This window comes from Sitophilus oryzae, unplaced genomic scaffold, assembly GCF_002938485.1.
Source record: "Sitophilus oryzae breed Bouriz unplaced genomic scaffold, Soryzae_2.0 scaffold_1441_pilon_pilon, whole genome shotgun sequence".
NCBI classification, from domain to species: Eukaryota; Metazoa; Arthropoda; class Insecta; order Coleoptera; family Curculionidae; genus Sitophilus; species Sitophilus oryzae.
Genome location: NW_022146106.1, coordinates 1366811 through 1507499, shown reverse-complemented (window position 1 = coordinate 1507499; position 140689 = coordinate 1366811). Strand labels below are relative to the sequence as shown.

At 33.5% G+C, this 140689-nt stretch overlaps 5 protein-coding genes across 8 annotated transcripts; 4 read left to right on the top strand and 1 right to left on the bottom strand.

Moving 5' to 3' along the window:
- The first annotated feature begins 1341 nt into the window (after positions 1-1341).
- Positions 1342-1698, top strand: LOC115876991. Its single transcript, XM_030893047.1, has one exon. It carries the CDS (start codon positions 1342-1344, stop codon positions 1696-1698), a length of 357 nt encoding a protein of 118 aa, XP_030748907.1.
- Positions 1699-44072: 42374 nt separating this feature from the next.
- LOC115876983 (sorbitol dehydrogenase-like) lies at positions 44073-68658 on the top strand. The gene is given in 8 exon segments (XM_030893041.1): positions 44073-44177; positions 44684-44743; positions 58097-58243; positions 58246-58255; positions 61843-62027; positions 62168-62346; positions 68111-68232; positions 68290-68658. Coding segments are annotated over 8 exon segments (966 nt in total). The 5' UTR covers positions 44073-44086; the 3' UTR covers positions 68462-68658.
- A 2079-nt stretch (positions 68659-70737) lies between these two features.
- On the top strand, positions 70738-91739 carry LOC115876981 (acetylcholine receptor subunit beta-like 2). 2 transcript variants are annotated; one of them, XM_030893039.1, is made up of 11 exons: positions 70738-70834; positions 73620-73816; positions 73984-74093; positions 77215-77395; positions 80529-80685; positions 87427-87554; positions 87610-87785; positions 87868-88023; positions 89815-89930; positions 89982-90097; positions 91368-91739. In XM_030893039.1, the coding sequence occupies exons 1-11, from the start codon at positions 70783-70785 to the stop codon at positions 91587-91589; spliced, it is 1611 nt and encodes a 536-aa protein (XP_030748899.1). In that variant the 5' UTR covers positions 70738-70782; the 3' UTR covers positions 91590-91739. The 2 variants fall into 2 exon arrangements, with proteins under 2 accessions (XP_030748899.1, XP_030748898.1); XM_030893038.1 differs by having other exon boundaries at positions 89815-90097.
- Positions 91740-99268: 7529 nt separating this feature from the next.
- On the top strand, positions 99269-108056 carry LOC115876978 (zinc finger protein OZF-like). Its single transcript, XM_030893032.1, has 6 exons — positions 99269-99545; positions 99613-99954; positions 100041-100350; positions 100441-100740; positions 103668-103945; positions 106729-108056. The coding sequence occupies exons 1-6, from the start codon at positions 99417-99419 to the stop codon at positions 106918-106920; spliced, it is 1551 nt and encodes a 516-aa protein (XP_030748892.1). The 5' UTR covers positions 99269-99416; the 3' UTR covers positions 106921-108056.
- LOC115876979 (pantothenate kinase 1) lies at positions 107836-140083 on the bottom strand. Of its 3 annotated transcripts, XM_030893033.1 has the most exons (8): positions 139781-140083; positions 139240-139396; positions 138297-138475; positions 121273-121446; positions 117821-118065; positions 111809-111985; positions 110293-110428; positions 107836-108194 (listed from the first exon to the last, which is right to left on the bottom strand). In XM_030893033.1, exons 2-8 carry the CDS (start codon positions 139388-139390, stop codon positions 108030-108032), a joined length of 1227 nt encoding a protein of 408 aa, XP_030748893.1. In that variant the 5' UTR covers positions 139391-139396; positions 139781-140083; the 3' UTR covers positions 107836-108029. The 3 variants fall into 3 exon arrangements, with proteins under 3 accessions (XP_030748893.1, XP_030748895.1, XP_030748894.1); XM_030893035.1 differs by lacking the exons at positions 139240-139396; positions 139781-140083 and adding an exon at positions 139025-139046; XM_030893034.1 differs by lacking the exons at positions 139240-139396; positions 139781-140083 and adding an exon at positions 138535-138980.
- Between the last annotated feature and the right edge of the window lie 606 nt (positions 140084-140689).

Genomic DNA, 140689 nt, shown 5'->3' with positions numbered 1-140689 from the left:
TTATATACGGACAGTAAAATCGTGCGCGTTCGATACCCATGCGATTATATTGGTTTGGTCACGTCGCGATACACCTACAACTATTTCTAGTAACAATAAACGTTATTAAAATGCACTATGATATTATGCACTTATAGTTATTATGTAGTATTAAACGTAAAGTTTAAAATACAAAGCAATGTCGTATATGGTAGTTTCTTTCAAATATTATCCCAGAGAAAGATAAAGCTCCGAATGTCAAATATGATCAATGAATTCTTTAGAAAATCGTAATTGATATGGTAAAACAGTAAAGTCCGGTTGACATAAGTATAAATAATAGTAAAATAAAGTATAAATATATGGATTCTGTGCGCGCCTCACTTATACGCTGCTTCTATCGTATCAGCTATTTTTTTAAGTCGAGTTTGAAAGCTTTGTAACATCCAAATAAGTAAGATGGCTGCCATATTACTTGGATGTTAGGAAGATTTACACGTTGACTTGTATAAAATCGCTGATACGATACAAGCACCGTACTAGTGAGACGCGCGCAGCATCTATATATTCATACTTATATGGCTGCATTCTTGAATAAGTGTACTTGGTTCAAGTACACTTGGACTATGTCAACACGCCTTAATAGACGTATAAAAAATGAGAAATTTTGTACATTATAAAAGTCATTGACTAAGTCAATATTAATAAAACTGTAAACATTACTAGATTTAGATAAATATTGAAATAAAATTGTTACATGTATCTCATATTATATATTAGAGCTTATACTTATAAAAATTCAATTGGTAATAATCCATTCAGAAAGAACACAGGTATATTTGAAAACTAATAAACAATCATAAAAATGTATATTTGAAAACAAATCATACATTATAATAAATATCCACTAAACATAAAAACGCAATATTTTACCATGAAATTTTTTTCAATTAGTTTCACACATGATTTTTTATTAGTTAATGCAGGTCAAAAAACTTTATATATGTATCTGTAATTACTTATTACCAAAGCAGTGGCGAAATCACTGTAAGAGAAAAAACTGATTAAATGATACGTATCGAGTCATATACCGTATACTTTGTGTCATGAAGGTTTGTGAGAACAAATGCACTAATTACGCAAAACGAGAACAAATAAAAAACGTTTTCCCATGCACAGATACGCCAAAAATTGTTATTAACGTGTGTAGGAAATTGAAGTAAAATCAAAGAAACCTTGCGAATAAGAATGTACACACACGTCAATTATAAATGATTTAACAAAATAGAATGTAGTCTCACTGAGTTTGGTACAGATCTACATTACTACCTTTATATCTAGCGTAAACTACTGGCTCTTGAAATGGATTTTTGGCGAAGATCTGCCGGAAAGTCAAGAATAGAACGAATAACCAACGAGAGAATTAGAGAGATTATGGGCGTAAAGAAAACTATCCTCGATGAAATCGAACAACGCCAACTAATATGGTATGGATATGTAGGGAGAATGGCTGACGAACGTCTACCAAAACAAATCCTAAAATGGACACCGGCGGAAAGAAGAAAGAAAGGAAGACCTAAAGCTACCTGGATGGAGGGCATTAACCGAGCCATGTCCGAAAGAAATTTACTTCCAGGAGATTGGGAAGATCGAAGGCAATGGAGACTGGGAAACGGAAGGCGTAGAACGCTATACAACCGGATATATAATATAATATAATATTTTACAAAAAAATTGTGGATTGTAGAATGTAGCATCGGAGGAGAAAGTTAATCACCTTATAGATCCGTAATGTCCTCCTGTCTGGAGTTATAACTCATCATACAGACTCGAGGTTTTGATAAAAGCCAGTGTCTGAGACGGTTTTACAGAGGTTATTTTTCCATTTTCAATATCAGTCGTTTATGGCACTTATATTTATCGTCTCGGCGCACTTAGTGATGAGGTGATCCATTTCCCCATTTTACCCACAGAATCTGCATTTCGCCGTTGTTCAATCTACTGAGATATTCATTGAGGAGACAATGTCCTGTTAAAAGCCCCGTCGGCGTCGCAATCCGCAGATTATTCTTACTTCAATCAAGGAATATCTTGGATTTTTTTCGGCCGTAAATCCTTTGGAGTGTCTTAGACCATTGAAGGATTCCTATTCGTGGTTGCAGATGGAGTTTTCAAGCCCAAGTAGCATTTTCACGACTTGAGACCACATGTTTACTAAACACAACGTTGGATTAGTTACAGGTCAAGTCATAGAACAATGTAAATAAGAATGTGCCCATAAGAACAATGTAAACACTATTTGGCGCTATTCTTGCAATGGTCGCGACCCAAAACTTTTGAAAATTTCGGAGCGGTTCGGCTTTTTCCGGAATTATATCGCCAAATATTGTTTATTCAAATTTATTATTATTTTCGTTTAATTTTATAAATAAAATACAGTGTGTTGCATACAAGAAAGTTTATTTTATATAAGGACGCATGTATGTAATACCTATGAAACATTGGAAATCGATGTTATGCCACGATCCACGATGGTTTTTGCAGTTCACAGTTCACAGCACAGCTTTTTAAGTTTTTAATGCCACTTTTTCACAATTATCACCGGTTGGAGTAAATAAAACTTGAATTAAACTCACAAGATAGCAATAATTACTTTGAAAATGGACGTTATATAAACACTTTTCGGAATTTCTTTAATGAGAGCGGTTTAGATTTTGAAAGATTATTATGATTTTTGAAGATTCTGACTTTGACAAGAGAAAATTATTTCTGTTTTTGTTTGCCGTTGTTCTTAGCGACCGCTATAGCAGCGCCAGATCGCGTATAACGGTCGCGACCTTTGAATAAGAAGACTAAGGAAGGAGCATATCAAAAATCTTAGGTACACCGCGATGGGACTCAAATATGGCCGACTTAAATTCCGGTTTATCAGTGTCGTTCTAATTTTATTTAAAAAATGTAAAACTATGATGTAGGGTAGACGTGGGGTAAACTCAATAATTTGTTGTTTTATTTTACGTTGTGAATAAATGTTGGTATGTAGTTATTAAAATTGTTATAAAAATATATAATTCTAATAAAAATAGATAAGTTATAATAAGTATTTATTAACACAAACATCCGATGCTCTACTGAAGCAGGTAAGTCAAATTAACGTATCTAAATTCTTTGACATCTAATCTTTGACAAGTAATAAATAAAAGCTAAAATGCAAGAAAAATATATAATTTAGTTAATTTAAGTGAATTTCATAAATGATCGGTTTACTACACGTATGTATATAATATTATATAGTCACTTACTAGCGAAAAGTTGATCCATTATTTCACTCAATTTTTGCCGAGATCTACCGCACGCTACACAACCAACTATTTTAGAGTCTTTTTCGATAAATCGCGATAGTGTCACTGTTAATTTAAGTTCTGCCACAATTTCCATCTAGATTTACTACCTTTATAGAACTATCAGTAGTAGAATAAATAATAAATAACATAAAATAAGCTCCGTAAAGACTGACAAATCCACAAAATTTCAAATCAAATTCAAATGTGTCAAATGAATCGTCAAACAGAACTGTCAAGGATCCCCACCCTAGAGAGCTTTTATGGTGGCTTTTCCGCCCACCATGCATGAATACATGGATAGCATTATGCTCCTTCCTTAGTCTTCTTATTCAAAGGTCGCGACCCAATATAATTTCGCGACCTAAAATTTTTACGGGCTTTCCAATCTAAACTTGTTGCATTTATCTATGGGTCACGTCACTTTCAGGACCTATTCAAGACGTCACTTTTAGTTACGTCACTTTCAGGACTTATTCTAACGTTATGCAAACGTCGTCTGTTTTACTAATTCCAACGTTGTTTAGAATTCCTTTTTCTTACGTTGGTAGGACGTCGAGCCACTACCTTTTTGCAACTGTATTGAACCATAATCTTAAATCTTAAGTTTTCACTAATTTCACTTCATTCTGTTCAGTCAGACAGTTCAGTGCTGTTTTTGTTTTTATAAAAAAAAAACTTAATTAAAATGGGAAGTAAGAAAGGCACATATAAAACTAAATTTAAATATACATCGACATATTACCGATACTTTATCCACTCCCTCGTTTATTTAGAATATAGAGGGCGGGACAAGCAAATTTTGCTTTGACGTTTGACAATTGATGGCCATGTCTAGACTCTAGGATGACTAAATTAGGCAATCTTGCGACTAGTATACTACCTGTTAAGGATTAACTGCGACTTTATTAATCCAGTATGCGACTACTCGAACTACTCCATCTTAATATCCAAAACAACAAAGTGAAAGCCGCCATGTTGTTGAATAAGAAAATGTTTCGTTCCTAAAATAGCAATTCCTGCTTTTTGAATACATTAACTTGAAATATTTGACCCTAAACAACACGCGGAAATTTTTCGACTGCGAATTGCGAATAAATTATTCTCATTTTACTAAAAAAAAATTCAAGAAATTTTTTAAAACTTCTTTAATTTCAAGGCCCATTAGTATTTTTCAAAGTAGAAACAATATACCGTATGATCGAAAAAAACGGCGTCTAGTTGGCTTGGAAATGACGATCGATGACATTTCCCATATAATTTTACATATAAAATGACAGCAATCTTCATTTCATAGCCATCGTTGACGCCGTTTTTATTCGATCATACGGTATTTATCAATAGAGTTGTTTGCGTTTAACTTTTTTGCTTTGGGTAACGAGTTACAGAGTTGGTTAAAGTGTTTCAATAATTATGATCTTCAAACATCACTTAAATACTTTTGCTTTGTTTTCCTTTACTGTCATCTGGCATATGTCTCTAACTAAATCATAAAAATAATGTTTTTACTATAATTATCCCAATTTAGGATAAAACGCGACTTAGACACCATATTATTATAGTTTTGTATTTCTGTAAATTAGGATTTTAAACAACTTTGCAGTTTATGCTAAATTAAACCCCATTCTCAGAACGACGTCGTGTCGCCAGCTACACTGATTGACACTTCAAACGACCAATGGGAGCTGTACTAAATTTAAAATTGACAGCTGTTTAAATTTTGTACAAATCTCATTGGTTCTTTTGACGTGTCGCTGTCCTGAGAACGGGGCTTTAGGCTGCTAGCCAACGTAGCTATCCAATGTCGTTTCGACCCAAAAATTATTCTCCAAACTAGTGCAAACTAGGGTTGGCACGAGGTTGTGCCGACGTTGCGCCCCGACGTTTGGTCACGTGACACAACGTTGTCCCGACGTCCAAATGCTGCTTGGGAGGTTCTTGTGTTCTGCTTTCATTTGGTTTCCATAGGCGGAACGGTTCTAGTCCAGTTAATGAAGTGTTCGTTCCTTTTCTAGATAGTTCGTTCCTTTCTAGCTTTCTTTGCTTTTTTATAACATTCTATCCTTTGGTTCATAGTAGGAGGACCTTTTTTGCCTAATTTGTTCAGCTCTTTTAGGCATTCTTTGACCAACTTCGAATTGATGCTTACTGAGTTGATCGCTCTTAAGGCTGCTTAGTTCCTTGCTAAGACAAGTTATGTGCATCTTTGGATAGTGTAGATTTCTGCCTGAAGGATGCTGGGGTAGGTGCCCATTGGTTCGGAGTATTTAGTTTTCGGCCCAAATACTCCTATCCCTCTTCCTACTTTAGTTTTGGAAGCATCCAGTATACCACTGTACTGTACATGTTCCTGACTATCACAGTTAGTGCCGAGATTAGTTCTATCTCTGTTCTAATATTTCCCGATTTGACAGTTGGCTTGATCATTCATTGATTTTATTCTTTACTCCTGCGTGGAGCATAGATGGCTTCAATAATAAACGTTCGGTTGTTGACAATTGATATGACATCTCGCCATGATCGGTTTACTGCTTCAATCTCCTTTTAATTGTCCTTTCCCATGTATGTCTTGGACGACCAATTCTTCTACTGCCTTGTGGATTCCACTCAATAGCTTTAAAGTGTGACCAAGCCACCTCCATTTTCTAAGTTTGATATCGTTATACACCTGCCTCTGGTTGGGTTGGTCTGGTAAGTTCTAGTAAGTTACTTCCGAATTCAGTTTAAATTCCATCATTGGCATCATCTGTCACAAACACATTAAGCGTCCCGAACCAGTCCAGTTGACTTCGAAAATACTATACAGATACAGGTTTGATGAAAAAGGCAATAATTGATAAATAACCACAGATTAAAGTAAATCTCAGAAAATATCTTCTTAACGGTAACACGATCACCTACGTACGTCACCTACGTATTATTATCGCTGAAAAAACCTTGGAAATAGCAAAGAAATAGTTTAGAAAGTCCAATAAACATTAGTTGGTAGTATTTACTATAAAATACTATAGGCTATTATTATACTTGCTATAAAAATAAACAAATGTAATTAACATGGAAAAACAAGATCAATAAATAAATATATCATTACAATATGTTATTATCACAAAAAATATTATTTATTAGTCTATTATTCTTAAAAGATATACAGAGTGGCCAAACTTTCAATCTTTTAGTATTAAAAGTATAAATATTTATTAGTGTGGTAATGAGGAATCAATCGTTACTGTCTTATTCAGAAAGTCTTATTCAGAAAGAATTTTCCATTAACATACAAACTGGATAAAATATTCTCATTTATGTCAGCATGAGAAAAAACAATATGGCGATATTATTATATAACTTGGTAATATTTGAGGGGTAGTTTCATCTCGTTGGAATTTGACTTTCGAAAAATCCGTTTGCCAAAAATAAGCTTTTTCCGTCAAGTAGTTTAAGCAGAATCGTGGTTAATTAATTACGCAACTTTTTGGAACACACTGTATGATTTTTTAAAAAATTTCAAAATATGTAAAAAGACAAAATAAATTATGTGTGTCTAAGCGTTTTCCCGAAAGACTAACCGTTTTTTAAATAACAAATATTGTAATATTTTAGGGGCGTTTTTCGCCCTCTTGGAATTTGAGATTCGAGAAAACCCTCATTATTGAACCTCTACACCCCACAGTCAATCTGTTTGCCAAAAATCAGCTTTAAACGTCAAGCAGTTTAAGCAGAATCGTGATTTCTCAACGGTCATATTTTATGAAACACCCTGTATAAATTTGTAAAATACCTTAAAATATGTAAAACAACAAAATAAAATATACGTGATTAAGACTTTTTCCGAAAAACTCACCGGTTTTTAAATAAAAAATATTTAATATTTGAGTGGTGTTTTTTTTTAATTAAACCCCCTTAGAATTCGAGTTTCAAAAAATCCCTTCTTATCGAACTTCTACAGCCTAAGTCAATCCGTTTTCCAAAAATTAGCATTTTACGTCAAGCGCTTTAAATTACGAATCGTTATTAATCAATGACCAAATTTTTCGAAACACCCTGTATACATTTTTTAAAAATCTTAAAATATGTAAAAAACAAAATAAAATATACGTGTTTAAGCGTTTCTTCGAAAACTTGACCGTTTTTTAAATAAAAAATATTGTAATATTTTAGGGGTGGTTTCACCCCCTTGGAACTGGAATTTCGAAAAATCCCAAAATGTAAGTATGCCAAAATTGAGCTTCTAACGTTGAGTGGTTTGAGCAGGACCGTGATTAATCAGTGTGTCAGTCACTTAAGGATTTTATATATTAGTATAGATTATTGATTGGTTTGTTCAGTTTGGTTTCATAATCAATAATAATTATATAATTTATAATAATTTATCTATATTTAGTAGTGCGGACATAATAAAAATCGCTTTCATAGCAACCATTGTTTAATTAATTAGCCTATGACAATTATTACATTTTTATTTTTAGAGATTAAAAGCCATATTAACTACACATTAATAATATTAAATGTTGATAATCAAAAACAGACAGTATTATTCTTAATACCATATTATGCCCATATAAATTTTCTCTATTAATAATTTTATTTCAAAACTGAAAGTATAAATATTAATTTTTCTTTAAGACTTTCATTAAATCATTATTAGTTTATGTTTTTACACCAGAAACGTTTTAAATTTACTTTCCAAATCAACTTTATAATCATTAGTCATAAATGCGGATTAATATTTGTTTCTTAATCAAATTACTTATTGAAACTTATATTTTTGTAATTACTAAAGTTTTCAATTATATTTATATTAGAAAGGTGATTAAATGAATATTTTTTTAGTAAAAATATTAAGTGATTTCTTTTGGTAGATTATAAAATCGGTACAAACAAAGAGTATGTCGCCAAAAAATACTTGCTGGGTATTTACTGCACTGCAAGAAACCTACAAAAAGTGTGTTATTTTTTGTAAACACTTCTGCGTTAAACCTGAACGAACACTGCTTGTCAGAAGTTATGTTTACAGTTATGTTATTTTAATTCTCTCGATCTAATAAAAATAAATGTATTGATCATGCATCTGTAGATGTTAGTAATGTATGGCAATCGCTTTTTTGATTTTAAAGAACTTAACATACGTAGAATTTAAAAATAATCATACAGAAAGTTTGGTTTTACCTTATTAAGTAATTGTTATCAGGTAGTAATTGTTAATTTTGAAGTTTAACTTGGATATAATGTCATTTTAACAGAACGTCAACGGTTTCTTGTAGACGTATCTGTTTTAAAAAACTAAAATGTTCTCGAATAGTTGAATTTAAATATTTTAAATAGTTTTTTTCTATATTTTTTGTATTTTTTTGCTTCCGGCGATGGAAAGAGATAAACTTTCCGAAACGTTAAGCATTTTTTTCTTTGTTAGGCAAATTTGTATAACTGTAAACATAACTTCTGACAAGCAGTCTCAGTTTAGATTTGACGCAGAAGTGTTTACAAAAAATAACTATTTTATTTTGTAGATTTTCTTGCAGTGCAGTGGCGAAATACCCATAAAGAATTTTTTTGGAGAAATGAATCCGCCACATAAGTATAGACATTTTTACAAAGGGTATCCTTAATTTTTTTATAAATTGCAAAATAATTAAAAGCAAGGTGACAGTGCTAAGAATATTTTAAAAACTGAATAATTTACTATGAACAAAACAGCTTTGCATCTAAAGAAGATACCTACACTTCCGTATTACAAAAATAGTTATTTTTTATACAAAACGATAATGCAATTTTATTGTCGTGTATAAAACAATATTTTTTTTATAGCGAGTTACGTTTTAAAAAATATTCAGAAATTATTATTTCAAGGAATTTATTACGAGTACAAAAAATATTGTGCTGGGTTGGCGTTGGTTTCTATGTAATTTGACAAATAAATAAAGCTGTCTCTTTAGTTGTCAGTTTTGAGTCAATATTTTTTAATTCTCTTTCGTGTCGATTGCTGATTGAATTGGAGCCAGAAATGGCTCAAAACGAAATAAGTAAATTACCAACAGATATTCAGGCTGAGGCGACCAACACCATACCCAAACTACTTCCACTTAAATCCCGAATAACTTATGAAAAGGAATACAAAAATTTTCAAAAATGGAAGCAATTAAAAAACGTGCGTCAAGAAATAAAGTTTTTAACCTATCCTCGCGTTAAAGTATCATTTAATCTTACCCCTTGCAGGTTGAAGTACTATTTTCCATCTACTTGATAGAGAGTGGGCCTAAATAGTTGCCATGGGAAAAAACATTCTTCAGATTCAGAAGATAGCCTGGTAATTAAACTTGTTTAAGTATAGCATTAAGAGTGTTGTTAGCATGTTTAATGAGAAGTATGAATTAACAAGTTGAAGATTTTAGGTTGGAAACATCTAGGCTATATTCCTAGTTTATAATTGTCATGAATCTTTCTCCATTGAAATGGCAACGAATTCTAGTCAATATTATTAAATGTATACTTGTAGAACTGTAGGGGTAAGTAGTATTATTTAGTCAATATAACATGGAAAGTAATAATACTTTTTAAAAGTCCACACTTTAAAAGCAATCTCTAATCTCTCTGTGGCAATCTAGCTTTAAATTTAAAAACATTGCCAAAACTGGTATAAATTGCTACTAATGACTTGTGTTATTTCAAAACATATGGGGTTGTCTGTCGGTCTTAAACTTAATGCAATAGTTGGTTTGGTTTATTATAAAAGTGGACTTCCAAAGGTCATTATACCCTTTTTAAGTTTAGACACTTAAGTCAGAAAAAAGCTATTTTATTCTTAAATTAAAGTACTGGACCTTAGAAAAAAAAAGTTTAAATATAACTATTAGTTCAAACCATTTTAAAAAGCTAGTTCTGCGCTTGGTTTGTGCAGACAATATTTTCGAAATTAGAATGTTAACTTAACGTTAGGGGTATTTCTCGAAGGACATGTGGCAATAGAAACCCTCTAAACGACACAATTTCCAGAAGTTCTTTGCTTAAGTAATGAATCAGTATAAATGCAACCTGAAAACCCCAAATTGCATTTACCTGTGGTTATCATGTCAAAGGAAAATTGTTTGATTGTGCGAACCGACATTTGGTAATAATTCTACTTAGATGTAATTTAGAGAAGCACAAAAACTACTTAAAGAAGTATAAACTGCGTTCCAAATTGCTAATATTTCTTGAACTAAATAGTTTTATAATATTACCAAGAAAGGCAGCCCAGAATTACAGCTCATTTTTAACATAGATTATTATTATATTTCTTTAGACAAATTTAATATAAAAATGATATATAAAATATTAAGAGAAGAAACTAGCATTTTATATTTCCTTGAATGTGGTAGGCAATGATTCGGTACTGAAACTAAAAGAATTTCGGACTTCCATTGTCTTTATTTAGTTTTACTTACACGTTTCGGTCAGTGATACATTTGACCGAAACTTTGTGTAAGTAAACACTTGAGCAATATAAAGGTAGATACCTTAGTAGATTCAAGCAAGCATGTTAGTAAAATCCTTCATATTTTCAATCTTCCTGTACGGAGCGGGATCCTGGACGAATAAAACATCACACATACGAAGAATAGATGCATTTGAAATGGTGATGCTGGCGATGTATGTTACAAATATTATGGACAGAGACGCACAAATGCATCTATACTAAAGGAGTTGTAGGTTAACCACAGTTAAGCAGTTGTAGGTTAGTATACAATATATCACCGACGAATACTGAAATACTTTGTACACACTACAAAGCGCGAGGGAGACATCCTAGAAAAATGAATAGTACATGGAAAAGTAGAAGGAAAACGACCGAGAGGCAGATCACCTGTTAGATGGGTAGATCAAGTTAAGATAATTACCAATACACCACTACAAACTCTACTAACTGAAGCAATGGACCGACAAACATGGAAAACGAGAGTAAATGGATGACTAAGAAGAAGATTGATGCTAAGAAACCACAGCGAGTGCAGATTCTGTGAGGAAAATGGGGAAACACCATCACTGAGTGCGCCGAGACCACAACCATTTGTGCCATAAATTTTGTTATTACTGATATAGGAGATGGAGAACTAGCCTCTGGCCTTCTTCTTCTTCGTCGTCGTTTCTTCATGTCTGAAGAATCGTGACATTATGGCTATGTCCTTGTACCATGATTTTTTCAAGGTTGTCTTCACCTCTGTGAGTGATATGACCGAAATATTGCAGGATGCGTCTACGGCAGATGGTGGATAATCGATCTGTAATGCCGAGTTCATCGAGAATTGATTGGTTCGTTCTTCGAGCTGTCCATGGGATACGGAGCATTCTCCTCCAGCACCACATCTCAAATGCATCTATACGGTGTCTATCAGCGCTCTTGACGGTCCATGACTCAGAACCGTATAGGAATATGGAGAACAGCAAAGATCGAACAAGGGTCTTATGGGTGTTTTTGGTTATGTTCCTATCTGCCCATATTTTTCCTAGGCTCATCATAGCCGCCCATGCCATTGCTATACGCCTTCTTATCTCTGCTTCACAGCCCCCATTATTTGTTATTAAAGACCCTAAGTATATAAATTGATCTATTCTTTCTATATTAGAGAGGAGGCTGTGTAATCGAACTGCACCACTTCTATCAATCAGAATGAGTTTGGTTTTATCAGTGTTTATTTCTAGACCAAGACTATTGCTGTCGATGGTAACTCTTTCCAGCAACCGGGCCATTTCTTCTTCACTTTTCGCTATCAGGGTGGTATCGTCCGCGTACCTGAGGTTGTTTAGGATTTTACCGTTGACTAGGATTCCTCCTTTCTGGCCCTCCAAAGCACGTCTGATGATGTATTCGCCATAGGCATTAAACAATCTGGGTGACAGTATACAGCCCTGGCGTACCCCTTTTCTAGCTTTGAAAGGTTTCGACGTTTTGTTATCTAGGTTGACAATTGCAGTATTATTGTCATATAAATGTTGTTGTTAATAAGAGCCACAAGCAATAGACAATTCGGAACTCCCATTTCGCTCAGAACCCTCCATAGGTTTTTCCACCTCACACAATCGAAAGCCTTCTTGTAGTTTATAAAACACAAGAACATAGGCGAGCTAAATTCTCGAGATTTCTCTATGAGTCGGCGTATGTTAAATATTTGATCTCTTGTGCCTCTTCCTTTCACGAATCCGGCTTGTTCAGGAGGTATTTCAGGCGTCAAGTACCTCTGAAGTCTTCGGTCAATTATCCTAAGTAGATCCTGCCTCTGTAAACTGTCCCTAATACTGGTTTTTGTCAAAACCCTGAGGACTGTATAGATGAGTTATAACTCAAAATGGGGACATAATAGATCTATAAGGTCGCAGCGATTATCTCCCCTCCCACCTCCCAGCATAATCTACAAAAAGTAAATACTTAAAGGAAATGAAAGTCCGAAATTCTAGTAATTTCAATAGGGTAATGATTTGTGAACACAGCTGTGAAAAAGCTATTGTGTTAAAAACAGTCAAGCTAAGAATTAGTTGTACTTATTAATAAAAGATTATTTGAAACAAAGCCTTTACATGGTTTTCATTATTTCTTTGTATACGAGGTAATTTTAGAGTTAAGTTGTAGCTTATATTATCAAGTTTTAGATATGAAAATACGTGCCGTATTAAATAGAATTTAATCTATACACAGTTTATTTTTCTGTTTGGTGGGTTTCCTGAATAGGTAAGCACCTTGTGTGGGTTGTAAACAAATTTCTTTTACGAGTAAAAAGTCACTGACAAGCCTCTGTTTCCATTTGAATTTTACGCAGTGGAGTTTTATAAAAAAAGCTTTTTTAGTACTTAAGTTTTCCTTTCAATTCAAAAAAAATATACGAAGGTAAATATTTTCTGTCAGAAATATTAATATCTAGTGTTGGTCTCAAGACAGTTTGAATTGTTAAGCTGTGATAAACCACCCTGTATAATAATTCTTTATTTCATAGGGAAGTTTGTTTTGCAAAATAAATTTTAGGACCTAATTAAACGACTTTTGAATGATATATAAGAAGATACCGCCAAAGTCATGATGGGAATTATGATTATAGGTGTATGGTTTCACTTTTTATTTTCATTGTTATGGGAGGCATAGTTAATACATCAACGGCTATAATACTGTAGGTACGTTATCATTAATAAATGCTAATGTTGTTCTTCAAAAACAATATGACATTGAAAAACCTTCAAGTTAATGGCCTTAATCAACACCAAATATGCTTTTATGAGTTTACAACTATTTCATTTGAAACAAAAACCGTACGAATTCTGTTTATATTTCAAACGTGTTACTAATTAAAATCTAAGTGAACAATGCATTTTCATTTTTTATTATAAACGGAATTTTTAATAGTACTTTTTATTTGTGACACACGGCCTTGAATGACGGCCGTGAGACAGCCGTGACGCACGAGCCAGCGAGAGGAAAAGTGGTAGCGGCAGTAGTATTGCCACAGCTACCTCATTCGGAGTAGATTTACCGGAGTAGATTAGATTAATAAAAATTAGAATTATTAGAGTTAGTAACTCGCATTTTCATTGGATGACAGCATACCAGGTTTAACCATTTTTTTTCAAACCAATATAATCAAGGAGAATATTCGTATAATTTAATAACATTACTGTAAATCACTATAAATAATGAATAATGAACAAAACATTTAAACAAGAACAGACCACAGACTACATAGGCCAGTGCAAATAATTTTGAATTTGCAAAAATTTTTAGAAAGCTGCGATCATTGAAATAGTTAGCCTTAGTAAACCCTTATTAATTATTTAAAGTCCCCATTTGTCCGATGTGTGCGTCATCAAAAAAAAATCGGCTCATCTTGAATTTTGGTACTTTTGGGAAAAATGTAAATAACCTCGAAACGGCGCGTTATAGCGAAAAACTTCAAGAGGTAAAATTAAAGAATAAAAACCTATCAGAATCAATAAAGAATAGTTTATTATTATTAGAATAACCATCACTCTACAGCTACAATTTTCTGTGATTTCTCTAAGGTTTTCGACTGTGTAAATCATAATATCTTAATTAACAAATTGCAATACTATGGATTCAGGGGAGTGCCGCTCGAATGGCTTAAGTCATATCTTGGAAGAAACAGAAGGCAGCTTGTGAGGATTGATACGTCTATGTCTTCTTGTAAGCCTATAGAATGTGGTGTCCCTCAGGGTTCAGTATCTGGCCCTAGTTTGTTTCTGGTGTTTATCAACGACATTGCAAATCTAGACATTAGCATTAGACAGAGCTAAAATCTGCCTCTTTGCGGACAATACTAGTTTCACTTGGAGCGGCCCAGATGTTACGGCACTATATAATACTATATCCAGTGACTTACGCACCATTAAATCTTAGTGCGATTCTAATCTCCTATGCCTCAACCTTTCAAAAACTAAAGTTTTGTCATATAAAAGTACCTATGTGACCTTTTCTGTAAATTTGTCTGATGATGCTCGTGTGAGCGAAACACGTGTAACAATTTAATTTTTATCATATTTAATGTTGAGACCGAGACTTAGAGTCTTATTGCTTTGGCTTTTGTATATAAAACTACTATACAACCTTTTGTACTTAATAACACCACTATTGACGTCGTGGACTATGTGAGATTCTTAGGCCTTGTTGTAGACAACTCGTTAAAATGGGACTTGCACATCGAAGCTTTATCAAAGAAACTAAGCGCTGCCTGTTTTGCGCTAAGATCAGTTTCTAAGGAACGTAACTCATCAACCTCTAGAATGGTCTATTATGCCCTTTTTGAGTCGCATCTTCGTTATGCCCTTCCATTTTGGGGTACTTGCTGCGCGACAAAATTTGATCGTATTTTCGAACTTCAAAAGAGAGCAGTTCGATACTTATTGGGACTAAACAGTAGAACTTACTGCCAGAATTTCTTTAAAAATTTCAAAATACTGACTCTTCCTTCCTTATTAATTTTTGAATCCGTTTGCTTAATCCGCAAGCACATATTCTCTATTCCGGAAAGGCCTTCTCACAACTATCTACTTAGGAATGCGGAGCACGATATTTATCTGCCAACCCCGAGCTCAGAACTAGTTAAGGGCTCAATATTGTACAATGCCAAGAAAATGTACAATCATTTGCCTTCGAATATCAAGTCACTTTCATTCTTTTCCGCATTTCGCAAAGCTCTGAAATCATACTTACTGGAGAGAGCCCTATATGCGGTAAACGACTTTTTTGTTGATGTTTAATCATGAACAATTTTGAATTTTAAAATTTTGATCATCTCACACACTGGTTGAAGGTCTAGTCTTTAATATTTAATATTTTATAACTCTTGATTTATGTTATTATAACATGATTTTATCCATTTACAGTTTTCCTTTTGTAAAATTTTCTAGATACGCCTGTGTTCTGCAATGTCCATATATGTTTATTTGTAATTTTATGATCGCAATTTTTTTTGAATTCATTTGTATTGTATGACATTTCGTATTATTTGTATATTTGTTTTGTGCTTTTTGTTTTGTTTGTCGATGAAGCTGTTTTGGCTTTTGTACAATAAAGTGTTGGTTTTTATCCTAAAGCAGTGACGCACAAAAATTCTGAAAATCGAGCAATTTTTAAAAAAGTTAACCACTGAAAATGCAAATTACTATTCTTTTAAGCTTATTAACAAATAACATGGATATTTAGCATCAATTCAACTAAAATACAGTCCTTGTGACATTTTCAAGAAATATTTATTGGTGGTTTAATAATATTTCAAAATTAACAAAAATTGTCAAAGCTATCCTTTACTAAATACATGTAATAATGTGCGAAAGCAGCCTCCAACTTGTTCCGGTCGGGGCTATTTGCACTTAAACCAAGGTCTTTTTGTTACCATTTTGTAAACAACTTGCTTTTAAAAATACAGTGACAGTTTGAAAAATTAGGCTACAGGTTGGAAGAAAAAAATAAAATGTAATAAACGAATGTCTTTTTGACATAAATATCATCTACGATCTTAACTTAAGATCTTAACACTTTTTCATTATGATAAATACATTCATACCCCTACAAATCGAATAACAATAATTCAAATTATGACCATTTTAATAAAAATGTGTTACCAACTTGTAACCTAACTTTTCAAACTGTCATCTCTAGAAAAAAAAATGAACTTTACAATTTTATTCGATTTGTTCTTCATCGATCGATATTTGTTTGTTCTCGCAAGAAATACCATTATAGTTACCACACAAGCACGAACATGGCATATTGGATTTTAAACATGTACCATTGCGATTAAAAAAATATTACAACAAAATATGATTTAATCTGCTGGTCTATATTCTTGTGTCAGTGTCACGTAATTTTTAAAAAATGCCTGTAACTTCAGAGCAAAAATCGATTATATTTACGCGATTAAGGGATGGGGTTCCCATAAGGGACATTGCAGATGCATTAGGAATAAACAAAAAAACAGTGTTGGCTAAATCAAAAAAAAAAATCAATATAATTCAAATATCGTTATAGACCAGGAGTTCCATCTGGGACTACTAATTCTTGTACTACTTTTTTTTTATCGCAGTGGTACATAGTTTATTACATCCAGATTTGCAATTAATTAGTAAATCATTTTCAATACAAATTCTGGTGCCACTGCGTTTGACATTGTTTTTGGAACTAAGGTATCCGTTTTTCACTCCATCCACATACTGTTGCCTCTTCTCCGTTATTTAGCCAATACTGCATTTATAAATAGGTCCTATAATAATGATTTTCAGCTGCGTTCAAAATTTTTACATAAGTACCTGACGAGATGTAAGGGCTTTGTATTTAAAATACCTCAACTGATCTAAATCTTTTGCTAGCCTATGTCGACCATATAATGAAAATATGAATGTATTTCCAGCTTCGACTAGCTAAGATTTTTGTGCTGCAAGATCTAAAAAAAACGAATGTAATTTGTCGCAGATGAGGATCTTTTTGCAACGTTTTGAAAGTCGCCAGTTTACATTATATTTTATTTTTTTCTTCCAACATGTAGCCTAATTTTTCAAACTGTCGCTGTATTTTTAAAAACAAGTTGTTTACAAAATGGTAACAATAAGACCTAGGTTTAAGTGCAAATAGCCCCGACCGGGACAAGGTGGATACTGCTTTCGCACATTATTAGTACACATGTATTTAGTAAAAGATAGCTTTTACAATTTTTGTTAATGTTGAAATATTATTAACCCACCAATGAAAAATATTTCTTGAAAATGTCACAAGGATTGTATTTCAGTTGAATTGATGCTAAATATCCATGTTATTTGTTACTAAGCTTAAAAAATTAGTAATTTGCATTTCGGTGTTCCTTTTAAAATTTGCTGGTTTTCAAAATTTTTGTACGTCATGTTAGGATAATAAACTATTTTTTATTGATTCTGTTGAGTTTATTCTCTTTAATTTTTACCTCTTGACGTTTTCGCTATAACAAACCGTTTTCGAAGCTATTTACATTTTTTTCCCAAAAAGTACCAAAACTAAGATGGCAGCCGATTTTTTTGATGACGCACACATCGGACAAATTATTATTAGAGATTGATATTGTCAAGGTGTATTACTGGTTGCATAACTGCATACTGCTAAAAAATCGCAATGTGCCTCGAGGAACCTGGCGCATTCGCCAGAAAGTAAAGAAAATTATAGAATTCTTTAGAAAAATCTAGAAACAACCGCCAAGGGGTATATAAGGCCCGCGCTTTGACAGTTGGACAAGTTTAAAGTTTGAAGTTTGAAGTCTAAAGTCTGAAGATAGTCTGAAGTCTGAAGTTTGAAAATACCGCGAAATACCGTTCGAGTAATAGTAGTTGCATAAGTTGTGTTGTAAATAGTATAAGTTGTGTGTACAGAGTGAAACAAATAAATTCGTTAAGTATTTTATCGTGAGTTTAATAGTGTACCCACGGAATCCGTAACAATTGGTGTCGGAAGTGCGATTCAAGAGGATTTTAAGAAGAAATTAAGTGGATTGGACGATTTTTACACCGAATTTGGGAATTTTATGGTTGGTACGAGACAGCAAGCGAAGAAAATGGAGGAAGTAAGCAAACTATTGGGCGATTTTATGGAGAATATGAGAAGAGAAAAAGCAGAAGAACAAGAGAGGTTGCGAAAAGAGAAAGAAGAGGAACAAGACCATCTACAGAAAATACTTATGGAAAATCAAGAGAAAATGTTAGAAGGTTTAGAAGCCCGTCAAAAGAAAGAGAAACAAGAAGAACAGGACCGGCTTGAGAAAATTCTCGAAGATTTGAAAGCTCAACGACAGCATGATAAACAAGAAGAACAGGACCGGCTTGAGAAAATTTTCGAAGATTTCAAATTTCAACGACAGCACGACAAACAAGAAGAACAAGACCGGCTTCAGAAAATATTAGAAAATCAAGAAATTCGACTTCGGAAAAGCTTCGGGGACATGGAAAAAAAGCAACAAGCAATGTTGGAAGTACGTTGCCAGGAACAGCAGAATCACTTCCAAGAAGCCGTAGAAGATCTGGAGGAACGCCTTCAGCAGAAAATGGAAAAATTAGAGATGGACCTACAGAAGATCAAGGTACAAGTAAGGACACCTGGCGTTCATGGAACTGCGAACCTCAAGGCCCCGACCTACGATGGACAAACCACCTGGACGATGTACCACCGCCAGTTTGAAGCAGCGGCCGCTGCCAACGGATGGACTGACCAGGAGAAAGCAGCGGCACTTGTCATCGCGCTGCGTGGCCCTGCCCTGGAACTGTTGCAAACTATTCCTGCAGCCCAACAGCAGGAATACCAAACTTTGGTCGCTGCACTGGACAGAAGATATGGCGACCAACATCGACGCCAACTTTACCAGGCACAGATCAAGACACGCCTGCAGAGGTCCGGAGAGAGTCTGCAGGAATTTGAAGCAGACTTACGTCGGCTGGTACACCTAGCGTATCCTGAAGCACCGGAAGGATTTAGGGAGGAACTCGCTGCTCAGTGCTTTATCAGCGGACTGAGGGACAACGAATTACAGAGGGCGCTGAAAATATCCCTGACTTTCTACCAGCAGCGAAGCACCAACAGCGCTGGAAATCGAAGCTGCTTTTCAAGCCATCCCTAGACCGAAGACAGACTGCAACGGTAGAGACAGCCTCGAGAGTACCCACAGAAGTTTGGAGGAGATGTGTAGAAAATTCGACAAACTATGTGAGCTACTAATAAACAAGGGAATCAACAATAACCAGACAGAGAACCAGAGAAGATCCCAGGACATAAGGTGCTATAGATGTGGCAGGAATGGCCACATCAAACGGGATTGCCGCGTTCATGCGATCCCGTTCAGCATCCAGAGAACGTAGGCACCAGGAAAACTAAAATCAGTCAATACTAAGGGGCGAGTATTGACTGGGGAGAACAGAGCCCCCAGGATTTTTTCCATTAGGAGTCTAGGAACAACCGCTGACAGCTTGGTGATCGACGGGAAAGTCAATGGAAAGGGAATTCGAATGACTGTGGATACTGGCGCTATGGTATCGTTGGTGCGGGCTAACTCAGTGCAAGGATTGAAGCTGATGTCTCTGGGAAGAAGAGTGTGTTTACGTACAGTTACGGGGGAAATGGCCGTTGCACGGGGAAAGGCTATCGTCGAACTGAAGTTAGGAAATTTGAAGTTTCAGCATAGCGTCTTAGTGGCAGATATTGAAGATGACTTCATCTTGGGCATGGATATGATTCGTCAACATGGATTTTCGTTCGATCACCAGAGAAATATCTTAAATATTGGATATGAAGAGTTCATGTTATCTCCAGACGAGGGACCAGGCAGAATGGATGTAAGATCAGCGGAAACTGTGGTGATACCTGGTAATACCGAGAAGATCGTATTCGGTAAAGTGGAGAAAATCGCTGGGTGCTGTGTTGGACTGGTACAAAATGGCGACAAGAAACAAGATAGGTACTTAGTAGGACAATTATTGGTGAACACCGACAAGAATATACCGATCAGAATTGCGAATCTTTTCCCGAAAAATCTGCTAACCTGTAAGAAGTGTCACCCGATGTGATGAAGTGTCGTCAGCTGTTACACAAATGGCATCCAAAGAAACACTAAAACATCTAAAACAGCCATGGGATCACCTAACATCTGAGGAGAAACAGTTGTAATAAGCAGTTCCTGCGAAAGCATGGCAGTATTTTTGAGAAAAATAACAGTGGAAGAACGGATTTTGTGAAGCACCGAATTAATACTGGTCATGCCCAACCGATTCGACAACGTCCTAGAAGGGTTCCCCTTTCCAAACAACAAGAAATGGAGACAATGGTAGATAAGATGTTAGAAGATGGAGTTATCGAAGTATCATCAAGTCCATGGTCATCTCCTGTTGTTTTGGTGACGAAGAAAGATGGTAGTACATGATTATGCGTGGACTATAGGAAGCTCAATGACGTCACTAAGAAGGACAGCTACCCACTGCCACGTATAGACGACACGTTAACCACACTGGCAGGTTCGTGCTGGTTCTCCACTCTCGACTTAAAGAGTGGATACTGGCAAGTTGGGGCCTGGACGAGGAAGACAAAGAAAAGGCGGTTTTTTCTACAGGAAACGGACTATACCAATTCAAGGTCATGCCGTTTGGGTTATGCAATGCTCCAGCCACTTTCGAACGTCTCATGGAGGTGGTGTTAAGAGGATTAACTTGGAAAACGTGCTTGGTTTACCTCGACGATGTATTGGTTATGGGAAGAACTTTTGAGGAGCATTTGCGAAATTTAGAAGAAGTCTTTGGCCGCATACGGAATGCTCACCTGTACTTGAACCCGAAGAAGTGTAGCTTATTCCAGCGACAAGTGGAATTCTTGGGTCATGTAGTCTCGGCAGACGGAATTTACACCGACCAGAAGAAAATCGCTGCGATCAAGGATTGGCCTAAACCTCGCGACAAACATGAACTTAGAAGTTTTCTGGGTTTATGCACCTATTACAGAAGATTTGTCAAGGGATTTGCCAATATAGCTGCACCCTTACATAGACTTACAGGTGATGAAGTCGGCTACGAATGGAACACCGATTGTGATGTAGCCTTTGGAAGACTTAAGGCGGCTTTATGTTCAAGTCCTATTTAGCCTACCCGCAACAACAAGGGAGGTATATCCTGGATACCGACGCCAGCAATATCGGCATAGGTGCAGTGCTATCACAAGTGCAAGATGGCGAAGAACGAGTGATAGAATATTACAGTCGAGTTCTATCCAAACCAGAAAGGAATTACTGCGTTACCCGGAAGGAGCTGCTAGCAATTGTGAAGGCAGTTGATCATTTTCATAAATATCTGTACGGCCAAGAATTTTTAATTAGGACAGATCATGCGGCTCTCAAGTGGCTTATGGAGATGAAACAACCTGAAGGTCAAATAGCACGATGGCTCGAGAAGCTCCAACAGTATCACTTTACCATCCAACATCGTGCTGGAAAAATGCATGGTAACGCAGACGGTTTATCCAGAAGACCCTGTCAAACCGATTGTAAGCACTGCTGTAAAACGGAACAACGTGAAGGCACTGTCATGATAAGGAGTTTTAAACTTGGAACCGATGAACAGTGGACGACGACACAATTGAGGAAAGATCAAATGGAAGATCCAGACTCGGGGCAATATTGTCACAGGGAAGGCAGAGAGACTCGTGGATATTTGTGACAGAGGGCCTGTTTCAAAGCCTCTGGGCTCAGTGGAATCAATATTATAATTGTTAAAGCGCACATGAAAGGCACAGTAACAACTCAGTTACTGGTACCATGAAGAAAGTTACCCCAGGTATTAAAGAAATCTCATTTGTAAACTGGAGCCCATCTGAGGCAAACAGACCTTGAGCAAGCTTGAGACGCTTTACTGGGGTGGATTATTGCGAAGATGTCAAAGAAATGGTGTTTGACAATTTTAGCAGCCAGCCATGAATTCTGAAGCACTCGATCTAGGGGAAAAATGAAACAATATAACGTTGGACTGCCATTCGAAAGAATCGCTGTTGACATTGCAGGCCCATTCCCTGAAACGCACAAGGGCAACAAGTACGTTTTAGTGGCGATGGATTATTTCAGTAAATGGCCAGAAGTTTTTGCCATTCCAAACCAAGAAGCATCGACTGTAGCTGAAGTATTAGTCAATAATGTCTTCAGTAGATTTGGAATTCCTTTAGAGCTTCACACTGACCAAGGAAGGAACTTCGAGTCAAGACTGTTCCAGAAGATGTGTGATCTGCTTGGTATTCACAAGACTAGGACAACAGCTTTACATCCGCAGTCTGATGGGATGGTCGAGAGATTCAATAAGACCATTGAAGAACATCTCTCGAAAATGGTGGATGAACATCAAAGAGATTGGGATCAGCATATACCACTATTCCTAATGGCATATAGAAGTGCAGTTCACAACACCACCGGACTTTCACCATCGAAGATTTTATTTGGTCGAGAATTACGGTTGCCTTGTGACTTGGTGTTCGGATCACCAGACGACAGCACCACGAACGTAGAGGACTACGCGGATGAACTGAAGGAAAGGTTATTGGGAATTCATAAGGCCGTGAGAAGTAAGATTACGCTAGCCAGTGACCGGATGAAAGCTCGTTACGACCTCAGAGCTAATTCTACGGGATTTCAACAGGACGATATGGTATGGTTATATAACCCACAGCGCAAGAAAGGGAGGTCCCCAAAGTTAACTCCAGCATGGGAAGGTCCTTATACAGTCATCAAGAGGATAAATGATGTTGTGTACCGGATTCAACGCAGCCCTAGAAGTAAGATGAAAGTAGTTCACTGGATCGATTGAAGGCGAAGCCAGACAGGAAACCTTTGATCGGGACGATCAACCTTGGCAGAAGGGGCGCGTCAAGGTGTATTACTGGTTGCATAACCGCATACTGCCAAAAAATCTGTAAGCTCTTCGAGGAACCCTATGGCCTGCCAGAAAGTAAAGAAACAGAATTTTAGAAAATCTAGAACAACCGCCAGGGGGGTATATAAGGCCGCGCTTACAGTTTGATGTTTAAGTTTAAGTTTAAAGTTTGAAGTCAAGTCTGAAGATAGCTCGAAGTTTGAAAATACCGCGAAATACTGTTAGAGTAATAGCTGTATGTTAGGCAAAATAGTATAAGTTTTGTGTGAGTGAAACAAATAATTCGTTATTTTATCGTGAGTTTGGGACCCACGGAACTGTAACAATATTATATATCTTCATGGCACAACTGTATATATTACATAACTCTTTATGCCTCTTAGATTTTAATTAGAAAAGTCAACCATATAAGTCTTGACAAGGAATGTTAAAACAATACCAGAGCATTTAATGACAATACTAATGCCAGATAAAATGTTATAAATTATATTACGGGCCATAAACTAAGCAAATATTAAATAAAAGTGGCGTTCTCAAAGCAGAAACTTTGTATTAACTTGAATTTTGATATAATATTAAAATACTACATTTATGACGGAATTTTTTTTAAGACAATTATCTATAAAATAAAAAAATTGCCAATGCATTCTTTTTTATTTGACTATATTATATATTTTTTTTAATTTACTGTATATTATTATTATATATGTTTTATTTTTCTATGTCCATTTTCTTTAAAATTAAGATTTTCAGACAGAACTATGAAATAAGGTTTTGTGGATTTAAATGTAGAACTGTACAGGTAATAATGCAAAACCAGGCAAATACCAACGTACCTTAAGTTGCTGGTTGTCATCCTAATTTTGTCAATGTCGTAACATTGTATATTTCTACAAAACGTTAGGTTTTGGCCTCATTCACTCAGTTTTAGAGATCAAACGCACTGACGACCAGGTCGCAGCGACCAGCCATGGGCCAGGTCCATGGACAGGCCATTAAAATCACTCACGTATTTTGGGAACACGCACTAACGTCCACGACCAAGCGGACGCAGCTTGGTTATGACCGTAATACCATTAATAGGTACAAATCAAATTTTCAAGAAAAGCTCGCACTTAATGGCTGCTAAAGGAAGCCACTTTGGCAGAGGTGTTCTAGGGACTTAATAGAATGATTTTAATCTGTAGTTTCTTAAATTTTTTATCCCTGAGATTCGAGTTTGAGGAGTGGGGGATGAATTTCGGAAATACTGAAATGTGCAACAAAGTCAAAAAGGCATTATTTAAACGTAATATACTATCTCATGAAATTGCTTTTTATAATCTCCTTGTTCCGAGGACAGTTCTGCAGGATATCAGTCGCATCTCGCAGTGCGACAGTCAGCGGTAGCCTTTTTCAGCGATTGTCCATCCGTTCGCTCTCATGCAGCGGCCTCTAAACTGGCAAAAATAATTGGCCCAAGCGGTTTCCGTCAAACCGTGGAGGCTTAATAACTGACCTTGAGATATACTCTTATTTTCGATCTAGTTTCGGTGCCTCCGATGTTTCTTGACATTTTGGTGAATTGGCCTTTCTATTTCTTGTTTTAAAATTTCTCGATTTTTTTATTTACATCGTCCTCAGTTCTTGTGTTATTTTGTCTTGTAGTTCTCTTCCAACATATACTGCTCGACACTTCAAGTTCCAATTTTTCAGAGCCATGGTCGTTTTTTTATTTTCTTGTCTATCACACACACACTTGACACCAATTGTTACAAGTTGTCGGTTCCATGGATAGTCACAATTTATTTAAACACTATTTATTTAACACTAATTAACAAAAACAATGACGATAAAAGACTTATAGAACTATTTACAAACGATTTATAACTAAGAATTTATTTTGAATTTTAGCGTGTCAACTGCACTGGTATATTTATAACTGCCCTCTCTAGGCCACTGCCGCCGGCTTTTATATCTACAGCAAAAGAAATCTAGAATAGTCCATAGATCGTTAGGTGCGCAGAGAAGGTTTTCGAATGTTCTCGTATGTACTAGTCCATTCCAGTGGGACTCGATTCTTCTCGAACGAATGAATCATTGCGGTGTCTATGCGATGTTAAGGTCATCCGAGGGCGGCATATTAGAGGTTATTAGGGTCGAGTCCACACCGGCCCGCAACAATACGATATTAATTGCAGAATTTAAAGATTTTACTAAGAACAACGCAGTTTTAAATTTATTGTATTTATGACTAGCAAAATCGTTATGGAAACAAAATATAAAATGACACCAACGTATATCCGATAAACGGAGGCAAGGAAATGCACAAATTTAAAAAACTGCGTTATTTTCTAACCAATCAAAGTATTTAAATTCTACCAATAAAATTAATATCGTACTCAACGTGTATCGTCGGACAACGGATGCATGAAAAATCAAGCTTTAATCAAATGGTACAACGCGCACTACCATCCACTACTTCTCAAGACTGGCCGTTGGCTGGTCGCTGCGAACTATCGTCAGTGTGTTTGAGCTCACAATTACAAATTGCATTTCAGGGACACTATCTGTAGGAACTATAACGTAGTAGTTAGTGTAGATAGTACCGATCATAAAATAATTAACTAGAAAGAAGTGTCAACCATAAAATAATTAACTAGAAAGAAGTGTCAACTCTGTGTTAAATCGTGGAAACACGATACGCCACCGAAAGCCTTCGTTGTCGTCTGGAGAACTAACTTTCCAATTGACAGGTTGACATGATGGCTTAATTTTCATTTCCGTTTCCGGTTATTCAATGGCGGGCCCTCTTTCAGTTCAAATGTATTTTGTATTTTTTCTTTTCATAAATAAAACCAAAAAATAATTTATTCACATATATTTATTTGAAATATGGAACAACGTGACTAAATAAATATAAAAGTATAGAGGGTTGCATTGTTTCAATACCAATTAGTTAATTATATGCACTTTTAACGTAAATTAGTTAAGGTATAAGCATGACTTACAGTAATTTGTAAATAAACACACGTATTCGCAGACTTCAGGACAGAAAACGGTCACAGGAACATGAAAACGGGAGCCTTATACAAAAACCTGAAAACAGAAAAACAATTTTTTATACTAAAATTAACAATGTAAAAATATCAATAGGTATAAAATATAAATATACTGTTTAAAAAAAGCGTCCATTATTCCCAAAGAACCTGGCTTATAAATCAAAAAGATGCAAAAAAAGACTTTTAGTCAGATAACATAATCAGATTATCAGTCCGATTTATTGCATTATTGACAATAAATCGCACATATTGGAGATAACTAATGTTAGCTATAGTTAAAAATGATCTTACCTTGCTGTAAATTGTTTCCATTTTCAAAAAAATCGCCGATCAAAGAGATTATAACACCATTTTCTTGCATCTAAAAAATGTAAAAACAGTGTTTATTTACTACTTATTTTTCATATACATGGGACTACCGACATACCTACTACTGCAGAAACGTCATTTTCTCCAGGATTCTTCATGTAATATATATTTATATACTTTATTACCTTTATATTTATAAATTTCAGCCGAAATATTAAATTGAACTTCCAAAACGAAACTAAACGGAATGAATTAAAATGGCGTCAAATATTTTCGAATTTGTTCTAGAACAAATCTGAAGTTGTCTCTGAAACTGAAATCTGTCAATTCTAAACTGTGAAGTTAGATAATAGTTAGACAAAAACAACAATGCTGTTCCCTGTTCAGCGCTACTGTCGTGGCGGTAAACGACAGACCACCAATGACTTCCAATTTTCCTATTTCACTGTCACCCCTGGTGTCAACTCTGTGTTAAATCGTGGAACGATACGCCACCGAAAGCCTTGCTGGCCGTCCGGAGAACTAATTTTCCAATTGACAGGTTGACAAGGATAAGGACAGCGATGGCTTAATTTTCATTTCGTTTTGGTTATTCAATGGCGGGCCCTCTTCAGTTCAAATGTATTTTGTATTTTTCTTTCAAATAAAACCAAAATAATTTGGTCTCACATATATTTATTTGAAATATGGAACAACGACTAAATAAAATATAAAATAGAGGGATTGTATTGTTTCAATACCTGCCTAGTTAATTATATGCATTTTTAACATAATTATTAGTTAAGGTATAAGCATGACTTACAGTAATTTGTAAATAAACACACGTATTCGCAGACTTCAAGGACAGAAATCATCCGATTTATTGTATTATTGACAATTAAATCTTACATACTGAGATAACTTAATGTTAGCTATAGTTAAAATGATCTTAATTTTGTAAATTGTTTCCCATTTCAAAAATCTGATCAAAGAGATTAGAACACCATTTTCTTGCATCTAAAAACAAAAACAGTGTTTATTTAATACCTATTATTCATATACATGGGACATGTGGGCCCAATACTGCAGAAACGAAAGTTTGTTTTCTCCAGGATTCTTCATGTAATATATATTTTATATATTTTATTACCTTTATATTATAAATTTCAGCGAAATATTAAATTGAACTTCCAAAAACGAAACTAAACGGAATGAATTAAATGGCGTCGAATATTTGTTCTAGAACAAATTCGAAGTTGTTCTGAAACTGAAATCTGTCAATTCTAAACTGTGAAGTTAGACAATATTAGACAAAAACAATGCTGTCCTTGTCTAGGCGGCCATACTTGCTCAGGAGAGAAATGACAGTGAATGACACTAATGACTGTTTTGTCTTTCCTATTTACCGTCACCCCTGGTGTACCGATAGCACAATAAATTACATTGATAAACCATAGATCGACAACTTAAGCATATAGTTGACATTTGACTATTTTGCATTGTTACCCGCTTAGTTTTAACAGTGCTCAAAAGATCAGCCTGCGGCGGACTTTTGTTTTGCTTCATCAGCTGTACATACTAGATATTGGGTTAGATTCCGTTTCATATTTTTGCTGGTTGATTTTTGGTTTTAACGTCACAGCAAAAAACTAATTATTTTGGTGTTTAAGTGACATAAACTACTACTAGATATATGGTCACTCTCGGTTTCGCATAAAAAATAGAAAAATTGAAAAATTACACGTTGTGTAAGTGATTTAACCTAAAAGTGCCCATACATTTTTTACTTATCGTGATTTTTGTGTGTGTTTTTTAAGACTCTAACAATTCATCAAAAAAACTTAAGTGGAGTGTGTTTTTGGTGCTATATATATCTTTGTTGTGTTCCTGGTGGAAAGGATAGTTATTCTAGGCAGCCTAAAGTGTCCGGAAGAGCAAAAAAAGTGGGTACGAGTTATAAATCAAGAGAATTCTATTGAAAATATCTTTAATAAATTTAAAAATAATATTCTCCCATGATGGTATTAATGAAAACTGGACAATTATGTTTATTTTATTCATAATGTGGAATCTCCACTCCAAGTGTTGTTGGTTCAGCTTCGATAGATTCAAACACGTACAGTACGTCTGTCCGTTCTGTAGCTACGGGGTATCCGTGGGAGGGGAAACGATATTTTCTCGATGTTTTTCGGAAAAAATTAGACGACGCGTCCCATCAATCAAAATTCGACAAATTTGCAGGTAGCCAATAAAATGAGTGTGCGGAGCGATTTGCGGTGACGTACTCGTCAAGTCGACGTATAAAATATATTGCTGTTTATTTAAATGTTTTTTGTCCGCATTCCTTTCATAGACGCAGATCCAGCAGACGTACTGTAAGTGGGAATAAATAAAGAATATGTGTATTAAAGATCATGAAAAAGATGATTATTTTGAGTTCAAATTTTAAAAAAGATTTTTGTAAAGACAAGACTGATACAGTTTAAAAGAAGAATGTGTTTTTGTTTGATAATATATAATGTATGTCAAGCATAACATATATTTGTTCAGTAATTTTTAATGAATAGTGTTGATTGTTTATAATACCAAATTAATATCAAATATTTAAGCGATGGCTCAATACAATATGAATAAAATAACAATAAAATTGGTATATTTGCATAATACAAAATTAAGTTTTAAGAATAAAGGTGTTACTAAAAATACTAAGAAATTCATATTTCTTTGTTTTAATTGGTCTAATGTTATTTACATTTTACGTAAGAATTATACAGTATCATCGAAAAAAATCGGCGTCTAGTGGCTTGGAAATGAACATCGATGACATGCCCTAAATAACTGTACACATAAAATAATTAACTAGAATTTTACAATCTTGGAAAATTTGATATTCTTGAATCTTGTTTCTAAATATACTAAATTTTTTGATTTTCTTGGGATTTAGGTTCGGGAAAAACGCTGATTAAGTTTTCATTTGGTTTTTCATTATTTTTATTTGGTTTAAAAAAAAAACGGTTCGGCTAACATTATAGCCTTCATCAGTGTTGTGTCATATGAAAAAAATAGTGTCGAATATAATCCAAAAAATTACATATAAAATATTCATACCACGCACATAATGTTTACTGCGTACTGCGTACTCCATAGTCAATGTAGATAATTTTAGTGTTAAGAATAATAATTTTAAAAAATATGTGGTCATGTTTTGATTAGTTTATATTAGTTTATTAATTGCAGTAAATATTATGAGGTGTGAATTATATTGTATATGTAATTTTTTGGATTATATTCGACACTATTTTTCTCATATGACACAACACTGATGAAGGCTATAGTTAGCCGAAACGTTTTTTTAAACCAAATAAAAATAATGAAAACCCAAATGAAAACTTAAATCAGCGTTTTTCCCGAACCTAAAAATCCCAAGAAAATCAAAAATTTTAGAATAATTTTACATATAAAATGCCAGCGATCTTCATTTCATAGCCATCGCTGACGCCTTTTTTAGATAATATTGTATTATTTGTAAATATAATTTTTCGAAGATTGATACTTGCAAGATATACATATAAATTTTGTGAATGCAAATAATAATACATCACTATTATTAGATATTGAATGTTTTTTGTTAAATTAGATCGATTTTCAAACCCCAAAATTTAAAATATATTTACATTTTACCCATTATGTTATGTACCTATACACTATTTGTACATCGTAAAACATTTGCTGCATTTGTATGGTTCATAGTTTATTTGCCAAAGTATTTATTACTATAAATAGGTATATATGTTGTAGTTATTAACTGTATATTATGTATATTTCATGTAAACTATATCATTTTTAAAATACAAACCAAAAATCTGAGGAATAATTATGTTTTCCATCTATTCTACAACATATTTATTAATCCGTTATATCTAACTAGCGTGACGTATAAATCTCGCCCCCAGGCTGATCTTTAATAGAAGGCACTGGTTTTAATCTAAAAAATAGATGCAATTTTTCTAAATTACTTTAAAATCGGTTGTCCAAAATTGTTCAAATTTGGCATGTGTATTCCAGGATACCGCAAACCTTTAATAAACTTTATTTAAGACTGTAAATTTACTATTAGAGATAGGAGAGTCAATATTTAGACAGTTCAAAAATTTGAATGGGATTTCTTATCTTTCCAACGACGATGCACCACCCGGTAGATTGTAAATAAATAACAAGGCTCTTTTAAAAATTTCACTTAAACTTTCTTCTGGTTGGTTTTAAGATATTTTGTAACTGATTGGCAAAGAATAATTACAAAATACAATAAGTTAAATTAACTCAAATCCATATTAATATTTTGCACAGTTTGACGATTGTTATACGTTGATATTTTGCTATAATGTCGGAATTATTAGAGCGAGTCTTGGATAAATAATTTGTATCAGCGTTGTCACAAATGTCAACTGGATAATAAAAGTAGATATGGTATACACATAATCTCCAAAATTACGTATCGATAATAGAGCATCTTTTGTATTTTTAGAAAGTTTAAATATTCGTATTAGTAGTGATATTGTCTACATGTTTTGCACACAAACTTTAACAAATACCAGCCTGTCACGTTATTTTAGCTCTTCTGCATTCTGATCATGCTATCGTATGAAATGCCAAGAAATGTTATTTCCTACTTTAACGGAAGCCAAATAGTAACTTTTACAACAAGGTCTAATTGCTGAAATGAAGTGGCAAAATTGTAGGCGTTAAATGAGTTATTTAAATTATGGTATTTAAAGTGATGTTTGGAAGAGGTCGGAAAACTTACTACTGCAGCACAAGATCGTCAGTTGTCAATAATTGCTAGAAGGAACTCATTAAGTACAACGAGCTCTTTATGTAGAGAACTTGCACGGCTTTGAGGGAGTTATTGTATCAAGACAAAGTACCACGTCAATTAAGTTCTATTAATTTACATCGTCACAGACCTTGGACCACTATATTCCAAAATTAACAGGGAAACAAAAACCTAAGACGATTACAATAAGGCGAACAAAATCAAAGCTAGAAACTGTCATGTTTGGCAGATTTATTTATTTATTCGTGTCCGACTCAGTATATATAAAAAAAATCAAGAAATACAAAAAAATATATAAAATATACAAAACAGCTAAATTAATAAAAAAGGCACATCATACATTTAAAAAAAATATAGTCAAACAATAAACATAAATAGGAACAAAACTTTAGTGATGGGCAAAACTGTTATTTTTAGATAACAGTTGAAACTGTTATAGTTATTTATAAAAAACAGCTTAAAATAACAGCTTAAAAATAACAGGTTTCTTTATTTTATTGCTAAATATCTGAAAGAATATGAGGCGGTCACCGCCAGGCGTATTAACGCAGTTGCAACAATGACGTGCTCGGTGGTAGTATTTCCAGGGTGTCATAACATTTCTAAATATCGATTTTTATCTAAAATACCTCTCTAAAAACGGGGGTTGTTTACAAATAAGCGCTGTTTACAAATTGCGATATAAAAAAGCCAAAATGCCGCCACTCGTCTATATCTATAAATTCCGATCTACCTACGCCCTACCCCTCGATCCGCGTAGATTCTGAATTGCGTAGCAGTGTACAGAGTGCATCTCACTCGACGGGCGAGAAGCTCTTCGTTGTGATTTTACCATTTGCGGTCAAAAAATAGCAATATAAGAAAATGTGTAGTATATTCTTCATAAGTAAACCAACTACACACTAGAGTTTGAATTAATTTTACACTTAAACTAGCATGTACAGTTTGACAAATATAGGAAGAGACTTGGTGATAGCACCGGTCGCGCACACGATAGAGAGAGGACGCATTCGGCGGAAGAGAGATGCAGTTACGCTACGAAAAATCTGATTGAAGCAAATTTGTGGGATGTCCACTGCGCATGGGGGCGTCTCTTTATTTATATTTCACGCCCTCTTAGCTATACTTGTTGTTGTACCCAAGGACTTCGTTCTAACGAATTATAATTTGTAATGTAGAGATGATAGCGCAAGAATTTCATTAACATACAAATTGATAAATTTTCAATATTTGCCAAAAATATGTTTTAAACGTCGAGTTAAGTTTAAGCAGAATCGTGGCGAATCATTCATTCAACTTTTGGAACACCCTTGCATTGTTTTTAAAAAATTTCAAAATATAAAAAAATAAATTATGTGTCCAATCGTTTTCCTCCCGAAAGACTAACCGTTTTTAAATAATAAATATTGTAATATTTGAGGGCAAGTTTTTCACCCTCTTGGAATTTGAGATTCGGTAGCCTTGTCGTGCACCACACCCCACAGTCAATCCGTTTACCAAAAAATCAGCTTTCTTTAAACGTCAAGCAGTTAAGCGAAGAATAGTGATTACTCAGTGGTCATATTTTATGAAACACCTGTATATATTTTGTAAAATCAAAATATGTAAAACAACAAAATAAATATACGTGTTTAAGAGTTTTTTCTGAAACTCAAATTGTGTTTTTAAATAAAAATAGTTCTTAATATTTGAGGTGGCTTCACCCCTTAGAATTGAGTTTCTGAAAAACTTTCCTTATCGCACTCTCTACACCCTAAAGTCAAGTCCATGCTTTTCCAAAAAATCAGCTTTTTACGTCAAGGGAAGCTAAGCAGGATCGTGATATCAATGACCAGATTTTTCAAAACACCCCATACATTTTTAAAAAATCTAAAAATATTATTCTGAAAATTTTTTCATAGAATAAATACTTAAATATTGAAACTTTAATAACAAAGTATTGGAAACATACAGCGCTTATAATATTTCGACCTCCGCCTCGTTATACTGTAACAGGTTGAAACAATATGTATCTAAAACAACTGATGCGTTATTCAACCCGTTTCAAAACCTCCGATTATCTCGAACGCCAGTTTGTTATGCTTCGTAACAGGTAAAAACAATATAGTTAAAACAATCGATGCGTCATTCTCAACCGTTGCGAGCCTCCATCGACAATCGACCGATGCAGCAGCGCCCTTTCCACTCCTGTTATCTCGACAGTTTCAGGCGTTATGGTCGCAACTGTCGTGCTGCTTCTTTATATCCTATTGTTTTAAGCTGTTGTCAGCCCAACACGACGCGCCGCGCCGTAGCGCATGGCCCCACCTGGTTAACTGTTGTATCTCGCCGGTCATGGTTGGTCGAAATAATAGGTTTGCCATTAGTTGTTTTGAATTGCTTCGAGCAGCATCGAATTTCGTGGCGGTGCAAAGCGCCGACTTCGTTTCACGAACACTCGATCTCTGCGTGTCGTTATTTTTTAAAAGCAGTAACGGTTGCGTTATGTTATTTCTAAATAATTGTTATAAAATAACAGATAGTTAAATAACAACCCATCACTACAAAACTTACAGAATGAGACAAACTACAGAAAATATATATGCATACAGCGGTTATCTACAGGATATCCAGTGCTTGGTACACTCCAGAGCGTTGGTATTTCCCTCCGCCAGATCACTCTGACTGCATATGTTTTAAAGATTTGCCATGAGAAGATGCCTCATATTTGTCTTCCTCCGCATTCATGGTGATAGGTCCGTCAAGGTAGCCCAACCGGTTCATGCTGGGCATTAAGGGATAAATTTTCTCATTATTTGCCAAAAATATGCTTTAAAACGTCGAGCAGTTTTACAGAGAATCCTGTTAATCAATTACTCAACTTTTTGGAACACCCTGTATTATTTTTTAAAAAATTTCAAAATATGTAAAAAAAACAAAATAAATTATGCGTGTCCAGGCGTTTTCCCGAAAGACTAACAGTTTTTTAAATAACAAATATTGTAATATTTGAGGGGCGTTTTCACCCTGTTGGAATTTGAGATTCGAGAAACCCCTCCTTATCGAACCTCAACCCATCCGTTTGCAAAAAATCAGCTTTAAACGTCCAGCAGTTTAAGCAGAATAGTGATTACTCAATGGTCATATTTTATGAAACACCCTGTATATATTTTTAAAAAATCTTAAAATATGTAAAACAACATAATAAAACATACGTGTTTTAAGAGTTTTTTCCGAAAAACTCACCGGTTTTTAAATAAAAAATATTCTAATGTTTGAGAGTAGTTTGACCCCCTTAGAATTCGAGTTTCGAAAAATCCCTTCTTATCGAACCTCTACACTAAAGTCAATCCGTTTTCCAAAAATCAGCTTTTTACGTCAAGGGCTTTAAGCAGGATCGTGATTAATCAATGACCAGATTTTTCAAAACACCCTGTATACATTTTTAAAAAATCTTAAAATATTATTCTGAAAATTTTTCAGAATAAATAAATACCTAAATATTGAAACTTATAAGTAAGTACTGAAACATACAGCGCCATAATATCTCGACCTCCGCCCGTTATGCTCGTAACAGGTTGAAAAACAATGTATCTAAAACAACTGATGCGTTATTCTCCAACCTGTTTCGAACCTCCAACGACAATCGACCGATGCAGCAGCGTTACTTTCCCACTCCGATTATCTCGACCGCCGCTCTGTTATGCTCGTAACAGGTTAAAAAACAACGTATCTAAAATGACTGCTTCTCCAACCCGTTGCGAGCCTCCATCGACAATCGACCGATGCAGCAGCGTTCCTTTCCCACTCCTGTTATCTCGACCGCCAGGCGTTATGCCCGCAACTGTTTCAAAAAAGCTGCTTCTTTTATATTCTATTATTTTTAAGCTGTTGTAAGCCCAACATGCCGCGCCGCGCCGTAGCGCATACCCCACTCCGTTGTCCGTTGTATCTCGCCGCCTGTATCGATGGTTGTCGAAATAACATGTTTTCCATCCATACTAGTTACTAGTTGTTTTTTGGAATTGCTTCGAGCAGCATCGAATTTCGTGGCGGTGCAGAGCGCCGACTTCGTTTCACGAACAGTCGATCTCTGCGTGTCATTATTTTATATCTGTTATTTTTTAAAAGTAGTAACGGTTGCGTTATGTTATTTCTAAATATTGTTATAAAATAACAGTTAAACAACAACCCATCAATACAAAAACCAAGGAATGAGGTTTAAACTATAGAAAAGCTATATATGCATACAGTATATCTGTTGGTGATATCCAGTGCTTGGTACACTCCAGAGTTGCGAGCCTCTCCGCCAGATCATTCTTGACTGCATATGTTTGGAAGATTTGAGGCTGAGAAGATGCTCTCATATTTTGTTCCTTCCAAGTCTACAGGATATAGGTCCGTCAAGGTAGCCCAACCGGTTCTGGCGTTTGTCTTGCATCTGCTAACGCAAACGGTTCAGACCTCTCCACACCGGCCATGCTTGTTCAAAATCTGTGGTAGGCCTTTTGGTCTTAGAGCGCCTGATTTGGAGTTGTTGAAATTATGTTTTTAGATGAAACAAGAAGAGAGTGCCTAGTAGCGGATTCTCGACCAATTCATGTCTGAGAGCCCAGGACGACAAGCCTGACCAGCTACGGCTCAGCCCCGTGTCCTATTTCAAGGCAGCAGTGTAATCTTTTTGGGCAGGATAATGAGAAGTGCACGAAACTGTGATATTTAAGCAGTTTCAAAACGTTTCGCCGGTGCCTCTTTTTCGCCTTCTCGTCTTCTATTTTATTTTGAAAGTTGGCAACCCTAATTAAATGTGTAGCGATTTCGAATTATTTAGATCCGGAAACACTTATCGTAGATAAACACTTTATTTCTCCATATTATATACTTTTATATAACATAAACATAAAAATTAAATATACTTCAAATCTCAATAATTCATATGCGTGCGAGACTGCGACAATAATATTGACTCTTGTCGCAAACATAAACAGCCCGATATGATTTTTTCATTTACACCTGAAGCACAGCCTCAAGTATTAATTTATGCCATAGGCGGTAAGCCAATTAAAAGATTCTTTTTCTGTTGTTACACTATTCATTACCAATTAAAAGATAGGCGGTATGCCAATTGAAAGATTCTTTTTCTGTTGTTATTCTATTCATTACCATATATTAATATATACTATTCATTACCATATTACATTATATTAATTTTCTTCAATTCTTAAACAAAATCCTTAAATCAAAAAAGACGCAGCAACCTAAAATTATGTTTAATATATGTTCACAGCAGGGCGATTATTCATTTAGGCAGGTGATTCATTTAATCTTTTTTAAAACCTATATTAATTATTAACGCGGCACAAAACAAAAATAATCAAAATGTATAAAAAGCTAAAATATTTGGAAATCTATTAAAATTGTGTACATGGTTAAATGTAATATACCGGGTGCGTCTCAAAAGTGGCTACTCCTATAACTTTTATTTTATAGATAAAACAGATTTGGTAGGTTAGTAGTATGATATAAATTAGATTGACTAACGTATTCAATTAGCTTTCTGAACATTGAAACAAAGTCGTATCTATTTCATGTTTCACCGGAAATGACTTACAACTTTTGATTTAAATGACACCCCGGTATTTTTTACTTTATTCTGATAGGAAATTATATACCTGAATGAATGATGTATTATTATAGCAACTTTGAGATTTGACAAAACAAATTGTATTTTAAATTTCAATCTAGAGTGCCATGGCTATATTAAAAACACTAATTTTTAATCAAGGAGCCTTGGAAAAATGGGTCTGATCGTCTAATGTTTTTAGTGTCTTGTCCTGGCCTGTTAAAAAATGCCCAAACCCTATTTTTAATCATATCTCAATTTTTGCAAATGGAACAAGGGTGGCTCATTAGCATATTTGGAAAAATCATTTTTCTACGAATAATTTGATAACACACACTTCGTATTTCGAATCAAATTGTAATTATGAACCGCATGTTATAATTTCAAATAAACCATATGCGAAAATGACAAATGTTTACATAATATGATATGTCATTCTATTCAGGGTATCATTTTCTATCGAATAAAGTAAAAAAAATACGGAGGATGCTATTTAAAAAACAAAAGTTGTAGTCATTTCCGGTAAAACAGGACTGAAAACAATTGAATACGTCAATCAATCCTAATATATGTCATATACTAACATAATAATAATAATAATAATAATAAAGACTTTATTGCGAAATTTAAAAAAAATCACAAAAGGCGAAGTTGAAGCTTAGCTTCCTAACTTAACCCTAATTAGTAGACATAATTAATATATATTATAAAAAAATATTATAATAAATCAATAATAATTATAATAGAAAACTAAAGGGTAGAATAACATAGTTAGAATATACCGAAAATCAATTAATTAAATATTTATACATGAAACATGAAATAGATACACAAAGAGAATAATTCTATGAGTAAAAAAAAAGGCAACCAATAATCAATCCCGTATTATAGATAATTATACAGAAAGTAATTAACAAGTAAGTACATTAAGTAGATAAATAAATACCAAACAAACCAAAATGGAGTATGACGGGAGATTATAAGATCTGAACATTTTAAATTGAAGAATTAAATATTAACTGTCACAGAACTTTTAAATTTCAAATAAGAGTTAATTTTAAGATTTACAGAAATTTATTAGTAAAGAATACATGCCTGATAACTGAATGATCTCTCTCATACAGAGTTGTGCGATGTATAGGGGGAGCGATATTAAACTTGTGACGCAAGTCCAGTGAATGTTCATCATACCTAAATTTAATTTTATCAAACAAATAACATGGACTTTTATTATTGATTATCTTATAAATTAGTAAGTATGAATGAAATTTTCTTCTCCCAGCCATGTTGAGCCAACCAATTTCCGCCATTTTATTTGTGATACCTGTATCATATTTTTTTATACTGCCTATCAAACGGATACAACAGTTCTGTAGTCGTTGAATGCGTTTAGCATCATGATCTAAAATACACGGTCCATATAGTGAGTCACAATAGGTAAATTGTGAAAGAACTAAGGTGTCACATAATTTCTTTTTGAGATTAGGATTTAAGATGTAACGTTGATTGTAGATCAGTTTTAAATTTATGAAGGCCTTTTTTATACATTTGTTAATATGTTCAGTAAACCTTAAGTGAGTATCCATAATCACACCAAGGTTCCTTGCAGATTTACAGCTATTCAACCTCTTTCCGTCCAAAGACACAGAAAACAATTTTTCATATTGGTCTCTAGCCTGTATTCTACCAAATAAAAGACCGTAACATTTATTGGGATTAATGTCTAAACAATGATTAGATGATGTCTTTAGAAGTATACTAAGTTCACTAGAGAGGATAGCATTGGCTTCCAATATTTTTCCTGGTTGGAAAGACATATACACTTGCGTGTCGTCTGCATATAAGCGAAGCGACGTTGAATCTCTCAAACCCGGGGTGCAACTTTGTTCAAGTTAGCAAGCGATCGTTTAGAAGCGATGTCAAAACCAGATCGATACTATGTTCATTGCAAAACTATTGTCGCTCAGCCTGCGTAGCCAGTGTATCGCCTATCACACTCTTTGCACACGTGTTCAGACTGTCGTGCTACAAAGCGAGAAATTGAATATCATACGAATCGAGCAAAGCGTTACTGAACATAGTGCACGTTACAAATTACTTTGCTATCTGCTGCAAAAACATGAATGAAAGTTAAATCTCGAATCGATCTGTGATGTGTAGAGGATAAAGAATAATGGACCCAGAATTGATCCTTGTGGGACACCACAATTAATATGTCGAACACTAGACAGCGTGCCATTTTCTTTTTTATTTCATACTAAAGCTCGTTGTTTTATCTGAATAAATAGAGAAGGTATAGGGGTGAGCCACTTTTGAGACGCACCCGGTATAGTAAGAGTCGTTGTTATAAATATCTTAAAAACCTTACTTAAAATGTTTTGAAATATACGGGATGTTCCATTTAAAACTGGAATTAACCATCAAAGTTAAAGTTATTTTGCCATAATATTTGGCGTTAGAATCATTGATATGCAGATGACATAGTCATAATCGTTCGATAGAAACGTGAAGGTACCCTGTGTGATATTATCCAAAGAGGACTCCGAGGAATCACTGCGAGACTATAGGACTGCCAGGCTGAGCATCAACTCAGACAAAACCGCGGATTCGCCAGAAAGCGAAGTCTGAAATTGAAAAACTTGGAAAGAATCTAAACTAGATTCAAAATAAATATTACCATCACAGGAAGTTATAGTAAACTCTCTGGGCAATAAACTTCTATGAAATAGGCATATTAAGACCATTACATAGGGAAGCCACAAAGGCTCTCATGATATGCAGTAGACTGACTATTATACCGTAAGGATAAAAAACGGCGTCAGCGATGGCTATGAAATGAAGATCGCTGTCATTTTATATGGTAATTTATAAAATGTCAGTGATCGTCATTTCCCAGCCAGATAGACGGCGTTTTTTTTAACATACGAAAAGTATTTTAGTAATTTGGTATTAGATTGAAGCTGCAGATTTGTAAATAACATTTAGATGTCCATTCCGAATTGCCTGAAAATTCTATGCAAAAGCATGCATTCCCTAACTTCATATTGTCATCAAATTACATTTACGATGTGTTTACATTATTAGATGTAGACAGACACAGGTGACAGACCTGATGATTGGTTATCAGTTCAACACGGCGCGCGGTTAAATTCAACTGTCCGCTCAATAATGTAGCCACAGTATAGCATTTACGCATACACAGTAAAGTATGTGATGCCAGACAGTAGCCATAGGGACTGTAAAGTATTACAAGCTTTAAACTAGTGTTTACACATTGCAGTTATGACTACCAAGTGTGTATATTGCATGTATTTTGCTTCGTATATAAGACAGAGAAGTAGCCTTTAAAATTGTTCCATTTTTGTTTTGTATTACTTTTCTATAAAATGGATTAAGTGGTTAAAAAAATATATTTCTTTATATCATGAATCTAAATAGCGCAACACACAATAAAATTATTTACACTGCAGAAACCAGGAAGTAAGAAACACTTAAAGCAACAATTTGTATCAAATGTATTTAAAAATATAAGCAACTCCCAGGTATAACAACCATAGACTGGGCAAAATAAAATAGACTGAGCATTCATTCATAAATAGCTGAACATGTGGCTCCAGACACTGTCTTGTTGTTGTTGCAGCGTCGTTTTAGGTTAAACGAAAAGGACATTTGTTAGATAGGTTGTTCTGTCGTACCATGTTCCCCTGATCGACTTCAAGCCGTGAGAAAAACACAACACTGTTCACTTTCAAAGTGACACCTGAACTCTCCGTATCATAGCCGGGTAATTTTTTTATTTTAATGAAGCTATAATTAAATTAAAAATATATCGTATTTAAACTTTTTTATATTTTATTAAGATTTTTTAAATAAAAGTTTAGAAAAAACAATTTAGAGTCCAAAAAGGATAAAAATAATAAAATACACGTTATAGAAGAAATTTTATCATCGAAATTAGGTAATTTTTGAAATTAATAATAAATTATTAATTTTAGTCAAACATTTACAACCCCTAATATTAATCAAAACAGGATCTATTCCACAGATATAATAGAATCGGCAACAGGGAGAGAAAAAAAATATGATTGTTGTAATTTTTTTTCTGGTTAAGTGATGTCTTATTATGTAAATTAGAGCAAACATAAATCTGTTCCATTAAAGCAAGGAAGGTGATAGGAAGTGGATAAAATAAAAACTACATTTATAACTCGGTACTGTCTTTATTATACCGGGTGCGTCTCAAAAGTGGCTCATCCCCATAATTTTTTTATATTTTCAAATAAAAAAAACAAGATTTAGTATGTTAGTATATGAAATAAATTAGGATTGATTGACGCATTCAATTGTTTTTGGTCACTTCCTGTTTCACCGGAAATGACTATAACTTTTAATTTTTAAACGGCACCTCGGTATATTTCTACTTTATTTGATAGAAAATGACACTCTGAATAGAATGACATATCATATGTCAACTTTTGACACTTTCGCATATGGTTTAATTGTAATTGTAACACGTGGTTCATAACGACAATTTGACTCGAAATACCAAGTGTGTGGTATCAATATATTCATAAAAAAATGCTTTTTCCAAATATGCTAACGAGTCACCCTTGTTCCATTTGAAAAAATTGACATATGTATGATTAAAAATATGATTTGTACATCTTTTAATCGGCCTAGACAAGACACGAAACCCATTAGACGATCAAAACTATTTTTCCAAGGCTCCTTGATTAAAACTTAGTGTTTTTAACAACACCATGGCACCCTGGATTGAAATTTATAATACGATTTGTTTTTAAGCGACAATGTCAAAAGTTGACATATGATATGTCATTCTATTCAGAATTCTATTATCATTTTCTATCGAATAAAGTAGAAATATACCGAGGGTGCCTTTAAAAATCAAAAGATGTAATCATTTCGGTGAAACAGAAAGAGACCAAAAACAATTGAATACGTCAATAAATCCTAATTTATGTCATATACCTACTAACATACAAATCTGTTTTTTTATCTGAAAAAATAAAAAAGTTATAGCGGTGAACCACTTTTGAGACGACCCGGTATATTAAAAAATATTGTCTCATAATGTAATATCATATTAAAATTCTTGTATGTTATTTTAGATTCTGAAGATAATTTTAGAATAAACCGGAATATATTTTTAATAAAAACATTATTAATTATTAACAGGGTTATAATTATGATTTTGTTACAATGTAAGTAAGTAAATAATGTAATATAAGAGAAAAAATTCAGATTTTACATTTTACTAAAATATTATCTAAATAAGCGCCTTTCTAAACAACGCCACTTACTCCTAATGGGTATATTGAGAGTTGCCTACCGGTCGAAAGTTGTTTCAAGACTTAAATGGATTATTTAAGTCAAATTTCTTGCAAATTTGGCACTGACGAACCATATTTTATAGTTCTTGAACAGAAAAAGTCAATAAAATAAACAATTAAAGACTACAAGCTAAGAAAATGCGTTAATACAGCCGGGGATATAGCGGCAACAAAGCTTTACCGCACACGTGCGACGCGTACTACAAGGTAATAAATGAATGAATAGGCTCCCTCGCTTCTAATCGGTGTTGTCATATTGTAAAGAACTTATCCTTTTTAAACAGTATCCGACTTATAATTTAGTAGTATAAGGACTATTTATACATCTATGGAATATTAAAACCTACTTTATTAAACTGTAGTATTAATATCTCAATATATGTATATAACAAGAAAAAAAATATTGATAATATTAAAGACGTGACAACATAGGCTGGATGAGGAAGGCTCGGTCGACTGTACCCAGAAGTAAACATGTGTACAAAAAAGGTTGTTTGTCCGCGTTGAGATGTAAATAGTGTAGTCTATATTTTATTTTAAGTCTATGATAACAACATACTAAAATGGTAAACACTGGTATATCGCCACGATTTGGTGGACCTCGTTTAGTCATTTTTTTCTTCTCTTTTCCCTCCAAGCAGTTGATTTGTTAGCATAGTTATTCATCGAGCACTCTGTTGGACTTTGTTGTATTTTATTTCCAGATTAACAATCTCACCCTTAAATTTTATATGAAACTGATTATTGAATATTAAACATATCTGTATATTGATCCATTAATAACTTACCGAATATCAGTGTATTCTTTGAGGTGTTTAAATCTTTCTTTCTCTGGTCCATTTAGATTTTTATTATTTCCAAATTAAAAAAAATTATATTGCAGAGCTAACCTCTTTATCATTATACGAGAATATTTGGAGCTTTCATTCATTGGAGTCAAAATTTCGTAAATATCGAGTAAGGGAAGAGTCGCTGCTATAATATTAATAATACTCTTAGGAAAGTGTAACAAGGTAATTAAAAAATTGTGCTTACCTTAAAATCTCTTTTAAACTACACACAAACAGAACATTTATATAGAGCTTCCGAATGATAAAACAATAATGGCTGCTAACACATACCACTCCTAGAAAGGAGAAAGGAGAGAGGGCACATAAGATACACTTGGTCGGTGTGTCTACGCTGAGGCTATCCGCGCGTGCGCACACCTTCATCATTCTCATGCTAGAATGTAGACACAACAGTACACTATTACAAAGTGTCTATATAGATATTTATATTATGTGTATACGTCACATTTTTACAAGGCGTGTACTATAGGCACAACTACGATACGAAGTATCACATATACATTTGACTTATACATTGTATGTCTCATATACCGACGTCAGATTTCATCATTTTAATAATTATTTGTTACGTTACAAAAAACTCTTTAGAATCTTGAGTGCATACGGTATACAACTAGTAAACACTGTATCACACAATTCTATTAATATAAACCTGCGCGTATCTCATATGTATATGTTAGAACTAGATAAACACTTAGGTTCACTTTAACACGACTCTTCAAAAAAGTCTAAAATAATTTTTGCATAAAATCATCTAGGGAGATAATATTTGACTTTTTAAAAATTTACATTGGATTTCCTATGTCCCATGTTCCGATACACCACAAGGTTAGCCATCCAAATGTATATAATTGGTTGAATTCAGTTAATTACTGATTTATTAATATATTTATTTTCTTTTCAGAGGTACTTCTACAGATGGAAGTGGTTGGAATATGTGGATCCGATGTCCATTTTCTAGTCAATGGAAGAATTGGTCCCTTTGTCGTTGAGAAACCCATGATAATAGGTAAAGAAAGTTCAAATTGAATGTGATAATATTGTAAATTGCGCAAATTAACGAAAGCTAAACATATTTGACAAATAATTTTACTGATATCAAAAAATAAATAATTTATTGTGGAATAATTTGGATAAAATATTATGAGTTATACTTTAAGGCAAAATATTAATAATTTAATAATAATTAATTAACTTAAATTCCTTTTTAAATTATCATATACTGTATAATTTTTATTTCTCAATATTATTTTATTAGTAAATATTTGATGGAATAAATAAGATAAAAATTAGCGTAGAAATGTAATCAAATAGTTGTTGACGTAATGTTTTTGGGTGATTTTGTTATTTATCTTTTTTGTTTATTTCTCATATATATATTCTTTATATGTATTTGAATTTATATACCCTAATTTGTTTTACTTAATATACCCACAAATCACATCACAATAAGGAGTTTTTTGTATTCTTACTTGTTCGTTAGAATTATTAATATTTTACTACTATTCCTTTTAGGTCATGAAGCATCTGGTACAGTTATCAAAGTTGGAAAAAACGTCAAACATCTTCAACCTGGTAAGTCTAACATTTAAGTTAACTAAGTCAATGAACACCGAACGAATAAAACTAAAATTTACCTTATTTTAAAATACTTGGGCAAAATAGAGCACTATTTTATTTTGCTGTTGTAACACCAAAAGTTCCAACACCAACAATAATTATTCAAAATACCATACGATCGAGAAAAAAACGGCGTCAAAGACGGCTTGGAAATGACAATCGATGATAATCTTGGCGAGGTCAAGCCATAAACGTCATTCACTTGATCCATACTCTTCTTTATGGTGCTTACTACCAGTTGCCTTAAGAAGGTTAATTTTTTCTTCTACGTTAGGTAGAGTTTAATTGAAGCACATATCTAAGATTTTTAGTAAAATAGTAAAAATATGTAGGTTTATGTTGACATTTTTTTCGATCATAAGTTATTCTTTCACTAAACGGGACTAATAATCACTAACTTACCTACTAGTAAAATTGAACTTAGGTGTATGGTTAGAAGAATTCTATATTGCACAGAGGAAATGTATAATTTTTGACAAACGGCGATATCCGAAAAAAAAGATATTCCAACATAATATTTGAATTGAAAAACTCAATCATACTTCGATTTAAAAATTAGTTAATTTTTGAATCAAATTTTGCGTACCTACCTAGCTATTCACTTATTTTATATTATGTATCAAGTCCTTTGATGATCATTAATGAGCTTCACTAATGATCCATTGATCCCGATAAAAACTATCGAGACTGGTGCTCTGACTGCCTGCACCTGTACGAGAATTTGCGCGGCAGGTTAACAAAATGCGTGTAGGTACTCAAAAATAGCGAAGGCTGTTTAATGAATAGGCTCTGCTTTGCCTAACTGCTCTGTTATTTTCCTCTCCGACAATAAAGATGTTTTGGTTAGGTCAAATCTCAAAATTGATGGAAAGGCTACAGTTTTGGACAACAAATAAATAAAAAATTTTGCTAAAAGTTTCACAATAGGTTGTTGTGAATATATGAAAACAGCAGAACAACTACGAGTTGCACTGGAGTCGGCTATGGAGAGAATCATGCATAGAGGATGTCATGAGGAGAGACAAAATACGAAAGACCCATATACGCAAAAAAAAACAAAGTAATAGATATTATGAAAAGAGTGGCAAGCCTGAAGTGGCGACAAGATCCAGACTGATGACCCCAAAAAGTCATATTATGGAGACCAAGGGGAACCACAAGACAATAGATGATATTGGTTAGCGATCACTTAGCATGAATAAACTTGACTGAGAAAGAGAAGAAGAAGAAATACGTTCAAATATTATGATTAATGTGCGCTTAATTGTTAAATATTAAATAATAATATACAAACTTCACGTTTCTGTTTTGTCTCAAAAAACCTTTTGTCTCAATTTTGCATGGATAAGACTCGTTTCTTAAGAATTCATTAAGAAAATTAGGAAGAATTTTTTCATAAGTAGTGTTTAGATTTTAGTGAACAGATCCACTAAATAAATATTGTATTAGTCTACGATAAATCAGTACTTTTTAAAGTTGAACTAAATATAATTCAGGGTAAATTAGGTTTTATGGAGATGTCCAATAACTGAAACTAACATATGATTATTTTCAGTGGTTGGACAACTGTCCAATAATATGCCAATAATTGCCTTTAACAGGTTATGCACAGTTTGCATGTTGAAACTTAGAGATTTTTTCAATGGTTCATGCAATCTAACTTATATGTAAATATTTGTAGTATAACCAGTTATTGGACGCCTGTCCAATAACTTATTACGACATTTCCTATAATTAAATTAATGGGGATTCTTTATGTGCTTAGTTTTTAAAAATTTGAAAGAAAAAGAAATATAATGTGGAATCCGTCTGCAATTATTTTTGACATAAACACATGTCATAGAAATACGGGAGACAAATATCTACGGTGTACTCAACGCTGGAATTCAAGATAAGATAAAAATCCTGGTCACAAAAATGCAATCCATTGTCACACAATTTTCACAAATTTCAATCCTTTCCCTAAGAGCAGAATCTGATCTTGTAAAGTAAATGCCTTACCACCTACGCTGAACATTATTATATGTTTGTGTTATATGTTTTTATTATCTGACAGAGGGGGCAGCGTCAAAAGGATTTCCTAGGAAATACTTGTCTGCTGATAATTATTTTGCCATACAAGCGACTTCTAGAAAAAATAAGTAGGAGTACCAGAGATAAGGAGTACCAACATTATTTGATTTGATAATCAATTATTACTGAACTCGATTTCAGAAGCTGCGCAGAATGAACCCAAAGTTATGATTATACAAGATGTCTTGGGGACTTAAATGGAGTCTTAAAAGAACAGAAATACCAATAGTTGCTATAGTTTACCATCTACTTTTAAAAACATTGTTGTTTACTTACAAGAACAAGAAACACCAGTTATAAAGAATAAATGCATATCGAAAGAGTTTCATTTGCGATAACGTCAAGGAAATATCAAGAGAGTTTTGAAAGGAAACGTCCTTTGAAATTGGAAACAGAAAATAAAAAAATGCAAAGAAAACAAAATAGGGAGAATAGTAGGCAAAATAGGGAGAATAGGAGAATGTAACAGCAAAGGGTTTAAGTTTTGTTTATGTGGCATTCATGTTAAAGGGCTGAAGAAACTGACAAAGATATAAATTTAGAAATAGAAAGTGAAGAAATTAAATAGATGATCGAAAGGAAATTCACCACGAAAAAGTATGAGATGATTAGATTGTAAGATGAAAATTCTATGAATCTTGAAGCAGACGTTGTAAGAGAAGCATTAGAAAAAAATCGGAGGGTTTTGCTAGAAAGTGTTGAATAACGTAAATTATCAAATCAGATGGAGATTAAAGAGAAAATAACGAAAAAAGTCGAAAATAGTGAAATTATGTGGAACAGAGTTGGACAAATTTCGGCATAAACTCAGATAATGACGAACAATTATAATTTTGAGTAAATAAACGTTTTCGAAAATAGATTTCAATTCTTATCAACTTAGTATCATCATTTCATGATTGTCCAATAACTGAAAATTGTGTGTCCAATGACTAAACTTTTTGTCCAACCTCCCAATGTTTTTTTCTATTACTAAAATATCCATAATATACATAATATTGGGACTGTTTAAAAGTCTTTATGGAAAAATATCATATATGTAATGACATTTGTCACGGGCAGATTATTGTAGCTTGAAAAATAATCGTACGGTGACAATTTAAAATTTAAAAAATTTTAACTGTCCAATAACTACCTAGCTTACCCTACATTAAAAATTATGAGACAGTTTGAACATGTTTGTTGGCAAAAGTTATTGAACACTCTGTCTAGACTTCATCATTTTAAAATTAACCGATAATATTGTCAAGGTGTATTACTGGTTGCATAACTGCATACTGCTAAAAATCGCAACGTGCATTGAGGAACCTGGCGCATTCGCCAGAAAGTAAAGAAAATTATAGAATTCTTTAGAAAAATCTAGAAACAACCGCCAGGGGGTATATAAGGCCCGCGCTTTGACAGTTGGGCAAGTTTGAAGTTTGAAGTCTGAAGATAGTCTGAAGTTTGAAAATACCGCGAAATACCGTTAGAGTAATAGTAGTTGCATAAGTTGTGTTGTAAATAGTATAAGTTGTGTGTACAGAGTGAAACGAATAAAGTTCGTTAAGTATTTTATCGTGAGTTTAAAAAGTGGACCCACGGAATCCGTAACAATTGGTGTCGGAAGTGCGATTCAAGAGTATTTTAAGAAGAAATTAAGTGGATTGGAAGATTTTTAGACCGAATTGGAGTATTTTTATGGTTGGTACAAGGGAGCAAGCGAAGAAAATGGAGGAAGTAAGCAAATTATTGGGCGATTTTATGGAGAATATGAGAAGAGAGAAGGCAGAAGAACAAGAAAGACTCCGTAAAGAACGAGAAGAGGAACGAGCCCGATTGGAAAGAGAAAAAGAAGAGGAAAACTACGACGTCAAGAAGAACAAGACCGACTACAGAAAATGCTTATGGAGAATCAAGAAATTAGACAAGAACGGTTGGAGAAAATTTAGAAAATCTAGAAGTGCGTCGCCAGAAAGATAAAACAAGAAGAACAGGACCGGTTTGAGAAAATATTAGGAAATCTAGAAATTCGTTTGGAGGAGCGACGTCAAAAAAGAAAGACAAGAAGAACAGGACCATATTCAGAGAAAATTTTAGAAAATCAAGAAATTAGGGACAAGAACGGTTGGAGAAAATTGTTGAAGATTTAGAAGTGCGTCGCCAGAAAGAAAAATTAGAAGATCAAAACCGATTTAAGAAGAACTTTGAAGAACTGAAAAAAAGGCAAGACATCCACCTTCAAGAAGCCGTAGAAGATCTTGAGGAACGCCTTCAGCAGAAAATGGAAAAATTAGAGATGGACCTACAGAAGACCAAGGTACAAGTAAAGACACCTGGCGTTCATGGAACTGCGAACCTCAAGGCCCCGACCTACGATGGACAAACCACCTGGACGATGTACCACCGCCAGTTTGAAGCAGCGGCTGCTGCCAATGGATGGACTGACCAGGAGAAAGCAGCGGCACTTGTCATCGCGCTGCGTGGCTCTGCCCTGGAACTCCTGCAAACTATTCCTGCAGCCCAACAGCAGGAATATCAAACTTTGGTCGCTGCACTGGACAGAAGATATGGCGACCAACATCGACGCCAACTTTACCAGGCCCAGATCAAGACACGCCTGCAGAGGTCCGGAGAGAGTCTGCAGGAATTCGAAGCAGACTTACGTCGGCTGGTACACCTAGCGTATCCTGAAGCACCGGAAGGATTTATGGAGGAACTCGCTGCTCAGTGCTTTATCAGCGGACTGAGGGACAACGAATTACAGAGGGCGCTGCAAATATCCCGATTTTCTACCAGCAGCGAAGCACTCGTCAGGGCGCTGGAAATCGAAGCTGCTTTTAGCGCCATCCCTAGACCGAAGATAAGATCGGTAACGTAGAGGAACAGCCCGAGAGTACCCACAGAAGTTTGGAGGAGATGTGTAGAAAATTCGACAAACTATGTGAGCTACTAATAAGCAAGGGAGTCAACAATAACCAGACAGAGAACCAGAGAAGATCCCAGGACATAAGGTGCTATAGATGTGGCAGGAATGGCCACATCAAACAGGATTGCCGCGTTCAAATGCGATCCCGTTCACCATCCAGAGAACGTAGGCACCAGGAAAACTAAAATCAGTCAATACTAAGGGGCGAGTATTGACTGGGGAGAATAGAGCCCCAGGATTTTTTCCATTAGAAGTCTAGGAAGAACCGCTGACAGTTTGATGATCGACGGGAAAGTCAATGGAAAGGGAATCCGAATGACAGTGGACACTGGCGCTATGGTATCGTTGGTGCGGGCTAACTCAGTGCAAGGATTGAAGCTGGTGCCTCTGAGAAGAAGAGTGTGTTTACGTACAGTTACGGGGGAAATGGCCGTTGTACGGGGAGAGGCTATCGTCGAACTGAAGTTTGGTTTGGAAAGAAAATATTAGGAAATCTAGAAATTCGTTTGTAGGAGCGACGTCAAAAAGAAAGACAAGAAGAACAGGACCATATTCAGAAAATTTTAGAAAATCAAGAAATTAGACAAGAACGGTTGGAGAAAATTGTTGAAGATTTAGAAGTGCGTCGCCAGAAAGAAAAATTAGAAGATCAAAACCGTTTTAAGAAGAACTTTGAAGAACTGGAAAAAAGGCAAGGCATTCACCTTCAAGAAGCCGTAGAAGATCTTGAGGAACGCCTTCAGCAGAAAATGGAAAAATTAGAGATGGACCTACAGAAGACCAAGGTACAAGTAAGGACACCTGGCGTTCATGGAACTGCGAACCTCAAGGCCCCGACCTACGATGGACAAACCACCTGGACGATGTACCACCGCCAGTTTGAAGCAGCGGCTGCCGCCAATGGATGGACTGACCAAGAGAAAGCAGCAGCACTTGTCATCGCGCTGCGAGGCCCCTGCCCTGGAACTGTTGCAAACCATTCCCTGCATCCCAACAGCAGAATACCAAAAACTTTGGTCGCTGCACTGACAGAAGATATGGCGACCAACATCGACGCCAACTTTACCAGGCCCAGATCAAGACACGCCTGCAGAGGTCCGGAGGAGAGTCTGCAGGAATTTGAAGCAGACTTTACGTCGGCTGGTACACCTAGCGTATCCCTGAAGCACCGGAAGGATTTAGGAGGAACTCGTTGCTCAGTGCTTTATCAGCGGACTGAGGGACAACGAATTACAGAGGGCGCTGCAAATATCCCGATTTTCACCAGCAGAAGCACTGGTCAGGCGCTGGAAATCGAAGCTGCTTTAGCGCCATCCCTAGACCGAAGATAAGATCGGTAACGGTAGAGGAACAGCCCGAGAGTACCCACAGAAGTTTGGAGGAGATGTGTAGAAAATCTGACAACTATGTGAGCTACTAATAAAGCAAGGGAGTCAACAATAACCAGACAGAGAACCAGAGAAGATCCCAGGACATAGGTGCTATAGATGTGGCAGGAATGGCCACATCAAACAGGATTGCCGCGTTCAAATGCGATCCGTTCACCATCCAGAGAACGTAGGCACCAGGAAAATTAAAAAATCAGTCAATACTATAAGGGCGAGTATTGACTGGGGAGAACAGAGAGCCCCAGGATTTTTCCATTAGAAGTCTAGGGAAGAACCGCTGACAGTTTGATGATCGACGGGAAAGTCAATGGAAAGGGGAATCCGAATGACAGTGGACACTGGCGCTATGGTATCGTTGGTGCGGGCTAACTCAGTGCAAGGGGATTGAAGCTGGTGCCTCTGAGAAGAAGAGTGTGTTTTACGTACAGTTACGGGGAAATGGCCTGTACGGGAGAGGCTATCGTCGAACTGAAGTTTGGTTTGGAAAGAAAATATTAGAAATCTAGAAATTTGTTTGTGGAGCGACGTCAAAAAGAAAGACAAGAAGAACAGGACCATATTCAGAAAATTTTAGAAAATCAAGAAATTAGACAAGAACGGTTGGAGAAAATTGTTGAAGATTTAGAAGTGCGTCGCCAGAAAGAAAAATTTAGAAGATCAAAACCGTTTTAAGAAGAACTTTGAAGAACTGGAAAAGGCAAGGCAAGATTCACCTTCAAGAAGCCGTAGAAGATCTGGAGGAGCGCCTTCAGCAGAAGATAGAAAGGTTGGAGATGGACCTACAGAAGACCAAGGTACAAGTAAGGACACCTGGCGTTCCGGGAACTGCAAACCTTAAGGCTCCGACCTACGATGGACAAACGACATGGACGATGTACCACCGCCAGTTTGAAGCAGCAGCTGCTGCCAATGGATGGACTAACCAAGAGAAAGCAGCAGCACTTGTCATCGCGCTGCGTGGCCCTGCCCTGGAACTGTTGCAAACTATTCCTGCAGCCCAACAGCAGGAATACCAACTTTGGTCGCTGCACTGGACAGAAGATATGGCGACCAAAATCGACGCCAACTTTACCAGGCCCAGATCAAGTCACGCCTGCAGAGGTCCGGAGAGAGTCTGCAGGAATTTGAAGCAGACTTACGTCGGCTGGTACACCTACCGTATCCTGAAGCACCGGAAGGATTTAGGGAGGAACTCGCTGCTCAGTGCTTTATCAGCGGACTGAGGGACAACGAATTACAGAGGGCGCTGCAAATATCTCGATTTTCTACCAGCAGCGAAGCACTGGTCAGGGCGCTGGAAATCGAAGCTGCTTTTAGCGCCATCCCTAGAGCGAAGATAAGATCGGTAACGGTAGAGGAACAGCCCGAGAGTACCCACAGAAGTTTGGAGGAGATGTGTAGAAAATTCGACAAACTATGTGTGCTACTAATAAACAAGGGAGTCAACAACACCCAGACAGAGAACCAGAGAAGATCCCAGGACATAAGGTGCTTTAGATGCGGCAGGAATGGCCACATTAAACGGGATTGCCGCGTTCAAATGCGATCCCGTTCACCATCCAGAGAACGTAGGCACCAGGAAAACTAAAATCAGTCAATACTAAGGCGAGTATTGACTGGGAAGAACTGAGCCCCCAGGATTTTTTCCATTAGAAGTCTAGGAAGAACCGCTGACAGTTTGATGATCGACGGAAAGCCCAATGGAAAGGGAACTGAAATGACAGTGGACACTGGCGCTATGGTATCGTTGGTGCGGGCTAACTCAGTGCAAGGATTGAAGCTGGTGCCTCTGAGAAGAAGAGTGGGTTTACGTACAGTTACGGGGAAATGGCACAGTTGTAATGGGGAGAGGCTATCGTCGAACTGAAGTTTGGTTTGGAAAGAAAATATTAGGGAAATCTAGAAATTCGTTTGTAGGAGCGACGTCAAAAAGAAAGACAAGAAGAACAGGACCATATTCAGAAAATTTTAGAAAATCAAGAAATTAGACAAGAACGGTTGGAGAAAAATTGTTGAAGATTTGAAGTGCGTCGCCAGAAAGAAAAATTAGAAGATCAAAACCGTTTTAAGAAGAACTTTGAAGAACTGGAAAAGGCAAGGCATTCACCTTCAAGAAGCCGCAGAAGATCTTGAGGAACGCCTTCAGCAGAAAATGGAAAAATTAGAGATGGACCTACAGAAGACCAAGGTACAAGTAGCGACACCTGGCGTTCATGGAACTGCGAACCTCAAGGCCCCGACCTACGATGGACAAACCACCTGGACGATGTACCACCGCCAGTTTGAAGCAGCGGCTGCTGCCAATGGATGGACTGACCAAGAGAAAGCAGCAGCACTTGTCATCGCGCTGCGAGGCCCTGCCCTGAACTGTTAGTAAACTATTCCTGCATCCCAACAGCAGGAATACCAAACTTTGGTCGCTGCACTGGACAGAAGATATGGCGACCAACATCGACGCCAACTTTACCAGGCCCAGATCAAGACACGCCTGCAGAGGTCCGAGAGAGTCTGCAGGAATTTGAAGCAGACTTACGTCGGCTGGTACTAACCTAGCGTATCCTGAAGCACCGGAAGGATTTAGGAAGGAACTCGCTGCTCAGTGCTTTATCAGCGGACTGAGGGACAACGAATTACAGAGGGTGCTGCAAATATCCCGATTTTCTACCAGCAGCGAAGCACTGGTCAGGGCGCTGGAAATCGAAGCTGCTTTTAGCGCCATCCCTAGACCGAAGATAAGATCGGTAACGGTAGAGGAACAGCCCGAGAGTACCCACAGAAGTTTGGAGGAGATGTGTAGAAAATTCGACAAACTATGTGAGCTACTAATAAGCAGACAGAGAACCAGAGAAGATCCCAGGACATAAGGTGCTATAGATGTGGCAGGAATGGCCACATCAAACGGGATTGCCGCGTTCAAATGCGATCCCGTTCACCATCCAGAGAACGTAGGCACCAGGAAAACTAAAATCAGTCAATACTAAGGGGCGAGTATTGACTGGGGAGAAGGATTTTTTCCATTAGAGTCTAGGAAGAACCGCTGACAGTTTGGTGATCGACGGGAAAGTCAATGGAAAGGGAATCCGAATGACAGTGGACACTGGCGCTATGGTATCGTTGGTGCGGGCTAACTCAGTGCAAGGATTGAAGCTGATGCCTCTGAGAAGAAGAGTGTGTTTACGTACAGTTATGGGGAAATGGCCGTTGTACGGGGAGAGGCTATCGTCGAACTGAAGTTAGGAAATTTGGGGTTCCAGCATAGCGTTTTAGATGGCAGATATTGAAGATGACTTCATCTTGGGCATGGATGTGATTCGTCAACATGAATTTTCGTTCGATCACCAGAGAAATATCCTGAATATCGGAAATGAAGAGTTTATGTTATCTCCAGACGAGGGACCAGGAAGAATGGATGTAAGATCAGGCGGAAACTGTGGTGATACCTGGTAATACCGAGAAGATCAGTATTCGGTAAAGCGGAAAAAATCGCTGTGTGCTGTGTTGGACTGGTACAAAGTAGCGACAACAAACAAGATAGGTACTTTTGGTAGGAAAGTCATTGGTGAACACTGACAAGAATATACCGATCAGAATTGCGAATGTTTTCCCGAATTGTGTCAAGATCCAAAAGGTGACAAGATAGCCATCTGCGAACCTGTAAGAAGTGTCACCGATGTGATAAAGTGTCGTCAGCTGTTAGCAGCAAAAAGGTAATCCTTAAGAAAACTAAAACATTTAGAACAGCCATGGGATCACCTAACACCTGAGGAGAAACAGAAGGCCAAGCAGTTCCTGCCTAAAGCATGGCAGTATTTTGAGAAGAACAACAGTGGAAGAACGGATTTTGTGAAGCACCGGATTAATACTGGTCATGCTCAGCCGATTCGACAACGTCCTAGACGGTGCCCCTTTCCAAACAACAAGAAATGGAGACAATGGTAGATAAGATGTTAGAAGATTGGAGTAATCGAAGAATCATCAAGTCCATGGTCATCTCCCTGTTGTTTTGGTGGACGAAGAAAAGATGGTAGTACACGATTCTGCGTGGATTATAGGGAAGCTCAATGACGTCACTAAGAAAGATAGCCACCCACTGCCACGTATAGATGACAATATTAACAACTATGGCAGGTTCGTGCTGGTTCTCCACCTCGACTCTAAAGAGTGGATACTCGGCAAGTTGGTCTAGACGAGGAAGACAAAGAAAAGACGGCTTTTTCTACAGGAAACAGACTATATCAATTCAAGGTCAGTGCCGCTTGGATTATGCAATGCTCCAGCCACTTTCGATCCGTCTCAATGGAGGTGGTGTTAAGAGGATTAACTTGGAAAACGTGCTTGGTTTTGCCTCGACGATGTATTGGTTATGGGAAGAACTTTTGAGAAGCATTTGCGAAATTTAGAAGAAGTCTTCGGCCGCATAAGGAATGCGCACCTGTTTGAACCCGAAGAAGTGTAGCTTATTCCAGCGACAAGTGGAATTCTTGGGTCATGTAGTTTCTGGCAGACGGAATTTACACCGATCAGAAGAAAATCGCTTCAATCAAGGATTGGCTCAAACCTCGCGACAAACATGAACTTAGAAGTTTTCTGGGTTTATGCACCTATTACAGAAGATTTGTCAAGGGATTTGCCAATATAGCTGCACCCTTACATAGACTTACAGGTGATGAAGTCGGCTACGAATGGAACACCGATTGTGATGTAGCCTTTGGAAGACTTAAGGCGGCTTTATGTTCAAGTCCTATTCTAGCCTACCCGCAACAACAAGGGAGGTATATCCTGGATACCGACGCCAGCAATATCGGCATAGGTGCAGTGCTATCACAAGTGCAAGATGGCGAAGAACGAGTGATAGAATATTACAGTCGAGTTCTATCCAAACCAGAAAGGAATTACTGCGTTACCCGGAAGGAGCTGCTAGCAATTGTGAAGGCAGTTGATCATTTTCATAAATATCTGTACGGCCAAGAATTTTTAATTAGGACAGATCATGCGGCTCTCAAGTGGCTTATGGAGATGAAACAACCTGAAGGTCAAATAGCACGATGGCTCGAGAAGCTCCAACAGTATCACTTTACCATCCAACATCGTGCTGGAAAAATGCATGGTAACGCAGACGGTTTATCCAGAAGACCCTGTCAAACCGATTGTAAGCACTGCTGTAAAACGGAACAACGTGAAGGCACTGTCATGATAAGGAGTTTTAAACTTGGAACCGATGAACAGTGGACGACGACACAATTGAGGAAAGATCAAATGGAAGATCCAGACATCGGAGCAATACTACGGCTCAAGGAAGGTAACGGCGAGAGACCACCTGGCAGGATATTGCGGACAGAGGGCTAGTTTTCAAAGCTCTCTGGGCTCAGTGGAATTCACTGGTTATTGAGAATGGATTGTTAAAGCGCATGTGGGAAAGTGCGGATGGCAGGACAGTAACAACTCAGTTACTGGTACCAAGGAAGAAAGTTACCCAGGTATTGGAAGAAATTCACGGTGGTAAAACTGGAGCCCATCTTGGGGTAAACAAGACCTTGAGCAAGCTGAGAGATCGTTTTTACTGGGTGGATTATTGCGAAGATGTCAAGAAATGGTGTCGACAATGAAAATTTATGCAGCCAGTCAAGGACCAAGCACTCGATCTAGGGAAAAATGAAACAATATAACGTTGGACTGCCATTCGAAAGAATCGCTGTTGACATTGCAGGCCCATTCCCTGAAACGCACAAGGGCAACAAGTACGTTTTAGTGGCGATGGATTATTTCAGTAAATGGCCAGAAGTTTTTGCCATTCCAAACCAAGAAGCATCGACTGTAGCTGAAGTATTAGTCAATAATGTCTTCAGTAGATTTGGAATTCCTTTAGAGCTTCACACTGACCAAGGAAGGAACTTCGAGTCAAGACTGTTCCAGAAGATGTGTGATCTGCTTGGTATTCACAAGACTAGGACAACAGCTTTACATCCGCAGTCTGATGGGATGGTCGAGAGATTCAATAAGACCATTGAAGAACATCTCTCGAAAATGGTGGATGAACATCAAAGAGATTGGGATCAGCATATACCACTATTCCTAATGGCATATAGAAGTGCAGTTCACAACACCACCGGACTTTCACCATCGAAGATTTTATTTGGTCGAGAATTACGGTTGCCTTGTGACTTGGTGTTCGGATCACCAGACGACAGCACCACGAACGTAGAGGACTACGCGGATGAACTGAAGGAAAGGTTATTGGGAATTCATAAGGCCGTGAGAAGTAAGATTACGCTAGCCAGTGACCGGATGAAAGCTCGTTACGACCTCAGAGCTAATTCTACGGGATTTCAACAGGACGATATGGTATGGTTATATAACCCACAGCGCAAGAAAGGGAGGTCCCCAAAGTTAACTCCAGCATGGGAAGGTCCTTATACAGTCATCAAGAGGATAAATGATGTTGTGTACCGGATTCAACGCAGCCCTAGAAGTAAGATGAAAGTAGTCATCTGGATCGATTGAAGAGAAACCAGATAGGGAAACCTTGATCGGGACGATCAAATTTGAGCAAAGGGGGCAATGTCAAGGTGTATTACTGGTTGCATAACTGCATACTGCTAAAAATCGCAACGTGCATTGAGGAACCTGGCGCATTCGCCAGAAAGTAAAGAAAATTATAGAATTCCCTTTAGAAAAAAATCTAGAAACAACCGCCAGGGGTATATAAGGCCCGCGCTTTGACAGTTGGGCAAGTTTGAAGTTTGAAGTCTGGAAGATAGTCTGAAGTTTGAAAGAAAATACCGCGAAATACCGTTAGAGTAATAGTAGTTGCATAAGTTGTGTTGTAAATAGTATAAGTTGTGTGTACAGAGTGAAACGAATAAATTCGTTAAGTATTTTATCGTGAGTTTAAATAGTGGACCCACGGAATCCGTAACAATATAATGATTTATTTTACAGGTGACAAAGTAGCTATTGAACCTGGCGTACCTTGTAGAGTGTGTAATTATTGTAAGCTTGGAAGCTACAACTTATGCGCTGATATCTTCTTCTGTGCTACACCACCAGATGATGGAAACTTATCCAGATACTATGTTCACGCAGCTGATTTTGTTACAAGTAATGTTTCAGTTCAGATTTCGAAACTTTTATAAATCTTCACAATTACGTCTCAGACAGTTTCTATAACGTATCGATTTTTTTATATCCAACAATCCAACACACTTTTGAATCACATTGAAAAAGGATATTTTTTATTTTAATTGGCAATGTATTTCACCAATTTAAGCAACGACGCAATTCATTTAAAATCATAAAAATAAACGATAATTTAGACACATATGCACTATCACTACTCCATATCACACCACAAAAGCAAAAATTTCATGGAACGAATGGCCACAATCAAATAATAATTTAAATGTGCTGTATCTATATTTAAGAAACTGATTGACCATCTGGCTGTGCCCGAAATAATAAACTAGTTTGTTGTTGACTAGACAACCGGATTCGGTTCATTAATTGAAGTTGAATGAATGCAAATTGATTTTTTTTATTTATGATACGTATCGACAGCATACTTAAAGAATTCGAAATTCATTGATATTAAAATAGATTTATATTTTCTTTAAAATACGCACATAAAATAAAAATAGAACGGCTATAAGACAAATTTTTATGTTGTGTATTTTAAGGGGTGGTAGATCTCGATAAAAGAAACATATTTTCTCTTTATGGTTTTTCAAATAAGTCCAAAATAACGGAGTTATTTTACTTTGAAAATTTCAAACAAAAATTATTTTGCTCAAATTTTGAGAACCACTGGATCTTTTCTGGATTTTCTTTCTTGTAAATTTAATCTACCACCTATGTTGCTATATTATCAAGAAATTATGTTTTTGTCTAAAAACTAAAAAAAAAATACCAAAAAAATTTTCAAAAAATTCTGAATTTTCAAAAAAATGTTTTCTCGAAAAAAACCTCATAGGCTTATTTCTGGGGTATACTACCAGTTAAAATACTTGCACTTATTTCTGGGACACCTTGTGTATGTATGTACAGGGTGGTCGAAATTGGTCTGTTTTAACAGAGAAAACCTATTTCCTGACTAGATAGAGCAAAACCGACATAGATGTCATGGGCTCTATTTCTGAGACACGTCTAATGGCGTAAACTGCCTGTTGATATTTTCACTGCTGACTGAGATACGGGGTCTTTTTTAATGTTTTACCATTTGGAAAATTGCCCATAACTTTTGTATTTCGCGGAATAATAAAATTCTGTAATAACGTTCTTAAGGCACTTTTTTAAGCACAATCCAGTGGCGTAGTCAGTTTTTTTCTATACATGCTTTTTTTGTCAGAAATAATAAAAAATACATTTTTTTAAATGGAAATCATAGTTGGCTATGAACTTAAAAAAATGCTGGCGTTTAACCCTTTCCAACGATATAAAGTTATGTGTATTCATTTCTAAAAATGAAAGAAATATTACGTTTTTTATCTTTGTATCGAAGCGGGCTTTGATTTTGTGTTGACCTATAGCTGCCTAATTATTTTTTATCACAATTTAAAATTCTATATTATTATTTATCTGCATAATTAAAGGCTTTTGTCAAAGTAAATCAACATTCTATATTAGTATTACCATTTACAATTAAAACGCCAGGGTTACATCTTGGCCCCCATATCTAGGCCTGCTAGGTCCTGTAATTTAACTCATTTCAACTTTTTTATGGGGCAAATTAAAAGACCTTATCTATAAGGGAAGAACCATTGGGACGAGAGAAGAATTGCAGAAAATGACTAGGCAAGCTTTTGGACTTATTACACTAGTTCGCCTAACAAATCGTTGTAACTCTGTGCGCAAAAGATGTTTATTGTTTATTGTGTATTCAACATGGAGGTGCTCAGTTTGAACATATTTGATGATTTTTTTTAGAAAACTATATTCGCCACACAAAAAATACGTTTTTTTAGTCTTGTTCTTTGTTTATTGTATCGATTTCAATTGTAATTACTAATACTAACATAGAATGTTAATTTACCTTTCCAAAAGTCTTTAATTATGCAGATATATAATAATATTGAATATTAAATTGTGATAAAAAATAATTAGGCAACTATAGGTCAATACAAAATCAAAGCCCGCTTCGATACAAAGATAAAAAACGTAATATTTCTTTCATTTTTAGAAATAAATACACATAACTTTAGATCGTTGAAAAGGGTTAAACGTCAACATTTTTTTAAGTTCATAGCCAACTATGATATCCTTTAAAAAATTTATATTTCTCAATATTTGTGATGAAAAGAGCAAGCATAGAAAAAAACTGACTACGCCACTGGATTGTGCTTAAAAAAGTGCCTTAAGAACGTTTTTACAGAATTTTATTATTCCGCAAAATAAAAAAGTTATGGGCAATTTTTAAAATGGTAAAAAAATCAAAAAGACCGTATCTCAGTTGGCAGTGAAAATATCAACAGGCGGTTTACGCCACTAAACGTGTCTCAGAAATCGAGCCCACGGCATCTATGACGGTTTTGATCTATCTAGTCAGGAAATACGTTTTCTCTGTTAAAACAGACCAATTTCGACCACCCTGTACATCAGTTACACCACAGATAGTAGAAAATAAAGTTACTACCGTATGATCGAAAAAAAAAACGGGGCCAGCGATGTCTATGATATGAAGATCGCTGTCATTTTATATGTAAATACATATGGGAAATGTCATCGATCGTCATTTCCAAGCCAACTCGACGCCGTTTTTTTTCGATCATAATGTATAATTCACCAGGAATAATAAGAAATATGTATATGCGTAGAAATTGTTCATGATTAATTTCAGAATTAAAATAATTGTAAGATATTTGAAAAAAATATATTTTGAGCAAGTTTTAAGTCCGCGGACAACTTATATCGGCATCGTCGTTGGAAACATATGAAATCGCATGCAAATTTTCAACTTGAAATTTTGAAAATTTGAAATCGCATGCAGAATTTGTCCAGATATTGGCTCCCCTGTTAATTTTACACCGTAGTTGTAAATATGTTTTTCAAAGGTCTGTGTATGCTGAATACACTCTCATACAATGCCAAATTTGAACAATTTTGGACAAGCCGATTTTATGTAATTTAAGAAAAATTGCATCTATTTTTAAATTAAAACTGAACAGGTAACAATGCAAAACCAGGCAAATGCCAACGGACCTTAGGTCGTGATCCTATGATTTTGTCAATGTCAAATTGTATTTTCTAAACGTTAGGTTTTTGCCTCATTCGAACCAGTTTTAAATTACAAAAATACATTTCGGAGACACTAAGCGTAGCTATTATAACGTAGTAGTGTAGACAACACAACAAATTACATATGACAAAGATAAAATCATAGGTTGACGACTCACTTTATATTGTATTATGACATTTGACTTTTGACTGGTTTTGCATTGTTACCTGTTCAGTTTTAATTTAAAAAATTTAAAAATAGATGCAGTTTTTCATAAATTATTTAAAATCCGCTAGTCCAAAAGTGTTCAAATTTGGCATGTGTTTTCAGCATAAGCAGACTTTAGAAACCTATTTACGACTTACCTGTAAAATGAATAGGGGATCCAATATTGGGACAGTTCCAAATTTGCATGGAATTTGCTATTTCCAAAGACGATGCACCACCACCTGGTATATATTGATTTGTTTTTCCTCAGATTGCCTCCAAATATGGACTTGGAAGACGGTGCTCTTATGGAACCTCTTTCAGTTGGTGTTCACGCAACTAAGAGAGGAAAGGTTCAAGTTGGAGACGTAGTTCTTATATTGGGAGCTGGACCTATTGGACTAGTAACACTCCTTTCCGCAAAAGCCATGGGAGCTTCAAAAATTATCATTACAGGTAATCAATCTTCTGACAAGAATCAGAAATTTTAAAATGTTCTTGTTTAAACTATTTGTGTCGCTACTACACAAAGCTTATTAAAACTTATAATATCTTAAAATCTTCCAAATGTATGTTTAATTATTTTATTCTATCAGATATCTTGGACATCAAACTACAAAAAGCCAAAGAATTGGGCGCACATTATACAATCAAAGTTGAAAGAGGATGGCAAGAAGATGATATTGTTGAAAAGATTAAGACACTTCTGGGGGAAGAACCCAACAAAACATTTGATTGTTCAGGAATTGAGCAAAACACCCGAATTGCACTTAAGGTAATAATTCTTCTCTAATATTTAGCGTTATTTATATATAGATCATACCAAATAAATTTTTAGTCACGTGATTAATATGGCAAATTGACATTTTTTTACAGCAGAGCTATCATCCTAATCACTAGCGGGAAATTTAAATTCCAGTTAGTCAGCCCGGCGTGGAATATGTACATGGTTGGCAACAATGAATTTGATATTCGCACCGATGACGTAACTAAAAGTTTATTTGGTATCGAATATGTATCACATTGCTAGTGAAAAAGAATACCCATTTAATTTGATATATTGGTTAATAAGTTAATCTACGACAATGTCATTTGGATGTCATTATGGCTTTCATAATAGCACTAGTGGCACTATTTCCATTTCTGTACCCCACAAAAAATCGAGTATGCTCTGTGTTGCGTCGTCTAATATTGCCCATATTAGTATCATAGTATATGGGCACCTGATAATTTTGAATTTTAATTTTTATGAATATGCCTCTAATATTTTAAATTAAATCAAATCTCTTTGGATCGTCCCTCGTGTCGCGTCGTAGATTAAATTTTGAATGATACACGTTCGATACGAACTTTTTAATGAAACTTGTGTAACTAAGCCACTCGGCTAACGCCTCGTGGCTCGTGGCTTAACGTTACATGCGTTTCATTATGATGTTCGTATCGAACTTGTATCATTAAATTCATTAATAACTATTATGAAACTTGATCTTCAAAACAGAGATTCTCTGATAATGCTATCTTAGTTTACAAAGTATAGGTAATAACAATTTAAATATAATGAATACGTTGGCAAAAAGTTCAATCTGTTCAACGAGAGGATACCATGGCAGTGAGAGTTGTGTCTGTCATTTTAATTCACAACTAAATTATCTTTTCTGTAATTTTTTGTATGTCGTCTGTCAAAATCTTCCCTGGCTAGTTTAGATAGATCAGACTTTACCGCAAGTTACTCATTTAAAATATTATTAAAATTTTCTATCAAAATAAGCTATAGTAAACGCCACGAATGTTTGGGAGTGACTCATCGGTCGCTACCATGTGAACTAATCTGTTCAAGGTCACATAAAACTTAATTCCAGTGCCGTGGTGTTTCAAGTCATATAATAATCAATATATATTATCTGTTGATTTAAACATATATTTGGTTATAAATATAAACTGGGATGCCCCATTGGTCGCGCTGCAAGCACACCAATGGACTGACGCACAAAAACGAACCAATCAAAGAAACGCGATATAGTATCGTCTTTGTCAATCACGCTAACATTTTAGAATAAGTAGGAGGAGCGCAGGAGATGATTAGACCGGGCCTTTAAAAACCTACGTCTGCTCTTCAAATTTACGTTTTTAATGTAAAAATGATAGCGCGCGTGTCGATTCTAACTTCATAAAGCGATGAATCACTCCCAAACATTCGTGGCGTTTACTATAGTTGTTATGGTGCAGATTTGGAACATTTGTATTAATTTTATATTAAAGATATTTTTTATTTACTGAGCATGTTGTATTGTATTGTATTGTATTTGACTAAGAGTGGGTCCCATAGGGGACCCTCCACTGAGGCCGCGAGGGCCTATTGTGGCTCAGTTTCTACAAGCTCTAATTTACAAGAGCGTCAAAGTTCATCCTCAAGACCCAGCCTCTTAATATAGGCCGTTATGTCTGAGGGCGATATGTCTCCTAAGGTCTGATAGGTCCAGTATGGGTTTGCCAAACATTCAAACCTGGTCCTGCTCTCAGCGGGCAGGTACACATAACGTGCTTCATTGTTTCATCATCTTCCATACAGAGTCGGCATTCGGCGTCTTCCACCAGTCCCGTCCTCTGTGGTGAGATCTCAGCTGGCAGTGACCCGTGTACACTGCAGTGAGTACATCGCGTTCCATTCCTACCGGCCTTTCTTAGGAGTTCTCCTGTTCTATGTTTGGATGGCCCTGCTAGGATTTTCTTGGCATGCTCCATTCCGGGACTGTCATTCCAGTCTCGAATGTCTCACCCCTAACCCATTCACAGAGCCTGCCTCTCTTGCGAGATTTTTGGGAACGCTGGCGTCGGTTCTGGGCCCACGAATGGCGAGCCTGCACCAATTTTGGCGAGGGAATCAGCACGTTCATTTCCCTTAGGCCGACATGTCCCGGTATCCATATTAGCGACACTTTGTTCCTATCTCCCAGTATATTGAGTAGTTTCATAATGAGGAATCGTCATAGACGTGCTTTTCTGTTGCCTCGCGCTTTCAGCGCAGCTTTCTGATTATCCGAAAATATGCATATTGTTTTCCCGGTGTATTGCTGTTCTACCAGCAGTTGCACACAGGTTTCAATAGCATATAGATAGCTTGGAATAGCTTGGAAGATCGTGGTGTGTTTTCCAAGACTGTGGTAGATCTCAGTCTTTGGACTGCTGCAGTAAATTCCTGCGCCAGATCCTTTTTCGTTTTTGGATCCGTCCGTGTACCAACACATTTCCGCATGTAATAATCGTTCCCGGCTTATCCCACTCGTCCCTGTTCGAAACAGGACGTTGTAGGTGCGCGTCAAGAGTTGGACTGGTGGTGTAAGATCCGAGATCATTCCCATAATCTCATCCGACTGTAGTTCTTCTACAGCCGGTTTTGTATGAACATAATTGTCTTGGCTTCCTCGTGCTATATTTAGAAACCTATATGTAGCTCCATCTCGCCTCTCTCTTTCAAAAAGAATTTGAAGAGGAGGTAGATCGAGTAGGGTTTCCATAGCTTTTTGACGGCGTGGAATGGAAGGCACCAGTCGCTAAGCAGCTTGTCGTTGTAGTTTCGACAATTTATTCTTTGCCGTTATTTGGTTGGCTTTCTGCCACCAGGCAACTGCACCATACGTGATAATAGGTCTGATGGCCGTCACGTATAGCCAGTACATATTTTTGGGGTTTAATCCCCAGTTTCTACCACAAATTCGGCGGCATGCCCATAGAGCATAGCAAGCCTTTTTTGATGTTTTTTCCAGATGAGAGGTCCAGCTAAGTTTTTTGTCCAGGTTTAATCCCAGATACTTAACTTCCTCCGCAAACGGAATTGTCTCACCAAGAAGAATGGGCGGTTTCAGTTTGTCTGTTTTCCTTCTTCTGGTGAATGGTATGATCACGGTTTTCTGTGGGTTTACACTTAATTGTTCCAGTGTGCACCAGCCGTGAATTGCATCTAGGATTTCCTGTATTTTTGAGGAGATGTCCTCCTCTTTGTGTCCTTTTACTAGGATCACCAGGTCGTCCGCATATGCCTGTGCTTCAACCTCGTATGCATCGATGATTGCCATCAGGTCGTCCGCTAACAGGGTCCACAGAAGAGGAGAGAGAACTCCTCCTTGCGGGCATCCCCTGCCCGGAACAAACCTAACGGACTCACCACTGAGCGAGGTCGTTGCTACTCGATTTTTGAGCATTTGCTCAATCCATTCAGTTATGGTAGCTTCGACTCCTCGTGCTTTCACAGCGCCTAGGAGCGATTGAGGGGTGACATTGTTGAATGCTCCCTCAATATCTAGGAATATCCCTACCGCAATTTCTTTGCGATCAAAGGTACTCTTAATTTCCCCTACCAAATTGTTGAGGGCCAGTTCTGTTGATTTTCCCTGTTGATAAGCATATTGTCGGACATTCAGGGGATTAGACGTAAGAATCCTCCCCCTAATGTGTCCATCCAATATCTTCTCCAGAGTCTTCAGCAGAAATGATGTAAGGCTTATTGGTCGATATGAGCCAGGTTGTAGGTTTTGTTTCCCCACTTTCGGTATGTATACCACCTTTGCTCTCGTCCAGTCAGCTGGCAGGTGTGACCATGCCAGACTTGCCCTAAAAATTCTTAATAAGCGAGGGACGATAATGTTCTCAGCCTTCTGCAATAAGGCCGGAAACACTCCGTCCTCTCCTGGGGATTTGAATGGGTCGAAACTTTCGATCGCCCCTTTAGTCTCCCTATAGGTGATTACTTTCTTCGCTATCTCCCAATCCTCTTTTTTGGGCCGGTTTTTACGACGCATGAGTATCGGGGGGGGTGCTCTTCATCACCTAGTATCAAGCAGCCTGGGAAGTGTTTTTGGGCCAAAATCTGTAGCGTTTCTTTCCTGGACTCTGTGAAATTACCGTCGGGGCGCTGTATCGTCCCTAGCTCATTCACTGGTTCTTTTGAGAGAATCTTGTGAATTCTGGTGCTTTGAGGTAGATCGACCAGACTCCCACAGAACCTTCTCCAGGACTCTCTCTTCGCCCGTCTTATTTCCTTATTGTACTCCGCCAACGTCGCACGATAAGTTTCCCAGTTACCTGACACTTTAGCGCGGTAAAAAGCTGCAGCACTTCTTTTCTTCTTTTGTCCAGTTTGTTGTTCCACCAAGAGGACTTCCTATTATCCTTCTTTGTTTTAAGTGGACAGTTTTCACTATAAGCCGTTATAATTGCACATTGCAGTTGCTCCGCTGCAATCTCGATCTCGTCGCGATCTCTCACTTTTGCAATTGTGGGTTCCAGCAGATGCACGAGTGAGCGGTTGTATCCTCCAAATCCGTGCACTTAGGATCCCTATATTGCAGGAGAGTTCTTTCACCTACGCTTATTTCAAACTTTATGTGTCTGTGATCCGAGCACGATGGCTCAGATGATACCCTCCAATTGGATATCCTGTTGATCAAATAATTAGAGCTGACCGTAATGTCTAAAACCTCTTTCCTGTTACAAGTAACAAAGGTTGGTTCGGAGCCTATGTTATTAACTACTAACCCTTCACCTATTAAGTAATTAAGAATTAACTCACCTCTGAAGTTGGTGTCCGTGCTTCCCCATGCCTCGTTGTCGCCGTTGGCGTCGATCCTATCACCAGCTGTAGGTTTTTCCTCTTGCAGAAGGAGATTAGTTCTGTCACTTTCTTTGGAGGAGGTAAATCCGCTGTCTTGTTTCCCGGGAAATATGCTGAGCAGGCAATGAACTCCACTCCTCCTCCGCTTCTCCCCGCTGGGATCTTGATATGTACCGCCACCACATCCTGACAGCAGAACCTATAAAGGTTAAAAGAGTGCACGCTCTTTTTTACTAAAATGCATGCCCTAGGTCTGGTTACTCCAGGGGCAGTAATTAGCCTACCCTCTGCGTCCCCAAGGCCACATACGCGGCCTGAGTTAACCCAGGGTTCTTGAATGAAGGCGAGATGCACGTCTTCCTTCTTGAACCTTCTGCCAAGGACGTTAGAGGTGGCCTTGGCATGTTGCAGGTTAATTTGTATACATTTGCCTGCTGCAGCCATCCCTGCAGTAGTCAAATTTAGCTTTTCACCGTCAGGGGGCCTACGTCCCCTTTTGGTGGGAAACTCATCTGTTCCGCCTGCCTTCCGGGTGGGTTTGTTCCCACTCGAGTTGCCAGGCTTCCCCGAGGCTCCAGAGGGTTTAGCTTTAGACCTGTAGTCCTTCCTCTGTGCTTGCGTCCACGGCCTTCATAATGGCACGTTTCAACAACAAGAGTTGCTCGGTGGATAGGCTGTTCTCTGGGTGGTTTATTTCCCCAGCGGCCTCCACGTAGCTTCTTGCGCCCTCCCTACAAGGCTTCTTAGCGCTCGGTTCAGGCGTGCTTGCATCCGAGCGGATGCGCTTGCTAGCATTAGGAGCACCAGTGTGAGGCTCATTCTCCTCCGGGTTGATACTGAACATGTTAGAACGTGTGTAAATTAAATATTAGAAACCTTTGTTAAACAGTCATTATGTCATTATAATAATATATCATTCTCTTTATTTTAGGTTACAAAAAGTAAAGGAGTGGTAGTATTAGTGGGAATGGGTCAATTTGAACAAAAATTGCCCCTAGCTGCCGCCATCTTCAGAGAAGTTGATATTAGAGGCGTATTTAGATATTGCAATGAGTAAGTTCTTTGTTTAAGATAATATTTCTATAATCTAATTACTTATACTCAATTTAGCTATCCTACGGCTATCGACATGGTGGCATCTGGAAAAATTAGCGTCAAACCTCTGATCACTCATCACTATCGTATTGAGGATTCCCTTAAAGCATTCCATACAGCTAAAACTCAAGAAGGAAACCCAATTAAAATTTTAATCCACGCAAATCCCAACTGGAAGCCAAGTTAAAATATTTTTAACTGTGTGTTTATACTAAAGCATGTACAAAGTAATTTTTTAATAAATTCCAATTTATATTATTCTTAAAGTAGAATGTCTTTACATATGAAATGCGTTTTGTATTTGTTCTATGGATACAGATTTGAAGTTTATATGTATATTATTACATGTTAGAATAGAAAAAAATAGATGAGAATAAGTGTATATGTTTTTGTTTTATTTCGTTTGGAATTTAAAAATGCAATATTACCTAATGTTTTATGCAGAAACCATCTAATAAATAAAAATATTTTAGGCAATTGTTCCCAGTTATACAAGGTCTCTTAAATTGTGAGACACCCTATATATATATATATATAAGTTGCAGAAAAGCCTAAGCATATTAAAATCGCTAGAATTTAAAATAAAGAAGAAAATGTTGCTTAAATGAAGAATATTTTTAATATGCCTAATTCTGATTAAACATTTTGCAACACTGAAAACAGATTAGATGTTATGCTATTTTTCAATTTTGAAAATATCAAAAGTTGGCATATATCATTCTATTATATTAAATAAAATAAAAAAAATCCGAAAGTACCATAGTAATATACAAGAGTTATAGTAATTTCTGGTAAAACAGGAGGCCAACACGAAGCTAATTGAATGCCGGCAAACAATCCTGATTTATGTCATATACTAACATACCAAATCTCGTTTTTTTATCTGAAAAAATAAAAAAAGTTATAGGAGTAAGCTACTTTTTAAAAACACCCGGTATATACAACAACATAGATATACAGTATTGTACGGGGTGTCCAATTTTGGTTGAAAAATAGAGTTTATACCGTATGATCGAAAAAAAACGGCATCCAGTTGGCTGGGAAATGAACATCAATGACATTTCCCATATAAATTTACATACAAAATGACAGCGATCTTCATTCCATAGCCATCGCTGACGCCGTTTTTTCTCGATCATACGGTATATTTTTGAGAAACTCATAGCAGGCCAGATCATATGATTTATAAATATACAGGATGTATATTTATATATATATCATATCTTCAAGAATATTTTTTTAGTAAAAAATCAGACTACGCCACTGTATTCTATGTAAAAAGTTCTACAATAGACAGTTTTTACCTTCTCAATAACTTTCGCATTAACAAAGATACTGGGGATGTCCCAAATTGCAAGAAACGAAGAAGGCTCTGTGCAAACCGCATCCTCCTATCTTCATTAATAACGGTGATTTCAACCAAAATGGGACACCCTGTACATTGAAATTATAAATCATATTTTACAACTATTATGATGAAATCTTTTTGTAGGAGATTAAATTTGTTTTTGACTGTTAAATTTCTATTTATATTGTTTAATTTTCATAATATTTTAATTAGTTTTATATCTGTGTATCCAAATACCCAACTTTTTTTCCTGAGACACTATACAGGGGGAGTCTTAAATAGGTGCATATATTTTTAGGGGTAGTATATTTCGACCCCAAAAACACGTCTATGAGGTTTTTTTTCGCGGAAAAAATATTTTGAAAATTTGGATTTTTGAAATTGGACATTTTTTTGGATTTTTTTTTAAATTTTTAGTTAAAAAACATAATATTATCTTCATAATATAGCAACATAGGTAGTAGATTAAATTTACAACGAAGTAAACCCAGAAAAGATCCAGCGGTTCTCTAAATTTAAGCGAAAATATATTTTTTTTAATTTTCAACGTAAAATATCTCGGTTATTTTGGACTTATTTGAAAATCGGTAATGAGAAAATATGTTTATTTCATCGAGATCTCCGAGCCCTGAAAATATTTGCACTTATTTAAAACTCCCTCTGTATATTTCTCAAAGAAATTAAATATTATCTACGAAAAATTATTATTAAAAATAATATAATAAATTAATATTTTATTATTATTTTATTATTGAAATTTTATTCATCACAAGATATCGATATAAAAAATGCTAAACATATTTATTTTCATCTCCTTATAATTTTGCTAACTTTAAATTTGCTTCTGCGCCAGCGCCGGATATTGATTTGATCTCCCGACTTTGAACTCCCAGAAGCCTATCCAAATATTTTTTGAAATATTTATATTTTGTACAAGACGTAAATCTAAGCTTTAAAACTTCTTATGTCGACTGTATAATTAGCTACATAATATTCAAAAAAATTAGAATTATTTCTAATCTAAAAATTGACGTTCTACTCTATTGCTTTATTGCTCAGTTTGATTTTTGGTCCAGCGCATCCTCACCCGCCTCTGTATGAACAGTTGCCTGGGCGTAAACAAATAGAGCAGACATTTCCATTTTCTAATATAAAACACCATGATTTTGTTAAAAATTGCTTTAATAAGCTTCTTTCTAAATTGTTGTTATGGTAAGTATTCTAACTAGATATTAATGACTCATTTATCATAATGTTAATATATTTGTGTATTATACATTTGTGTATAGTAGGTATACATAAACATTTTAGTACAAATAATATGTTCTTTCTACGTATATGAAAATTATAATTATTAGTATACAACTATTATAACGAATTATGTTTCTATATATTCGAATCTGTGCACATTTTGTTATTATTTTAGAAAAAATATTAATTAAAAAAAATTAAAGAAGTTCGTTAGAATATTCTTAGTTATCCATTTATTTTTCTTTTATTTTTATTCTTCAATAACATATTTAGTAAAAATGATAAAATACAATTATTATCAATTATAACATAGTTAGTATTAATAGATATTAATAATATATTATTTTATAATAATAACATATAAAAAAATTTTGTTGAATAAAATATAGAAAAATTTTTCGTTGAATAAAATATAGAAAAAATAATAAAAACATAAGAGTAACTAAAAAATTTAAAGTAAATTATTATACCGGGTGCGTCTCAAAAGTGGCTCACCCCTATAACTTTTTTATTTTTTCAGATAAAAAAACGAAATTTGGTATGTTAGTTTATGACATAAATTAGGATTGATTGATGTATTCAATTGTTTTTGATCACTTCCTGTTTCACCGGAAATGACTACAACTTTTGATTTTTAAATGGCACCCTCGGTATTTTTTTTTACTTTCTTCGGTAGAAAGTGACATTCTGAATAGAATGACATACCATATGTCAACTTTTTGACATTCTCGCTTAAAACAAAACTGAATTTTAAAATTCAATCTAGAGTGCCAAGGTTATGTTAAAAACACTAATTATTAATCAAGGAGCCTTGGAAAAATAGATTTGACAGTCTAATGTTTTTAGTGTCTTGTCCTGGCCAGTTAGAAAATGCTCAAATCGTATTTTTAAAAATATCCCAATTTTTTCAAATGGAACGAGAGTGGCTCATTAGCATATTTGGAAAAAGCATTTTTTTACGAAAAATTTGGTACCACACACTTGGTATTTCGAACCAAATTTTCGTTACTAACCGCAAGTTATAATTTCAAATAAATCATATACGAAAATGTCAAAAGTTGACATATGATATGTCATTCTATTCAGAGTATTATTTTCTATCGAATAAAGTAAAAAAATACCGAAGGTGCCATTTAAAAATCAAGTTGCAGTCATTTCCGGTGAAACAGGAAGTGACCGAAAACAATTGAATACCTCCATTCAATCCTAATTTATGTCATATACTAACATACCAAATCTCTTTTTTAACTGTAAAATAAAAGAGTTATAGGGTGAGCCACTTTAAGACGCACCCGGTATACTAGTTCAAGCTTGGCGCATCCGCCACGACATCATCATTTTTTAATTAAATGAAAACAAAAAATCCGGCGACGACAGTTTTTAGAAGAGCCAATTAGCTATCTTTTAGTAAAAAAAGCAACTTTCTAGAGCCAGTCGTTACTTCAGTAGAGACGACAAAGATAAACATTAGCATTTTATATGTAGATTTTTAACGATTAGAAAAAAATAATATTAGTATTAAATACCCGTATTATCAAAGAAAAAAAACGGCGTTAAGTTACCTTAGAAATGACGATCGATGAATTTTCCTATATGATTTTACATATAAAATAGCACCGATAGTTATTTCTAAGATAACTTTCTAAGATGATGTTTTTTATCATACAGCATACTACACTGTATGCTGTCTGTACTCGTATACATACACCCAAGATACGTAATCGTTACAGTTCTACTAAACATTACTACCATATTAAGTGTAACTTAGTTATCTGTGATGAAAAAAAACTGTAAAACAAAAAAACAAAAACAATGTTCATAAAAATTAAAATACTAAATAAAAAATAAAAAATGTATACTGGGTGCATCTCAAAAGTGGCTAACCCCTATAACTTTTTTATTTTTTCAGATAAAACAACGAGATTTGTTATGTTAGTATATGACATAAATTGGGATTGATTGACGTATTCAATTCCTTTCGGTCACTTCCGGTTTCACCGGAAATGACTACAACTCTTGATTTTTTAATGGCGCCCTCGGTATTTTTTTACTTTATTCGATAGAAAATTACACTCTGAATCGAATGATATATCATATGTCAATTTTTGACATAGTCACTCAAAAACAAATTATATTTTAAATTTCAATCTAGAGTGCCACGGCTGTGTTAAAAACACGGAGCCTTGGAAAAATAGATTTGATCGTCTAATATTTTTATTGTCTTGGCCTGGCCGGTTAAAAGATGCCCAAATCGTATTTTCAATCATGTCTTAATTTTTTCAAATGGAACGAGGGTTACGAATAATTTGATACCACACACTTGGTATTTTGAGTCAAATTGTCCTTATGAACCGCATGTTACAATTTCAAATAAACCATATGCCAAAATATCAAAAGTTGACATATGATATGTCATTCGATTCAGAGGGTCATTTTCTATCGAATAAAGTAAAAAAATACCGAGAGTGCCATTTAAAAATCAAAAGTTGTAGTCATTTCCGGTGAAACCGGAAGTGACCGAAAACAATTGAATACTTCAGTCAATCCAAATTTATGTCATATACTAACATACCAAATATCGCTGTTTTATCTGAAAAAATATAAAAGTTATAGGGGTGAGCCACTTTTGAGACGCACCCGGTATTTAAAATAATCTGCTGGAATTTAAAAAACTATAGAGTTTGAAGTAGTATGAATAAATTAATACTAATAATGGAAACTAATACCAACTTATTGCATTTTTTAGCTGAGGTAAAACATATAGAAGCCAATCCAGATGCCAAAAGGCTTTACGATGATCTGCTCAGCAACTACAATCGCCTCATTAGACCTGTGATCAATCACACGGAGACACTTACAGTGTGGCTTAGTCTTAAATTATCACAACTCATCGAGATGAATTTAAAAAATCAAGTTATGACTACCAATTTATGGGTAGTTCAGGTAGTCTATTCAAACGATATCTAGAATAGTATAAAATACAATAGTACAAAACACAATATTAAACCAAACTCTAAAAATATTAATTTACTTCGTATATTCCTAGTTATTCTTATTTTAACTTAAAGTGTAATATTTTTATATAGTTTATCTGCAATCATGAATTTTAGAAATGGAATGACTATAAGTTAAGGTGGGATCCTGAAGAGTATGGTGGAATCGAGATGTTATATGTACCATCCGAACATATTTGGCTACCGGATATTGTGCTGTTTAATAAGTAAGAATGAATTTTAATGTTTTAATATATTAGTTTTGGACTAGTCACTAGTAATTAAAAGCAAAAAATCAACAAAATAATTGACGTAGTTTTCTTGACAAATTTGAGTAATTCTAAAAAAAATATTTGATTTTCGTTTACAGAAAACTTTGTTGTAAGCAAAACTAAGGTTTCAGAACTTTTAGAACTATTCAGTCAATTATATTAGAGAAGCACTTTTTCAATATTACCAATCTACCATTTCTCATTAGCAACTTAATATTTTCTTGTGTTAGTGACACGCCCTGTATATTCATCAAACAAGATTGCAAATGTTGGTAGACTGAATTTTGAATAAGCCACTATTATACAGTACTTCCTGTTGTGAATTTTTAAAATGATTCGAATTTAGAATTTTAAGAGGGCTTTAAATGAGCAGTAAATTTAGTTCAAAAACATACAGGGTGATTCAGACTTCCAAAAAAGCCCTATATTTTTTTTTTGGTTTGTGAATTTCATTTTTTTACATAATATGGGGTGGTGTGGGTTACCCTCGCAACGCACATTTTGAAAATATTTTTGTCAGCATACACGGCGATTCAAATATATGTATATTCAAACCATATTTGTATATTTTTAAATGGAATACTATACATTTTTTTTCCCCACAATAAGGGGCCGTCCTCTGCCGGAAACACTGCGACCTGTGAGGTCTATTGTGTTTGTCCCCTTTCTATATCTGCACCCATTCTCCTATCCCTGTGCCCTGCACTAACTTATGCAGGTCCTTGATAGGATGGGAGCATAGTTCCTCCGGTTCTAGCCTAGCTTTCCCTTAACAGGAAATACTGTATAATAATGTCTTTTTCAAAATTCAGTCTACCAAAAATTGCATTCTTGTTTGATATATAGATGATATATAGAGCGAGTCAAAACTAAATGTATTTTTCACCACTATTTTAAATGGGACACCCTGTATTTGGTATAATAATAGAACAAGGTTTTATTTGGTTTGGTTTGGATAGAACCAGGTTTTGTTTAATCTTTTGGTTTTATTAAGCACTTTCTATGCCTAAGATCAATATTTAATGAGAAAATTGTATTTTTTATATACAGGGTTGTTCACCACATACGACACGGAGTATTGTAGCTAAACGATTAGATATTTACAAATTGTAAGTTTTGGGTTCGTTGAAGGACTATTAGAGCTACAATTTAAAAATATTTTTACAAGATACAGAGTGTCCCAAATAAATAAAAAATATCAAAGTTGTATTTTTTAAATAGAACACCTGTATATTATTGCATTTTTAGTTTTTATGATTAAAATAAACGTAAATTTGATTAACACTTATTAACTTAAATATACCGTTTTGAATATTTTCAATTTTGTGAAATTCCAGTATAAATTTTAAGGCTTCATTTCTCCGAGGGTATCAAAGTTTTTAATACTAAATATTTACTGAAGTTTATTTATTAATCAGTTATTGTGTTGCAATAATAAAAATTATACTACCTTATACAGAGTGTCTAAAAATTTATTTTAAATAATTACTAGTTTTAAACGGCAATAACTTGTTTAATTTAAATGGAACACCCTGTATATTTTATGAGAATCAGATGTACAATTTAATTGTCTATGAAATTGTATTATAACACTTTTTACCTATCCCTCAAGTTTTCGTAGAAAATGCATTTCCTTATAATTTAGACCTCATTAATCAATATACCCATGGAATATTGACATTTTAGATTGTTTTTAAAACAACAACTGTACAAATTATTACATTACATGCATTATTAACATACACAATATTTGTATGCAAAAAGAAAACTATTTAAATCTTTATAAAAGAATATACCATTAATTAAATATATCACCAGTATTTCCGACCAAATACTAATTAATTACATACTTAATTGTGTTCGTTAATAAATTATTCTAAATAAATGTGGATTTGAATCATAAATCAATATAATAATAAGTTATGAAAATGAACGTCTCTGTTGTTATAAATAAGCAATTATCAAAAAATAAAATATCATTTTTTAGGTGTTAGTTTTTTACAACACTGTCTAATACACATACATAATTCAGTCTTTTAGTATTTGGAGCAATTATTATTAATCAACGCAAACAGTCAATTCATGTATTTTGAATACTGGAATCTTATTAATTGGTCGTCTTTAACAAATATTTAAACAGTTTTTTATTTATTTTTTAATGAAATAAACGAACTATATTGACAATATTAGTAGTACTCTTTAAAAATTTGGTACATTTTTAAAAATAATCTAAAATGTCAGTATTCCATGGGTATATTGATAAATGAGTTCTAAATTACAAGAAAATGCATTTTCTACGGAAACTTGAAGAGATAGATAAAAAATGGTATAATACAATTTGATAGACAATTAAATTGTGCATCTGATTCTCATAAAATATACAGGGTGTTCCATTTAAATTAAACAAGTTATTGCCTTATTGCCGTTTAAAGCTAATAATTATTTAAAATAAATATTTAGGCACTCTGTATAAGGTAGTAAAATTTTTATTATTGCAACACAATAACTGATCAATAAATAAACTTCAGTAAATATTTAGTATTAAAAACTTTGATACCCTCGGAGAAATGAAGCCTTAAAATTGATACTGCAATTTCACAAAATTGAAAATATTTCAAGAACGGTAAGGTTTAAGTGTAATAAACCTTAATAAAATTTACCTTTATTTTAATCGTAGAAACTAAAATGTCATAATACACAGAGTGTTCCATTTAAAAAAATACAACTTTGATATTTTTTTTTTTATTTATTTGGGACACTCTGTGTCTTGTAAAAATATTTTTAAATTGTAGCTCTAATAGTCCTTTAACGAACCCAAAACTTACAATTTGTAAAAATCTAATCGTTTAGCTACAATATTCCGTGCCGTATGTGGTGAACAACCCTGTATAAGACCATACCTGACTTTTGCTCTTTTTTGTTCAAAGGTAGGCGTTTATTATTAATAGCGTCAATCCTATCTACTACAGTGTAGCATATCTGTCACATAATATTGAATATTACTTAAATTATTTTTACTATTTACTAATCTATCACTTTTAAAGGTAGCTTCTATCTAAAATTATTTTTTTACAAGTGCCGATGGTAACTACGAAGTGACCCTTATGACAAAAGCAACCTTAAAATATACTGGAGATGTCGTCTGGAAACCTCCATCAATTTATAAATCATCCTGTGAAATAAACGTTCAATATTTTCCATTTGATGAACAGAGTTGTTTGATGAAATTTGCTTCTTGGACATACAATGGTCTTCAGGTAAAAACTATTTTATACAAATGAATTCACTTTAATTATTTCTTATCAAAGTATGTTCTACTGGATATACATTTCAAATAGTGAAACAATTACGATGTCTTAGACTTACAAACATAATAATTAATTAATATATTATATTTTTATTATACAGGGTGCTACAAATTCGAGGTACGAGCATTGGTATCTCGGAAACCGTAATAGATACGAAGATTGTTAAATTGGGGCAAAGTTGCGTCTTAGAATGTTCACCAAGTCTCCATCAAAAAATTTTCAAAAATTTTAAGAATTGCTGAGTTTTTTGGAAATAACTGATTTTTTTGAAAATCAATTTTATTTTTTCCTGTCGTTACTTTTTAGAAAATCAAAAAACTAATTGCACATTCTCATAGCCACTTTATTAGGGCTATCTGATAGTATTTTTAGATTTCCAAATTAGCGAGACCAACTTATTTTTTTTAAATACGGACCTGCATTTTTTATTTCAGTTTTTGAGAGAACTCGGTCTCCTGAGTACAGTGATATACAACACTTTAAACTTTTTTTGTTTTGTGCACCTTAAAAACAACAAAACTATTTAATTATTATTTAAAATAATTTCAAGTCCGACTCTTGTTTTTTAAATTATTTAACCTGATTATATTCATCGCAACAATATTGATCAGCGCTAATTAACATTGAATAAGGAAAATCGAGCCACTTGAAAGATTCAAATAAGTAAATAATATCCAGGTCAGCAATTTAAAGATATTATTTTTAACTTTTTTTTTGTTGTGAATCGGAAATCTCAGTGTATGGCTAATAATATGCATAATATTAATCGTGGTTATTATAAATGAATCAACTTCTAACAAACTACTTTCTAATGCTCTACATGTTTTGAAAGGGTTCCACTCTTCCTATTGCACAAATTTATTATTCGTTCAGTTTTATTTATAGCTCTTTGAACATATCTCCTTCTCATACTTCCGAATGCATTTTGTATTTTATACTTTATTGTAAATGTTGAAAAATATTAATTTGGTTTGGTTTGGAATTTTTTATTTTTTATTGCATTTGATTTTCCGTATTCAATGTCTTGCCCCACATCATCGTTAAGTTTGAAGGCTTATCAATATTGTAACGATGAATAGATTAAACATAAAAAAAACAGAGCCGGACTTGAAATTAGTTTATATAAATTGTGTTCCAAATGTCCGAAATAAAAAAAAGTATAAAGTGTGGCATATCATTGTACTCAGGAGACCGAGTTCTTTCAAAAACTGGAATAAAACATGCAGGTCCGTATTTAAAAAAATTAAGTTGGCCTCTGTATCTAACAAATTATCAGCTAATTTGAAAATCTAAAAATACTATCAGATAGCGCTAATAAAGTGGCTATGAAAATATGCAATTAGTTTTTTGATTTTATAAATAGTAACGACAGGAAAAAATTAAATTGATTTTCAAAAAAATCCGGTTTTTCCAAAAAAGTCAGCAATCCTTGAAATTTTTGAAAATTTTTTGATGGCATCTTGGCGAACATTCCAAGGCGCAACTTTGCCCCAATTTAACCATCTTCGTATCTATTACGGTTTCCGAGATACCAATGCTCGTACCTCAAATTTGTAGCACCCTGTATTTTAAGTTGCTATCAAAAATAACAAATCAAAAATAAAAATGTATCATAAATTCGCAAATTATGAACATACTTCTTATAATTTCAAAATTAAAATTTTTGATTAAAAATATTTCATTTTATATTAAATAATATTACTTATATAATTGGCATATAAAATATACGGGGTGCGTCTCAAAAGTGGCTCACCCCCTATAACTTTTTTATTTTTTCAGATAAAAAAACGAGATTTGGTATGTTAGTATACGACATAAATTAGGATTGATTAGTGTATTCAATTGTTTTTGGTCACTTCCTGTTCCACCGGAAATGACTACAACTTTTGATTTTTAAATGGCACCCTCGGTATTTTTATACTTTATTCGATAGAAAATGACATTCTGAATAGAATGACATATCATATATGTCAACTTTTGACATTCTCGCTTAATAAAAAATTGTATTTTAAAATTCAGTCTAGAGTGTATGTTAAAAACACTAATTCTTCATCAAGAAGCCTTGGAAAAAAAGATTTGATCGTCTAATGTTTTTAGTGTCTTGTCCTGGCCCGTTAGAAAATGCTCAAATCGTATTTTTAATCATATCTCAATTTTTTCAAATGGAACGAGGGTGGCTCATTAGCATATTTGGAAAAAGCAATTTTTTACGAATAATTTGATACCACACACTTGGTATTTCGAGTCAAATTTTCGTTACAAACCGAAACATCATTCTATTCCGAGTGACATTTTTTATTGAATAAAGTAAAAAAAATACCGGGGTGTCATTTAAAAATCAAAAGTTGTAGTCATTTCCGGTCAAACCGTAAGTGACCGAAAACATTTGAATACGTCAATCAATCCTAATTTATGTCATATACTAACATACCAAATATCGTTTTTTTAACTAAAAAAATAAAAAAGTTCTAGGGGTGAGCCACTTTTGAGACTCACCCGGTATATCAAATTATTAAACCAAAATAAAGATGAATCATGAATTCGCAAATTATGAACATCCTAATTAAAATTTTTGGTTAAAACGTTATTTGGCATGACAATTTATATAAATTTTATTAAAAATTCTATTTTATCTTAAATATTACTTACACAGGGTGAATCTTAAATAAGTGCAAATATCTTCAGGGCTGGTAGATCTCGATAAAAGAAACATATTTTCTGTTTACCATTTTTCAAACTCCAAAATAACCGAGTTATCTTACGTTGATAATTTAACAAAATATATTTTTTACGTAAATTTTGAGAACCACTGAATCTTTTCTGGATTCTTTCTTGTAAATTTAATCTACTACCTATGTTACCATATTATCAAGAAATTATGTTGCAGAAAATTTATGTATGTATCAAGAAATTATGTTGAGGAAAAGCCTCGGTCCTCTAAAAAACTAAAAAAATGCTCAATTTTTTTGCGAAATAAAATCTATAGAAGTGTTTCTGGGGCCGAAATATACTACCTCTATGAATATTTACACTTATTTAACACCGTGTATAATTGGCATATAAAACACAATGTAATTTCCAGGTTGATTTAAAACATATGGATCAACATGCTGGTAGTAATATTATTAAAGTTGGTATAGATTTATCCGAATTTTACTTATCAGTAGAATGGGACATTTTGGCTGTTCCCGCCACAAGAAACGAAGAATATTATCCAGATAGTCAAGAACCTTTTTCAGGTAACTTTTTATTATTTTTTTTAAATTTAAATCGTATTAACATTATCACAGTGAAGTAAATTACAAGGAAATTAAAATTAGGAAAAATTACAAGTAATCGTGGATCGTAGTTTTATAAATTATGAAACCGACATTAAGTCAAAGATAATTCTACTACGAATAGATAACCCACATGAAAGGGACGGCTGGAACCGGCCAAAAGACATCAATGCACACGTAAACTTTAATATTTCGTGCGGAAACCCTCGTGAACGAGACGCGGCGTTGCCAATAACTGTATTTTAGAAGAAATCTATATTTAGTTAGAAAATTATATTGAATTTAGCATTTATCTTTAGAATTTTTTTGTAAATTTGATACAAGTTAACTTGAAATAAAAAAACTAAAACTAAACATATTTTAATAGATAACACTCATTTTTACAAAAAGCTATATAACAACATTTGACAATCAAAGAAACAAAATAAAAATTTGTCGAGTCAAATCTAAAAATTAGTTAAATGAAAAGAAGTTTTAAATATATTGACTTATAGAGGAGAAAAAATTTATGTATTTTTCATTTTGATATTTATAGTATATACAGTGTCCCATTTTCGTGTGTTTTTACAGGGTTTATCATTTATGAGTAGAGGTACAAAGATGAGGTTTTCACGTTTTCACTATTTAGTATTTTATTATTTTTTTTCGTTTGATTTGCCTTCCCTATGGGATTTCTAAAATATAATTTAGGTAATCTATATTTATTTTTATAAATAAGGTAAAAAATGCATTATATTTAACTTTTCACATACGCGGCTTGTTTTGATTGCGTAATCAATACAATCATCGAATAATTTATTCGACTTCAAATTTTAGATGTTGGTTATTCCACACTTCTGTGTGTAAAATTATTGCACAAGTGCATCAACAATTTCTGTAACTCTGATTGACAGCCGTGTTATGTAAAAATTAGACAAGTTCATTTTCAGTGCAGTTTATTAAGATAACACCGTGGAAAGCATAATTATCTGATTAAATAAAATAAAATAATAATAATCTTTTAAACAAGTTTATTCATGTTAAAAAGTTAAAAATGCATTTTACCTTGTTTGTGACAAATAAGTATATTATAGTTGTAGAAAGCTCATAACAAGGCAAATAAAATAAAAAAATATACAGGGTGTCCCTTTAAAAACTACCGAACTTGAGACAAATTACATATTAACATTGGTTTATAATTTTTTCGAATTTCGATAAAACTGTTAAAAGAAAGAACATGTGTGATACATTTACTTTTTATAACAGAATAAAAATGTACTATACAGGGTGTTTCAAAAAACATGTACCATCTCTTGTGGGGAGATTCCTCACATAAAAATACGGCTTATTTTTCGTATCAATATAGGTCCGATTCTGCTTTGTTTCGTAGCTACTGGGTATTAAAGTCTTAATAATCTTTCGATTTATTATAATTTTCTTCCAAGTACTTTTAGTGATTTGAATTTTTGGGGTAAAAGTTACTATAAGTGTTACATATTTTAATGCTAAAAACGCGTCAATAAATTCATCAGGAACGTGCAAAAAAACATGTGCGCCTCTGACGGTTTTTTGATACCAAAACTGTGTAGGCCATTTAATGCCAATTAAAAGGCATCTCTTGATATTTTCTCCAATTCGGCCTCCTTAATGAGATAAACGCAATTTTATTAATCACAATAATTAATAAAATTAAAATAAAAATAAAAAATTAATAAATTATATCTTTACCTAATTTATTATTAAAAATTATTACTATGTCATTATTCTACTAGTAATAATACATCAAACTAATCCAACATACAGCAATTTCAAATAAAAAAATATTGGTTATTAAGATAACAACAAAAAACCTAATTTTAAAAAATCCTGTAACTCTAAAAAACTATGCATTTCCATACCCATGTTTATAGGAACTTTTTTTCACATTTTTTGATGAGGATATCGTTTTGCGTTTATCTCATCAAGGAGGCCGAAATCGACAAAATATCAAGAGACAACTTTTAATCGGCATTAAACTACTTACACTATTTCGCTAACAAGAGAAAAAAAGTCAGTGGCGTACATGATTTTTTAAGAAAATATTCCAGTGATAACCCATATGCACGTCCCTGGTGAATATGTCCACACTTTTTTGGCTTTAAAATATATCGCATTTATAGTAAATTTTACCCTGAAAATTTCATTCAAAACGCCAAAGTATATGGAAAAGAAATGTAATATAAGAAAATTATAATAAATCGTAAAATATTAAGATTTTAACACCCTGTAGCTAATGAAACAAAGAATTGGACCTATGTTGATATGAAAAATTAATCTTATTTTTACGGGAGAAGTCTCCCCACGAGAGATGGCACATGTTTTTTGAAATACCCTGTATAAATACACTTTAAACATACTGGGTGTCCCATTTAAAAAAATAGTTCATACCAATAACGGTGACATTTGGCAACTTCTATGACATTATTGATTATAATAAACAATAAAACTTGACTAAAGACCCTAAAATTTGTTTTTTAATGAATGTTCTATAGAAAAATAGAAAAGTTATAGCCTAGCAAAAATGGGACAAAATAAAATGCTAATACTGTATGTACATGGTACAATTAGGAAAAGTCTGTCCACCTCATAATTTTTGTTCAGTAAAGAGTTTTTTTTGGATCAAGTTGATGAGCAATAAGGTCTTGGTGTAGAAATTTTGAACTGCACTCTAAACAATTAAACTTATCTTGCATTTTTTTTGAAGATATCCAGCATAATATTCAGTCACGCCTCTGCTTACCCGAATTTAAAATCCAACGTTCGCATATACTTCGATTTTTATAAGGGAACCTAAACATTTTTAAATTAGGATTGTCCCTCCTTGATAGTCTGCAATTGTAATATTGACATACATTGTCCGACATATTTTTAAAACACGAAAACTTAAATCAAAATATAATAATTCAAAATAATAAAGCAAAATCCACAATTCAAAATATAAAAAATGAGCACACCACGAAGCCTTCACAACGAGGTGCGGGGGAATACGGCAGGCTTTGATGATCGCCGTCGGGCCGCCGCGTGTGCCGGTAGCATTTGGCGTACGATTTGGCAACATAGACAAGGAAGGAATCGCTCTTTAACCAGAGTACGTAGATCACGTGGTTTAAGTACTCTGCTTTAACGTTACGGCGCCTCGATGGATCCCGGCTCAAAAAGCCGGGCTCCTTTTTGTTCCAAAAATTTTACACGGGATGGGTTTTCTATTGTGTTAACTATAAAATTCTTTGATTAAGTATAAATACTAAATATAATACATCATTTTCTAAATGGAAAATATTCTAATATGCTCCGTACACATATCAAAATTCCGTTTTATAGTATACAACGTGTTTAGAATAATTTACAAAAAAATAGTAAATTTCAATAATAAATCTTGTATTTTACAGTTCCTTCTTTGAATAAAGAGATTAAGGAAGGAACATATAAAAAAAGCGTAATGGCAAAGTAATGGTAGATTAATATGGCTGACTTATATTGCGGTTTATCAAGCCGCTTTAATTTTACTTAAAAACATATAAAAATAAAATATAGGGTAAACTCGATAATTTGTTGGTTTTTACGTTGTCATTAAACGTTATTATTTATTAAAATTGTTAAATATGGTATAATAATAATTATTTAATAATACAAATACCAGCTACGATACTGAAATACGTAAGCCAAATTGACGTATGTATATTTTTTTTACAAGTAGTAAATAAAAGCGAAAATGTAAGAAAAAAAATATAAAGCTGTCTCTTTAAGCCATGCTCATGTAGAAGCGAATCGCGGATCGCGATTTTGCCAAACTGCTCTCATTGGTCCAATTTTAATGATCATGGCTGCGCTGTCAGAAATTTTAAGATTTTGGCGATTCGCAAGATTTAAAATTTGGTGGGCGGGAAGGTTAAAGTGTTTTCAACTTTTTGCGGATATTCGCGCGATTTTAAGGTTCGCGTTTGCCCAAAATGGTGCTGTGATCCGGTTATCGATTATTTTGACGACGCTGCCACAAAGTAACTGAAAGCATGTCTCCAGGTGAAATCGGGTTCTCGTGCGTAATATGTTTTTGATATATATGGCGACAATTTTTCAATCAAATTATCAAACTCCTGTACAGACAATCTGTGAAAATACTTACATTTTTTCTCATCTTTTGTCCTCATATCTTGAATTAAATGGCGATCAGCACCTTGTTGCTTACGAAATTTAAATATTTCACATGTCCCAAATGACCTATAAACCCGTTCTCTTCTACGTTTTAACAATAAATAAATGGCAATTTTGCGCCTCCTGTTCCAATCACACAATCGTAATCGATATTCATAATCATTAAACAAATTTAAACTCATATTGTATGCTATAAAATATAAAATAAAGATCGTAAACACGAATAAAAAACAAATTAAGTTATCTCAGGCGGTCTCAGGTTATGATTTTTTTTGGTAACTTTCAGTAGAGCAAAAATGAAATGTCCCTAAAAATTCGCGACTGTATGAAATACACACACCGGAAAAATCTAGGGATACCATTTTATTAAAGTTAAAAATAAATGTTTTGAATAAACAACCACATATTTGTAGGCCGATTCTTTCTACTTCGATTGAAACGAAGTAGTCACACTAGTTATTTCTAAATTTGGGATATTTGCAGAAGTGTTTGTGCATTTTTTCAAATGTATAAAAAAGAACTAGCATCAATTGTTCGAATTTAACCTGTACTGGCTATGTTTTTTATGATAACTGGCCAGAATTCATTCAAATAACTCTGTTTAGTATTAAACTACATTATGGAGCGTAGACATCTTAACAGAGACGAAATGCTAAGGGCCATGGGTATGCTCGAAGCTGGAATGCGCCAAATCAACGTAGCTAGAGCATTAAATACAAGGCAAGGTGTAATATCGCGATTAAGTGCACGCTACCGTGAAAGTGGTGATGTTGCAGAAAGGCACACAGGGCGACATCGCATTACTACCCCTCAGGAAGATCATTTTTTACAATTAAATGATCGACGCCGACCGACTCTTACAGCACCAGAGCTTAGTTTAATTCTCCAGGAAACACATAATGTAACCGTTAGTCCTGACACTGTTCACAATAGATTAAGAGAGGTCAACTTAAGAAGTAGACGCCCCTGGAGAGCTCAACCCTTAACGAGAGGAAATCGAGAAGTACGATATTTGTGGGCTCAAGATCATGTTCAGTGGTCGAATGAACAATGGGCCAATGTTCTCTTCACGGATGAGTCACGCTTTGGAATTCATCCGGATTCGAAAAGACTTAGGGTATGGAGAGAACCGGGAAATCTTATTCGGTTAGATCATGTTCAGGAAGTGCACCCTTATCAAGGTGGAACAGTTATGGTCTTGGGAGGAGTCCAGTTAGGCCGAAAAACCGATCTCGTTTTTCTTGAAAGGTTTCTAACAGGAATCACATATCGTGATTTAATTCTTGAGCCTGTCCTGTTACCTATGACCTATGCTAATGATTTTGGGAGAAACTTCATTTTCATGCATGACAATGCACGGCCTCATACAGCCAGAGTGGTAAGTGAGTTTATCAATGCTCATCAATTAAACATCTTACCCTGGCCGGCACAATCTCCTGACCTCAACCTCATCGAGCACGTATGGGACGCGGTCCAAAGAAGAATTTTGGGAATGCGTATGCCTCGTGAAACTCGTAGGGATCTGGTTCGGGCCGTGAATGCAGCGTGGCAGGCTGTACCTCAAGAAGAGATCGACAACCTATCAGGAGCATGGAGAGACAATGTAGGGCTGTAATGAACAGTAGAGGAGGCTATACCCTTTATTAAGTAAAAATGGTTTTATCTTTTTTTTAATTCACAGTTTAGAATAAAAAAATGTGTGTCTTTTTTGAGTTCAATAAAAATCAAGGTAAATTTGAAAAATTCGGTAAATTTCGCATTTTTATTTCCAATACGTCCTGTAAACTATTTGTTTATTTTAATTTTATTATACCAGAAATGCAAATAATAAAATTACTGACGATGGCTGGATAAAATTGTAATATCCCTAGACTTTTCCGGTGTGTGTGTAGGTCCAAATTTGACGAATATTTTTTGGCGATTCGCGTCTACATGAAACAAGCTTTAGTTGTGAGTTTTGAGTCAATATTTTTTAATTCTCTTTCGTGTCGATTGCTGATTTTTTTGTTTTAATAATAATATAGTTTATTTCACTCGTACAATTACAATAATTATTACAATGATTGATCATAAATCAGCATAACAGTAAATTATATAAACTCAAAATTACTAACAATGTACGGCAAATAAACAAAAACAACCTACTAAAATCTATGATTTCGCGTAGGGGTGTGATGAATTGATGAATCATGATTGAATTGGAGCCAGAAATGGCTCAAAACGAAATAAGTAAATTACCAACAGATATTCAGGCTGAGGCGACAAACGCCGTATCCAAACTACGTCCATTGAAATCCCAAATAACTTATGAAAACGAATACGAAAATTTTCAAAAAAATGGAAGCAATTAAAAAACGTGCGAGAAGAAAAAAAGTTTTTAACCTAGCCTTGCTGTTAAAGTATCATTTAATCTACCCTTGCGGTTAAAGTACTATTCTATTTTATCTACTAACTAACTAACTATCTACCTATGGAAAAATGTATTTTATATGTTATTAATTTTTATTTAGAAATTAATTCTTATATTTTTAGATATTACTTTCAAGATCACCATGAGAAGAAAAACTCTATTTTATACCGTAAATCTTATCATTCCATGTGTTGGAATTACTTTCTTAACGGTATTAGTATTTTACTTACCGTCTGATTCGGGAGAAAAGGTAACAACTCAGTATTATCTTGATAAACGTTAAAACTACATTTGTATTTCTTTAGGTGACACTATGTGTATCAATACTTTTATCTTTGACTGTGTTTTTCTTGCTATTAGCTGAAATCATTCCGCCCACCTCTTTGGCTGTACCGTTATTAGGAAAATATTTACTGTTTACAATGATATTAGTAACATCTTCAATTTGGGTTACAGTGTGTGTATTAAATGTACATTTTAGGTAATTTTTATCTATATTAACTAAACTGGCATTTGTGCTTTATTAAGTTTTATTGGACAAATATATTTTTATTTTTAATTAGATCGCCCTCTACGCACAAAATGTCTCCATTATTCCGTAAAATATTTCTCCATATAATGCCAAAAATGTTGATAATGCGAAGAACTACCTACACTATACCAGAGTATGACGATTCTCAACCACCGAGGGGTTACTCAAACGGAGACATGGATTTACAGTATGTTTTAAGTCTTTGAATATGCTGGTGGAAATTGAAATCGTTGCATAAACAGCCATTTTTAATTAAGGTTTTACAGACAGACAGAAAATAAAAACCGGCATACAGTGTTGCCGGTTTGCACGTATTTTTTTATTACAGCTGTAGTAAAATAAGTAACTAATTGTGAAAAATAAAGTACCAACCCTAGATGCAACATTTTTCGTAAACGCCTACATGTACGGTTTGAAATGTAGATGCTAAATCCGGCAATACGGCATAAAGGAAATATATCAACCCAACTTTTATCTGTTTTTAATAAATTTGATTTGTCATTAAGCTACATCACTCACATACACAGTCTTACACTTTAAAATCCACCACGCAGTTTCGATGACCAGATCGGTATATAATTTTTTATTGTCTTTGGTTTTTCCTTTCGTAGCTTATTTATGATTTTGTGTTCCGTTTTTATGTTGTTTTTGTGTCTTTGAAATTTTTATTATTACAGAAAACGGTCGCTGAAAAATATCTGTCATTATTGTTACGAAATTAACCACCTCAAGGAGGGTATTTTTCCGATTTGACAATTATTATACGTCATTCGTTTTCTTTTTCATTGCAAAAAAATTAGCTATCTGACTAAATTCGTCAGAGGAAAGATCGGTTCAGAGGAAAGATCAATTCGCCAGAGGAAAGAAGAGGAAAATTAAGATTTTTTTCTTTCGAAGTACAACTAAATATACTGCTTTAATTCAAATTATTTATTTTGGCAACTTAATATAAAATCTAACTAAACTATCCATTTCATATATTATATTTGAGTAGAAAATTTAATGTAATTCTCCTCAAAATTTATTCGATAAAAAGCAGTAAATTGGCGGTTTGTGTAACTATTTCATTGTCACTTGGTATACATATACCGAGTGCGTCTCAAAAGTGGCTCACGCCATTATAGGCGTGATATAACTTTTTTATTTTTCCAGATAAAAAAACGAGATTTGGCATGTTAGTATACGACATAAATTAGGATTGATTGACGTATTCAATTATTTTCAGCCACTTCCTGTTTCACCGGAAATGACTATAACTTTTCATTTTTAAATGGCACCCTCGGTATTTTTTTACTTTATTCGATAGAAAATGACATTGTGAATAGGATGACATATCATATGTCAACTTTTGACATTTTCGCTTCAAACAAAATTGAATTTTAAATTTCAATCTAGAGTGCCATGGCTGTGTTAAAAACACTAATTTTTAATCAAGGAGCCTTGGAAAAATAGATTTGATTGTATAATGTTTTTCGTGTCTTATCCTGGCCGGTTAAGATTTCCAAATCGTATTTTTAATGATATCTCATTTTTTTTCAAATGGAACGAGGGTGGCTCGTTAGCATATTTGGAAAAATTATTTTTCTATGAATAATTTGATACACACACTTGATATTTCGAGTCAAATTGTCGTTATGAATCGCATGTTGCAATTTCAAATAAACTATATTCGAAAATGTCAAAAGTTGATTATCGTACGTCATTCTATTCAGAGTTTCATTTTCTATCGAATAAAATAACAAAATACCGAAGGTACTATTTAAAAATTAAAAATTTTAGTCATTTCCAGTGAAACAGGAAGTGGCCGAAAACAATTGAATACGTCAATCAATCCTAATTATTTATGTTATATACTAATATACCAAATTTCGATTTTTTATCTGAAAAAATAAAAAAGTTATAGGGGGTGAGCCACTTTTGAGACGCACTCGGTATTGCAATATATCAGACATATCAGCAATAATTAATCTGTTAATAGGCTCAACATGGGAGAACCATTTACCAGCGACTTTAAAATTACTACTAGAGAACCTAGTTTTGTTTTACAAAATACTAATCAAGACGACATGGGTAAAATGAAAGCCCATTCTTCAAGTAAGTTCATGTTCTTTTTATTCTATAATATTAAATATTATAAAATTTTAGTGGGCGGTTCATCAACGAACATAACTCCAAAAAATCTCTCTGCCAACGTTTTAGCTGCCTTGGAAGGAGTTAGATTCATTGCCCAACATATACGCGATGCTGATAAAGATAATGAGGTAATATACAATAATATTGTGCATAAGCTGTGTTGATGTAATGTAGATTCTAATTATACCTACAACTCACACACAGGTAAAGCTAATAAAGTATGTTAAGAAACTGATAAATACAGGGTGTTTCAAAACACACGCGCCATATCTCGTAGGAAGATTACTCATATCAAAATAGGATTTATTTTTCATATCAACATTAAAATTATCAACATAAAAAATTAAGGTTAGGCTGGGTTAGGCTAAAAAAGGGTCGACATATTCACTAGGGACGTACATATGGGCTATCACTGGAACATTTTTCTAAAAAAATATGTGCACCACTGACTTTCTTTTCTCTTTTAGCAACATTCTGTACGCCGTTTAATACTGATTAAAAGTTATCTCTTGATATTTTGTCTATTTCGATCTCCTCGATGAGATAAACGCAATTTTATTAATCACAATTAATAAAATTAAAATAAAAATATATATTAAATTATTTATTTAATCTAATTTATTATTAAATTTTATTAAAATTTATAACACTGATGTTTAGTCCTATCTACATCAAATTCAAATTAAAGAATAATGGTATTTAAGATAATTACGACGATAATTAAAATACTTATTTTTTAAAAGTTTTAGCATTCTGTATGTCTGTATTATAACTTTAAAACTCTACATTTTCGCACCCATGTTTATAAGAACTTTATTTCAGATTTTTTACAAGGAATCACTTAATACTTATTTAACTCTTTGGTCGGTTAACGACATTAAAACATTTTAAAGGTTGTTATTAGACTTGGATTGGCAAATTAATCAAATTGGGTTTATCTTATCAAGGCATTAAACGGTCTACACAATTTTGCTAACAAAAGGAAAGAAAGTCAGTGGCGCACATGTTTTTTTAGAAAAATATTCTAATGATAACCCACTTGCACATCCCTGGTGAAACCATTTTTTAACATTAAAATATGTTACACTTACAGTAACTTCTGCCCTCAAAATTGCATGCGAATCGCTAAAAGCATTTGGAAGAAAATTACAAAAAATCGAAAAAAAGTAAGACTATAACTACCTGTAGCTACCTTAGACTGTAGCTACGAAACGAAGCAGAATCTGACCTATGTTGATATGAAAAATAAATATTATTTTTGCACAAGGAATCTCCCCAAGAGAAATGGCACATGTTTTTTTTAAACGCCTTGTATAATACATTAATTTGGGTATTTATTATATAACGTCTCGTCTGTATAAAATCTAATCGGTAATAAGTTTAACTCTATAATTTCAGATTATAGAAGACTGGAAATTCGTATCCATGGTACTGGATAGATTCTTTCTCTGGGTGTTCACCCTGGCTTGTATTAGCGGTACTTGCGGTATCATATTCCAGGCCCCGTCGCTGTATGACACTCGAATTCCGGTTGATCAAAAGTTGAGTGAAATTCCACTACATAAAATCTTCCAAAATCAATTACCTCCGCCGCTAGCTCCGGGCTTAACACCAGTTTAATAATCCTCTTAAGACTCATTTATAGTAAAACTATGTCACAGTAGGCACGGAGTCATTTGAGTCACAAACTATCAAGATCATCAGTAAACGACATAAGCTTACTTCGGGTTATTCTTATTACCGATTCTGACCCGTCCTAGAACTGTGTTACTCCTGCACAGAAGGAAATATGCAGCAGTTCTTTATCTACGCAGGTGCTGTAGAGAATATATAGAACGGTTCAGAATTGGTAACAAAAATCCGAAGTAAGTTTGTGTAAAACTATGAAATGTTATTCTCACGGCTACTCCTACATGATTCTAAAGAATTTAAAAGTTACTTTTTCTAAAACGCCACTGTGGTTTCTGGAATCAAAATGGGAACAAGCTGGTAATGTCTTCTTACTTGTAAACAAATTTACCTATCCATCAAAAAATACATGCAAAAACAGGGAATATATCTCGCCTGTCGCCAGAAGCAAAGTACAAGGAAAGAGTGAATCAAAATTATCTAAAATATCTAAATGTAATTTTACTGCTTTAGTTTTTGCAGACGTCTATTAAAACCATTAACGGTTCTCATAAGCTGTGATTACATAAAATCAAACTTCAAATTACACTTACTGGGTACCTGATGACAGTAATGACAGTTATCGTTTCCGTGGCGACTCTAAACAGTAGTGTAATTTTGCAAAAATAACTTTTATTTTTAGATTTCTGTTTTAGTAGCGAAATGCCACATGGATTTTTTTCAAAAAAAATAGACCTGTCTTAAAGGTACAGGGTGGGTCAAATTCGACGCTTTAAATGGAAACACCCTTTTCTATAGGAGATAGACGAAAACTAATATCGGTGTCTGGAGCTCAATTTTCATCAAAAACATGATGGCGAAATCCGCACATCAATATCTGTTACCGTTTCGGAGTTACGGGGTGTTTTTCAAAAATGTGCATTTTTAACAAATCGCTGTAACTTTTTTGCTATGGAAAATTTTGTATTTCTATGAAGACATTTTCAAAGCACCTTTTTACGTAGAATTTAATGGTTTAAGTATAATTTTTTAAAATTAATAATTTAAGAGTTATCAACAGAAAAATTGATTTTTTATTTGGGACACTCTATATATTTTTAATTAACTGAAGAGAATTTAAAATTATTTTTTTAAAAATATAGCACACTGGATATTTTGTATCCTCTTCGAAATACAGAATTTTTAAAAGCTCGCCACTTTTAACTAGTAGGCTTTGGGCCCCTTATTGATGATATGCCTTTAATGGAACTCGAAAACATATTTTTTCCAGCAAGACGACGCATCACCTCTGAACGCTGAAGTTATCAGCAAATTTTTGCAGCCAATTTCAAAATAATTGGATAGCTAACCAAGATTTCAGCCGTTGTGGCCGTCGAGGCCGCCTGACTTAGTACCCATGCAGCATGGATCTAATCCTATGGATATATTTGCGGAAGAATAAAGGTCCCTTACTCTTCCGTATAATCCTTGATCTAAACAAGAATTAAAAATACTTGGCAGTTATGAGGGTATCTTTCACCCCACTGAGTTAATGAATACCGCGAGAAATGTTCAAAACTGCCCCGTCTGCCCATAACAGAAGACGGTCGATATGTCGCTGTAGCAGACACCTGTAGCAAAAACTCATGTCTTGGTTTGCTACTTATTTTTATTGTTATTAGATATAGTTTAAATGTGTTGATGTTGGTTAAATATATTTTAAATTGTTATAAAATTCTGCATCTCTCATGGCATATTATTTTTCGTTTTAATTGATGCTCACAGCTAGATTTTTTGCATTACAGCCGGTGCCGTTCAAAGCCTACTTATTTAAAAGCGGGCGAATTTTTATATACTCTATATCTCGAAGAGGAATCGCGCAAAATATCAACTGTGTTATATTTTTGGAAAGGTAATTTTAAATTCTTTTCAATAAAGTAAAAATATACAGGGTGTGCCATATAAAAAATCAAATCTTCTGTTGATAATTCTTAAATTATTAATTTTCAAAAAATTATACTTAAACCATTAAATTCTACGTAAAAAGGTGCTTTGGAAATGTTTTCATAAAAATACAAAATTTTTCATAGCAAAAAAGTTACAGCGATTTGTTAAAAATGCATATTTTTGAAAAACACCCCGTAACTCCGAAACGGTAACAGATATCGATATGCGGTTTTCACCATCTTGTTTTTGACAAAAATTGAGCTCCAGATACCGATATTAGTTTTTGTCTATCTCCTACAGAAAAGGGTGTTTTCATTTAAAAGCGTCGAATTTGACCCACCCTGTACATACATTTTATAGAGTTAATTTCTTATTAAAAATCCTACATTTCATAATAAATTGACCTCTTGATAATATACAGAGTGTCCCAGAAATAAGTGCAAATATTTTAACTGGTAGTATAGTTCAGCCCCAGAAACACGCCTATGAGGTTTTTTTACGAAAAAAACATTTTAAAAATTCGAAATTTTTTGAAAAATTTTTTGGACATTTTTTAGTTTTTAGTTAAAACACATAATTTCTTGGTGGACAATATAGGTATTAGATTAAATTTACAAGAAAGAAAATCCAGAAAAGATCCAGTGGTTCTCCAAATTTTAGCAAAAAATCATTTTTTTGGAAATTTTCAAAATATAATAATACCGTTATTTTGGACTTATTTGAAAAACGATAAAGAGAAAATATGTTTCTTTTATCGAGATCTACCACCCCTTAAAATACTTGCACTTATTTCTGGGACACCCTGTATAGGTTAACTATACGCATAATATAATAAGTAAAAATTTAATATTCTTTTTAAGACAGCTATTATTTTAAACTTTTATCTTATTAACAAATTTCGACTCTTATAAAAGTTAGGTAAGGTAGGTATAAAGGGTAAGATAATTATTTATAATATTATTATATATTTTATTTTAGATTTATTAGAAGCATATACATATTAAAAATTTTAAACTATATAAAATGTTTGATATAAGCTACTAAACACGCTTTTTTCTTCCTATAAATTATTTATGTACATTAATAAAACATATTAATATACATAAATAAAATATTTATGTATATTATTTATAAAATACAGGGTGTCGAAAAAATAATGTATTTGACTTTATTGAGTGATTCTACAAATAAAAATAAAACAAACAGTTCCTATGAACATATGCCCTAAAGTTGCATCCCTCGAAATGGTAAGTAAAAATAATATATTTTATTTTTAAAAATATTGGTACACGATTTTTCTTGAAATTTGATACTCTTACACACATTTTAATACTAAAGCGAATGGCGACAGTGTAATAATCCGTAACATCCGTGAGGGTGCATGCATAGCATCCTAGAAAAAGCGGAACAGCGTATCGGCGTAACGACCTTGTATTGATTTCCAGCAATTCTATTGGCTGACATTTTTAACAGATGAATTTTCGAAAAATTTCAGCCAATAGAATTGCTGGAAATCGATTCAAGGTCGTTAAGACGATACGCCGGCGCCGGCGCCGTTCCGCCTTTTCGAGGACGGTGTGGATCCAAGAAACGAAGGTACTCAAAGAACAAAGGTAAGAAAGAAAGTACCCTGAAAGGGTACTTTCTTTCTTACCTTTGTTCTTGAGAGGAATGATTACTGGTGGTACTTCTTTTATCTTTATAGATACAGTAATTTCAATAAATGACATAAAAATCTAGAACTTTTAAGCAAAAATGATACTCTTTGCTTAGTTCGAAACGGTGAACGGTTTCCAAGATATTTGCGTTTAAAAGTTACGATGCATCGATTTTAATATTAGTGAAATGATAAAATGTAAAAAAACTTACTGTAACTGTAAAGATAAAAGAAGTACCACCATTAGTACTCCTTAACCTAATGGAAAGTACCATTTCAAGGCTGTTACGGATTTTTACACGATTGCCATTCGCTTTGGCATTGAAATGTGAGTACCAAATTTCAAGAAAAACGGTTTACCAATGTTCTTAAAGATATACAGAATATATTATTTTTATTTAACTTTTCGAGGGCTATACACTATTTTTTAACACCCTGTATATGCCAACATTGAAGGTATTTATTACGATTTATGAATGTGAATCATATTGTTGTTAAATTAAGTAAAATAATTAAAATTGACAATATTCTCTATAAATTTTTGTTATTGGCTGTTTTAAATTTTTGTAGAATTAATAAATTATTTATTGAATTAATATTAGTTGATTATTACGCTCCTGCTTGAATTCTAAAATATTGGAAAATGGTTAGCGATCAAAACGCGAAAAATGCATTTGAAGAGTTAAAAAATTAAAGAGAAAAACGTTATTTCCCATAAAAAATATTTTAGAAGGAAAAATAAAATTTTTGTAGGTGTCAGAAACCAAAGATATTAATCACGAATGTAACTAAACGTAAAAGTCGTAAAAATAAATTATAATAGTCTCCCGTATATAGCATTTACCCGCATTGCGAGTATCAAGGTACAGCTTCCACTGGAGCTGGAGTACTGGAGCTGTGCGGTATACAAGAAAGGTAAAGGTGCGTATTCATTATCCGAACGAACGAACGAATGTTCGCTAGTGGTATGGACGGGGACCGTACGATAGAACCGCACGAGAAGACTGGACGCGAACGCTTTTGATGTACCGACTCGAAACGGATGGTCGAGCGAACGAACGAACGAACGGCCGCATGCGTTCGGTCCCCGTCTAAATATACCGCACTTTCATTCGTTCGTTCGTTCGGATAATGAATACGAACCTTAATGTAGCCAGGACCTTAGATTAAGAATAAAAGCCAGGACCAGGGGCGGATCCAGCATTCCGGAAGGGGAGGCTACACTCAAAACTTTACTTAAAGTACATACTCCAGAGTCGTTTGTTGTTTGTGACAAAATAAATTAGTAATATCGTATCATTTGACTGAACTCAAAGAGGGGTGGGGGGCTTGAGTTCCCAAAGCCCCCCACACCCGTGGATCTGCCACTGGCTAAGCCCGCGGTTACATTGGACGCGGGTCCGTGCGTTGTTTTAAACGTGCGAGCTCTGACGGAATTTACTCGCACGACTATTTTATTTTAGTGGTTACATTAGATGCGCGTTCATGGTGTCCTGTGTGTCGAGTTTGTTAAAACTGACGCCACTACTTTGATGCTGTCTGAGGATTTAATGTTAAAATAACTACTTCTGAACAGAAAAAAATGTTAGGTAAATGATTTATATGCAAGAAAAGGGGAAGAAAATGAATTTGTAAAATATTTGGTGAATTAAAACAGCAATCGGTCAATTTTTTTGAATATTTTAGAATGTTTCCAGCAACATTAATACATCTAAAATAAAAATAAACCTGGAATTCAAAAATATTCAAATTTTTCGGGAATGTATTGGGCCCAGAGATATAAAAATTCGAACACTCGGACGTGCACGTATTAGAAAAACAAACCAGTTTGTTTTCATCCGACCAACGGAAATGATGTACGTGCACGGACGCGCAAACTCCGATGCAATGTAACCGCCTGCGTAAATACCATTTGTTTGTTTTTTGGTGCGTGCACGTCCGAGCACGTACGACCAAAAAAACGCACGGACACGCATCCAATGTAACCACGGGCTAAGACTACGCTTCAAACGCCTCGCCTGTAGCTAACAGCGCTTTCAGATGGAGCGGACCGTCCGGTCCGCGACTTCGAGCAAGTACTATGGGTTTATATCAAAGAGGTTAGAAGAGTTTATATGGACAATTTCACATGGGTCGCGTCCGGATAATTTCGTCCGACGGCTGTCTTGAAAAAACACGACGGACGGACTGTCCGCTCCATCTTAATGCGCTGTAAGACTACGCCGCGCCGCTCGGGGTAAACATAAAGACACCCTGTGTGATATTATCCAAAGTGGACTCCGTATCACTGAGAGATGGTGCAGGACTGGCGGGCTGAGCAATAACTCAGACAGAACCGCGGTAGTGCCGTTCACCAGAAGCGACGCCTGGAAAACTTGAAAAGAATCCATCTAGGTGAAAAGATAATACTGCCATCACAGGAAGTAGAATATCTGGGAATAACCCTGGGCACTAAACTTCCCTCGAACAGGCATATTAAGAACATTACCAGCAAAGTCACAAAGGCTCTTATTCGTATATCAGGATATGCAAAAGATTATAGATGGGGCTGCGCCCCTAACATTTTGCGCAGTACACAAAACTAGAGCAACGTACAGCAAGGCAAAACCTGTGTAAAGTACAAAGACTGACATACATCTGCATCACAGGTGCCATAAGAACATGCCCAACAGCAGCGATGAAGGTCATCCTAGACCTAACACTACTACACATTGTCGTCGATAGATATGCCAATGATGCCTATGCCTATGATTAGAATGGCCATTGACGGAAACAGTACTGTGAGAATTCTCAGGTCAGGGGCGTGCAACAACCCTCAAAAAGAAAATTCCACTCTCCCAACTTCCAGTGGATGGAGCAATAAAAAGAATTGGACAAAAAAGGATTGGGCCGAAAACGAAATCCTCCGAACCAATGGACACCCATCCCGGCATACTTCAAGCAAAAATCTACACTATCGAAAGATGCGTAACTACAATTTATATCTTAGATTCCTATCGAAAACAGCAAAATCCATCTTATCCGATAGTCAGACAGCACTAAAAGCAACTCAATAAACCATCGATTCGAATTTAGTCAAAGAATGCTTAGAGAAGCTAAACAAATTAGGCAAAGAAATAAAGTCCTCCTACTCTGGGTGCCCGCTCACCAAGGGATAGAAGGCAATAAAAAGGCAGACAATCTAGCTGGAAAAGGAGCGAACACTCCACTAACTGGATCCTCCAACGGTCTAAAACACTCGAAAATGTTTTTGAGAACTTACGACCGCTAACAAAAAAATATTTTCCTTGATTTAAGTAAAAACTATCTTTAGATTGCCACGGGGTTTCTAACAGAACACTGTCTCCTCAACGAACACCTCAGTAGACTCAAACTGAGAAACAACGGCGAATGCAGATTCTGTGGGGAAAATGGGGAAACACCAGAACACCTTATTATTACTAAGTGCGCCGAGACGACAACCATTTGTACCATGAATAAACTTTGATACGGCTGATGTCGAAGATGGTGAGCTAGCACCTGTGGAGCCGTCTCAGATACTGGCTTTTGTCAAAGCCCTGAGACTGTATGATGAGTTATAACCCGTTATAACTCAAGAAAGGGGAACACACAATAGATCTGTAAGGTCGCCGTGATTAACCCCCCTCCTGAATATTCTTCGTTCCTATGTGTAAAATTATATGGGGAATGTCATTGATCGTCATTCCCAAGCCAACTGGACGCCGTTTTTTTTTCGGTCATAAGGTATTTTCAGAATCCCTCTTTTTGGAAAATGTTTTTTTTTAAGAAATTCCGAATTTCCAAAAAAAAAATTGCGAAAAAAACCTCATAGTCGTATTGTCGTGTTTCTGGGGTCGCGTCGAAATATACTAAATACCAGATGCTACTCCTAAAAATATTTGCATTTATTTAAGACTCACCCTGTACATATCCAATATCTAGGAACCTCAGTCCCCAGTGTGCAAACCGGTGCAAACTCAGAAACAAATTTGGAACCAATCAAATACGTTTAAAATAAAGTCCGACTTTTTATTTAAACGTATTTGGAACCAATACTGGCAACACTGCATGGACATCCCATTTATTTTCTAACCTCAAAATTTTGTTTGTTTTGATTTTGAAGGCCGTTTTGATTTTTTGAATGTTTTTATCATAGTGGTTTTAATGATATGTATTATATTATCTAATATTATTTTTTAAATTAAATTAGCTGTGTTAAATAAGAACCGGAAAATATGGATAGAAAAATAAGCAGAGAAGATATACCGTACCTGTGTTATTTTTGTTTAGAAAAACATAACAATCTAAAATTGATTACAGACATTCCATCTACTAATTTATTCACAATAATTACCGGAATAGAGGTACTGATCTTTACTTTAAACAACCCTTTAACCAATTTTAATATAAACCTAAAGATCTGCATTTTAGCTTAGATGTATAACTCCAGAAAATATATGTTATGTTTGTGAAGAATTATTTAACAACTTTTCTGTGTTTGTCGACAAAGCAAAGCATAATATTAATTTATTACAAACTGTATATGATGAATCTATCAACACAGAGAAAATACCTGTATCAACAGATAATCTAACTGAATTAAAAGACAAAGATATTGATTATTGTGTAGAGCAAGAATCTAATTCGAGTTATACCAGTGAAGGTGGAAATTTGAATATTAAAGAAAATGAATTAATTAGAAAAAGTTTTGATAAAAGGAAAAAAAGAAGTAAATTGCTTAAAAACAAAAGAAACTGTTTCAATGATAAAAAGGTAAATTGTTAAAAATGTATGTTTGGTATCTTGTGCTGTTTATGTCTTTTAATATGCAGATTTAATAAAAAAATAATGAATTTTAGCAAAGTGACAATAAACAAAAGGAGGACAACACCTGCAGTAAATGTGAGACTACTTTCCTATCAAGAGTAAAGCTTCATAAGCATTTTAAAGAGCATCCAGAATGTTCACATCATCATTATAACTGTTCAGAATGTAGCAAAGTGTTTAATCAAAGACATAAGCTAGTCATACATATGAGAAGTCACACAAAAGAAGAACCATATGAATGTGAAGAGTGTGGAAAGGGTTTTCGATTTCAGCAAAATTTGAAAAGACATACTCTAATCCATAAAGGAATAAAGGCATTTATCTGTGAGATTTGTGGGAAAGGTACTATATAATGCAGCTTTACTGTAATGTTATATAATATAAATATAAGATTACAGTTATAAATGATATACTTATAGTATCATTTTGTAGCTTTTTCCAGAGCACAAGTCAAGAACGAGCATATGAACATCCATACTGGAAATACTCCTTATGTATGTACTTACTGTGGAAAAGGTTTTAAAAGATATGCAAACCACTTTATACATGTTTACCGTCATAAATTAATCAATGGTGAAGTTGACAAGACTGAGGACAAACAATTATATTTGCAACTGGAATGTAACATATGTAAAAAGGTGTTTGCGAGTAGAAGAGGAATGGTCAATCACATGGCTTTGCATCAAGACGAACCTAGGGAAAAGAGATTTTTATGCAATGAATGTGGAAAAGGTATCTCTAATTTACCATATATTAAGTATTTGTATTGGTTATATAGGTGTCATCTTCCAATATTTTCGCCCTTAATAGATTTGAATTATCTAACAATTAAATTCAATTTTTTGTTCTGAAAATAAGAATATAAAACACCTATTATTTTGGTAACAAAATTGTAATATTACTTAATAACAAGATGATAAATTGTACAATGAACAGATAAACTTTACACTAAATAAAAATTAGTAAAATATCAAATAAACCTTTGAATAAAAAGATTAACTTTCTTTTTAACTAATTAAAAGATCTTTTGACATTGTCGCTTAAAAACAAATCGTATTTTAAATTTCAATCCACGGTGCCATGGCGGTGTTAAAAACACTAAGTTTTAATCAAGAAGCCTTGGAAAAATAGTTTTGATCGTCTAATGTTTTTCGTGTTTTGTCTAGGCCGGTTAAAAGATGCACAAATCGTATTTTTAATCATATGTCAATTTTTTCAAATTGAACAAGGATGACTCATTAGCATATTTGGAAAAGCATTTTTTTATGAATATATTGATACCACACGCTTGGTATTTCGAGTCAAATTGTCATTATGAACCGCGTGTTACAATTTCAATTAAACCGATATATAAATATATGCGAAAATGTCAAAAGTTGACATATGATATGTCATTCTATTCAGAGTGTCATTTTCTATCGAATAAAGCCCCGTTCTCAGAACAGCGACTGTCGCCAGCGACACGTCAAGAGGACCAATGAGATTTGTACAAAATTCAAACAGCTGTCAATTTTAAATTTAGTACAGCTCCCATTGGTTGTTTGAAATGTCAAACTGTGTCGCCAGCGACACGACGTTGTTCTGAGAACGGGGCTTAAAGTAGAAATATACCGAGGGTGCCATTTAAAAATCAAAAGTTATAGACCAAAAAAAATTGAATGCGTCAATCAATCCTAATTTATGTCATATTCTAACATACCAAATCTTGTTATTATCTTGTTAATTTTTTTATTTGAAAAAATAAAAAAAATATGGGACACTTTTGGGACGCACCCGGTATAATAAAGACAGTACCGAGTTAAATAAATGTAGTCTTCCTTTTATCCACTTCCTAAAAGCTTGCTTTAATGGAACAGATTTCTGTTTTCTCTAATTTACATAATAAGACATCACTTACCAGAAAAAAATTAGTATAAATAAAGTTTTTTCTCTTTACCTGTCGCCGATTCTATTATATCTATAGAATAGATCCTGTTTTGATTAATATTAGGGTTGTAAATGTTTGACTAAAATTAATAATTTATTATTCATTTCAAAAATTAAATACGTAATTTCGATTATTAAAAGTTCTTCTGTAACATGTATTTTATTATTTTTATCGTTTTTGGACTCAAGACGTTTTTTTTTCTAAACTTTTATTTAAATAACCTCTCCTAAATCTTAATAAAATATAAAAAAGTTTAAATACGATATATTTTTAATTGCATTATAGCTTCATTAAAATAAAAAAAATAACTTAACCGGCTATGATAGGGAGAGTTCAGGTGTACTGAGAAACGAAAGACAGTGTTGCATTTCTCGTCAGAGTCCTCAGGGGACGACCGTTACGACGGAGACAACCTATCTATCGCTTGTGTCGCACTCGTTAGAACCTAAAACAATAACAAGACATTGTCTTACCGCATTTTCCAGCTATTTATGAATGAGATGCTCACTCTATATTTTATTTTAAGTCTATGCTGTCATACCTTGTCGGTCTTTTGCCGTCTCATCAAAATGAAGCAATGCCACTTGGTTTGACAAGTCTGGAGGGAACAGCGTACCATCAGAGTTAAAGGCCAATTATTATTTATTGTAACTTTTCTTTTGAACTTAAGAGTAGTATACTTATGTCGTTATTTTGTTTGCTTTTTGAAATTCGGGATGAAATGAGAAAATCAAGAGAAATAAATGCTAAAGTTCTCTGATGCGCCAAAGAACTTTTTTTTGCATACAAAACTATTTACTACATAAAAAATGCAGGTCCGTATTTAAAAAAAAATAAGATGGCCTCTGTATCTCACAAATTATCAGATAATTTGAAAATCTAAAAATACTATCAGATAGTCCTAATAGAGTGGCTATGAGAATGTGCAATTAGTTTTTTGATTTTCTAAAAAGTAACGACAGGAAAAAATAGTTTTCAAAAAAATCCGTTTTTTCCAAAAAACTCAGCAATCCTTGAAATTTTTAAAACTTTTTTGATGGTATCTTGGTGAACAGCCCAAGGCGCAACTTTGCCCCAATTTAACCATCTTCGTATCTATTACGGTTTTCGAGATACCAATGCTCGTACCTCGAATTTGTAGCACCCTGTATAATAGTTCACATGTTTAATTTATACCTATGTATACCTACAGGGTGTAACCGTGATCGTGATCGTTATCGCGAATGATTTTCTTTATTTTCTGGGCACTTTTTGGGTTTAAGGAGCTCGTTTAGGGCATTTGAGTTTTATGAATCCTTAACAACTTTAGTGCCTTATGCATTTATGCTTATTCGCTGTCAAGGACCCTCGCAGCTACATATCACAGTGATTATCAACACATGTTCGCAGACAAGCCTTAAAATCTATACAGACCTACCACGGCTTGCGGCTACTACTTCGCCTACTCAGTTAAGATAGAGATGAGCGATACCGTAATCTTTAAATCACATTATAAATTAAAATAATAAATTAAAAAGGTCACAGTTTCTCTACAAACACAGGTCTTTTCAGGGTTTCAGGGTCTAATTCTAGCCTTCTGCATTTCCATATGCCTTGTATTTTCAGCTTCGGTTGCTACAACCCTACTATTCTCTTGGCTTCATCGATAGACACAAGTTGTAAACGTATAATAATTTTATTCATTTCATAGGCTTGTTTATTATAAAATTATTTTACTTATCTATATTTTCAGATTTCGTCACCAAAGCTCAGTTAAAATCACACATCAGAACGCATACCGGAGAGTGTCCTTACGAATGTTTCGATTGCGGCAAAAGATTCCGTCAATACAGTACCTACAATAATCACAAACTTACACATTCCGGAGCAAAACCTTATCGCTGTGAAATATGTGAAAAGTTATTCACTCAAGCTGGACACTTAAAAGTTCACATGAGAACGCACACTGGTGAAAAACCCTTTGTTTGCAACTTTTGTGAAAAACAATTTGCTTTTAAAAGTAATTTAAAGGTATGTATTAGAGAAATCCGGTATTTTTTATAATCTAATATACAAGGTGTCCCAATATTTTATGGACATAGAACTACTTCATATTTAACGAATCAAAATAAGTTCATTGGATACAATTTACCTCTATACAAAAGTGCTTCGTTTGTCCGCTAGAGGGCATCAAACTTTAAATAAATAAACACATTTTTAAGATATAGTTGTAATATTTTCCAACTCCACCGACGACAGCTTTTCTTTTCGTAAAATGGTCCCTCTAGTATTTACTACATTTTTTGTCTCTTGTAAAAAAACGCTATATCGCATAGTTTTTGAATTTTTTTTTGAGAATTACCAAAGCAAACCTACAAAATATACAGGGAGTTCCAATATTCCGTGGACATAGAAGAATTACGTATTTTTTGAATCAAAATAAGTTAATCGCACATAATTTACCTTTATACAAAAGTGCTTTGTTTGTCCGTTAAGAGACCATCAATAAAAAATAAACCCGAACGTGAATTAATTTAAAATTTATTAATTTTTTTTTATTGATTAAACTTTTTATGAAGCTTATTGTCAAGTATAATTTGTGTTACTAACATAAAATTCCATATTTTCGCCAACTAGATTATTAGAGCATAATATATTTTTATTTATGCGCCTCCATAGCTTCATGTGGCAAAAAACGTTTTTTGGAAATTAGCTTCGGAAAAACATTTTTTTTTTCTCAAAAAGTATCCGCGGTGGCCTTTTTTTAAAAAGAGATAAAAACTGTAGTAAATAAAAGGACCGTTTTACAAAAAAAAATCGGTCGTCGGTTGAGTTGGAAAATATTTATACTAAAATTTATGTAGGGGTGAGGGTAGCTTTCAACTTTCTCGTACCTTTTATTGATTTTTGTGAAAGTCAAATGTTAGAGGACATAGACGCCCAAAATTTCATTCAAATCGGAATAACGGTTCTTAAAATATCTGATGCCCTCTAACCATATATAAAGTAACTATATCGATTCTAAACTGCATTCTGTGAAGCCGAGCCGGTGAAATCTTCTGAAGGAATTTGCATAAGTCGCTCAGTTAGGCGTGCTCAAGCATAGTGCGCAAGCCTGGATTTTGTATTATCGATCGGATAACTAGATCAATAAGAGACTAGACGCTAACACCAGCTGTTCATTCGTACGGCTTCGTTTAACTTTTTTGCGCCCCTGTTCGACAATTGGCTCCTCCGAGTAAGGGCTAATCAACATTCGAAATTTTTGAGTTGCGCTATTGCGCCAGTGTCTGCATAACAGACGAAGTTATGTGAAATATGCATGGACCGGTTATCTAGTTGTCTCTAACTCGGCTTGACTCCAACACATTGCAAGGATAGGCGATAATTTGTTTAGTTTATAAGTATATGCCTCTAACCCCTATTTGATGCCCTCTAACAGACAAACGAAGCACTTTTCTATAGAGCTAAATTGTGTCCAATGAACTTATTTTGATTCCAAAAATACGCCTTTCAAAAAACTCTGCATTGGTGTACTAGTACCACAGATTATACAGATGTAGTTCCAATTTTCGGAATCGGGCACTAGTTTTACTAGTTTGCGCACATTGCACTTATGGCCTCTAAAATTGTGCACAGCGCCTGACCGGCACAGTTATTAGAGAGATATCGGAAAACCGAATAGCGCCATGCAGTATTTACGCGTACCTTATCATGGTTACGATATGCGCGAGTCAATTTTTAACGCAACACCCGCTAATAACGTTACCGCCTGAAGTAATCTGCGGATCAATTACACCAAACGCTATTTCTAAATAACGTTTAAAAATTGCTTAAATAGGTATGTGGGGGTATTTGACAACCAGGGCAACCGGGGTCGGCCGGCGAGATCTTTTATTTTAGGTTATGTTTGATTTGTTTTGAATTATTACTTTAGTTTTATTAGATAATTTGATATTTAAGTAGCGGGGATTAGTTTTAATTAAATAAATATGGATTCCACCTCTTCCAATATTAAAGAACATATAAAGAAGCTTAGGTTTACAGCAGATAACGACTTAGCCCTTCTAAGAGAATTTGTTGCTTGTTGCCCTAAACCCACTGGCAGACGTTGAACAATAAAGCACTGGAAATAATCACTTTAGCCCTTTAGTGTTAAAATACCTAGTAAACAAAACAGTTTCAAAGTTTTAAATTCAAAGTTAGGTTAAGTTTAAATAGCGGACGCGATGCGAACAGAATTCTTTCCGATCCGATAAGTATAAATGAAGAGAGCCATTTATACCACCTCACGTAAAGGAAATAACACCTGGCCTTATTAACGTCCATGCACGCTATTCGGTTTAGCGATCTCTCTAATACGCTGTTTATTGTTATTTTACGCGAGTTTATTTTTGCGCACAGGAAATTTTACTCGTTTGCACATCGTCATAAAAAACAATTTTCTTACCACGAATTAGGGATAAGATTTTTATCTGTATACATATAGTATACCTAATTTGTAGTAGTACTTTGAATGTTAAATACTGTTGATTTTTTTACTTTTATTAATTGTGACTTGGACATTATTAAATAATTTTAATATTTTTCTATGCAATTGTAAATTAGTTATGTTCTACGCAACGGATGACTAATTACTGTCAAAATTTGTTTGAATTCGGATGGAAAATGTATGACACTTACCATAAACCAATATCTAGTAAATACAATAATTTTAACTATTAGATTTTAATTTTTTTTTTTTTTGAAAAAAGAACGAGTAACATAAAATCGTATGATAACGTTTGATAATATAATTTTGCATACTGTTTTAGGTACATATAAGAATACACACAGGAGAAACACCATTTATTTGTGCTGTGTGTGGCAACGGATATTATGATTCAACCAGCTTGAAAAAACACATGAAAAGTCACTCTACACAAAGTATTTCTAGTCGGAGTTCTGCAACTGAAAGTAAGAATAATACTGAGAGTTTAATAAGTCCAAATGCTCAAGCAGAATAGTTATTAATTTATGATTATTTATTGAATTTATACAATTTTTTATATTATTTATATATAAAATCGTTATGTCAAATAAGTAAAAAAATATATTTTTGTAAAAAAACTTCACTTTGTAACTCCTCGATTAATGCCACAACTGTACTCGCTGAAGAGTTAATTTTAAACGTTTGACGCACATTTCGCAACTATGTATATTTTGATCATATTAATCAAAATATGAATATAAAAACTTGCTAAAAACAATTAAACTAAGTTAAGTAATTTTCTGTGGTAACATTAAATTTTACAAAAATTGTATTTAAATTGTTTTAAATGTTATTAAAAATACAAATAGTAATGAATTCCAATAAAAATTGAAGAGTCTAGTCTAGAATAACGTTTTGTAAAAAGTACGTATATGATTATTTTGGTGTTAATATACAAGGTGCCCTGAAGAGAAAAAAGAAATTCGGCAATCGGAAATTCCTCAGTGTGCTAATAAAAAAAAATTATTTTGACATATATCATCTTGACATACCTTTCTTTCTTGGGGAATTACCTCTTTTATAATTAGAATGTTAATGTCATATATTTTTAAAAATCAGGTGAAAATTGTGAATTAAATAAAAGCAATACTTAAAATAATGATAATTTAATAAATAAAAAAACATATTTAATAATCCTTAAATCTATTTTTTTAACTTTTGTTTTATATTTTCAATAAAAACACCAATATGTACCCATTTTAAGGAACTAAATCATAAATTAAAAAATATATGTATAAAAACTTCCTGCACAAATATTAAAAATTGTTTCGTTTCTAAAATGGATATAAAGCTATCTTCAACATGAAATCATAGTTTAAATATCTTAATTTATGTATTTAAATACATTTATATGGGTATTAAAAAATGTAACCTACTAAATGTTTATAAAAATATCCCATTGCACAAAATAAATATTAAAAACCTATTGTAGATATAGACCTATAGTATACCCTTTACATTAATACGTCTTAATATAAATAAAAACTTATAAAAATCCAAATAATGGAATGGTACATATAACTTTAATAAAATAACTGAATAAGCCACTTGATCGAGTCTGCTCACGGTTTGTCATGGAGGACTTCACGTCTCGCCATGATACTGAAGTAAGCAGCCTACAGCACCAAAGTACCCTTCATGTTCCAAGAATAATGCTTTCATAGAAGCATTTGACCAATACTCCATAGCGTAAGCTAATAATTTCATAGCTATAGGATTAACGCGCAGAAAATTTCCTATGAATACGACCTGAAATAAAATTGATATTAATGTGTTGTATTTTGTTAACATTTTTGGATCATTTAACCGCACTACAGAGAAGCTTAAAAGAGGGCATTTTTTCCTCTGTAAAAAAATGACACAAAGTTGAATTCCAAGTAACGCTAATGACGTTTACTTATGCGACACTAAAGGGAGTTTGCTTTCTGAAGAAATATACAGGATGAGTCTTAAATAAGTGCAAATATTTTAAGCGCTGGCGCTGGTAGATCTCGATAAAAGAAACGTATATTTTCTCTTTATCATATTTTAAACAAGTCCAAAATAACTGAGATATTTTACTTTGAAAATAAATAAAAAAAAAATTATTTTGCACATATCTTTTGAGAACCGCTGGATCTTTTCTGGGTTTTCTTTCTTGTAAATTTAATCTACTAGCTATGTTGCGATATTATGAAGATATGTTTTTTTAAATTTTTTTTTATTACCAATCCAAATTTTTTTTAAAAAAATTCCAAATTTTGAAAAAATTGTTTGCAAAAAAAAGCTCATAGACGTGTTTCTGGGGTCGAAATATACCACCCCTAAAAATATTTGCACTTATTTAAGATTCACCATGTATATATTGACAGAATGCTGGTTTCATGGTAGAAGAATGGGGTGGTAAATAAATAGAGATTGGTAGCGATGAAAAATACTGTCGCTTGGCCATAGAAACTAAACGGCAAGCGTATTCTTAACAGGGTTGGAAAAAATCATGATTTTTTTAAAAAAATAAAAAAAATCAGATTTATTTGATTTAAGTCGGATTTTTTTGATTTTAATTCAAAACAATATTTAAATCGGATTTCCAAATGACTAGGACTTATTTCCAATTAAAGTCCTATTCTAAATGGCTAAATCTGTATAACTCTGCCCTTTATCGATAACATTAATAATTGGTCACCAATATATTTCGCAAAAAAGTCGCTCGCTTCAGATCAAAAGGATTTAAAACTAGTAATTTTTGTCATTTTAACGCCTAGGTATAAAAGTAAAGCACTGTTACGCCTAAGCACGAAAGTACAAAAATATATTATTAAACTGATATTAAGTGTCATATTCAACGAGTGTACAAATTGTTGCTCGATTACTGTTTATATTATTTGTAATGTTTGAAATTGATTAAAAATTATTTATAATGTTTTAAAAAAATAGTATGTATGTTCTATTAGGAGTAAAAATGTACTTTTTGTGCTTCCTTGTAACGTCGGAATAGCTTTACGATGATCCTTCAAAGGTACAGCATCATCAAAAAAAGTATAATTTTTACTCCTAATAAAACAATACACTATGTTCGGAAATACTCTTAAGTCGAGAATGAAATTAGTATTATCTAATGTCAAAGTGTAAAATACTTACTGCAGATCAAAATTTCGGTAAGAATTTTGAAATAATGCAACCATTTCAAAAAAAATATAAAACAACATATTTCCTGACAACGATTATTATAGATTCTCGGGAATGAAGATATAATCTCTATATCAGCTAGTTCTGCACTAGACTGCGAATGATATGTAATCGAACAGCGAATTTTTGTCACTTATACATAAATTTTAAAATAAATCCCTGCGTTTAGCGGTCTAATGGATTCACACGAAATTACTTCAAAAATCGGTCCAACATTAAATTGATGAATAGAGATTTTTATATAGTTTTATAACATTTACACTTATTTTTCGATTTATTATCTGTTATATCTTTTATAGAAATATTTTTTATAGTTTTCTAGGCCACATTTTTAAAACTTTTACAGTTACTTTTTGATTTATAATAAAGTTTTAATAAAATTATTATTTTTTTATTTAAATCAATGATTAAAATTAAAAAAATCACTTGATTTAAATCATGATTTAAGTCATTTGATTTAAATCATGCCAACCCTGATTCTTAATCACTAAGGATCGCTGTTTCGTTTACAGCGTGCCACCCATGGTAGACTATTCAAAAATATGACGGTTTTTTCAAATTATATAAAAAATATATAAAGAGCTGATAAAAAGTAATAAACCTAAAGTATTTTGGTCGAGTTGTATTAAAAAAAATTGTATTACACAAGTTTTTTGTGTAAAAATAATAATTAACTTACCCTTTCTACTTTTTGCTGAATGGCACACATTCGCGCTATTGACCCGATATTGTTAGTTATTGTAACCAAAGTAGCCCTCGCTAGATCCTGCCTGCTTACTTTGCTTCGCCTGTCTCTAGAATTCATTTGTCCAAAACTAGAACAGAGTAATATGCTTATTTAGTACAAATGCACTTGAAAATATAATTTTTATAGACTTGGTGCATTTCAGTTGATTTCAACAAATTCCGACCGCAGCGCACTCTACGGCAGAAATCAGAAATGATCAACATATAGTTGACGCCGCAGTCATATCGATCGCATTAAAATAATATTGAAATCGGCGTTTTGTCAGTTTGTTTAATATTTAAGTATTTTAGTTTTTTGCTAGTGCCGTTATTGATACTATAAAACACTCAGGTACGAGGTTTGTGTGATGTAAGGCTGTTGCGGGTAGTAAAAATTAAGTGAAAAAGAACTCGAACTAGGCGTCTTGTTGTGTTGTGACAATTTCAAATGTTAATAAAATTGCCCAAAAAATGTTAACGCGTAAAGGAGGGCGTAATTAGGGCGTTGTTGGGTGCAATAACATTCAATAACTCAACTTTTCCGGATATTCGACTCTTCCGAAACAACATTTTATAGCTTCATAATTTCTTACACCGATTTGATCAATAACAAAAATGGATTCAAACAGTTCGACGAAACAAGTGAGTAAAAAAGTGCTCGTTGCATAATCAAAAAATTAAATAGACATATACTATGAGAGGATGAAATATAATTTGTGTGTGTGTGCAATATTAATGGTATACTTTTTTAATCAACTAGTGATTAAATGTTTTATGAATTCTTCATGAAAATCATTGCGTCATATGTTGCTAGTAAGGAACAGAAATTGAAGCCAAATTTTTGAGATGGAGCTATACAAAACCTACATAAGTCGGTCCTTTTCGTTCAACAGCGTTGAACTACGCAAGTGTGAAAATTGCGTTGCGATTAGTTGATCTATTTTCATACCAACCAATACAAGTAGTTTTCAGGGTTTCTATCTACTATGTAAATCAAGTTAGCATCTGCGTGCTTTTACTTATACATTTAAATTTAATCTCTTTAAACAAAAATAAGAAACGGATAGATACCTATATTTCATGAATATCTAAACAGGTGTTATTAATATTTAGAGTTTAAAACAGTGCGCGAGCAGGTGACAGCGTTCAGCGATGAAGTAGACGAATCAGATCGTTTTATTTGATGCGTGCGCACGAAAACCCTGTTGAACCAAAAGGATAGACTTATGCAAGATTGGTATCCCTATTTCTTTTCTTCGATTTCGCTTTTCACACATTGTGTAAATGCGCTACGAGCAATATAGTCTTATAATATACTTGCTATTCTTGCATTTTAAAAATGTACTAAATATAACAATGTACAAAATAACATTGTTTTTTAACTTTACAACAATTTATCTTTACGAAATAACATAACTTTTATATGCTTCTTTAGACTGTATAAAGATAAAATGAAAATATTCACTAACCTGCTAGCTACTAAATCTCCAGGTAAACCAAATTTAGCATAATCTCCACCATATATATCTTTAACTAATTTATCTACATGTGTATGATCCCCTTCAGCTGCCAGTCCTATAGCTTCTTCAAATGAATTACATCCTGTCAAAAGACAACAAAGGCCTAAGAAGGTACCACCACCTAAACTATAAAAGGAAAGATAGACATTTATATTTCTGAATAATAGTAAGAGTAATAAAATAAGTCATTAATAAATCCGCAGTTGTTTACACTAGAGATGTGTCGTTCGTGAATGATTCGATCATCACAATGATCGAATCTTTAGAAAGACCCGTGATTGACTCTGTCACCTCACGTGACCCTATCAATCATATGACCCGAAACACAAAATCCTCTCCTACGTGTCTTACTGAATTTGAACCTAAAACAACGATCGGATCATTGAAGATTGAAATGAAAAACGAACCAAACGAACTCTTTTCACGTATTGCGTCGAATTAAACCCCGGCCCGTTCAACGATCAACGCAAACATCCGAGCCGCATTTTAATATTTAATTTACCGTAATTTACGTCTTATATTGTTTTCACATTATTAGTTAATCAAGCTTGGCATCGCGTTATCGCGATCGCGATAATATTTCTTCATAATGATTAAGATAAAATCATTCATGCATCATTTCATTCAGCGTTCCAAGTTTCGAATGTTCTGAATAAGTTACACTGAAATACAGTAAAGCGATCATTCATATGAACGAATCATGATGAACGGGTCATTTCAATGAATGACCTGGTGAGACACGGGTCACGGGAATGAACCGGGTCTTCCCATCCCTAGTTTACACGTCAATATATATGTCAACAGACGATTACTTGCTACTCCCGACATAATTGAACGGTTACTTTCCTTATATAATATCGAACTAAACAAAGACCACAGACAAGTTTCAATAGGTCCCTCTTCTCTTCCTCTCAATCTACATATACAGGGTGTCCTACTTAAGATGGATACAAGCCAATATCTTGATTGTTTGTTGAGTGATTTTTTTCATTTTTGGCAGGAGGCTGTATGGCTATAAGACGTACATTTTTCCCAGGGTAAGAAATGCCATACTTCATAGACGTACGTTTTAATGGGGTTTGATATTTTTTGAGTCAAGAGTAAACTACCCTTAGGACAGTATTTATTTCAAATCTGATAAATTATATTGAATTCTCCTTACCCAAGATACTTAAGTTCTAATTTTTATAAATATTGGTATAGGGTGTGTTATTAAAATAAGACATTTTTATTTTTATTATTATTTTTTTAAGTATTTACGACGCCACTGGATAAACAACTGGTTTATTGTCAATAACCAATTATCAATTAATAATCGATTCAGGTTTTCAGATAGCTTCCATAATAATTAAAATACGATACAAAAAAACTAAGTACTTTCAATCTATTTTGTTTACTTTAAAAAATTGTTTTTTAAGTTTGCTAATACAAATGAATAAAATGAGTTACAAAATAATTTAAAAACCCAGTTTTCAATGGAATCTGAAATAATTATTCGTTTTATTGAGGAATATTTTAAATAATCCAAATAGGTATTTAAAACAATTATTATTAACTTTGAAAAATATGCTTCTAAACAAAGATTTATAAAACTATGACGAACTAAAAGTCAACATCTTCAACCATCTTCGACCAAACTTAAATCGATTATTAATTGATAATTGAATATAATTGGTTATTAATAATAAACCAGTTATTTATCCAGTGGCGTCGCACGGTGGAAAGACTATAAAAGAATATAAAATGTTGGACATTGACTTAAAAATAAAATTTTAAATTAAATAATTTTGGTAGAAGATTTTAATTACTTAAAGTCCAGACTAAAATATAACGATATTTTATCCAACTCAAAAAAATATTTTTAATTATATGTCTGTTTGAAAAGTTTCAAATGAAGATATTACACTGACTTAATTATGGTATTCATTTCTTGTGAAACAACCTAGTTTTATAAAAAGTGGCAAAGACATTAATAATTTTTTTAACCATACATATATTAGTACAAACGATTGTTTTCACTTTAAAATAAAAGATATATATTGTCACAAAAGTTTGGGAGAACAATTATTGTATATAAGAGATACATAAACATTTTTTTGCTACTAAATACTAGATTTAGTAGCAAAAAAATATGTATGTAGAAAAATAAAAAAATGGCCAAAGTTGGCCAATACTTTATATATGTCACAAGGTAGATTAAGCCTTTCTAATAACGAAACTAATTTAATATCTTGCCCCAGCTTGCCCCCCTCTAAAAATTTCCATTTAATATATTACTAATACATGCTATACTAAAATCAAAAACCTTTTCAATTCCAATAAATCAAATTATCTTTATCAAGAGTCAAATTATCTTTATTTTCTTATAAATTTATTAATATTTAATTATTAATTGGATAAATACAAAATGACGCTTAAATCAAAAACAGATACAGGGTGCTACAAATATATGGAAAACTTATAAACTATTGGAAAAAGAAAAAGGGTTAAAGTGCAGCGTTGAGCTTTTTTGTTTGTGTTAAAAATATTCTAGTGCGTAGATTTACTGTTATATTCTTTGCTTATAATAAAGTTAGTGTACAGGGTGTCCCACTAAGAATAGCTCTCGGCTATATCTCGGAAAGTATTAGCCGTGAGGCCTGCGGAAAAAAATATTCATAACTAAAGAGGCTATGAGAAATTGCTGGAAATTATTTTCAAGTTTGTAGAATGGCCGCTAGAGGGCGCAACTGCTATAGAAAAATAAGAAAATGGAGTTTTTACACAATTTTGCCTAGATAAGTGGTACTATAAAGAATAGCTTCATAATCTTCAGTAAATTCTGAATATTATTTGTTAGAACCATTTTCCCCTACCTGCCAAAATAAAGTGGTGGGGAAAGGTTAGATCTGTTTTTATTTAAATATTAATAACTCCGGACTGAATGGACAGAATCCAACTAATGGGGGCTCGTTTAAAAGAGCGTTTCTTACTCTATATTATACCATATAAACAAATAGTAAGCTTTTGAACGTAGACGCTAGGGGGCGCTATCTTACAATTTAACAAACATTGCGCGTTTTTTCAAAAAAATTAAATGCGATGGTATATGTAATTTTAGCTGACAGTAAAGAGTAATGAAAGCTTAAAAAGTCAGTGAAAACCGCATCTTGATATCTTTCAAACCGAAGATATTAGCAAAATTATATTAAATAGGAAAATATAAGCAGTGTACCATATACACATAAATATATGCGTCATATTTTTATAATACGGTATCAGTAATCCTAGATTTCAGTGGTAAAATCTAAAGATATTTCTTTTTAAAAGAATCAAAACTAAAACATTTCACGACAGTTTGGCAAAGTTTATTAGCATTTAAAAATTCTAAGATTTTTCCAAAACATACTATATTTTTAGGTTACCCTGTAGATGGTTTGTAATGAGTCAACCACTTTCTTTCATTAAAATTTAAAATTATTCTGTTTATACATTATTACGGTATATAAAAATCATTTTTTCGTCCTTTGGATTAAAAGTGTTGAGAAGAAAACCTCATGTCCAACCGCTCCCATAAGCTCGTTCCACTGTGCGTCGTAAGTACTTAAAAAATAATAATAAAAATAAAAATATCTTATTTTAATGACACACCCTGTATCAATATTTATAAAAATTAGAACTTAAGTATCTTAGGTAAGGAGGATTCAAAATAATTTATCAGATTTCAAATAAATACTGTCCTAAGGGTAGTTTATTCTTGACTCGAAAAATATCAAACCGCATTCATTAAAACGTACGTCTATGAGGTATGGCATTTCTTACCTTGGGCAAAATGTACAGCTGGTTCCAATAAAATTGAATACGATTTAAAACATATTTTTATTATTTCGGGCAGTATATTCTATGATACCAGTCCCCCATTTCTCTACTCATGTCATGCTGACGTTCTGAAAAATTTATTTGCCACTTTGTCAAAAGCAAAGTTGTTTTATACAATGTCACCTTAACATGTCAAAATACTTGACACATAAATATACAATATATTGCCCAAATATTCGAAAAAAGTGTGTAAAGAGTCGTATTCATTTTTTTTGCAACCAGCTGTACGTCTTATAGCCATACAGCCCGCCAAAAACGAAAAAGATCGATCAATTTGTTTGCAAACCTATTATAGCGCCCACTAAAGGTAGGTTGTCTCGGTGGTCCAAGTGTACTTGGTTCAAGTACACTTGGACGCTGTCACATATGATCGAAAAAAAGCGGCGAGTTAGCTTGCAAATAAAGATCGCTGTCATATTATACGTTATATAAATTGTCTGATAAATGTCAATGAACATCATTTTCAAAACAACTCGATGTATTTTTCGATCCCACGGTATTTTACTGACAAAAAAAGCTAAACTACTATTTGTACGAGAAAATGTTTTATCATCGTGAGATTGCAAACTTCGTTTGGTTGGATTGGAAATTATTTTCTAATTATAGCTAAACTGATGTTTATTTATTGTATTACGAGAATTTCTTGTATCCTTGAAACAATGTTTAGTGTTATTTATTACCGAATAAGAAACTTGAAACTTTCTACATATATTGTTAGCTATCCTCCTCCTCCTAGGTGCCTTCTTTGTTGAGGTTGGCGATTAATATGGCGTTAACAAGCTTAATCTCACTTGAATTCTGGAAAGGGGGGGGGCTTGACTCAAAATTTTACTCAAAGTACATACTCTAGAGTTGTTTGTCACATAATAAATTAATAATATATAATATACAGGGTGTCCCAGAAATAAGTGCAAGTATTTTAAGGGGGATCTCGATAAAATAAACATATTTTTCCTTTACCGTTTTTCAAATAAGTCCAAAATAACTCCGTTGTTTTACTTTGAAAATTTCCAAAAAAAAATGATTTTTTGTTCAAATTTTGAGAACCACTGGATCTTTTCTGGATTTTCTTTCTTGTAAATTTAATCTACTACCTATATTGCCATATTATCAAGAAATTATGTTTTTTAACTAAAAAAAATCCAAAAAAATTTTCAAAAAATTCTGAATTTTCAATTTTTTTTTCGCGGAAAAAACCTCATAGGCGTGTTTCTGGGGTTGAACTATACTACCAGTTAAAATACTTGCACTGATTTCTGGGACACCTTGTATAATACATAGTATATAATATTATATAATAATTATTATAATAATTAATAATTTATAATACAATTATTATCAAGGGCTCAAGAGAGGGGGGGGGCTTGCAGCCCCTTTTTAACACATAACACGCCATAACTTAAGAACCACTTTAGATATTGAAACGTTTTTTTTTATTTTGAAGATTGGATCTTTTACAATATGTTTAAATAAGAAAAATTCGATAAGGTTGTTTTTGTTCATTCAAAAAATATTAACAACCCATCCATTTACTTTTAGTACATAGCAACTTTCAGCAATCATGTAACTTTTTTATTTATAAATATTTTCACATACTGTCTGCGAGAAAATATAGCAAAAATGTTAAGAAAGTTTTTGAAAAAACTACAATCAATTGTTTTTAATAGATTTTGAGATATCCATTCATTTTGAATTCAGAGTTCTAATAGCGCGACCACTGTCAAACACCAACTCAATTCCACTTATTTTTACCAAAAATGCAAGTACAGTATGATCGAATAAAAACGGCGTGAAAATGAAGATCGCTGTCATTTTATATGTATAATATGGGAAATGTCATCGATCGTCATTTCATAGCCAACGCTGACGCCGTTATTATTCGTGGGGAAAATTACAAAGTCTCGTTTGGTTTGGTTTGGTTTAACACTAAATATTAAATCAACTTGCAGATAAACTACATAATGATTTGTTCAACAAAATAATAGATAATAATACTCAAAATATAAAAAATATAAACAGCTATAATATATTTCATATTGCTTATTTTGGGAACGAAAACTAGTGTATATGAAAAACTTAATAATGTACTATTAGGATATTTACCTTGTTCCAGAAACTCTCTTACATTCCGTAGCACTATTTACGGATAATATACTGACACCACTACCAATATTAACCAGTAGAAACGGATAGGGACTTGAGAAATCATACTGCACTTTAGAACATTTAGTTCCATCAGTGGGATTGGACCAATAGTAACATTCTGTCGGATTATTTTTGTCAATATATAGCAATCCTTTGAGAAGCGACTCGAACTCGTCATACTTAGCTAATTTCATATTAACTTCCTGAAAAGTTAAGAATGGTAAGTTTAGTTTTATGTAAACTGAATGTACGACAGGTTCTTTAAATAAAATTTGAAATTTAAACATAATTTACTCAGAAACCTAGAAAGCGGTGTTTCGTCAAATGTCAATGCAGGTAAAAACACAACTATGTCATGTCGATCACAGAATAAAACACTTAAAAAAATGAAGAGAACTGTCAAAAAAGAAAAACCCGTAAAATTGTATTGAAGAAAAAAGAACACATTTTTGTTCTTGAAATATTTTAATCCTTTCATTAGTTGTCATGGTATTTGCACCTTGCATATGAAGGGTTCAGGGGAAAACATGATAAGTGTCATTTTACTAATTTTAAGGGAGAGTCAGAAAACGCTTCGGAACGTAATAATGTGACGACTACTATACCTGTAATGATTATGTTTTGTAGTGTAACGCAACGTACTAATAAAATGTAATTATTTTATTAATGCATTACGGAGATTATAGTGAATATACTTTTAACTTTAAAAACGTAAATTACTTTTTAACTTGTTTTTTGGGTTATTGAGGTTCTTTAATTAAAAATAATCAATTTTACTTGACGTTTCGCCAATATATTTCTGGCATCTTCAGAAGTAATTAGTTGTCGTAACAACACAATTAGTTGTTACAGTTGAGGGTTGGAACATTTGGGGTTACACAGCAAAATAAAACACTAAATCACCACAATACACCAAAACACTTTTACTTTTACACTGGACGCGCGTTTCGCTAACCATGTTAGCATCATCAGCAGATGATTATAAAATAAAATACAATCTACAATTGGATTGGTTTATATACTCGCTCAGTGGGCACAGAGTGGGCGTGGCAAGATCTAGCCAACCGAGTGAGAACCCACCGAGCGTAACAGTTAGATTTCCGCCACTAGAGTAGTAGGAACAAAGAACTTGAAGGAATTGGACAGTTGTCTCTGTTCATACTATCTTTACATTTATTAATTCTGATGCTTTCATATGCATCTAATTGCTTGTAATTTGAGAGTAATTTTAAGTTATTAAGATCTATACAATGTTCTTTATCAACAATATGTTCGGCAACGCAAGATTTATCAGGTCTACCATATCTTATCTGAACTAAATGTTCTTTAAATCTAGTTAATATTGATCTTCTAGTTTGCCCAACATATTTCTGATTACAATCTTTACAAGAAATTTCATAAATACCTGACCTTTCCAGTAGAGGTGTTTTATCCTTTGGATTACCTAATAATTGTTGTAATTTATTATTAGCACTATACACAAGTTTATAATTGACATTCTTAAAAATTCCTTTTAGACCACGGGATAACTGTCTATCAAACGGTATTGAAAAATATTTTGACGTATCTTTCTCCACTTGAAAAGTCGAATTTTCAGAAATCATTAACCTATACCTACGTTTTCTAATTATTTTATCAACTAGTGAAGGAGAATATCCATAACACTCAGCTACAATCCTAATGTAATCTCTTTCTATTTCATATCTTTCGTTGGAAAGTGGAAAACTAAGTAATCTATGAACTAAGAAATTTAATGATAATAATTTAATAAAAATAATGAAAAGTCAGACACCCTAGATAATTCAGACACCATAGATAATTTTATTTCTAAGTTAAATAATCGTTTTCCTTCCATTAAATTTACACATGAAATTGAGCACAACGACAGTTACTAGTTATTAGAAATACTAATAATTGCCTGGAATTTGATATCTATAGGAAAAATACCACCACACGCAGATATATTCCTAATGAGTTATATCATAGTATTGAACATAAAATGGCTAGTTTAAATTTCTTAGTTCATAGATTACTTAGTTTTCCACTTTCCAACGAAAGATATGAAATAGAAAGAGATTACATTAGGAATGTAGCTGAGTGTAATGGATATTCTCCTTCACTAGTTGATAAAATAATTAGAAAACGTAGATATAGGTTAATGATTTCTGAAAATTCGACTTTTCAAGTGGAGGAAGATACGTCAAAATATTTTTCAATACCGTTTGATTTGGTTTGGTTTGGTTTGGCAGTTATCCCGTGGCCTAAAAGGAATTTTTAAGAATGTCAATTATAAACTTGTATATAGTGCTAATAATAAATTACAACAATTATTAAGTAATCCAAAGGATGAAACACATCTACTGGAAAGGTCGGGTATTTATGAAATTTCTTGTAAAGATTGTAATCAGAAATATGTTGGGCAAACTAGAAGATCAATATTAACTAGATTTAAAGAACATTTAGCTCAGATAAGATATGGTAAACCTGATAAATCTTGCGTTGCCGAACATATTGTTGATAAAGAACATTGTATAGATCTTAATAACTTAAAATTACTTAAACAAGTCTCAAATTACAGGCAATTAGATGCATATGAAAGCATCAGAATTAATAAATGTAAAGATAGTATGAACAGAGACAACGGTCCAATTCCTTCAAGTTCTTTGTTCCTACTACTCTAGTGGCGGAAATCTAACTGTTACGCTCGGTGGGTTCTGACTCGGTTGGCTAGATCTTGCCACGCCCACTCTGTGTCCACTGAGCGAGTATATAAACGCTCCAATTGTAGATTGTATTTTAGTTTATAATCATCTGCTGATGATGCTAACATGGTTAGCGAAACGCGCGTCTAGTGTAAAAGTAAAAGTGTTTTGGTGTATTGTGGTGATTTAGTGTTTTATTTTGCTATTTTACAATTAATTGTCATAACGAAAAAAAAAAGGCCAAATTCGAGTACACAACACATCTCCCAGCTTATGAATATAATAAAAACATTTATCTAAGTAACTGACAAGCAAATACTCACGTCGTCTTTCGCGACTCGAAACGGTTTTGTTGAACTAAATATCTAACTATCAATAAGTAACTGTTGAAGGAAAGAATTTTGAACTGAAAATTTAATTTTATCTAATGATGTCAGAACCTTTATTAGAATGTCAACAGGATACGGTAGACCTCCTCTCTTTTTGATATTCACAGAAATTTGCAAAAAAGACCAAGTAATTTACTAATGTCAAAACCTAAATCACAAATACAAATATATAAAAGTCCAAATGAGAAACACTAAACGAGAAGAACGATTGAACCTTATTTCTTACAATACTAACAAATAAGTCGATACTTAACTATTACCACTTGTACTCAATGGTTATTATAAGAACCAACTTTAATGGATAATAAAGTTAGCATACCCTTTTAAAATCTTCTTCAAACTTATATGCACCTCCTCCTGTTGCGCATACAGTTGTTACCAATTTAGCCATACCTTTTTGATTAGCCAGTACTAGAAAATTTTTCATTTTTGATGTTGGAAATCGTATGAAATGAAGTGTTCCCACAATTCCTCTTAGTACTACATTATCCATCTAAAAATGAGAAAAAAACCGAACCATATTATGATGCAATTGGTTATATAACAAATAAAATGCACAACATAAACTGACTAAATATATAACAATATTTCGGCTAAGAAGCAGCCATTTTATTAATTTAATTAATTTTAACTGTAATTTAATTTGTTTTTATTAGCGTGAATGTATATTTATGACTATCATGTTTGTAAGTCTGTATTATATGTGTATGTATTTTGATGCTGTGTTGTATTACTGTGATATGTTATCTCTTTATAGTAGTTTTTAATCACAGTATAAGTGTAAAAAACCTTTTTTACACTTATACTGTAATTAAAAGTGTAAAAAAGATATAGATATAGTTATAAAAGGTTTATATGATAGGGAAAAAATAATATGTTCAGGCGACATTTCACTAAATAGAGATAAACCGCATAAAAAATACATTAATAAAAACGACTATCCACCATATTTTATTGACAAACATTAAACGAAATACAAACCCCAAATCATAGACACAATGATAACAATACACAATATGTACAACTTACAATTCCATACATACGAGGCGTTTCGGATAAAATAAGAAGGATAGGAAAACAATATAACATACTGTCAAGGTGTATGTGGCGCCATCTGTCGGAGAAGCGAGTAACTATAAACCGCAACGTGTCAAGAAACATGGCGAATTCGCCAGAAAGTAAAAGAAATATTACACAATTCTATAGAATGTTCCCGAAACAGTTGGTAGGGGTATATAAAAGCCCGCGCTCGGCAGTTGGACCAGTTTGAAGTTTGATAATACCGCGTTTTAAATTGTGAATAAATTGGCGAAGGTGCCAGAAAAGTTAGAGTAATAGTAGTTGCATAAATTGTGTTTTATAATCAGTATAAATTGTGTGTACAGAGTGATAAAAAATAAATTAGTTAAGTATTTTATCGTGAGTTTAAATTAGTGGACCCACTGAATCCGTAACAATACGAACATCTTTCAAAACACAAAATACACTTAGATCCATTTTATCACATACTAAACCAATGAATACAGAACAACAAACAAAAAATGTAATATACAAAATACCATGTGAATGCGATAAATTTTACAATGGTGAAACATCTAGACCCTAAAATGTTCGAATTAAAGAACATAAAGATTATTTAAGAAAGGGAGATTTTCACAAATCTAAGATTTGTCAGCATTCATGGGACAGAGGGCACAGAATAAATTTTAATAACGCCAAAATTATAAGAAAGAAGCAATAGCCTCTAAAAGAAAAATAAAAGAGGCTTTTTTAATTCAATCTAATAAAAATAAGTGTATTGCTCATGCATCTGTAGATGTTAGTAATGTATGGCAATCGCTTCTTTGATTTTAAAGAACATAACATTAATCATACAGAAAGCTTGGGGCTTTTTGGTTTTACCTTATTAAGTAATTGTCACAGGCAATTGTTAAAAAATGTCTATATCTATGTGGCGGATTCATCTCTCCAAAAAAATCCTTTATGGGTATTTCGCCACTGCACTGCAAGAAAAATCTACAAAATAGTTCTTTCCGTCGTCGGAAGCAAAAAAATAGAAATAAAGAAAAAAACTATTTAAAATATTTAAATTCGACTATTCGAGAATACTTTACTTTTTTTAAAACAGATTCTGTTCACAACCGAACGTCAACGGTTTCTTGTAGACGTATCTGTTTAAAAAAAAGTAAAGTGTTCTCGAATAGTTGAATTTAAATATATTAAATAATTTTTTTTTATTCTTTATATTTTTTTTTGCTTCCGACGACGGAAAGAGATAAACTTTCCGAAACGTTAAGCATTTTTTTCTTTGTTAGGCAAATTTTTATTACTGTAAACATAACTTCTGACAAGCAGTGTCCATTTAGGTTTAACGCAGAAGTGTTTACAAAAAATAATTATTTTATTTTGTAGATTTTTCTTGCAGTGCAGTGGCGAAATGCCCATAAAGGATTTTTTTTGGAGAGGTAATTGTTATCAGGTAGTAATTGTTAATTTTGAAGTTTAAGTTGATATATAAGTCATTTTAACAGAACGTCAACGGTTTTTGTAGACGTATCTGTTTTTAAAAACTAAAGTGTTCTCGAATAGTTGAATTTAAATATTTTAAATAGTTTTTTTCTTTATTCTTTGTATTTTTTTGCTTCCGACGACGGAAAGAGATAAACTTTCCGAAACGTTAAGCATTTTTTTGTTCGTTAGGCAAATTTGTATATCTGTAAACCTAACTTCTGAAAGGTAGTTTCCGTTTGGATTAACGCAGAAGTGTTTACAAAAAATAACTATTTTATTTTGTAGATTTTCTTGCAGTGGCGAAATACCCATATAGGATTTTTTGGAGAGATGAATCCGCCACATAGGTATAGACATTTTTTACTTCTAAAAATATTAAAAAGCAATGACTTAATAAAAAAAAATGGCGCCGGGAGGCACATATAGCCGCCCATACTAAAATATGTTAATAAAGAGTTGGTCGGCAGTCCTTTTAGTTTCAAAGTAAAGGAATTTTTCCAATTTTTTTTATCTCAAAAACTGCGACTTTAACTGATTTTGATATCATTACAAATTTTGTTACAAATAGTATTCCTAATCATAAATTGAAAACCGCGTTTCGCTAGCTACTGTAATTTTGGAGTTACGATTTTTTAAAATGTTTAACCCCCTCCCATACCCCCGTACCAACCCCCCACACCCACCAAAAAATAATGGCCAGATTCTCGGGTGCCACAGTATTTTTGTGCCAAATTTGGTTAAAATCGGTTTAGCGGTTTTTGAGTTATCGTGTTACAGACAGACCGACAGACACCATGAGAGAGAAAATATTTTGTATTTAGGTCATTTATGACTCAAATAACTTATTTTAAGTGAAATTAAAAAATATTTTTTTTGCCGATCTTAATAGCCTACCATACCTGTTGGTATGGTCGGCCTAACTACACAACAAAATATAACTATAATTTTGAGTCAGACAATAGTCAACGCTTGGGATAAGTCTTAATTTTAGCCTCAAAAGTCTAGTTTCTCACGAGTACAGAAAATGTCTTTCACTCTATAATTGGTTTAAATTCTCAGCTTCTAGCATACGTTTAAAATGATCTTATTAATATTATAAGGTAGAGTTTTCAATCAAAATGTACCAAATAATGCAATATCGGTCTGTAACTACGTCAACCAATTTTTCAGTTAAAAGAATTTTAATATCGTATCAATATAATATATGACATAATGTTCCGGTTACCTGAGATATCAGATAAATTAATAAGTATTAATATTTCAATTCAATAAGTTATAATATTTCTCATGTATTTTATAACTTAGATCAAAAACCTTTATCTGTTTGCTTTGTTATATATTAAATTTACTTGACTTTTCCTTTATTTATAATCGTATTAATGAAATATTTAAAATTAGAAGAAAATATGTAACAGATTTCGAATTACATTTTTTGTGTGGCTCACCCGTATAACTTTTTATTTTTTCAGATAAAAAAACGAGATTTGATGTGTTAGTATATGACATAAATAATTAGGATTGATTGACTTATACAATTATTGTGAATGAAGAATGACATATCATATGTTAACTATTACATTTTCGCATATGGTTTATTTGAATTTGTAACATGCGGTTCATAACGACAATTTGGCTCGAAATACCAAGGATACCTAGTGCGTGTTACCAAATTATTCGTAAAAAACTTTTTCCAAATATGCTAATGAACCACCCTCATTCCATTTAAACAAGACACTAAAAACATTAGACAATCAAATCTATTTTTCTAAGGTTCCTTGATTAAAAATTAGTGCTTGTAACACAACCATGACACTCTAGATTGAAATTTAAAATACGATTTTTTTAAATGAAAATGTCAAAAATTGACATATGATATGTCACTATATTCAGAGTGTCATTTTCTATCGAATAATGTAAAAAAAATATCGAGGCTGCTATTTAAGAACAAAAAGTTGTAGTCATTTTCAGTGAAACAGGAAGCAACAGATTTTTTTGTCATATACAACATACCAAATCTCGTTATTTTTTATCTGAAAAAATAAAATTTTGAAACGCGCCCGGTATACTAATAATTATTTTCCAGATATAGATATATGTACATAATTGAAAAATTTTCATAAATAAAGAAATATATGTATTTTTGTAAAGGAAAGAAAAAAATATGTATAAGGAATAGAAGTTCCAAGGTTAACAAGGTAACAGTATCTGTTAATTATACCAGCATTATATTTTCCGTTTTAAAATATCTTAATTTTTATTAAAACTCGAAATGAAAAAATCTTAACACAAGCCTAGTTGGATTCCACTGACTTACTAAGCAGAATGTATTGTTAGTATTGTCCCAAATAGAAATATACTTGTTAAATCGAAAGACAAAACAACGATCATAATGTGTGTGTCATTTACTAAACATATCATAATATACAGGATGTTTCAAAAAAACATGTGCCATCTCACGTGGGGAGATTCCCTCACGTAAAAATAAGATTTATTTTTCATATCAACATAGGTCAGATTCTGCTTTGTTTCCTAGCTACAGGGTGTTAAAGTCTTAATATTTTTTTCAATTTGCTATACTTTTTTTCTAAGTACTTTTGGCATTTCGAATGAAATTTTGACGGTAAATGTTACTATAAATGTGACATATTTTAAAGCTAAAAAAGAGTTGCCATATTCACCAATGACGTGCATATGGGTTATCACTGGAATATTTGTCTAAAAAAAGCATGTACCATTGCGATCAAAAAAAAGAAATACAACAAAATATGATTTAATCTGCTGGTCTATAATAAAATAAAAAAAAATTGAAAAATTGCCCATTTTTAAAAGGTAGGTGGATTTTTAAACTTTTATTTCGCCACGTATACCTACCAGTTATTACTAAATTCATGGTAACGCCTAAAAAGTTCGGTGGCATAATTGTATTGTTCGACGATATCCACTTCTTGATATCCTTATAGACCAGGAGTTCTATCTGGGACTACTAATTCTTGTACTACTTTTTTTTTATCGCAATGGTACGCTACGGACTTTTTTTTTTGTTAGCGAAATAGTGTCAGCAGTTTAATGCCGATTAAAAGTTGCCTCTTGATATTTTGTCAATTTCGGCCTCCTTGATGAGATAAACGCAATTTTATTAATTTGTCTTGATCCAACTCTAATAGCAATCTTTAAAAAAAAATAACATCATTAACTTGAGAAAGTTTTAAAGAAGTAATCATTGATTCCTCATCAAAAAATATGAAAAAAAGTTCCTATAAACATGGGTATGGAAATGCATAGTTTTAGAGTTACAGGATGTTAAAATTTTTTTAAATTAGGTTTTTTGTTGTTATCTTAATAACCAATATTTTATTATTTGAAATTACTGTATGTTGGACTAATAGTAATAATATTTAATAGTAATAATATCTAATAATAAATTAGGTAAAATATATAATTTATTAATTTCATTTTTATTTTAATTTTATTAATTGTGATTAATAAAATTGCGTTTATCTCATCAAGGAGGCCGAATTCGACAAAATATCAAGAGATAACTTTTAATTGGCACTAAACGGCCTACATAATTTTGGTATCAAAAGAAAAAAGTCAGTGGCGCACATGTTTTTTTAAATTATTTCAGTGATAACCCATATGTACGTCCCTGATGAATTTATCCACACTTTTTTAGCATTAAAATATGTAGCACTTATAGTAATTTTTATCCTCAAAATTTCATTCGAATCACAGAAAGTACTTGGAAGAAAATTATAATAAATCGAAAAATTATTAAGACTTTAACATCCTGTAGCTACGAAACAAAGCAGAATCGGACCTATATGATATATTGATATGAAAAATAAATCGTATTTTTACGGAGGAATCTCCCCACGAGAGATGGCACATGTTTTTTGAAACACCCTGTATAGGGTGATTCACGGCGATGCACAGATAGGTCTTTACTTAGAAATATTAATTTCAAAATGTTTGCATGAAATTGTTGCTAATACTTTTCTTATATTCCCCTGTAAATGATACATAATAAATAACAAAATCAAGTAAGCCTAGTGTAGCGCTTTTTTTAATAGAAATGTCACATTTTTGCTACTGGTATCAAGCTGACATAAACAGTTTTCAGATAACGCCAATTAATTATTTATTTTATTTAAATTGATAAAAGCTGTTGCCTTTTCTGTATATGGACGTTCGAAAAGAAGATAAAAAGAACTGTTTTTTTCTTTTTTGCACTTAATAAAACCTAAGTAATATTAGTTTATGGCAATTTATTTGAAGGTAACAAAAATAGTATTTTTACATTTGTGCTTGTCACTCTTTAAGACTTTTAACTACTTTCCCTTTCAAATGCTCTTAAACGGCATGAAAATACTTGTTGCTTAAAGTATATTGCACATAAATTAATTGCCATTGGCTGCCGCGAATTGCCGCCGGATCTTATACCGGGTGGTTAAAGATTGACTTTTTGTCTTAAAATAAAAGTAACTTATTTTTTCCTCTTCGTGTCAACTTATTTCGTGGACATACTGTATATCAATTGACAATAAAATTGTATTTATAAAATGAAACAACTGTCTCTTTTATTTTGTCAACATTTACAATAAATTTGACCTCTTCAATATGAAATAATATGTACATATGTGCAAACATAATCTGTATACATTTCCGAATAGTTAGAACTTAAAATGCAAATCACACGAACTGGGCCCATTTTTTTAATACATATTACATTAATTTTTTTATATATATATTTATTTAGCATTTGTTATGAATTTCTATTAAAAAAGGTGTAGTCAAGCTATATCTAGATATATAACAGTTATAACCGCGCAGCTAATTAAGGGGAACCACTGTGCGATGACACGTTAGACGTTCATGGAGAACCGGTGGTTTTTTTGAAAATTTGAATTTTTACATAAAGGCACCTGCTCCATCTTTCTAAAGGTGCGTATTCATTATCCGAACGAACGAACGAACGAACGAATGAAAGTGCGGTATATTTAGACGGGGACCGAACGCATGCGGCCGTTCGTTCGTTCGTTCGCTCGACCATCCGTTTCGAGTCGGTACATCAAAGGCGTTCGCCAACAAATGCCTCCGGTCTTCTCGTGCGGTCCTATCGTGCGGTCCCCGTCCATACCACTAGCGAACATTCGTTCGTTCGTTCGTTCGTGCGGATAATGAATACGCACCTTAAAATGTTTTCAGCATTACAGTGTTGCCGCATCATTCGAAAAGTGGTAGCATCTTTCTTATTTTATATGGAACACCCAATATATTATTACATTTTTTGAAACTCCTTTTATATCTCATAATATTTCCATTATATTAACCTATACCTATCTCTAATATTTTTTAGATAAAAAATAAAACTTGTAAAATTGACAAAAACATGATCGTGAATAAGCATTGGTAAAATCATAAATTAAATATTTTTAAAATTGAAATTTGGGTTATAAGTTAACGAAAGTCGATCTGTCTAAAGAAACCAATTATTGGATATTACACAGAGAGAGCAAAAATATTATTTATCTCCGTTTGTTTTAAAATTACTTAAATCGCTGTTATTTTAAATTCAACTATACCGGGTGCGTCTCAAAAGTCCCTGTAACTTTTTTATTTTTTTAGATAAAGTAATGAGACTTGGTACGTTAGTATATGACATAAATCAGGATTGATTGACGTATTCAATTGTTTTTGGTCACTTCCCGTTTTACCGGAAATGACTACAACTTTTGATTTTTAAATGGCACCCTCGATATTTTTTTACTTTATTCGATAGAAAATGACATTCTGAATAGAATGACATATCATATGTCAACTTTTGACATTCTCGCTTAATAAAAAATTGTATTTTATTAGTGCCATGGCTATGTCAAAAACACTAATTTGTAATCAAGGAGCCTTATAATAGATTGGATCGTCTAATGTTTTTCGTGTCTTATGTTTCGTATCTTGATTTGATTGTCTAATGATTTTAGTGTCTTGTCCTGACTAGTTAGAAAATGCTCAAATCGTATTTTTAATCATATCTCAACTTTTTCAACTGCAACGAGGGTGGCTAATTAGCATATTTTGGTATTTGGAGTCAAATTTTCGTTACGAACCGCAAATTATAATTTCAAATAAACCATATGCGAAAATGTCAAAAGTTGATATATGATATGTCATTCTATTCAGAGTGTTATTCTACCGAATAAGGTAAAAAAATACCGAGGGTGCCATTTAAAAATAAAAAGTTGTAGTCATTTCCGGTGAAACAGGAAGTGACCGAAAACAAATGAATACGTCACTCAATCCTAATTTATGTCATAGACTAACATACCAAATCTCGTTTTTTTTAACTGAAAGAATAAAAATGTTATAGGGGTGAGCCACTTTTGAGACGCACCCGGTATAATATTATTCAAAAAATCAAAAGGCTAATTAAATTGCTTTTATTTCTTTTCTTTCTCTGATAGATATGTTAAAAACATCCGGTAAAATAAAAGTAAGTAGTTATATATTTATCATCTTATTAAGAAAAAAGTAGAAGTATAGTAGTGTCCAAAATATTTCGAACCTTTCTTAACATAACAAATTAATACAATTAATTTTTTTCATTTTTTGGGTAGGTATAAACTACCTACTGCCTAATAGCTGGTTTATAGTAACCAGAAACTTTATTAATATACCTATTTTACTTATGTTTTAGGATTAAAACTGGACTTGAAAATGGTTCAGGATCATGATTCTCGTAAAGTCTTCTTTGCTTGGATATTCACTTTGTAATTGCAATTAGGCAATTTTTTCGAAAATGAGATTTTTAATGCCCTTTAAAAAAATTGGCCGATCTTTTCCTGCAACAGTCAGTTCTTCTGCAGTTAAAATTGGTAGGTGGGTGGAACAAACACTGTTATTTTTTGTTATTATACTATAAAAAGTTTATTTATTTTTATGTATAAATAAATATGTTTATAAAACAGTACAATTTTTGCTTTTTTTATAATTTCCCTTATAATAGTAGTATTCTTTCGTTCTGAAAGAAACTGCAAATTTTCACTTAAACTGATTTATTCCCTACACCACGTTTCCTTTACGTGGTATAGGGAATAAATCAGTTTAAGTGAAAATTTTAATGGCTAATTTAAATTTTCCACCAGCCAGAATGTGCGGTAATGTCTTACGATACGTTTTATACCTATCTCTTTCTTTTTCATATAAAGCACACATAATAAAGAAAGATAGCAATAAAGACGTACGTCCTGCCATGGTGCTGCTAATTGGTTTCAAAATTGTTATTCTGAGTTGCGCTACAGGAACGCGGTTCCACTATTTACCATGGGATTTGTCAGTCTCTTTTTATTTGTTTGTCTATGTTCCACTAATTGCGAGGTTCCGAATGAAGCTTAATTAATACTTTTAAAGTTTGAATATTTATCATGGCAACGATTTTCTTTAAACGAAACAATTATATATTTAAATGGTTTTACTCAAGATACCAGAAGAGAAACTTTTAAATGGTTTTACTGAAGAAACCAACGGTATAGGAACATGATATATCGTTGAAAAGCAATTTTATTTGGATTTTTATTTTTTAAATAATATTGGTAGGGTTGAATTTAAAATGAGAAAGATTTCAGTAATTGTACAACAAACGGAAATAATTATTTTTTTCTGATCTCCCTGTTTGATATCCAATCAGTTGATTTAGACAGATTGGATATGTCGACATTATGATTTAACCAATGTTTATTCAAGATCATGTTTTTGTCAATTTTACACGTTTTATTTTTATCTCGAAAACTATCAGAAATAGGTATAGGTTAGTATAATATAAAAATTATGAGATATCAAAGTAGTTTTCAAAAATGTAATAATATACCGGGTATTCCGTTTAAAATAACAAAGATGCTACCACTTTTCAAATGTGGCAACATTGTAAAGCTGAAAATATTTTAGACAGATGAAGCAGGTACCTTTACGCAAAAATCCCAATTTTCAATAAAATCCTATCACCGTGAATCACCCTGTATGTGTCATTTACTAATTATTCCATTTTCATAATCTATGTAGATTGCTCAAGTAGTGAATAATAAAAACGTAAAATCAGGCGATTTGTCATTATTATTAAGAGGAAAATAATCTATTGTTTTGCGAAAAAAGGATTAGATTGTTTCTCAGAATCTCATACTAATATTTTCAACTGTTTGGCTAAACCTTAAATAGGTACATATTTTACAACTAAAATTTCAAGGTCTGAAATTTTTAATTTATATATTTTAATTTATATTTTTATCTAATAATATAATGAATAATGTAATGCTCCAATTACTGTATGATAACAATTAACTAATTGTCATACTAACTGCTCAAACAAAAAAACAAAGTTAGTTTTTAAGCAAATTAAATTAATTACATATATTTTCCCTCGTTAAAAAACGCATTGTCAAGGAGAACGCGTTACTTTTCTTTTAAACTATATACTAATGATTGATGGCTGCAACAGTAAATACCTCAAATTTACATTTCCAAAAGTCTACAGAGTGACCCAGTGTTCTGAAAAGATCTATATCAGGCTTCCATTTCAGCGATTTTCGCTACAATCAGTAGCATATGCAGGCAATAATAGGCCACGTTTGAAAAAAGTCTTAATGGATATACTGGGCGATTCAAGTATATTTTTATACAAAAATCGTAGTTTATTAAATGAAACGCTGAATGTTTTTTGTTCGGTGGATTTGTCATAAATATACAGAGTTGGTTTTAAAATATGACATATTTTTAAACTTAAACATCTGCACATTTGAAGTTATACCGAAATTATACCCCTATTAATTTTACAGCTATGGGTTTTTTAAAGGTCTGCCTATGCTGAATACACATGCCAAATCGAACAGTTTTAAAGAAGCCGATTTTAAGTAATTTAAGAAAAACTGCATCTATTTTCAATCAATGCAGAGAGGCCCCTTGAAACAATGTTGACAGCCCTCAACAGAAGCAGTGAAATGACCGGGAATGAAGGGTTGTCGACTATATAACGTTAAAACTACGCCAAGCGTGTCAAATAAATTACCAGGCCTGAACGATACGGAATCCGGTGATGATACGCCAGACATCATATATCATATATAAAAGACATGTAACGAACTAAAAACGTTACAATGGAGATTTCACTAACATTTTGAATTACTGGTTGCTGATCCTCCTCAGAAAACACCATCAAAACAAACCAAACTGTAGGATTACATATTTTCTGTATTAGGATCCATAGTACGTTTTTGTATAATGAAATAAACATTGGCCGCGTTCAGGGACGGTCAGCGGCTGAGTGGCTGAGTAAGCGATTTCCCTAAACGGTCTATTCTGAAGAACAGCAACAGTCAGCCGCTGTGCAAAATTCTCAGCGGTAAATATTTAGGCTGAGACAAGTCACCCTTAATCTATTTGCTTATCTGTGGTCAACTAATGTAAAATAACTAAAAATAACTTTAATGTTCTCAGTTTATTGTTTACTTTTTATGGTTTGTTTGTAGTCAATCGTAGTTAATCGAATCTTTAAAAAATAGGAGATATTTGTTGCCAAAAAAGTTACAAAGCAGTAGGTTAATCTAAAACGTTCGAAAAAGACTTGTAAATAGAGATCGAAGAAGTTAAAGAAATAAAGAAATTCAACTTGATTTCCATCTCATGTAGAATTTTCTAAATACATTGAAATTAAGAAAAAATACTACTTTCTGAAAAAATCTAAATCAGCATAAATAATTTTGATTGTAATTATAATACCGTCGGACCTAAAAAAATTGCGCCTACTTGGCTTATAAATAACGATCGATAATATTCCCTATAATAAGTAACAGCAATCTTCATCTCCACATCACCCCTGACGTCGTTTTTTTATTGTAGGGTATTTACACCTTCAGTAATTTTATTTATTTGTACCATACCATCGCAAAAAAAATGCGTAAAAGGTGACTTGGTCGAACTGCCAGTTCCTGTTATTTTAAGTTGTTTTGTTTAGGTGTATAGGTAAAATTATTTTTATAAACTGTTATTTTTTAGAAATTTAATGTTTAATACTGTATTGTCAAATAATATATTTTCAACTGTTAAATGATCCCCCAGCCAGTAATAATAGTTCTTTTTTCAAAATCATTTTTATTCTAAAGACTAAAGATCGATTATAGACCGATTTGACGAAGACGATTTATTATATTTCTCTCAAATTTTTATAGTAGACAGAGAGCGCATGAGACAGCTACTGTTTCTTGTTCTTTCTGCTTCTTTGTGCCGTTTAGGGAATATCATAAGCTGCTGGTCAGCGAAATTCTAGGCTGAATGTCAGCGGCTGTGTTCCCTGAACGCACCCAATTATTAGTAACACAAAGCCATAGACCGCCAAAACAAACAACAACAAACGATCATCACATGTCAATTATGTCATATGTCAAGTCTATGTTGAGTTGGTCAGCACAAATTATTCGAGCTTCATGAAAATCGCAGCAGATGCTATTCAGCGTCTAGTCATCATGGCTGACAAACGCGGTCGCTTACTCAACTACTCAACTGTTGTCATCTGGTGAACGCACCCATTATCAAATGTAATTTGTTATGCTGTCTACACTACTACGTTATAGTACCTACGCTTAGTGTCCTTGAAATGAATTTTTGTAATTTAAAACTGGTTCAAAAAAGTAATGTTCAGAAAATCATAGGATGGCATCTTAGATACATTGGTATTTGCGTGGTTTTGCATTGTTAGCTGTTCATTTTCAATTAAAAAATAAATGCACTTTTTTAAATTATTTAAAATCGGCACGTTCAAAATTGTTCAAATTTGGCATATGTATTAGGGTGGATGGAAAAATCTAAAAAATAAAATTTCGGCCCAAAAACCACAACTGCAAAAAAACCTACTAGAGTAAAAGCGAAAACTATGGGCGAAACCAAGCGAAAACTATGGGCGAAACCAAGCGAAAACTAATGCCTGGAAAAGGCACTAGGAACTTTCACACACCGTCACTTAAATTTGACGCATTTGATTACACGGAAATGATAGATTGGAGCACTACAAAAATATCGCCACCACCTCTTCTCTGTGGGATTCACCTCTTCTCTGTGGGGCAACTTTTGCACCGTATAGCAAGCCGAAATTTCATTTTTGAGATTTTTTGATCCACCCTAAGGGCTCGAACACACTGAAGACCACACGAAGGGCTCGAACACACTGGTCGCACCGGCCAGGCCGCTGCTACCTCTAAAACCATTAAATCAAATGATACGGCGCACACTAACGTCCTGGCCGTCCGTTGGTCGTTGCGACCAGTAGACTGCACTAAAATATTATTATTTTCTGCCGCTTGTTGCCGATTTTCTTCCAAATTAATAATTTTTCAGATGAAATCACTCAAATTCAAAGCACAATATTTTATTCTCTATAAGATATAGTGTTTTAGTGTAGTTTTTGCACACGTGCAGAAATCCAAAGAAATAGTATACAGACTGGATCAAAGATAAACTTAAATCTAGTCCCTTTTTTATCAAGGGTCGATTCTAGTAAAAATTCAAAACATTTTTATATGACATATCTACTCTATTTATGGTTGGTATGATACCTGTTATTATACCTTTGAGTTTCGATGTTAAAAAAATTAAAAAAAAATCATATTTAAAGTTTTTCTGCAACCACTTGTTTTTTTTATTAAATTAGTTTTTTTAGTTGTATTGTAGTCATGTACAAGGAGGACAACTGTATTTTAAATATTATAATTAATTTAACGTTTTTCAAACAGGGTTCATTAGACTATATTTCTACTAGGTATATATTATTTTAAAAAAAAAATTAAGAGTAAAAGTAACTTAAACATTCATAAAAATGGAAGTAATTACTGTTGTAGATTCTCAGTAACAATAAAAAAGAGGAATTTATATTGTAAACATTGAAATAACTGGAAGCTAAACATTCTACCTGCTTATATTTAGAGCCAGTGTCTGACGACCTTTTTTTACGATGGCCCTAATATGTTTACTTCTAACACTTCTAAAGTCGATAAGAGCCATCAGTAGAAGTCCCATATCAGTAGAAAAAAACAAAATATCTCCCTTTTTGTCGGTCGCGCGTACACAATGCTTTTTGTTCGGCCTATTTGTTCTGCTTGTTCGTGCGCGCTCGGTTCGTTCGGGCTAAAATGCTCAAGTCCGGACGCACCTTTAGGAACATTACTGTTTTTGTCCTTTATTGATATAATGCTGAAAATCTCACGAGTTAGGTACATGTCTCACTCTACACATATTAAATTACATAGATGTAGAATATTCTGTTATGAAACGACTGATGGAATAGCAGGCATCGCGGATTTGAAAAACATGGAAATAACGACGTTATCGTGTTGTCGGGGTTGGAGATTTTACTTACTCCATTTACCACACCAGTATTTATTAACGAAAAATCCAAGAATATTTTAAATGCATTATTTAATATTAGAACATTTAATAAGCTCATGAATAGCAACTTCGCTTTTTAGTTAACTCGGAAATTTTAACATTTCTGAAAACAATATTTTCTAATTGGTAAAACGTAAAAAATCGTTAGATCTGACAACTCTGTTGAAACTGGTCGTTCATCTGGCCGCAGCTATAAACGCAATGCATCCGGCCAGCCGACGGCCAGGTCGTTGCGACCTGGTCGTCAGTGAGTTAGAGTCCTAATGTGTATTCAGCATACGCAGACCTACATGAAACATATTTACGATTTAACTGGTGATGTGTTTTTTTTCTGTTTAAGCAAAAATTTTAAATCAAATAGAAAGAACAATGAAAAGCTGGTTTGTGTCGAATCAAAATAACAGTCATGGTGGGTTCATGCTTCCGATCTTAGCCCTAACACTAACATTAGTCTTAATCCCAAGAATATGAATCAACGTTAACGAACGCTAGCGTTCATGCTCTCGTTGTATCGGCCCTAACATTAGCCTTAGTCCTAACAGGTTGGGATATTTTATATTCTTAGGGCTAATGCTAATTCAAAACTGAATCGCGCATGCTCAAAGCTAGGAGTCTTAAGAATTCTCGAAATAATTTCTGACATGTTGACTTTGACGGTTTATAAATGTAAATAAATTATATATTTTTTGGTCTAGAAATTATTAATGTAAAAATTAGTTTCTCTAGTATTAGAAATTTTAAAAATAATTGTGAATTTAGGTTAGTTCAAAACATATGTTTTATATGAGCGCAAACGCTTACGAGAATATTGATTATTTTCTTAAGACAAGTAGGAGAAGTATGAACGGCCTTTCCTTAAGTTCTCAAGGTTAATTTCTTAGGGTTAATGTTAAGGGTAAGGTTAGGGCTAATACTCGAAGTATGAACCCACCATCAGATTTTACAAAAACCAAATATTTTATTTTTCTGTTTTAGTGGCAAAAAAAAACAATTATTATTTCTAAAACAGCATTCTAAAAATATCTCGATCAATAGGAAAAATAAAACATATCTAGAACATACCAAAACAAACAACAGTATTTTAAACCTTTGTACCTATACCGGGTGGTGCATCGTCGTCGTCGTTGGAAACAGGAAATCCCATGCAAATTTTGAACTGTTCAAATATTAGCTCCTCTACTGATTTTACAGCGAAGTCGTAAATAGATAGACATGACAAATTTGGACAATTTTGGAAAAGCAAATTTTAAGTAATTTAAGAAAAACTGCATCTGTTTTTAAAATAAAACTGACGAGCTAACAATGCAAAACCATGCAAATGCCAACATACCTTAACTTGTCAACCTATGATTTCGTCGGTTTACAAGCAAAGCACACTAAGTCCAATTATTTTAATTTTGATTTATTTATACCATTTGACTAGATTTCTTCCAGAATATAGATCTATATCCAGAAAAAAATCTACTATACCTCCTAAGAATTATTAGTTTAATTTTTAAATTACTTTTATATTAATTAAGTCCATAATGGCGCTAATTAGTTCATTAAAAATGCATCAAAAATGTATTCGTTTTTTGACTTAGTGTATTTTGCTTGTAACCCGACGATTTTATCATTGTCAAATGTAATTTGTTGCGCTGTCTACACTACTGCGTTATGCCTATGCTTAATGTCCCTGAAATAAATTTTTGTAATTTAAAACTGGTTCGAAAGCCTAATGTTTAGAAAATACAATTTGACATCCACAAAATCATAGGATGACAACTTAAGGTATGTTGGCATTTGCCCGGTTTTGCATTGTTACCTGGTCAGTTTTAATTTAAAAATAAATGCAGTTTTTCTTAAATTACTTAAAATCGGCTTTTCCAAAATTGTCCAAATTTGACATGTGTATTCAGCATCCGCAGACCTTTAAAAAACATATTAACAAGGCAGCCAATATTAGGACAGTTCAAAATTTGCATGGGATTTCCTGTTTCCAACGACGATGCACCACCTGGTATAAGAGTTATGTCTACATAAATATATGCTTAAGTCTATTCAACGATCAACAAGTGAATATAATTATGACAGTGACAGTTGTATGTCATTTTAATTCAAAATAAACTTATTTTTCTGATTGTCATCTGTCGAAATTGTGCCTTCTCTCACTAAAGAGACAAAAAAATTCAAATACATAAAAAATATGACAAGCAAAATATCCCAATATTCCGATTACAAAATAACACTGTATGCCAAAAACAAACACGAATACATGAATATGTAAAAATTTAAATTTCTTTTACTGATATCACAACATTCACAACCTTAAATCTTAGTACTAAAGACAAGAACTACTAAGTTAACATCTACATATACTTTTAGGCATGAATAATATTTTATAGAATATATAAAATAAATTACAATACTTACTTGTAGATGTGTATCTCTATGTCCTGTTTTACCATAAGATGAATTCTTTGTTAGGTACTTTCTAATACTTTTTAAAATTTCAATCTCTGATTCAGATTCACCTTGCATCATATCTTTCGGTTCGAAATACACCAGCTTAGAAAGAGTACCTCCTATATCCATACCAAACCAAGGCATTGCTAAAAAGATACGCATTATGTTGCACAAAAAAAATATGTTTACTTCATTAACTCCTTACTCGAATTTACAGAAGTCATTGGTACTATATTTCTATCCAACATTTGTAGAAAACTTATGTATTAAAACAAATAATTAATATAGTTTTTTTTTTGTAAACTGTAGACTATTATCAATTATTTTTTTTGATAAAGATATGGTATTTTAATCTAAAAATATCATTTATCTAGCTTTAAGATATGAAGTACTCATTATAATATTTTGAAATAAAATTTAACATTGACCTTAAAAAGGACTCATTATTTTGTTACGTTAGGGATTAAAAAAATGGCATTTAATATTTTCGTCAACAAAATCATATAAAACATAAATTACAGTTAATTATATGTATTCCCCTCCATATAGTTTCCTAACCAATAAACCACAATACTATCCGATTTTTTTATCAAATACTAATTACAATTGAATAATATAAATGCACTTCTATAAATACTGAATACCACAAATACACTACTTAACCAATCATTAGTAAACCAAAATTTATAAATTACTTGTATTTAAAAAACTCTATTCATGGTACGAACACAACACGAATTAATGAAATTTAATGTATAGATAAATTATGTAAACTGTACGGTCAAAGATTTTTTTGTTTGTGACCTTTTTAAAGATCAAAGATAATCTTCATAATGAAAGAATATGGATATTCGTATTTCAGCAATTGAAAATTTAGGAAAAACTTTAATATGCAAATTTAAAAACTTACCTGGATTATAAACATCACTATTGTTGAACCCATTTGCCTCTCCATTAATGTCCTGCTCCATGGATTGATTAGATTTACCTGCTTGAGGTTCTTGGGACATTTTGTTAGCAAGAATAGATTGTAAGCACCCTTTACAATTGTGTGGAGCCATTCTTAACTTCAAAGGTAGTCATGAATGAATAAAAAATACGAATTTTAATAATAGGTAGATCTCATCAAGATTTTTTTTTAAATGAAAAGAAAGTCTTAACTGGTAAATCTGTTGACAATCGTTATATTATTTTAGAATTATTAAAAACAGTTCTCCAAATTCTAAATAAAATAACAATATATTGTAATTATTTGCCAAATCACCAAAAGTGATATATTACAAATAAAGCATAATCAAATCCTCAGACAAGTAATTTACTTATTTGTCTATGTAAGATATCCATTTCACACATACAACAAATTAAATTCAAGTATTTAACCTTGACCTCATAAACAATTTACCAATTCAAGCTTATGTAATAACATATAACTAACAGTAATAATTCTTTACCTGAAGACATTTTAAAAAATTCCAGTTTTATAAAAAACTTCTCTGTGAAAAATTTACTATTCCTAATCGGTATAACAGACGAGATATAACATATAAAATGTTATACAAAGATTATCTATTTAACACGTTTATAGGTGTTTCTAGATCTTCAAGATTAAAGTCCATGCCTATAATTTATTACATGAACATGAAAATAAAACGTAATATCTTGGCTATAACGGGCTATAACTACGAAGGGGTTATAGTTATAACTCAATAACAAATTTCATGAAATTTTAATATCACAGTTAATGCTGTAGCTCCATAATACAAAGAATACAAGGTATGATCACAGAACAGATACAAATTTGTATCTGTTCTGTGGTATGATATTGCGCAGGTTGGTCACTACGTCACAGGTGATAAACGCCACCATTGGTCGGCAAGCTATGCGCGCCAATTTCAAATTGTCAAACAGATTGTGTCATCTGTGAAATTTGAATGTGTCAAAATGTGAAAATAATTTTTCAAATGCAAATACGTTAAAACGTATTTGTTCAAATGTCAAGCGCGATGATTTGACATAACTTTTGGGGTTATGTCCTAATTCTTCCCTATTTTAGGTCTTTTTTTATTAGTGGCAATTGAACAATATGGATATTTTTTTGTATGGCGTATGACGTCACAGGTGGTATGCGCAAACTTAACGAATTTGGAGCCGCTATCGATCATACCTTGTTCTTTGTACCATGATGTAGCTCTATAATCATCTCTATACCAACTACTGCAAGAACGACACGCAGAGTTCGGAAAACTACATGTTACTTTTAAAAATTACATAAACTACATTACATGCAGTTTATGTAGAGGATGTAGTTTATGTAACCTATGTATGTAACTATCAAATATCAAAGGTTTGAGGTGAGGTTA

Bases quoted from the DNA above. Each gene is read 5' to 3' on its own strand.
- LOC115876991 (XM_030893047.1), top strand. From the start codon at position 1,342: ATGGATTTTTGGCGAAGATCTGCCGGAAAGTCAAGAATAGAACGAATA.
- LOC115876981 (XM_030893038.1), top strand. From the start codon at position 70,783: ATGATTTTGTTAAAAATTGCTTTAATAAGCTTCTTTCTAAATTGTTGT. The intron at 73,817-73,983 runs GTAGTCTATTCA...CATGAATTTTAG, and splicing joins CCAATTTATGGGTAGTTCAG to AAATGGAATGACTATAAGTT. The intron at 77,396-80,528 runs GTAAAAACTATT...TGTAATTTCCAG, and splicing joins GGACATACAATGGTCTTCAG to GTTGATTTAAAACATATGGA.
- LOC115876978 (XM_030893032.1), top strand. From the start codon at position 99,417: ATGGATAGAAAAATAAGCAGAGAAGATATACCGTACCTGTGTTATTTT. The intron at 100,351-100,440 runs GTACTATATAAT...ATCATTTTGTAG, and splicing joins CTGTGAGATTTGTGGGAAAG to CTTTTTCCAGAGCACAAGTC. The intron at 103,946-106,728 runs GTATGTATTAGA...ATACTGTTTTAG, and splicing joins CTTTTAAAAGTAATTTAAAG to GTACATATAAGAATACACAC.
- LOC115876979 (XM_030893033.1), bottom strand. From the start codon at position 139,390: ATGGCTCCACACAATTGTAAAGGGTGCTTACAATCTATTCTTGCTAAC. The intron at 110,429-111,808 runs GTTAGTGAATAT...ACTCTGTTCTAG, and splicing joins GGAGATTTAGTAGCTAGCAG to TTTTGGACAAATGAATTCTA. The intron at 108,195-110,292 runs GTAAGTTAATTA...ATTTTATTTCAG, and splicing joins TTCAGCAAAAAGTAGAAAGG to GTCGTATTCATAGGAAATTT.